We start from the raw sequence: 115,827 nt of genomic DNA, 5'->3' as shown, positions 1-115,827 counted from the left end.
CCTGGAGACCCTGCCTCTCATCAGAGGACCTCAGAGAGCTGCCTCAGCTCTCACTAGTGGCCAACTGGGCCTGGGCACAGCTGTCAACAAAGCCCCTAGGCCAAGGCCAGCCCCCTGGGCTACCCTTTCCTAGGTCTCTGCAAAGCTGAGGGTTTCTGTTCTCCTGGTTGCTCATTGGCTCTTTCCCACTTCAAACAAGGTCCACCTGCCCTCCTGCAGAGCAGCCACAGGTCCTGCCCCACATCACCTACCTGTGTGGTGGGGGTGGGACTGGCCTAAGCCAGTGAGAACCTCTTGGGGTGAGGCTGTGCCAGGCTCTTGTGTTCTGCCAACCTCCATAGACTGACTCTAGGAGCTTCTCCGAAGCCAGAGAGTTGAAACTAGCCAGTCCCGGGACTTAGCATGGCCCAAGAGTACCATCTCTGCAGGGAGGCTGCCCCCTGCTGGCTATCATGGGCACTGCCGTCAGGGCCTAAGTGGGGGCAGGAGACAAAGCATCAAGCAGTTTGGACATTTGGACATTTCCTTGTCTAACCTTCTCAACACCTACACAGGTGATCCCCCCCAGGAAGGCAGGCTGCAGCCCAACCTCAGCTACCTCCTTGGCAGCTGAGATGCTCTGATGGGAACCTGATAGGGGCTTTAAAAGGACTGGCTGGTCAGGTGGTAATGGTGACCCTCCACTGTCAGGAGGCAGAGACCCATGCCTCTTCTTTCGGCCGGACTTGTACCAAAGCCTGAACCCCAGCGACAAACTGTGTGGCCTACTCAGTCTCTCACATCGAGTCTTCAGCAAGGGTCTATGAGCATCAAAGCCATCCTAGGTGCTGGACAAGGCTGATTATATGGTCCCCAGCTGGTGACAAGAAACATGGGTAGAGGAGCCAAGGTCCCGATGGGACAAGAAATACACAGGGAAGTCCCCTCCCATTCCATCTCTGTCCTCGATACCTGGCACCTAGCTTCATTGCAGAGGTGGGTGAGAGCCTAAACACATCCTGGCAGACACTACCCGCCCCCGAAGCTGGTACTGAAGTGGCTTCTGTTGCCAGCTGCCTCAGTAAGCGCTGCCGCTGTAAGCGCTGCTCAGACGTGCCGAGCGCTTTCTGATGTGGGATCAAACAAACCCCTTCGAGTGAAGCAACAGATTCACACATGCGAGTGTGGGACAGGAGGGCTGCAAGCCAGGACCCAGGAGCTGAAGCTTGTCCAACCAGGGCAGCTGGTAGACAGGTGAGGGGTGACATGCATCCCTGTCTGGTCACATTGGAAATGACAGCTCTTCAGCCCAGCCACTGCCCCAGGGACAGCAAGTCCTTTCCCAGGTCAGGCTGTACTCTATGGTGTGTGGTTTTGCTAAACACTGGCTGAATGGGCACAAGGCAGGGAAAAGTAGGGAGAGATCAGGTAAATAGTTTTTCCCTTTCCTAATGTGTCCCCTCCAAGGGTACATTGTCCCTGCACACTGGGACACAGCCTCCAACCCTGGCTTGCGTTCATTGATCTGATGTCTATGTAGATGGCTGCCACCTGTGATCAGAATGACCACGGGAAGCGGGAATACTGGGGAAGCTTTTGGGGGACAGGACAGGTTCACTGAGACACGATAATGTCAGCAGGCTGTGGTCCCTGATCCACCAGACCTACTTTGGTTTGGCAATGGAATGACTAACCAGAGTGAGTCCATGTCACCCGACAGCCACACTGCTTGTCTTCTTGGGCACAGTCTCCACACTCCATACTTGGGTCTTGTCACTGTGGCTGTCTCTAGTTTGCAAAGCATCTAAACGCCTTTCCAAGCCCAAGCTGCCTCTGTGGATTCCACCAAAGGCCTCACAGCTGGCTACACCTGGGTTGTGCCAGTGGCCACCCAGCCAGCATGCAGAGAGCAGATAGGACCTTGGGTCTCCTGCAAGCTTGGGCTGCTGAGAGAGCGATTAGAGCTGTGAGCCTTTCCTGTGGCATTGGTGGCTTGTGCAAGCGGGACACTAGTATTTGTAGGCGGGGGTGGCATCCCAGTTCCCAGCTCTCCCCTACCTTCCCTTCCTTGTCACCCCAAGCCTCCAGGTGGAGAACGGGCATCTGTGGCTGTGGTCACCGCAGGTCTTGGCTCCCAACAGCACTTCTGGAATAGAGCAGGGCCTTGGATGACCAGAAAGTCTATGAGCAACAGTGTGAGCTTCCAGCTTCGAATAAGGTGACTTGAGCCTAGGCGGGAGCTGTGGAAGAGAGAGGGGCGGGAGCTAGCTAGGCCCATGGCTGCCCTGAACCCTGTGATCTGAGGAACAACAGGCCAGCAGAAGTGTGGTGAAAGGACATGGACCCACGTGTCAGAGAGCCTCAGTTCCTTCGTCTGCGTTTGGTGACGGTTTTCCGAGGTTCTGATGGCCCAGCAGCTGCAGGGATTCATAAATCCAGAAGCCCAGAGTCAGGCTGCTGTGGAATTGGGGGTGTGAAGGGGTCAGACCCGAGGTTAGCTGTGAGGAGCAGGCAGGTGTGCATGCTGGCAGATACAATGGGACCCTGCGGCTGGGGAGTTGCTCTGAGGGTCAGTGCAGCATCCCATGGGCAAATAGTGTGGGGCAGTTGCTACTTGGGGCTGTGTGCACTTCGATGTCTTGTATATCCCCATCTTCAATAAAGTCTCGTGGTGACCCGGTGCCAGCCTTCACTTATGGTCCTGTGCACACTCCATGTCACAGCCAAGCGAGGCAGGTACCCTGTGCTCTGGGACTGCTCTGCCCTACTCTCTCCAGATGACTTTGTGCTCACTCCCAAGGAGTCACTGGCTAGGCAGAGACAGACAAGCCTGACAGCACGGCAGGGTCAGGCCAGCCTTCTGTATAGGTTGCATCCAGCAGGGCTTGTGTCCTGGAGTCTAGGTCTCATGGCCCACCTAGGCTGGCTCTGTGTATCCTACAGGTGTCCTGGTGGTGATGAACTAACTGCCCATACGCGGGATGGGTCAACACTCTGAGGAACTAATTAACAGTCATTTATTCCTAATTGATGCTTCAACTTGGAGCCCAAGTTATCCCATGAAAGGTAGTGTTGGTTGAGTGCCCACATTGCAGGAAGCACATGGGGGCAGGCGGGGAGGGATCCTCACTCCTGTCCTGTGGTAGTGTCCTACGGCATGTCCACAGAACACCAGTTCTCAGACTCTCTCCCAGGATCCTCAGTGTCCCATCCTCTAGGCAACTCATCCTGTGACACGGGGCTGGAGGGATGGGGATGGGGGAGATACCCGGGGACATGAAGCCTGAGCCAGGCCCTTAGAAATCCAAGGTGATTGTGTCCAACTGTTTCCGTGGGGGCTTGTCCAGCTAGCTTGTTCTCTGACACTGCTAAGCCACGGCCACGTCGTTTCCCTCAGCTGAACCGTTCTGGCTGTGGCTCCAAAACCCAGCTGGTGTTACCAATCCAGTCTCACAGAGCTTTCTAGAGCTATCGAGGGGCTTGGAGACCAGCCATCTACAGGGCATAGTACTGAGGGAAGAGATCTTCCCAGGGTTCTGTGGGGAGACTGGAGAGGCCAGAATAGTGGTGATTTGTGGAGAGGGCATCCTGTTGGCCTTGCCATCCTCAGAGTGTAGTGTGTCCTTCGTGACATGAGGCGTGTTGAGGCATCATCATTTTCAGAGGTTCAGGGCTGCCTGAGATCATGGCCATTTGGAGGCCCAGGCTGGGTCCTATTCTGGAAGGGATCATTCAGATGAAGCCAGGAGCCTGCAAGGGCACAGCCCAGGCTGGCTGTCATGAATACACCCTTAGTGTCCAATTCCAGCCCTCACTCACACCGCGAGAAGCAAGGATAGGTCCGGAAGCCAGGGTGTAAGGGAGTTTGGACAGACTGCCACTGAGGCAGCCTCGGAACCTTCTGGAAAGCTGCTTCACCCCCTTCACGATTCCTCCTGCAGCAGTGCTTCTTGCTCTGCCCAGCCTCTAACCTTGCTGAGACCCGCGCTCCTGAACAATGTCACAAATGCCCTCAACTTCAGCTTCCATGCCACCCTGGACACCAGCTGCTGGCAAGGCCCCTTATCATGGTGGACAGCAGCTGAAGCCACTAAGGCTCAAGGATCAGAGAGACAGATGCAGGTGGGAACCCAGGAGTGTGCCCGGAAAACGCTGTGGGAGTCTGCCCAGGCCTCAGAGCCAAGCCAAACGTCTGAGCTAGCCTCCTGGTCTGAGAGGTCTGTACGGCAGGTGAGACCCAGTGTGTGCTGAGGAACGGTGGGCCAAGGGGAAAGGGTCCCACCCTACCATGCAGCTGCTGAATCCAGGTCTCACCTGGGTGGGTGGGGGCATTGTCATTGGTCAACGGAAGAACTGCACTGAGTAGTGGCCCTGGAATGGGCAGTGACTACATGTTGGCCAGAGCACCGGTGGGTAGCTTTCAGAGGGAGTCTGGTAAAAGGAGTGGGCTGTGGAGATGAGGTGTCTACAGCCCCGGTAGACGTGCTCTCGCTGTAGTGATTCCAGCCGATAAGGACTGCACTCAGCTGTGGACTCGGCTGAAGAGAAGCCATGGTGTGTGGTTAGGGGTGGTGGTGACAGACTACCCTGTCCTTATTGCCGGTGCCAGTGTGGGAGGAATGACCTCATCCTCTGCCCTATGCCTGCTAGCATGAGGCCTTATCCTCAGGCCACTGAGATAGTCACTGGGGAGGTGGGAGTGATTGTACTCCGCTGTTTGGAAGGGTGGGTCCTTGTGGTTTTATGTTCAGATGGGCAGCCAAATCTGAAAAGGTAATATCCAGGCCTCAGGAACAGCCTCAGGGGGAGACAGAGTATCATCATTGGGACAGACTGTGTTGCTGGAGCTGTAGGCCGAGAGGGGCCTGCTTAGTCATGAGTTCTAAACCTGGAACCCCTCAGAAGCAAGAATTCCTGCCCCGTTTCATGTCTTCCAAGACCCCTAAAGAAGGGTGTATCATGCACCAGAACGCCTCACCTGCCCACAGAAGGGACTGGGTGTCCATGGCCCTCCAGTCCCCACAGCGGTGAGGAAGCTGCCTCTGTAAGCTCATCCTCTCTGGAGGGAGACCAAGGCAGCACCATCATGGTTCTCAAGAGTGGGCCTCCCTGTTCCACCCGGAGCCTCCAGGGTCTGAGCCCGCAGTTGACCCATGACGATGCTCTGCTCTCCAAGGGTGGTGCCCGCCACTCTCATCAGACCACATCCTGTTTGCTTCGTGTCATTGTCCTGTGGCCCACAGTGCCCCTTCCTTCGCCACCAGCAGCCCCAAAGGAATCCTAGGGCTAGGAATGCACTTCAATCAGGCAGGCGGGGGCTCACCACACCAAGGAGCTTCATAAAGCAGGAAAACCCCAGAGCTATGCCTGCGGGAGCGGGACCTGAACAGCTCTCCCTGACACTGGAGCCCAGGGACTCACCTGCCCTTCTTAGACCAGCACACAGCACCGTGAGTACAGCAGTGGACAGGGGTGCAGGTTCCCCAGGTGAGCTGGGTGCAGGCAGGTACGGCAAGCACCAGGAACCACAAACCGGGAAGGGAAGGGTGGGGTTTGTGGGAGACCCACAGCTTCGTCTGCTAAAGTTCCCCTAGGTGTATTAAGCTCTTAGGAAAAAGAACATTCCTTGTCCTTCCCTTCCATGGGGAGAAGGGTTGTCTGTCCCCTGGGGGGGAGGGGTGCTGAGGCAGCTCCTTTAGCAGCAGTAGACTGGAGGCTACTCCAGCCCTTGGGGACAGGGGGCTTAGCAAGCTGGATTTGGTAGAAAGCAGGGCTGCTTTTGTTGTTGTTTTTGAAGCTTTCTGGCTGAGCTCACTTCTTTGAAATGTTTTCAAGGAAGCTGTTTCTGGAAAGAAGTCCTCCCCTCCCCTCGATTCCAGCTTCAGGGGTTTCCTCAGAGGATGAGCCAGCCCAGCCTGGCTCGCCCATGGTCACTGCCAAACAGACTTCCTCTGTGAGGGAAGGGGACAGTTCCCAATGAGGTGTATGTGTGGGGGACCTCGAGACGGTGGGACAGATATGGGGGCCACAGAGTGATGAGGATGATTTGAACCCAGCTCCCTACCTCATAAAGCTGTAGGAGCTAGAGCAAACCCAGAACCTCTTTGAGTCTGAGGTATTAGTGGGTACCCCCCCCCATTAGTGAGCTGGATGGCTGCACCCAGGAAGCAATCCTTTCCCCAGGGACTGGCCCACAGAGAAACCACACTGACATTAGAGCCCAGAGCTATGTGGTGGGGCGGAGTTTGCTGCAGACAGACTTACTGTGAAGAAAAGCCCATTCATGTGTATAATCTTTAGTCCAGAACCTGTCCTGTCCAGTGAGCTCAGTGGGTGCTGGCTGTCCCCAGCCTTGCCTCCAGCTCCTCACTGGGTGGGTGTGTGACTTACACAAGGGACACCAGACCCATTTCCCCCCCCTCCCTAGAGCAATTTGTTCCTGAATTAGGGAGACAGTGGGGTTTCCCAGCAGAGCTGCTAGACCTATTCATTATCAAGTTGAAAACACGGCAGCTTCTCACTCTGCCCACGGCCCAAGAGTCAATAATTATAATAGAAAATTGAACCCAAATGCACACAGCCCCAAGGGCCACCCGGGTACCTCTGCAAGCCAGCTGGCAGCCCTGGTATTCTAGGACTGAGCCACCAAGGCGGGCAGCTCCCTGGCTGCAGGTGAATGAGAATCAGTCTAATTGGTACAGTCAGCTCCTGCCGTGGCTACTAGGGAACCTGGCTAAATGCAGTCAGCAACTATCCCTCCAAAGACTTCCCAGACCTTGGGAAGCCTGGGGCCAGAGGTCGCATGTGGCCAAATGCTGGCCATTAACCCCCTCTTCTCTCTCCTTCCTCTACTCAGATGAGGAGCCTCTTTTCTTTGCTTTATCTCCTCTTGCCTCTGAGTGCCTGCTTTCCCCTGCTGGACAGAAGGGGACCCACAGACCTCGGTGACATCGGAGCCAGGATGCGCTGGGTCCAGCTGGCTGAGGGACACACCCCCCACTCAGTTCAAAGTCCACAGCCACAGACCCTGCTTGTGGTGGCCAAGGAGCAGCAGGCCTCACGCAGGGAACACACGGGCTTCCGTCTAGGGAGGCAGGACGGTAGCACTGAAGCCGCAGGGTTCCTGCCCACTGACTCAGAGAAGGCCAGTGGGCCCCTGGGGACACTGGCAGAGGAGCTCAGCAGCTACAGCAGGAGGAAGGGAGGCTTCAGCTTCCGCTTCGGCCGGTGAGGGCCTATGTGGACTCTGCCCTGTCTCACTGCCCCGGCCCCAACCACGAGAACCCAGACCCGGAGAGAGTATCACAATGAACCAGCAGTGGTGAATAGGTGTGTGCCCATGTTTTCATTTCCAACTTTGATAAAGTGAAAAATCTGGGTGGTGTTAAAAAAAAAAGAACAATCAACACCCCCCACCCCCCAGGAAAAAAAACCCTGCACACAGGAGGACCACGTATGTCTTGGTTTGTAAGGCAAAGCCTTGTCCCCGAGCATGACTCTGGCTGCTGTCCGTATCTCAGCCTCCATCCTTCCCCAGCGGGCTGACTAGAGCAAGCCCCGGCCCCCAGTAGCAGGGCACTGAGGCTGTGATGGGGCTGTGGATACAGCAGGCCTCTGGCTCTGTTGTTCATTTGTCGGTAGATGGACTGAGAGATTACAGAAGGAAATCAAAGTTTCGACAGTCCCCAAAGGGATGCTGGTAGCTGACATCTGAAGGGCCGCTGCGAAAGAGCCCACTCCTCTGTGTATAGACTGTGAGTCTGAAAGTTAGAAATGAAGGGGAAGAAAATAACCCAGACACAAACAAACCCAAAACCGTCAGTGTGTTCTCCATCCCATTAGCACAAGATGCCTCTGGCAAGAAAGCCTGGCAGAGGCACCAAGCTGCCCACTGAATGGCCCGTGCATCCCCTCCGGCTGCCCATCACCTCTTGCCCATGGTAGTGTTAGCCGACCTAAGAGCCTCATGGGAATTGAACTCCTAAGGGGTGGGATTTTTGTTGTTGTTGTTTTTGTGCTAAGCAAGGTGGAGTTTCAAATACCCAAACTAGGAATTGCTATGTGTACCTTTTGAAATAAAAGTTGTAACAACTGCAGCATCATAATGGGATGCTGGCCTCTCCTTCCAGGTCCTCTGGGTCCCAAACTTCTTTTCTTGAGTTCCCGAAGCCTTCACTTTGGGAGATGGAAATCAGGCTGCCTGTACCCCGTACACCTCTCCGAGCAGCCCCTTAATTGGCAGCTGGGCGAAGGTACAGGGAGAGAAGGCACAGGCTGTTTCTCTCTCCGCTTCCCTGTTCCCTGTGTTTCTCAGAATGAGTGTGAGGGAAAAAAAAACCCGACATCTCCACCTGCGGGAGGCGAGAGGAGGTGTGTGTAGGGGGGACAGGCTCGGTCTGGGCTGTGTGCCGGCCTGGGGCCAGGCAGAGCATCCCTTTCAAAGGCTGCTGAGTCTCCTACATCCCATCCCGGGTCACACAGTCGTCAGAAGCAGCTCACTCCAGGGCTGGCTGTGACTGCTGAGATGAGAACTTATATTGATGTTTCTATGGCAACATCTCCCCTCCTCCTTTCGAGTAGCGGCTTGCCCCCGTTCACAATTGAATAATTTTCCATTGAGCTGTCACAATTAATTGGTGGATTTTTATTAGCCTTTTAGAACCACACTGGGCCAGGCCCAGCTTGGCACCTCACAGTATTCCAGTGTTTTCCATTCTATTAGTGACTTACGTCCTCAGTAGCAGCTTTCAATCCTCAGCAGCCGGGAAGCCACTTCATTAAGGTTGACAGATCAGAGCCACAAAAGAACCATGTCGACTGGGGAGAAGGGCTGGGAGGTAGGTGAGGAGGGGGCCAGAGCCGAACACCGGACGCTGTGGTGTACTGCCTTCCCCAGAGTCACCCTGGACTCCCCTGGGCTTTGCATATGGGTTCTGGGCTGCAGTCATAGGGACAAGCACACTAGAATCTGCCTTCCCTACCGTCTCAGGAAAATGTGGCAGGGGGTGTGTCCAGCAAAGGGATGCTACTGCTCTCCACTAGGGTGGACATCACGGGCATTGCCATACTGCCTGGGTCAGTGTCCGTGAAGACAGTTCTGAGAACACGGATCATCTGTGGACACAGCTGGCTGTGGTTCCACCAGGCTCCCTCACCAGCCAGGGATGCCCACCCTGCTTCATTCATACACATGAGACAGGCCGAGACAGACAAGACCATGAGAGCCTGGGCCGAAGGGCACTCTGGAGCCTGCACACCCTCACTCCACTCTGTGGGTAGGTGGGGCTCATTTTGAATTTTCTTCTTTTGTGGAGCTGAGGTTCCAGTTCAGGCCCTCGTGCATGCTAGGCAAGTGCTCTACCACTGAGCTGCACCCCAAGCCTAGCAGGTTCTTAATTTAGCAGGATTAGATTAACCTCGATGGAGAGGGCTGAGACGAAGGGGGAGGCCTTCAAAGGAACACATCTGCTGTCATTACCTTTAATCATTAAAAGAAAACCAACAAAGCTATTTTTTTCCAGTTTTCTTGTACACTGGAGCTCAACAGCCCTGAAAATCAGAACAGTCAGGCTGCTAAAGCATTGATTAGCTAAACCAGCTCGTCTACATGGTGCTAAGCTCCCTGTTTAACCTCCTGCCCCCGAGTTTCCCACGCTCTGGCGGGGGTCTAGGCCCTCCACTGTCCTCTTGGGAAGGAGAAAAATCACTTCTCTCCAGACTGGGGAAGGGGAGGCTCTGAGAAAGCACTACCCACTGGGCTGGCCTGGCAGCTCGGCTTTCTACCAGGAGCTGTCTGTAGCTCCTCCCTCTATTTAAGACACAGCAAGAGGCAGGCATATGGTGCAGGCCTGTAATCCCTCATCCTCAGGAGGCTGAAGCTGGAGGAGAAGTTCAAGGCCAGCTTTGGTTCCACAGCAAGATGGGAGGCCAGCCTGGACTAATGAGTCCTGTCTCAAAGAACAACAACAAAAAAAAAAAAAAAAAAAAAAAAAAAAAGAAAGAAAGAAAGAAAGAAAAAAAGGCAAATCTTTCCCGAGGTATGTATATCTACCGGTTATTAACTGCCAAGATGGTAGAAAACGTCTGTCCAATTTTCCTGCGTCTAAAATAGTAACTAAATGCTTGAGGAAGAAGAAAGGCCCAGGCCTGCTGGTTGCTCATCCTCACTTGCTCCAGTAGCAAAGACACCACAGGAGATCCACATCCCCCAACCTTGATGAGTTCCTGGTCACCTTATCCCCCAACCTTGATGAGTTCCTGGTCACCTTATCCCCCAACCTTGATGAGTTCCTGGTCACCTTATCCCCCAACCTTGATGAGTTCCTGGTCACCTTGTGCTCATGGTCTGTCTATAGGCACAAGTCCCAAAGCCCCTGGGAACAGAATCCCACCGGTGTCTTGATTGCAGAATTGACATTAGCTGGAGCAGAGTCCCAGGCAAGAGGCTAAGTGGCTATTGGCGATGAAGGCAGATGAGGTGGGGGTGGGGTGTTTGTTTCCTGGCCACTTAATGTCATCTGTGCAAGACCAGAATTAGAAATGACTTCCCAGGGGGTTGAGGACCATAGCTCTGTAAAGAGCTTGTCATGTAAGTCAAAGGGAGCTGAGTTCAGATCCACAGCACCTGTATAAAAGCCAGACACAAGTCTGTCACCCCAGCACTGGTTGAGGGAGGGTGGGGTAGATGGGTGAAGTGGATAGATTTTTGGAGCTCATTGGCCAGTTAGCCTAGCCAATGGCTGAGTTTCAGGTTCAATGAGGATCTGTCTCCAAAATTATACTGGTGACAACACCCCCCCATGTCCTATGGGGTGGAGGAAAGAGAGAGAGAGAGAGAGAGAGAGAGAGAGAGAGAGAGAGAGAGAGAGAGAGAGAGAGAGAGAGAGAAAAACTTCCCCAGAGAACTTGGTACCCATGTGGTCAAGCCAGCCAGTTCACTGTCATAGAATGCAGCCTGGAGGGAGCTTCCCTTGGGCAGGGTGTAGCTATCTGCATGTCTACAAACGCCAGACCTCAGGGCAGTGCAGGCATTCCACATAATGACACGGGCAGGCACCATTATCATTTCTGCTTTCCTCTGTGTACACACACTCAGGTGTGCACACACACGAACCACGGTGTACATGTGGGAGGTCGGAGGACAACCCGCAGCAGTTGGTTCTCTTCTACCATCTGGGCCCCGGAGATTGAACTCATTCATCAGTCTGCAGCAGGTCCTTTGTGCACTGAGCCATCTCACTGGCCCCTCAGAATGGGCATATGCGGGGTGTTTCTCTGGCAACCCACGGCTAGTAGATTCTAGGGAAGGTCAGTCTTATTTTCAGTTGTTTTTCAAGCCACGGTTTCTCTCTGTGTAGCCCTGACTGCCTTGGAACCTGCTCTGTAGGCCAGCCCACCTGCCTTGTGGGTCAAGAGAGCCAGTCTTAGAAATAACAAACTAAGTTTCCTATCACACATCAGGACCTTACTTGGGAGACAAAATGTTTTATGCTTGGGCGGAGATGACAGGTCTCAACCCCTGTGGCCTTAGAACAGAGAAAATAGGCAAACAGTACTTGCCTGAGGCCACGGGGAGCCCCCTTAGGCCTATGTCACACGTGATGGTTGTGGTGGCTATCCCTGGAACCTCCTTCTGCTCCTGTTAGACAAAGCAGCCACTCAAGGATGACCCTACTGGCTAGAGAAAACCTGCAGAAGGGCTGGTGTTTAGATTCGATGGGCAACTCCGAACCATTTCAACATCTGTGACAGCCAGAGGAAGCAAAGCTGATTGTGTGTGTAGAGCTGTTGGAGTGGCAGGGTACCACAGCTGTGGTCCCGGTATCCTTAAACACAGCCGCTGATTGTGTGTGTGTAGAGCTGTTGGAGTGGCAGGGTACCACAGCTGTGGTCCTGGTATCCTTAAACACAGCCGCTGATTGTGTGTGTGTAGAGCTGTTGGAGTGGCAGGGTACTACAGCTGTGGTCCTGGTATCCTTAAACACAGCCGCTGATTGTGTGTGTGTAGAGCTGTTGGAGTGGCAGGGTACCACAGCTGTGGTCCTGGTATCCTTAAACACAGCCGCTGATTGTGTGTGTGTAGAGCTGTTGGAGTGGCAGGGTACCACAGCTGTGGTCCTGGTATCCTTAAACACAGCCGCTGATTGTGTGTGTGTAGAGCTGTTGGAGTGGCAGGGTACTACAGCTGTGGTCCTGGTATCCTTAAACACAGCCGCTGATTGTGTGTGTGTAGAGCTGTTGGAGTGGCAGGGTACCACAGCTGTGGTCCTGGTATCCTTAAACACAGCCGCTGATTGTGTGTGTGTAGAGCTGTTGGAGTGGCAGGGTACCACAGCTGTGGTCCTGGTATCCTTAAACACAGCCGCTGATTGTGTGTGTAGAGCTGTTGGAGTGGCAGGGTACTACAGCTGTGGTCCTGGTATCCTTGCCAGCCCTCCCAGAGCCTGCTGGAGGAGGGGCTTGTTCTCTGTCCACTCAAGCCTAACAGCTGGCTGGCACCCGAAGCCACTTGAGTACCCTGGGCAGCTGAAGGCTAGGGCAGGAGTAGGCTCAGATGCAGAGGCATGCCAGGGAGGGGTTCACTCTGACAGCAAGAATCTCAGGTGCTTAGCCGCTCTTCCTCCAGGCCTGACACAGAACGCTACCATCTGCTGTGAGGCTGACAAGAGCGGGGCAGCTGGCAACTATGTGCTCAGGACACACGGGCTGTGACTCTTGGGGACATGAGGGGCTACAGGGATGAACCACAGACCAAGCAGTCTGTCAATAGTTCTGTAAACATTTATTTAAAAAATACTACAGAGAGATTTGGATTCAAAAAACAGAGTCATATACAGAAACAAAATGTACTGGACTGAGAAGAAAGGGGAATGCTGTTGGTGTGCCAAAGGGGGCACAGTGGTGAACTATTTACAGGTCATCCATAAGAGCGCAAGTCTATTTAAAAAAGAGTGTAATACCAAAGTGTAATACAAAATATTGGCACCCCACACCAGCTACAGAGCAGTACCTTGTGAGCATGGTGTCAGAGCATGGGGCTATCTGGTTTTTCAAGGTCACTAGCGGTGTGGCGTGGCCTCTCTTGGGCTGCAGAACAGCTCTTGGAGGTAAAGAGGTGATGTGTTACGAGGACCATGGAAGAACAATCCCGAGGAAATCATCTCTGCCAGCCCGAGTCTAGGTGATCAGTGTGAGACTGGGGCCAGTGCGGGAGAAGCAGGGAGTGTGGCGGTGTCTTCTGGTTGGTACAAGGCCCAGGCAGATTCCCAGTTCTCCAGCTGGCTGCTCTGGGCCAGCCAAGGAGTCACTCACACCTGTCCCTGTCTGTGCTCAGCTTGGGGCCTGGCTGCCTTAGGAAACAAGGAAGCCCTGGCTAAGTCTGCAAAGCGCACCCAGCCCAGGCTGTGCTGCGCATGCCTCCAGGAGCTCTGGGCTAAGTACTGTTCGCAGTGGTTAAGCAGCAGGTCTGAGAAGCAGTCAGGGCTCAGGAGAGCCCTGGCCGGTGGTCCTCCTGCCTGCCTGTACCTAGTGGCTGTTCTTTCCTATGCAGACCTTTGAAATGCTCAAAACACAAGGCTGGACCCTTGTCATAAAGGCAAGAACCAGAGAGAAAGGGTCTGGTCTTAGAGCAGGAGAGGGGATGAAGACTACTCAGAAATTCAGATTTTGGGGAGCCCCTGGAGCCCTAGGCTTGACCTGGCTATGTGCCTGGTCAGCCAGTACTGCCACCCATGAAGGCTTGCTGTCCAGGATCTGCAGGGCACACTACTGACAGACCACACTGCAGCTCCTGTTTCCAGGGCCCACCCACCTGGGCCCCTGGCTTTAGCATCTCATGACCCTTAAAACTACGGCTTCCTTCACATAGAAAATGGTGAACAAGGTTCTCTGGGACAGTTGGTAAGCATAGACGGTTCAGGGGTCCCCATGCCTTGGTGACAAGGTCTATCAGAGTAGATGGTTCTCCTGTGAGGACAGGGAAAGGGCACTCCCGGCTGACATGGGAACCGGGTCTGAGGCACCGGGGAGTGAGGAGTCTTCAGAGCAGGGGGCCCACCCGCAGGCAGTGTGGAGAGGCAGCTTGAGACGCCTGGGATGGGCAGGAAAGGTGCAGGACAGCCGGTGCACAGCATAGGTGGAAAAGCCGACTCCATCAGGCCCTGGCTCTGCTTGATGTGAAGCTCCTGGGAAAAGATGCCAGCCCCCAGGACTCTGTCCCCATCTTACAGGCACGGAAGCCCTGTGGACTGCAGCATGTCTCGCTGACACACACTGGTTGCTGCTACCTCCGGACAATGTCACTGATCTCCTTCACAGAGCTAAGCAGCTTGCTGAAGTCTTGGGTGGCAGCTGGCCCACTGGAGGCTGTCGCAGGGCAGATCTGCAGCTCTCGGAGGTTGCTCTCCAGCTTGTTGATAGCCTCACGGAAGGCAAACTTGTTCCTCATCTGCTGGATAGAGTCCACATAGCTCACACAGAAAGTGTACAGGTTCTTGCCAGCCTCCAGCACAGCACTGTGGCTGGCCATCTGCTCTGAGTTCCGGGAGATGGCAAGGCACAGGGCCTCAGTACTGTCCAGAACCACACCCTTGGTGATGGTGCCACTGGCGATGCGCTCGGGCGGCTGGCGGGTTTTTCGAAGAGACACACGGGTTGATATGAGGGGGATGAAGGCAGCAGAAGATGGCTGCTGGTCCCCAGCCAGGGGTGAAGGTGCTGGTGCTGTGGATGGGGTGGAGACTGGGCTGGTGGGAGTCCCTGGAGGCTTAGTAGCTGACTGAGGCTTTGGCACAGATGGGGGCACAGGTTTTCTCAGTCCTTCTCCAGGCTGGCCAGCCTTGGTGAGGTCACTGTTCACAGCATCCACAGCCAGACTTGTACATTTTGCCTTTGTGGTCCCACCTGCCTCCCCGGCCACTTCTTGGCTGGGGCTCTGTGCGGGCTTTCCTGCTTTCCCTGTGGAGGCAGGCGGAGGTGGCGGGGCAGGCTTGAGCTTGGATAGTCGCCCCTTGTCTCTCCCTGGGGACTCGGAGCTGTGCTTGTGCCTCCTTACACGGGTCTCCTCAGAGGAGGCCTTGCTGAGGCCCACTTTGCTGCTGGGGGGTGCTGGCTCTGTAGTGGCAGGAGTCCCCACACCAGAGGCATTGCCTTTGGTGGTTTCTTCCTTGTGAGAGAGGCCAGAGGAAGGAGAGGCAGTGACCTGCCTACGGAGGAGTTTGGGAGTCAAGCTGGGAGGGCTGGAGCCAGGGCTGGATTCTGTGTCTTTGAAGACTTCCTCAGCAGCCTCCTCAGTCTTCTTCACCAGCCGGGGAGGGGGTGTCGCTGTGCTTTTGGCCACCTGCTCAGACCTGCTCTCACTGGTGCGTTTCCGAGGCAAAGCTGGCTTTTCGCTTTTGTGCCCTCCAAAGGTAGATGAGTCAAACTGCTTACCGGCCGATGGCAGGTCTCGAGGCAGCGTGACTGACCGCCACTCTGTGTCCCTAGCCCCATGGGGCATGCAGGAGGCTGAGCAAGAACGCAGGAAGCGCTTACTGGAGCTGATCCCACTCTCCTCTTCCGCAGCAGCCAGGCGGCTGCTGGTCAGTGTGCTGGACTTCTTCCACATGTGGGGAGAACGGAAGCCCGAGTTGCCCGGCTCCCGGAAGGCCCCATTGGGGACGCCAGCACCATTGCTGGCTTTGGGGGACTTGGTAGGCTCTGCTGCATCTGAGGTGAGAGCTGGTGGCCCATCGTCCTCACTAGCCCCTCTGCGTTCTGGCTGGCCGTCTATCTCTCGGAAGGAACTACTGCGCTTAGGGGGTGTTGGCGCCATCTTCTTCTTCTTCTTGATCAAGGCACTGAACAGGTTGGTCTTTTTGTCTTTGGGGAGAAGACGCTCATCTTCGTTTAGGCTGCCGTCTGGGGGCCCGCGTTCTTTCCGAGGAAGCAGTGGTGATACGGCAGGCTCACTGTCCAGTGCATCTGAAAGAGAGGAAAGAGTGAGCGGCAGTGCCCTGACACTGCCTCAGGGGCTGGCTGACCGGCTGTGGGGAGGCTCCCCATGGTGATTCTGCACCCTTAGCCTTCACAGCATGGGCAGCACAGAGTTCAGTGCCACTGGAGAGCAGAAGACAGAGAAAGCGGTGGCATTCCCCACAGCTCGGCCTCGTCACTATTGATAGAAGCACAAGTCTCTCTCCCTGAACCCCGAGGGGCAAGGGCTGAAAGGACCCTCATTCCTCATCCTGAAACCTGTTAGAGTTGTGCAGAATGACACTGTGGAGCCTCAGACCTGCTGAGGGGACGACCTCAGCTGTCTCATGGGGGCATGACAATCAGCTGCTGTCATAAACAGGGAAAGATGACCTTTACAAAAACTTCACCTGAGTATTTTTAAATATGAAGGACATGGCCAGGCAGAGGTGGCTGCACCCCAGCACTCGGGAAGCAGAGGCAGGCAGATATGAGTTTGGGCCAGCTCCATCTACAGATGAGTTCCAGGACAGTCAGGGCTACACAGAGAAACCTTGTCTTGGGAAACAAAAACCTTTGTGCTGTCAGGCGCCGCGGCCAACTGTACAAGGCTTCCTTCCCTCAGCCTCTGGGTCTGAGGTAGACTGTGCAGCTATCCTAAGAATGGTAGAGATGAGCATCGGAACGAGGCAAGCAGAGGACCTCTCCACATGCAGTCCTACTGAAGAAGGTGGAGAGATTCTGTGGGGTCACAGAGCCACATGCAGAACACAGATGTTAGGTTCACTCCCGGCTCACCAGGAGATGACCTACGTGAAACTTCAGTAATGACACTGATGGGAACACACACACACACACACACACACACACACACACACCACCAGCTTTTCCTAGTCCATGCTCCTGCAGCAGCCTCTCTCCTCCACTGCCAACGACCTGACAGGCTGACAGCTGAGGGGAGAATGGCACAGCTTGTGAGCCGCAGCTTCCACAGGGAGGAAGACGATCCAGTGGCTCTACAATTAGGACTTGCTTATTCATGCAAAATAATGAACTTCTTTTAAAACCACTAACACTTGTGTGCGCATGCCACAGCATACGTGTAGAGGTATCAGTCCTTCCTTCCAAGCTTGTTTGAGGCAGTGTGAGGTAGCATTCACTGCTGTGCATGTAATGCAAGTTGGCCCTTACATTTCTGAGGATTCTCTTGCTACCACCTCCTGTGTCTCTGAGAGTACCCGGAGTTACAGACATGTGTTAGCACATGTGACTCTGACAACTACTCTGCCAGCACTTCGCACTGAACCACACCCTCATCTGGTATGCAAGCCTTCCAAACATGCTCCCTTGGCACCTGTGTGTGCTGGATAGCTTTACGACACAACTACAGTCATCTGAGGAGAGCCTCAGTTGAGAAAACAACTCCATAAGACCGGGCTGTGGATGCCTGTAGAGCATTTTTTTTAATTAGTGACTGATGGGGTGGGCCCAGCCCACTGTGAGTGGGGCCGTCTCCAGGATGGTAGTCGCAGATTCTATAAGAAAGCAGGCTGAGTAAGTCATGGGGAGCAAGCCAGTAAGCAGCACTCCTTCACCTCTGCACCAGCTCCTGCCTTCAGGTTCCTGCCCTGCTTGGGTTCCTGTCCTGACTTCCTTTGATGATGATCTGTACTGTGGAAGCATAAGCTAAGGAAACACTTTCCTCCCCAAGCTTCTTTAATCATGGTGCTTCATTGTAGCAATAGTGACCCTGGCTAAGACAGTCCCTAGAGTTCTCTTGAGTGTTCTGTGGGTTTGACCAGCTTCTCATCAGTATGAGTATAGGTTTAGAATCACAACTGTTTAAGAAAACAGAACTGTGAGTTCTGCTGAGTAAATACCTCTTATGAATTCCTATCAGAACCAAACTTTGTCCTGCCTGGTTCTATTCAACTAGGCCAACGGCCCATCAGTTCATGAAGGGAATCCTGGGGACCTTTTTGAGTTCAGGTACCAGCACGCCCTGCCTTGGCCAATTGACTTCAGTGGGTCTGCAGGAGAGCCGGTGTTGTTCTCCTGGTACTTACTCAGTGTGCAATTGGCATTCGGTAAGCTATGGCTATTCATAGTACCCCTGTGTATCCCTAGGCACCTCCTAACCTAGCCCCACTGCCCTAGCTAGGCCTGGGAAACAGTTAAAGACAGCCTTTCCAGAGACCACAGTGCTGACTGCCCCAGAAGTTGCTCATGGGGCTGTGAAGTACACATGCAAAGGTAGGTGTGCTTTCTTGGCAGGGGTCCCAGTTTTTGTCTTGACTAAGCAACTGCTGAAAGGCTCCCCTGGGTAAGAGGCGAATCTTCCTCTTTGGGCTGGATGGCTGGGGAAGGACTGATGCCCTTCTGTGCCAACTCCACTGACAGCTTGTTTGCCTGCCTGACTGGAGGGGTGGGAAGGGGGACGTACCGATTTCTCCCAGGCCCTTCGTGTGGGGCAGCTCAGGCGTGTCAGGTGCATCTTTCTGCTCAGCTGTTCTCCTGCAGGTTCTGGTCTTGGTGGGCAGCTCTGGGGCCTGCAGCATGCTCCCAGCAGCTCCTCTCATGCCTCGTTTCCCCAGCTCCTTCTCCACCTCTAAGGAACACACAATCACAACCCAGCAATCATCAGCAAAGGTGCCATATTGAAAGGGATTCTGTTTGCTTTTTTTCTAATTTACACATATTTTAAAGTTATTTTTTGTATGTGTATGTATGGTGTTTTGCCTGCATGTATGTCTGTGTACCACATGAGTGCAGAGGCCAGAAGGTGGTACTGAGTCTTGAGACTGGTGTCATTAGCTACCATCATTTGGGTGCTGGGAACTGACCCTAAATCCTCTTAGCTGCCATGCTAGCTCTCCAGTTCCTGGGATTCTCTTTTTTCTTAAGGTCTATGAAGTTAGAGAGAAGAAATACAATGCTAAAGAAACAGCTCTTAGCATGTTCTAGAACTCTGTGTGACTGCACCTGACACAGAGCCACTACCAAAGCCTCTGAAGAGTTGTCTGGCACCTGGCCAGGGTACTCTTACCAGGACTGAAGTGAAGGCTTGTCTAGCACCAACCCAACCTCTCAACCCACTGCAGGCCCTGGGAGGTACATTACCATCTGAGATACTGGATTCCTGGAACATGGTTTCAAAGGCTTGGTGGATTTCAGCGAAGGAGGGCCGGTCAGAGGGGTTCCACTGCCAACCTGGACAGAGAAGACCCATATCAGAGCAGCTGGAAAGCATTGTTAACAAACCAGGACTAGCCACTTCCAAGGAGCGGTCTGGACATGAAAGAGTCATTCCAAGCCTGCTGACAGCTGATGCTGTGACAAGCTAAAATGGCAAATGCTCGTGTGTCCTATGACAGACACTAAGAATTTAAGAAGATCTAATATACAGGCAGAAATATGGATCGAAAAACTCCAGAGACATTGACAATAAAAACTGCATTTATAAACGTTTCTCCAAACCCCGGTGATAGGGAGTTAACAAGGCAACAGCTTGTCTCAGTCACCATCCTTACCGATGTTATCAGAGTCTACCGTGGTCATTAGCACAGACGTGTGTCTCTCTTAATTCTTTGAGACTTATTACTGTCTGGGCTGTCTTAGCTTACTTGCACTGAGACCACAGCCTGTCCCACCAATATCATGAAAATTAGTCTAAAAGGACTAGGGCTTGGAAAAATGGCTCTGCAGCCTAGAGGCCTGGTTGCTCTGGCACAGGACCCAGGTTCAGTTCCCAGCACTCAAGGGACTCTCAATCGCCTGTAACACCAGTTCTTGGGGACACAATGCCCTCTTCTGGCCTCCATGATCACCAGACACAAATATGATATACAGACACATGCACGCAAAACCATACACATAAAACAAAAACTTAGAAAAGATAATAAGGACTGATGCTTCTGCACGTCAGTGAGGACATGGCGGCTGTGTGCATCACTGGTTTGTCATCATTTCTGCTGGAGTGTAAACTGCTACAACCTTCTGTTAGGTGATAATTTTATTCACAGTATAGACCTTTGAACCAACCGCCCAGCTTTTAGAAATATCAGTGCTATGTGCAGAGACAAGGGTAAGTCTGTGTCTCTGTTTTATATACAGTAGCAAACAGGGCTGCAAAGATGGTGCGCTCTGTCAAGACTGATGCTAATTTTGATCACTGGGATTCACATAATAGAAAGAGAACCAACCTCCAGAAAACTGTATGCCGTGGAATGCATGCCCCCATAAGTAAGCAAACAAACAAACAAAATGTAATTAAAGCAAACATATGAATAAAACACGAGTGGATGTTTCAAGCCATTAACTGAACTGCTAGACAGCAGCATTAATTACAGGTGGGGAACAGGGCAAGAAGAGCTAAATATATGGACAGGAGCAGTGTCTCTAATACACTAAGAGGAAAAAGGTGAGGGAATGATCATATGAACACGGATGACTTGATCATGTGTACACCCCCCCCCCACGATATAAACACCAGAGTGCTGTCACTCGGAGCAATTTATTGCCAGGTATTTGGAAGCAGGACCTAGGAATCTGTACCTACTAATAATACCCAGGTTTGGCATCTATCTAACCTTTTTTATGCTTAAAAAATTAGAGCAACCTGGGCATGGTGGCTCATACCTGTAATCCTAGAGCTTGTGAGGGTCAAGCAGGAGAGTCACTATGCAGCCAGGGCTATATATTCAAGACCCTGATCCAAAACAAAAACAAACCAAAAAATATCTCTCCCGAAGGCAAACAGAAACAACTTGTACGTATTGTATCTGTAAATAAATGCACCGAAAGACACCCAAAAGCCCGACTCCATGAATGGCTTGGGAACATGGGGACAGAGTGCCGAGGGCCCACTGGAATGGCCTAACGGTTGGGGAGGCTCACATGCTCGCATGAGTTCGTAGACCTTCTCTGGGCAGCCTTCAGGACGCTCCATCCGGTAGTCTTTTTCCAGCAGCTCATACACCTGAGACAGGTCAATTCCTGGGTAAGGTGACATGCCATAGGTAGCAATTTCCCAGAGCAATACTCCGAATGCTGAAAGGAGAGGAAGACGTCAGGGTGTGTGAAGCACTGGCCAGTGAGGTGGCATTCTGCACAAACCTAATGACCTTTCAATCCTGAAACCCGCCATAAAGGTGGAAGGAGAGTTGTCCTCTGACAGTCACACATGTGCCATAGCATACACACACCCAAACAGCTCTCTCTCTCTCTCTCTCTCTCTCTCTCTCTCTCTCTCACACACACACACACACACACACACACGATGTACAGGCATTCTATTCTCCACATACTGTGCAGCAGAGAGTCCTGTAGAGCAGTTCCAGCATTGATATTTACCAGGCTCTCCATGACAACAGCCCAGGAAAGGTAGGACAGAGCAAAGCTGTCTACTCATGCTACACTAAAGCATGTAAGGAAGAGATGGGAAGGTGAGCCTCTTGGGCACACAGTCTCTCAGGTAAGCAGCACAGGGCTATAAATCAGCTGCCATGTTCCGATCATAGCTCTGTGACTGTGTAGCTACATGCTTGTCAGGCCATAGATTGTTTCTAGGTGGGTGAGATTATTTCCAAGATCCCTTCCAGCTCTAAACAGTTCATAAAAATCTTGTGAACTCTCAATGTCTTGGCATCCTTCTTCCCACTAAGAACCAGGATTTCTTTGAGAAACAGGTGATTCCGATCTGGACAGGGAAGAAGCCTGGACTACCTTGTCATTCCCCAGAGCACAGATGTTGTGGAAGACTCTAGGGTGCAGTCAAAGGATAAGGAAGGAGATGGCTAAAGACCAGAAGGGCCACAGTACAATGAAACACAGGAATGTGTCAACACCACATAGCAACACCACAAAAGACTAGCAAATTCAACTGCTGCCACCACAGGGCACTTGGAAAAGTGGGAGTCATGAGAGGAGCTTCTGAACTCACCACTCCTACACCCAGTCTACCAGCAGACAACCAAGCACATGGAGGCTTTTTCTTTTATACTCCATGGCTAACTGAAAGGAAGAAAGGAGTTAGTTGGAGATTGATCACATGACAGACAGCCCCTAGTGAACCACCTTGGCTATCAACAGCTGCTACACCATTTCCCTCTCATGTAGCAGTTTCTCAACCTTCCTAATGCTGGGGCCCTTTAATATGGTTCTTCATGTTGTGGTGACCCCAAGCATAAAATCATTTTCATTGTTACTTCATAACTACAATTTTGTTACTGTTATGGATTATAATGTAAATACTTTTGGAGACAGAAGGCTGCCAAAAGGGTCATGAGAACCACTGTACTAGAGGGAGAAAAATCAAGCATTATGAATCATCCAACCTAAAAGCACCCATCTCTGCTAACGTACTTAATGAAAGAAAAGTCAACTCAAATGCTAGCTGTCACCCAGATCTGACCGTGCAGCGTCTAAGAAGACTGAAGCCAGAGGCACAGAGCAGATCATAGCGCAGAGACACATGAACAAAGTCTAAAGGGAAGGTGACAGTTATCAATAGATGAACAGCAGGGAAATACAATCAGCGATGGCAGACAGAGGCTGGAGACACATAAGACACATCGATGCAGTGAGAGTCGCATCTGGCTCCCAGGTGAAGCAAATATAGAAATGTGTATGTGCAAAACAGTATGTCTGGAATTTGTTTTAAAATAACAAGAGGCAAGGGAGTGTGCAGGGCACAGGGCTCACTACTCAACTCCACCTTTGGTCACCCTTGGCATGAAAAGTTCTTAAAGCTGGACAATGCGGTGCATACCTTTAATCCCAGCACTTGGGAGGCAGAGGCAGACGCAGAGGCAGGTGGATTTCTGAGTTGGAGGCCAGCCTGTCTGCAGATTGAATTCTAGGGCAGTTGTTAGAGTTGTGTAGAGAGACCCTATCTCAGGGAAAAAAATGTTCTTTAAAAATTAAAATTAACAACAGGTGGCACGTCCACATGAAGTGTCCCATCTCTTCTGCAGAGAACATAATTTTGGACGCCACCCGCAGGGTCAACTTCTGCATCATGAAATCCAAGCAGCAGACACGGACTGGAGACCTGAAGATGGTGCTACTCTGGATCACTCTAAAAGTCACTTTCGCCTTATGTTTTAAAGAGAAAACAGGAGTTTAAAATAATCCAGAAACAACCAGAAGAGGATGTACAGACAGAGGAGAGATGGACATGTAGCAGTCAAGAGCCAGCGAAGCAGAAGGGGAACCCCTGGCCAGGGCCCAGCCCTTACCCCAGACGTCTGACTTGATGGAGAACTTGTTGTAGGCCAGGCTCTCAGGTGCTGTCCACTTGATGGGGAATTTGGCTCCAGCATGGGCTGTGTAGGTGTCCCCTGTCATCAACCTGCTCAGGCCAAAATCAGCCACCTTCACCAAGTGGTTTTCCCCTACCAGACAGTTCCGGGCAGCAAGGTCTCTGAGAAAGGAAAAGGGCCATCTGTGGGTGCTTCTGGCTGACCCCCCCCCCCAGCTGTGTAGCTCCCCTACTACTGACAGGAATGATGCTGACAAAAGATCAAGTGTAGTCCCGGACGCTTTCAAATGCCCCGCTGCAGAGCAACAGTCCCACAGCAAACACTAGTTGAGCTATGACAGCAACACCACAAGCAGACAGGGAGGCAAGGGAGGCGGGTCCTGCCCCGTGACCTGGAGCACGTTAATTACCTTGGAACTCTGCTGCCTCACCCATAAATTGAAGACAGTAACAGGGTGTGCCTTGGCAGCTGTATGTGATATCCCTACTTTCCTCTTCCTTCCTGATGCAGACTCAAGTGTGTTTGAGAAACTCTCCCATAAAATCACCTCCCGATTCTTCACAGGAGGAAGGGTCTAATCTTTGGTTCATGGATGTTAAGCATGAAGTCCTGAGGCAACAGGGAACTGAGGAATGAGAGGATGAGGCAGCTCAGGGCAATGACTGCACGATACAGCTTGATCACCAGCAATGGGAGAGAAATTAAACACACAAGAGTTGTGCCTAATAGGATTTTTGGTGAGGCATTTTAGTGTGTGAATGGAGGGGGAACGGAGCTGGCCATGCAAGGAGAGCCAGAAGTCAGGAAATCTCAATTTGCAGCATCAGAGGCTACACTTTGCTGAGCGACAGGAGCATTTGGATTGGGCTCTCGTGGAGCAGAAAAAGATCTGTCTTCCGAGGGGCTGCCAGCATTTCACACACGCTACTTATTCCTGGCTATGAAATCTCATGTGGAGGTTTCACACTTGAGTTAATTGGGTAGGAAAGGTCACCACAGTGGCGTGGAGAACATCTTGCATGACGGAGTTGGGCCAAGCCCATCAGGCTCCCTCCTGCACAGGTTGTCACTCTGCTAGGAAGCCACTTCCACCAGCAAAAGCATGCAAACCCAGATAATTGTGGCACACTTGAAGGTCAAAACACTCTGGGTTTTAAAAACAGCAACTGGCTTGCATGTATATAATTCTCCAGCCATGGAAACATCCCAAAACCCAGGGACAGTTGGTGGACAAGGAAACACAAAGAAGAGGGAAAGCCATACAGTGAAGATAAGCCCAGGCAGAGAGAGGTCTTTACTGAGTGCTGACCACGGAATGCTCGGTTTCAGAGGGAGCCGAGATTATCAGGAAGGTCTTTTACAAATTTTGTTTAATATTCCACTAAATCCAAAATGGCTCAGAAATGAAACACTTCTTTCCCTGGGGATTAGCTGCTCCACTGGCCCAGGCCTTGGACCCGAAGCACTTAGTCCCGCCAGCGGCAAGCAGCACTTACGTCAGGCACTTGTGTCTGCCTTTGTTTCGAGGGCCAGTGAGCTGCCAGGACCAAGGCTGGGAGCTGAGCCCTAAGACCCCACAGCTGGGTGTTCTGAAGCAGGGGTGAGGCTGGGTAAGGCCGCTTTGCTCAGCCCTACCTGTGGATGAAGTTCTTCTTCTCCAGGTATTCCATGGCTGATGAGATCTGTGTGGCCATGTAGAGCAGCACCACGGCGCTCACCTCCTGCCGGTTACATTCCCTCAGGTAGTCCAGCAGGTTCCCATAGGTCATGAACTCAGTGATGATGTAGAATGGAGGTTCCCGGGTACACACCCCTGACAACAGACACGGAGGCTTCAGCATGTGGCTCTGCTGCTAGGGGAAGGATCCTAGGAAAGTCAGCACTGAAGGAAGGGCTCCTGGCCTGGAGGAGGGCTCAACAAGTAAAAGCACTTGCCACGAAGGCCTGACCCCAGAACCCACGTGAAGGTGGAAGGAGGGAACTGACCAGACAAAGTGTCTTCTGACCTCCCCCACATGCCCCTAGACACTCAGTCCTCTTTTATCAGGAAGTGATGCCCACTCAGCCAGACATCTGGAGCAGGACCCTGCACATCAGCAGCTGGTGGCCCTCTTCTGGGTCTGTGCTTGGTTACCTAGCAGCTGCACCAGGTTAGGGTGTTTGATCTCTTTCATCACTGCGGCTTCCTTCAGGAACTCCTCCACCTCCATGGTGTCCTCCTGCAGAAGGTAAGCGTAGATGCATGAGATTTGTTTAGCTGGAAAGTGTCTAAGAGGAAAAAAGACGGCTTCAAAGACTAGGACAAATAGTAGTGGCAACCTTCACTCAGCCTAGGCCACTGCTTCCGATGAACACTGGTTACACTACCCTTGAGAGGCTCAAGGGATCTTGTCCTGGCGATGTGAAGACTCCTGCGGGGCAAATTCTCACTCAGGGCATTATGGATCATAATATGAAATGTCACCCAGGGCTCATGTTGTTAACAGCTGCTCCCCAGCTGGCTGTGGAACCTTCAGGAGGTAGGGCTTGCCTGGGAGGAGTTCTCACTTTAGGCAGGCCTCTAAAGGTCAGACCCAGTATCTCCTCTTCCTGAGCTACAATCATGGGACCAACTTTGCCACACACTCCTGTCACCACGAACCAAACCACTCTGCCATGCTTTCTGTAGTGATGGACTGAAACCCTTTGACACCATAAGCCAAGTTGGATCTTTTCTCCTTTAAGGTGTCCTTTTCAGGTATTATGTCTGGCCCAGCAAGTCAATGGGGTCATGGGTCAGAGTGGCCTGGCACTGCTGCCTAAATCTTCTGTGGGGTCTTGGAGAGATGTGCAAACACTACAGAACTATTTCTACAAGCACAGTTCACTTCCCCATCGAACACCCTTAACATTAAAGAAGAAACAGTGTGAAGATTCTGAAATGGAGCTGGCTTGAGAGAGCCACTTTCCAGAATGCCTCACACTGGCAGAAATAGCAGACAGATCCTGAGCTACTTAGGTATGCAGCGTCATGAGTACCTAATGAAGCAATCATCACTGACTGGGGGGTCAATCACCCAGATTCTAAATCAGTCTTACCAGCAGCTCTGATGACTCACAGAATTATCTGTGTAGGTCACACAACACAGGGCCAGAGATGGGCAGACCACCACCCTTTTCACCTTTCCAGGTTGAGTCTGAAGGGCTGTGGTCTACGCTCCTCAGCCTCCTTGAACCTAAGTCACTGTTCCTTTGAATCAACTACCACAAACAGGAAGCAGCAACAGTAAGTGCCGGGGTCTCCCTAGCTGCAAGAACAAGGCTCTGGAGGCAAGGAGGACAGTAGGCCCAATGCGGTGTCTGCAAGGAGTCTGCCTGTGTGGTACAGAAGAAGCTTCATGAAAATCAGCTTCCCTGGGCAGATACCTTCACCAGAACTCATGCTAAGTGTGGAGCTGTCTAAACAGTTGGCACTGTGGCTGATCCAGTTCCTGCTGTGGAAAGGGAAGTGGCACTCCAAAGGATGGACCAACCTCTTCTTTGCTTTTTTACTTTGGTCAGCCACATTGAGAAGCAAATCATGGCCACAGTCAGTGTGATGGCTTGTTATCACCAAACATGGGTTCTAAAAGGCTATGGAGATGCTGTCTACTGCTCTTTAACAACACGGGCTGCTCTAATGTTACCACAGCATGCTGGCTGTGTGGCTGCCCAGCTGTGCAGAGGGCATTCATCCCATGCCACCCACCACTGGCTGCTGTGCTCTTCAAGTTTCTTCTGTTCCTCAGCTGTCTGACAGCCAGTCTGGCTCTGGTGTGCAGCCCTCTGAGGTACCTGGTGACATACTATGGATGCTTGACAGAACCAGGAGGTAAATGCTGCACTATATAACTGGTTTTGACAAAACTGGTTACTGTCCAGTGATACTTTAATCTTACATTCAAACCATCTGTTCTGAAACAATGCACCACAGTAAACTACACAGAAATCACCTCAGAAATCTCATTTGCTGTAGAGCCACCTACCCTTATCTAGAAGACCCAGGATCTTAAGGTAGAATTACTCAAAAGCACCTTCCTGTTGTGACTACAGATCCCCTCCACACACACACACACACACACACACACACACACACATCCCGTCTCTCTCTTACACACACTCCCTCTCCCTCTCCCTGTCTCTCATGTACGGAGCAACCATTCCTTGCCTTTCTTGTTCCTTTCAGAAAAAAAATCAGTGTGAGTTTGTCTCCCCCTGCTGGAACTAGACATGATTCAATTAATCATTTAAATGACAACCTAATGTTTTTAAATACTGAAATTTAAAAGATAAAATACCAGGGAGCTGGAGAGATGGCTCAGAGGTTAAGAGCACTGGCTGCTCTTCCGAGGTCCTAAGTTTAATTCCCAGCAACTACGTGGTGGCTCACAACCATCTGTAATGGGATCTGATGGCCTCTTCTGTCTTGTAGATTCACACTCATAATATATAAACAAATCTTTAAAAACAAAACCCTCCCCATTCCAATTTGTAAGGTCCCTCTGTTTATTTTTTAATTCATCCCACCCTTTTGAAGACATTTTTCCTTTTCCACAGTCAAATAGAACATGAAGACTTAGGTGAAAGAAATGCTTGGAGGATTTTCCTTTATCTCTTCATTGCTTGTGCTTATGCGTACTGGGAAAAGAGAGGTCAACTGCCCTCTTCACAGGGCCTGCAAGGTGCCACCCTAATGGGAGGCAGAGGAACTTGGAGACAGTGCTATAGGATGACTAAGAGGATGGCTTGTTGGCTATGCTGACCTAGTTCTCGGCTGTGTGAGACCCTGGCGGCGGAAAGCCCCACAACCCTCACCCCACTTGGCTATGAATCTTTCTTTTCTTCTGCCTTTCCCTTTTAGAGGCAAGAACTCATGTGATAACCTCAAACTTCCACTCCCCTGCCTCCAGCTCACAAGAGCTGAGATTACAGCCATAGACAGTGCCTAAGGCTCTGTGCATAGTAGACAAGCACTCTGAGCTAGGCCACATCTTCAGCCTCCGGACTTATGTTCAGTGACTGTCCAGCAGGGATCAGGGACACACACTCTGACTGCAGTGGCTGTGACCTCTGGCTGTAGGGATGGAACAAGCACACTGCTCATTCAGAAGGAGGACTGGCTTCCTAATGAATACTGCTTTCTCACAGGCACTGTGAAGGAAGTGCCTTACACAAGCAGGCCTTGCTAATCGCTGCTGGTTAGTGGGAGGAAGCAGTGCTCTATGAGTCTGCTGAAGGCCACCAGGACTCTCTTGAAAAAGTTTCACAGCCAAAGTCAGCAAGGGAAGTCCACTGTGCAGTCTTCTCAACCTGTGGCTTGCAACCCCTTTGGAGATATTTACAATTCATAAAAGTAGCAAAATTTCAGTTCTTAAGTAGCAATGAAATAGCTGTATGTGAGGTCACAATACCACGAGGCACTGTGTTAGGGGTTGCAGCATTAGGAAGGCTGAGAACCACTGCCATAGAAGATGTTGAAGGATTTTCTAAAGGGGCAGAACTGAGGCTTATGTATATTTTCATGGGGTCTGAGGAATAAGACTCTAAAGGGAGGAGATGGTGAAAAGAGTTGGACTTGGGACCTGGGTGCCTGGGTTTGAGTCCTGGTTCAGGGCTCCAGTTCTCAGCTTTACTGGTGATGCATTGTTACCTGAGCAATCTCTCAGCACCTCGAGCTGAGGAGGTGCTGTATGGACGAGTATATCACACACTCAGCTCTGTAGGCCACTCTAACTTAGTAACTGGCCAGTACTGTAAGTTGTGTAGTTCTCAGCTTCCAAAGAGCAAAAATCCTTTACTCCCATCTGAGAAATGGGTAACAGATGGCAGAGCCCCACTCCTGCAGGGCTGGGCAGAGTGTGGACAGTGCATTTAGTAAGTTGCATGTGTGTTGAGTTAACCCTCCATAGTGAGTGCACTGCCCTTTTCTGGTCAGCTGCCATGCAGGATTACAGCCGGTACCCACCCAACAGACCCCATCACTCCTTACCAACCATGGCGCATGCACTAATGAGGTTCTTGCAAAATTTCTCAAGTCTTAACAGAAAATACCAGAACAGAACCTCCGCTGGAATACCTCTGCTATGCAGAGCTGAGCACTGCCCATTGAGGGGGCCTCCCAGCTGTGGAACCTCCACCTTCTTTAATGTTTTGGTTTTACATGTATTTGTTTGTGGTGTGTGAAGGGCATGTGTCATGGCACATGTGTGGTGGGAATGAGTTCTCTCCTTACCATGTGGGTTAAGGGAGCCCTTGGTGTGAGGCTCAGCTGAGGGCCTTTACCTATGGAGCTGTCTTGCTGCCCTCTCTTGAAGGTTTCAAACAATCCTTCCATCCTTACTGAATCTTGGACGCCCGTGCTTTCCCTCTGGTTGTGTTTGTAAATCGACGTCAGCAGTGCCTAGCCCTCCAAGCCAGTGAGTGACACTGTGGCCTGGTGTACTGGACATGGATTGTCAGTGCTCTCCTGTCTCTCAGTGGCTCTTCCTCAGCTAGGGCTTCTCCAGGCCTCTGCCCTTCCTCACACAAGGGCTCACGCTCTTCTACCCAGTGCAGCCAACACTGCCTCCTCCCTGCACGGCAGAGCCTGACACTGCCCTGACTTGTGGCGCCATCATCGGGGTTCTGTCCATGTCTGTCTGGAGTGGGTACCCAGGACTAAGCCTGTTGGGCAAACAAATGTGAAGAACTCATATTATCACATTTTAAAAGCTGAATTTGGAAAATGCCCAGAAGTACCCCAGGCAATCCCACCCCTGCCCCTCTCTTCCGCCAGCGCTGGTCTGCCACAGGGCAGAGGAGGGGCCAGTGCTAAACATGATGACTGGAACGCAGCCTTGCTCTATACAGTTATTACAGCAAAGTCCCAGTTTCTAGCTTCCTGTCTCTCATTGGCGGAGCTGGGGCGGTCAGATGTATTGACTGGCTGTGCTGAGACACAAGCACACACACAGTCGGTCCTGTGTGTCCAGCAATGGACAGCAGCCGCTCACAGGCTATCATCAGAGTCCATCCAAAACATGCACAAGCAAGCAATGTAGTTCAACACTAGGGGACACTCTCACCACAGGGACAAGCTGGGATCGTGCAGATTCAGGGAAGAACATGAATCACCTGTAAACATGACAACAGTGGAGAGGTGCGTGGCCCTGTGATTTAAGGAAGGCCACAGCCCAGTGACAAGCAGAAGCCTGCCGTGTGGGAACGAGAGCACGCCAGGACACCGCACTCGCCTTTATCAGCCCACAGAAGTCCACATGGGACTTCTCTGAACTCTCATAAGGATGCAGCCTCCATGGCACCCGACAAGAGCAGAAAGCAGGCTTTGAAAAACACTACCACAGAACTAGTGTCCTCTAGTAACCAGCCGTTCCCGACCCTCAGTGCTGGGCAGCGCTCACCACCTGTACAGACACAGATGGAAGACGCTCAGCCTCACAAAGGCAAAATCAAGGCGTCCTGGAGCATTGCTGAGCCGCAGTAGACACCCTCCCCCACCCTCCAACCAGACCCCAAACCCACCTTCAAGGTCTTCACGGCCACAGTGAGGCTGTACTTCTTCCAGACGCCCTCATACACCTCCCCATACTGGCCTCCGCCCAACTTGTGCTTCATGGTGATGTCTGTGCGCTCCATCTCCCACTTGTCATAGTTAGGGGACACACCATAGATGGTGGGCTTGTTGCGCTTTGGAGCTGGGTAGTGGAGTGTGGTGATGAGCCCATCGGCCACTGTGGAATGATGGTGAACTAACTCAGCCAGAGTGTTGAAGCGGCTCTCCGAGGAGACATACAGCTGAGGAAGACAGGGAACAGTCCTTATTCACAGAGCAAAACCCCAGAAGAAAGGCTCTGCACACCGTTTAGAATCACCAGCAGCAGCTTCTTCTAGCAGGGGTAGAACTCACCTGCCTCTGCTGAAACCCCACCCAGCATACCCCCTTAACCTCCAATTTATTACTTTTAATTAATATTTTTACATTACTTTTGTTTTATGAGTATGGGAAATCACATGTGCACCATTGTGTATGCCTGGTGCTCTGAGGCCAGGATAAGGCTTTAGATTCCCTGGAACTAGACTTTCACAGAGTGGATGTGAGCCACTATGTGGATGCTGAGAATAGAACTGGGAGCTTCTGGAAGAGCAGCAGCCAGTGCTCTTAACCCTGAAGAGACATCTTTCTAGTCTCTACCCTCCAATTCAAATGTCTTCCCTCACTGTCCAATCTGAAGTTACCACCAGGGTGGAGGACAGCGTGGTTCCACACATAGCCATTTTTCTGTCAGCACCTTGAAGGCCAGAAGCCAGCATAGCCTTTTCTAAGATGGAACACAGGAAGACTGAGCTATGAGTACTTTTAGGCTTCTCTGTGAGCCACAGCCCTGGATCATCCCACCTCTCTGGATCTCCTGCAGACACAGCAGAGGAGACGGCAGCAGCAGAAAGCGCTTAGTGGGAGTGCAGCCACCTGTGTTTCCTGCTGCTGCCGTGCTGTGGGAAGGAACACTGAGCACCTGACTTGTACCAGCAGCAAATTCACAGTGGGGGCTGTGCTTGGTGAGACAGGCACAGAAAGAAAGGGGTCAGGCTATGACTACAGCGTGACATCTGAATAGCTGAGAGAGGAGAAAGGGAGAGAGGGAGGGAAGGAGAGAGACGAGGAAGCCCGAGACACACATAGCAGAGACAAGACCTTTGGCTGTTGTTATGCTGGGCACCAATGTCATCATGGCCTGTAAGCATGGTCTCCAGGCAGGTGTGTGGTTTGGTGGGGAAGCTTTAAATGGTGTGGTCTCAGGTGTGTAAGGCTTTCAGGCAGCCTAGAGCTCTCCTGCTGCAGACTTCACTCGCTGACCACTCCACTAATCCACTGCTCCTGGGCCAGGGACCTGTACCACTCTGCTTCAAGTTTTAGCTTTCCACACCAAGAGCTAAATAAAACTGTGAATTAGGTGCTTCAGGTTATTTCATTGTGGCAATAAAATACAGGCACAATTATTTTCTTTAGCTTACTGTATTAATATTAGATCATTAAAACATTTGAAAGGAGATAACCACAAGGGGGTAGCAAGCTCCCTTCTCTGCTTGTCCAGAGGTTATGCACACATTTTTTTTGTTTTTAAACTCAGGCAGGCTAAACTTGAATCTCTAATTCTATTAAAATAAAAGTCCAAGACAACCAAGATTTGCCTAGACACGTTCCTCACTCATGTGACAACTGTGGTCTCTCTGTGAGAAGCTGCATCTGCGCAGCAGGACCCTCCAGGCTGAGGAGTCCCTCTCTGACCTCAGAGCACCTAGGAGAGGCTGTGAGCCTTAGTGAGTTAGACTCGGACAGGAGCCGGAGAAGGGGTGAGGCAGCAGAATAGCACCCCACCATAAGCTTGGCACCCACCCAACGCTGTCCACAGTCCTCCCCTCAGTGCTGGTCACAGAACACTGTACTCTGCAGGGTTTCAGGGGACAGCTCCCAGGAAAATTAGATCATTAAAATGACCTCTCTGCCACTCCCAAGAAAGCTGTGACAGAGTTTATGCTCCAACCTAAAATTTACATACCCTTGTTCATTAAATATTAATATTATAGCCACCTGCCTTCAGGTGCCATGTGGCTCTACTCCTAGCCATGTTCCTAGAGTCACACTGTCCACTCTGGCAGCTGAGATCTGACTTACAGCTTTTCAGTGATAATCAGAATGAACACCAGGAGTTCATGGTGTGTCAGGGAAGCAGGTGAAGTTAGTACTGTAAGTGACTTGTTCTGTGCTGTGCTTGTTCTGCAAACACACAACACGCCAGCCTGGGCTCTGCCTCTTCCTGTGCACAAGCCATCTGTGCATTAGAATTGAGCCCAGGTCTTCAGAGCTCCTCACAGACTCTTTCGGAGGCAAAAGCCCTTTAGTTCCCATCCTGATGCAACTCATTCCCCACGATGGCGACAGCACTGTTCTGCTCCCAGGGAAGGCAAAGCCCAGATAACCTAGAGACCCCGGAGCCAACCCTCCTGCCTGCGTTCCACTTCTGACCATGAAAACAATGGACGCTGGGAGGGAATGGAGGGAATGCTCAGTGGTGGCTGCAGGAATAGAAACAAAAGGTAAGAGAGGCAGTCACCCAGAAGGAAGCCCTGTCCAAGACTGCTTCGGAAAAGCACAGAGAGGAAAACAAGAGTTCAGCCATTATCTTGTCCATGCTTATGCCTGTGCAGAAAAACAAATAGAGCAGATCACAGATTTTTTTTTTTTTTTTTTTTTTTGGTTTTGTTGCTATCTTTACACGGTGGCTCACTATGTCATGCTGGCTGTATTCAAACTCAGCAATCTTCCTGCCTCACCGCCCCAAGTGTTAGCTTACAGGTGGAAGCCACCACAGGACACTGACAGAGGCAGGTCTACATAAGCCACTGCACAATTCTCCAAAACTCCCTGTCATACAGGGAATGGCAAGGTGCGTCAGTGTACAGGCATCATGTGTCTCTGCTTTATAAAATGATACACTGCGTAAGTCTGAAAGGCGCTGGCGACAGTGGGCAGACTGAGCTAGGAGACAGAATTAGCTTTCACTGTAGTTTGTCATTTGAAATCATGCACATACATTACATAGACACAAGAAGCAGGCTGTGTGTGGCAGTGCACACTTGTAATCCCAGCACTCATGAGGCAGAGGCAGGAGTGTTGCCACAAGTTTAAGGCCCACCTGGGCTACATAGTGAGCTCCAGGCAAGCCAGTATTACATAGCAAGATCCTCTCTCAAAAGCCAACAAACAAAATGCGTGTGTATAAAATAAAATGTCTTCGCTTTAACTGCAGTTCTGCAGACAGAACATACGGCCAGGCTAGGTAAGTGCCACATAGGGAACCAGAGCACCCTGCCACCAACCACAGTTCCAATGCTGAGGTGGTTTAAATAACTACACGCTTATATATTTGTGAAACTAATGGAAACTCCTGCTGTTTGCTTGGAGGATTCCTAAGATAGCATCTGGTTTGTTTGAAACAGGTCTTGATATAACCCAGGCTGCCCTTGAACTTACTATGTAGCCAAGGAGAGCTTTGAATTCCTAATCCTTCTGTCTAGGCCTCTTGCTGGAATTACAGGCATGAGCCCCCACACCCTGCTTGAGGCATCCTAACGAAGCCTTGCTGCTATAACTCAATGTCCTGGGCTACCATCTCCGTTCCCCTCTGTGCCTCCCACAGCCCATTAATTCACTGCTGGTCCCAGTCAGGGTGTTACCCACCTTGCCATCAGAGGCAGTGTTGATCCTGTAGTGGTACACCCTCCCTTCATACCGCAGTGATATGGATCTCTGGCCTGGGCTGCTCTCACTCTCCCGCACTAAGAAGCTGCCGTTGATTCCGCTGCTCAGCAGATACTCAGCCGCATTTCGAGATACAGGTCCATGATACCAGGAATGCTTCTCCAGGCTGTTGACAGGAGTGATGTAGTTGCTTGGGACCCATCCTTGTCCATTTTTCGTTTGGGCTTCACACCACTCCCCATTGTGATTATAACCTAAGACCCGGAGCTTCTCACCTTAGAGAAAAGAGTAAAAAGACATATCATTGGTGACTGGCTTTCTTCTTGATAACCTTTCTCCAGCACATCTTATTTTCTGGTTAGTCAGGAATACACAGAACAACTCTGCCTCAGCATCTAAGGTCATACAAGTTTTGTTCCTATTGCAAGGAAACATTTTAGGGAAAAATGCTTTTGCTTGGGGAATTAAAAATAGTAGAAAACCCCCATGTTTCCAGCTGGGGTTCAGGTGTCCACTGTAGGAACACAAATAAGGATGTTGCCCTGGAGCCTCCCAGGGGTGGGCTCGGCAGGCATTTCTGCTCTCAAACTATAAAGTTGTCCTCTCAGGGGGCAAAGGGCAGGTCACTCAAGCCACACCCTCCACCCTCCATCTTTCCTTTACCTTTAGTGATGCTGAGAGTGTTATCTCCACTGGCCACAAAATCATAGAGTGCCACAAAAAGGTTGGGGTCATTTTCACTGGGCCCAGCAAGTAGGTTTTCCTTGGAGTTCCATCGAGCTGCTTCGCTGAGACCCTGGGGCTCAAAGTCAGATGCCACTGGCCTCTGCAGGGCTTCTGCAAGATAAGGAAAAGGCAAATGAACCTGGAAGAGAACACTGTTTAACATCTAGACATTCTATGTATTAAAATGTTCAGTTGTCTTTACCAAGTATTATGCAAAGCAATAACCATTTTCATCTACTTGATAGTTCCTTATGGTGGTTTAAGACAGAATGGGCCCCATAAGCTCACATATCTGAATGTTTGGTCTGGTCTTCAGACATGGAACTGTTTTGGGAGGATTAGAAGGTATGGCCTCATTTGGGTTTCCGACATCTATGCCATTCCGCTGGCTTTGCCTCCGGCTTCCGGATCAGGATGTGAGCTCAGCTCCTGTTCCTGTGCCATGCCTGCTTGTCTGCCATACCCTCCACCATGATGGTCATGGACTCTAACCCTCTAGAACCATGAGCCCAAATTAAACATTTTCTTTTATGAGTTGCCTTGTTCATGGTTTCTGTCACCACAACAGAAAAGGAACTAAGGCAAACCTGTGCCCAAATAGTTTAAGCCTGCAAATTCATTCAGGCAGGCAGACAAGATGGCTCAGCAGGTAAAAGCAACAGCTGCCAAATCTGACAAGCTGAGTTTGATCCCAGAACCCATGCATTCATTGGAGAGAACTGACTCCAGAAAGCTGCTTTCTGACCTCTGTACCCACCAGAGCATATGCACACACACAAATACATCCCCCAAATAAACGTGATAAAACTCACTAATCCAATATGAATTTTCTCAGCAATAGACACAGTACATGTCTATAATCTGCCACTATCTTCAGTATGGAGTATACATTCTTTAAAATACTTTTTGTTTTTTGCTTTTTCTTTTCCCATTTTGTTTTTCCAAACAAGGTTTCTTGTAACCTTGGCTGTCCTTAAACTCCTGATTCATCCTCTCAGGTGCAGGGGTAGCCTGTGCCACTACAGCTAGCTTAAAACACTTAACTATATCAACATTGATATAAATAACCAAACACCTGCCATCCCAGCCCTCTCTATGCTGGGGTAAGAGCTGGCTTTTGTGATCTCTTTCCTCTACTTCAAACTGCCCTACTGATTCTGCCAAGACAGCTAGCTGTTCTCACAGGAGACTGACTCTCTACGTTCCTGCCAGCTTTCCCCTCCCTTCTCACTCAGATATGGCCATCCTTACACATTTTTAGCCTGTGAAGGCCCTAGCAGTCTCTTGCATTCTGAAATACTAAAGCTTCCTCTCTGTGTCTGTCCCATCTGAGGCTGGAGGTGACCGGCAGCGTTTGCACGACACATGTATATGGCTCAGACATTTTCCCATTCCTTCTTCCGCTTTTTAACCTTAACCTGTATGCCAACGGTCTAGGACACCTTAATGATAACAGTTTGTAGAAGGGCTTTTCTCAGCAGGCCAGTCTCCTCAAGAAGGCACAGCCATGCAGACCTATGGAGTGAAATGTCAATTCCACTTGAGTGAGGTCACAGTAAGAAATCAAACTTGCGCAAGAGTTTGGACTTCAGAAGAGCAGAAAACTTGCAAAAGAGTAGAAAACTCCCATACAAACAATAACAATCACTATGTCTCCATATAGATTTAGAGAGCTATCCATTGCCACCCCCCCCCCCAAAACATCGTTCGTTTTCTTGGGCAGTAATACCTATTTTGGGGTTAAGCCTGACTGCATTCACCTAAAATAATATTAAAAAAATGATGGAAAGCCATCTGTAGTTCCCATTAGGGAGGCCAGCAGGAAAAGTGCCTCAAGTTTAAGGCCAGCCTGGGTCACTGTCTTAGTCAGTGTTTCTATTTCTGCACAAAATATCATGGCCAAGAAGCAAGATGGGGAGGAAAGGGTTTATTCAGCTTACACTTCCACATGCTGTTTATTACCAAAGGAAGTCAGGACTGGAACTCACACAGGCAGGAACTTGGAGGCAGGAGCTGATGCAGAGGTAGATTGCTTCCCCTGGCTTGCTCAGTTTGCTCTCTTATAGAATCCTGGACCACCAGACCGGGGATGGCACCACCCACAATGGACTGGGCTCTCCCCCTTTGATCACTAATTGAGAAAATGTCTTACAGCTGGATCTCATGGAGGCATTTCCTCAAGGGTCCTTTCTTTGTGATAACTCCAGCTTGTGTCAAGTTGACACACAAAACCAGCCAGTACAACTGATCCCTTGTCAATTTGTCACACAAACACATCACTATTGAGCCTAAAACCTTACTTTCTTATTCATCCCCAAGATCTATATAACTTTAAAAGTCCCAAGGTCTTTACAAGTTCTTACATATTAAAATTTTAATCCCTTTAAAATACCCTCTTTTAAAGTTTAAAGTCTTTTTACAATTCAAAGTCTCTTTAACTGCGGGCTCCACTAAAATACTTTCTTCAAGAGGGGAAAAATATCAGGGCACAGTCACAATCAAAAGCAAAATCAAACTCTGTCCAATGTCTGAGATCCTCTCACGATCTTCTGGGCTCCTTCCAAGGGCTTGGGTCACTTCTCCAGCTCTGCCCTCTATAGCACACACCTTGTCTTCTAGGCTCCAGCTGCCTGTTCTCCACTGCTGCTGCTGTTCTTGGTGGCCATCTCATGGTACCGGCATCTCCAAAACACTGCTGTCTTCTACTGCAGCTGGATGGCACTTTCACAAATAGCCTCTCATACACTCTTTTCATGGTATCAAGCACCAACTTCTCTGCATGAACCCTTCAGTCCTTGGTCTTCAACTGCCACTGAGGTTGTACCTTCACCAATGGTCTCTCATGGCCTCTCATAGTGCCAGGCATTACATGATACCCCTTCATGTTTCAAAACCAGTACCACCTGGATGACTCTTACACATTACCAGATCTGGCTGGCAACATGAGGTACAACCATGGATACCTCTGGAACACAGCTTCTTTGTGCTCTCAGGAAACACTCTGCAGAAGATTTCACCTTAATGATGCTGGTCTCTTCTTAATGATTGCTAATTTCTTAGTACCAGTTAACCAGCATCAATCATCCCAGTAATACAAAGGTTTCTTTAATGGTTCTGGTAACTTGTTAATCACAGCTGATTCTTCAATCCCAGCTAACCAAAACACAGAATCTTCTCAATCAACACAGCATCAGCCCTGATAAGGAGTCTTTAATCTTCCCTCTGAAATTTTACAAGCCAGTCCTCCATCATTTGCACTGTTCTCAACATTATCTTCCAAGCTCCTACAGAACATCCCACAGTGCTCTTAACATCCCAATGGGTTTTCTAGCTCAAAGTTCCAAAGTCCTTCCACAGTCCTGCCCAAAACATGGTCAGGCTGTTACAGGAATACCCCACTCCCAGTACTAACTTCTGTCTTAGTTAGGGTTTTACTACTGTGAACAGATACCATGACTAAGACAACTCTTATAAGGACAACATTTAATTGAGGCTGGCTTATAGGTTCAGAGGTTCAGTCTATCATCATCAAGGTGGGAATATGACAACTTCTAAGTAGGTTTGGTGCAGGAAGAGCTGAGATACATCTTCATCAGAAAGTTGCTGGGAGAAGACTGACTTCCAGACAACTTGGATGAGGGTCTTAAAGCCCATACCCACAGTGACACACCTATTCCAACAAGGCCACAACTACTCCAAAAGGCCCACACCTTCTAATACCGCCATGTCCTGGCACCCATAGGCTTGTTCAAACATATGAGTCTATGGGGCCATACCTAAACATAGCATAATGCAAAATACATTTAGTCTAACCTCAAAAGTCCCCATAGTCTATAGCAGTCTCAACAGTGTTAAAAGTCCAAAGTTCAAAGTCTCTTCTGAGATTCATCCCATCACATAACTGTAATGCCCAAAGCAAGACAAGACAAACTCGGGGCAAAAACTAGGCAAACTCCAAACTCTGCATCTCCATGTCTGATGTCAACTCGGTCCTCAGATCTGCAACCATTTTTTTCTCCTGGGCTGGTTCTACTAAGTTAGCAGCTTTCTTCAGCATATAGCCCATGGCCCTGGCATCTTGAACATCTTGAAGTCTCCAAGGCAACTTCAATGTTACAGCTTCTTGTTTCAATGTCTGGGATCCACACATGATCTTCTGGGCTCCTCCAAAGGGCTGGTGTCACTTCTCCAGCTCTGTCCTCTGTAGCACTCTAAGCTCAAGTTGATCCACTGCTGCTGTTGTTCTTGATGTTCATCCCATGGCACTGACATCTCCAATACACTGGGGTCTTCTGCAGCAACTAGACTTCACAAATTAGCCTGTCATATGCTCTCTTCATCGTGTCAAGGCTCAACTCCTTTGCATGACCCCTTTAGTCCTGGGCTGTCAACTACAACTGAGGCAGCACCTTCATCAATGGCCTTCCACAGCCTCTCACAGTGCCAAGCCTCAGCTGCTCTTCATGACCACTTCATGCCTTCAAAACCAGTACCACCTGGTTGACTCTTACACATTACCACATACAGCTGCAGCACAAGGTATATCCTTGTCTATTTCTGGATCTTCTTTGTACTCTCAGAGCACACTTCCCAGAAAATTTCACCTCAGTGATGCTGGTCTCTTCTTAATCACCACTAATTCCTTAGCTCTTTAATTTAGCCTCAGGCTGTCTCTTCAGACAATGGCAAAAAGCAGCTACTTTCTTCATCAAAACATCACTAAACAGTCTCTTAACACATATTAAAGTTCTCTTAACACATATTAAAGTTCTTCTGCACTAAAACCTTTGGGCCAGCAGGCCTACACAGTTCAAATGACCCCGAGCACCAGTGTCGTCCATATTCCTACTAGGATGGCCCATTAAGCCCCATTTAAAGCATCCCACGGTTTTCCAAATCCAAAGTCCTAAAATCCACATTCTTCCAAACAAAAGCATGGTCAAGCCTATCACAGTAATATTCTAGTCCCTGGTACCAACTTCTCTATCTTAGTTACGGATTTACTGCTGTGAATAGATACCACGACCAAGGCAACTCTTATAAGGATAACATTTAATTGGAGCTGGTTTACAGGTTCAGAAGTTCAGACCATTATCATCAAGGCAGGAACATGGCAGCATCCAGGCAGGTAGACCTGAGAGTTCAACATCATCTGAAGGCTGCTAGCAGAATACTGACTTCTAAGCAGCTAGGATGAGGGTCTTAAAGCCCACACCCACAGTGACACACCTACTCCAACAGGGCATCATCACCTTCCAGTAGTGCTATTCCCTGGGCCAGGCATATACAAACCATCACAGTCACAAAGTGATTTGAGGCCATCCTGGGCCATGGAGTGTGTTCTAGGCTAGGTAAGTGCTACACAGTAAGATACGGTCTCAAAAAATGAACAAGAAAGAGAGGGAGGGAAAACAGACATGTCTAAGACATGAACAAGACCCGTAAAAAAAAAAAAAAAAAAAAAAAAAAAAAAAAAAAAACAATTCATGAAAAACTAAAATCCTCATTAGACGTGGAAAGTGTGAAGCTTTAGGAACTGAAAACTTGGATCCTTTACACTGGTGGGCCCTTCTAGACAGTGGCAGGCATGCGGGTGAGACATCATGATGGCAGGCGGCCCTCTACAAGTGCCTGCAGCACTGTGCACTGTGGGACGGTGTGCAATACAAATCACCTCACAGTCTCAGAATCTTTCAAGATATATCCCAAGATATACAAACAATGACATGTGTGCACCAATTTAAAAGACAGAAAAGCATAGGAAGGTCCTGAATACCCACTGATCAAGTTAAGCCAAGCTACGCTCCATCCGTAAAACAGGACATTTCAAATCTCCTTGGGATGTTTTAGACAGGGCTCAGTGGCAGGACACCAGCCTGGAATGTGCAGGCCCTGGATTTGATTCCCAGTACCACAAATAAATAAACAAAATACTTTCATTCAAAAACTCTCTAATGGCTTGGGAATGTGTTCATAACACATTTATTAAAATTTTATATCCTGGCATATACAGTAATACCCCAATTGTATAAAAAGTGAAGAGAACCAGAAGAAACTACACCAGGCTGTGAGCAGCAAATGAGTAGGTGTGGAGGGTCTCAGGCTTCCAGCTTTCCTTACGCTCTCCTCTCTTACAGCTCTTTGTTAACATGACCAGGCTCTTTTTATAATCAGCTCCCAATCCCAACACTAGAAGTAACATGTAAGTAGAAGCCAGGATGCTTACATAACAGACAATTTAAATGAGCAGCTCTGAGGAGAGGATCCTCCCACTGTCCTGAAAGAGTACTTGTGTGTTTCCCTGCATGTCCCAACTCGGGGCCAGCAGCACAGTGCTTTGGAAGGCTGGGCCCATACAGGAAATGAATGCTGTGTCATGTGTACAGAGTGCTTTTCTTCTCAAATGCCATTTGACCTCTTCTATCAAGCATTCTGTTGCATCTGGATTTGATCAGTTACATAAGCAGGGGAAGTGGCCTGGAAAACACCTGGAGTAAGCAGGACACATTCTGCCCAGAGGTGAGGAGTGAAGCAGGCCTGTCCCCAAGGCTGAGGTAGCTGACTATGTAGGTGGGGGTAAAGCCTTGATACAAAACTGTCCTGCAGCTGCCTGGATCCAAAAGGATAGCCTCTGTCTGGCCCCCACCCCATCCCCCAATCCTGGAGTTAACAGCCAAAGCCCTAAGGGAAGTATTGCTCATGCATGCCTCTGGATGGAGACACTGAGTGCAGCCTCAGTTCAGCAGAAGCCTTCCAGCCCGTTCCCAGTCCAGGCTGATGTCACAACTGGCCACAGTGACAGTACCGCATTACTGTCTTTATCTCAGGCAGCCGTACTCAAGACACTACCTTTCTGCCAGTCCCTGTCAGAAAACCACCCCAGCACCAAGCCCAAAAGCTTTACACACAAAGATGCTCAAAGAGCTCCCCTTCCAGACTCTCAGCAAGTCTATGACAGCATTCTCAGACAATTCTCAACATGTACTACTGATTCATTCTCTTCTCTACCACAAGCACTCTCTGCTGTGTCCTTCTGAATGACATTTTAAATATATTTAACTTGGATTTTTAAATGTGCTCGTTGTCCCCTTTAAGACCATTCTGTTCTCTTACTGTAAGTTAGTAAGGGGGTTGCTGCCCATCAGCGACACTCAGCAAGAGCTGCTAATCAGCCTACGGAAGCATCACGAATTGGTGCCATCTGAAAACTGCCTCCAAAGTGCTAAAAACCCAGCTCCACTCGGAGGGCATCAGACTATTGAGAAGTTCAGTTGGAACCATGCCACGAAACTGCGTGATTTACTTGTTTGGACAGTACTCTAGGAAAAAGGGGTCTCTGAGTATAAGTTAAAGATCCTTTTTATTAAAATAAAAAGAAATCCCTTTCAAAGGTTGAGTCACTGATGAAAACTGTTTACAGAAGATCCTTGGATGTGGCATATCTGGGCTAGACTGCTGTGAGGAGTGAGGAGTGACAGTGGCTGCTCTGAGACCCAGGGGCAGGAGACTTCCCTGTCTCGTGGAGATAGGAGAATTCACCTCCAGGAAAAACATCTCCAGGAAGCTCCTGCCTTCCTGTTGGCACAGGTCCCCAGGTCTCTGTGAAGTGTGGGGCAGCCAGCTGCACGGCACTCACTCTGGCCCTCATCTTGGGCCCTGGGAGACACTTCCTTGTGGGGGAGGGACAGAAAAGGGTATGTCCCTGAGCACACAGTCCCATTTCCTGTGCTCATTCCAAGGACTTAAGCCCTGCCAATGTAACTTTATTTCCTTGGTGGCCCCTTTGAGATTTCTTCTGGCTAGAGGAATCTGCACAATGCGCAGATCTGTAAAACAGACCCTTTGCAAAGGAGAGGGCTTCGTGTTTTAGCTCCTCTCTGTTCCAGCTGATGAGGTCATGCTCAGAATATTCTCAAGTCAGTCTGGAACTGCCTCATGCGTTCCTCATACTGTGAGCTTAGAGGAAAAGTCTTATTTCCCACAATGTGAACTTGCTGAAAGCCATTCCATCCCTCTTGTAACTCAGACCCTCACCCACAGTTCAGATTATTAAAAAAAACAAAACCACACTTAACTAAATACAGCCCTTGATTACCATCACACACAGAACCCAATTTTCCCAGCACCCCGAAACACTGAGTCATGGGGTGTAGAGGAACTGCAGTGGAAAGGTAAAAACACCAGAGCCAGCGGTGGCCTCAGGCCGGTTCTGGGAGAAGCAACTGGTGAAAGTTGGATGGCTATAGCAAGAGGGGCTGTCTCGGAGGTGTGACAACAGAGCAGATGGGCGCTCCTCACGGAGAGGGGACTGATGATCCAAGGCCAGACTGATACCCCGATCTCAATAAAAACATGCTTCTTTATGAACACCTTTGTTCCTAAGAAGCTGAGGCAGTGGCAGTGTGAGCCCCTCTGCAGCTGTAATATGTGGGCCTGACTTCTGCAGGAGACTGCTGCTGTCTTGTGCTTCCTGTGTTCTTAAAGAAGCAAATATGCTGGTTCCAGCTAGACATTAGTGAAGCAAAGATGATTTCTTTGCAAGATGACCCTTGCAAGGTCATGGGACCCCTCCCAGCCTCCCATGACCATCCAGAGTAACAATTCCTGCACAGGGATGCTGAGGTGCCCAATGATATCTAGGGACCAAAACATCAATATGAAGAAGAGCCTCCTGGAGGCTGGTGTATATGTGACCAGAGCATACCGTGCAACTTTCTCTTGAATGATGCATTTATTCCTTCTGCTTCTGACATCATAGGTACTAAATGAGAAAGGATTGTAGAGAAACCTCTTTAAAAAAAATGTTGAGTCTTCCCAAGGCTTAAACACTAAACATTTTCCTTGCAGTTTCTATTACAATGTACTTATTTACCCAGGCAACCCAGGTTCTCCCTGAACCTCCCAACCAATATATATATATTGGAATCTTGTATCACCCTTTAAGGATCATTGCTGGGCAGGAGATAGGGCTGAGTGGTTAAGAATACTTGCTGCTCTTGCAGAGGGCCTGAGTTAGGTCTCCAGCACCCATATGGCAGGGGTGGGGCTCACAACTGCCTGAACTTCAACTTCAGGAGACTCAACACCCTCCCTGGTCTCTGTGGGCACCTACACACATGTAGCATACATAGAAATAAAAATCAAAACCATTTAAAAATTAATCTATGTTAATGTAGTCTATAACTACTATTGGTGGAAATGACTAAATATTTTTACATTTTAGTGTTTACGAGCATAATGATTTGGGGTTGGGGTGTGTGCATGTGGGAGTCAGAGGACAGTTCTTTACAGTGGGTTCTGAGGTAGAACCCAGGTCACCAGACTTGCCCAGCAAGCACTTCATCCATTCAGTCAGTCACCTTGACAGCCTTCTAAAGAATCTAAAATACAGACACCACCACCATCTTCTAAAACCTCTCAGAGCACCTGTAACCCAGGCCCATGTCACACAGCACCTATCTGTCCCCCACCTCTACACCGCCTGCCATGTAAGGGTCCTTCTGAAACTCCAGTCAGACTACTTCCTACCTGTAGTAGCCAGCCACCATTTATTAACAGGGTTATCCAGGCAATGCTCAGAACATCTTGTGCCTTGTAGGGTATGTAGCTGTTGGCAGCTTTTTGGACACTGCTCTTAAGTCTAAATGGGCCCCAGAAAATGACACCGTTAGTCCTATCCATGGTAGGGAAACTTCAGGGTCCTCCTGAAGCAGATGGCAAGGACCTGCCGGTTCCAGGTGGGGACTGCACTCTTCCATCTTCCCAAACCCCTTGAAGGCCTACTTCCCCAGCCCCTGCTGTGTCACCTGACTGTTCCTGACTGATCCTAAGTCCAGTGGCAGGTTCTTCCCAGCCTGCAACATCCTCCTGCCTTTCCCATCTGTCACTGGACCTCCCTCCTGCCTCTGTGCCTCTGCATTATTATGGCTCCCTCTCCACCCACACTTGAGCATTTGGTATTGACTCTGCCAGCAGCTACCAGATGACAAGGGCCCTCCTCTTGTCCCTGGCTTGGGTTCTGATATGGACAAGCTAGATTAAAATTTCAGCACACTTATATCAAATGCTCCTTCCCATGCCCGTCTCTAGGACACCAACAGTTTAAGCTAGACTCAGGAGGGGTCAGCACAGCGCAGCACAACACAACATACCACTAGGAAGCTCAGACACAAAACTCTCCATGCTTGTTAGCAGGGAGCAAAGTATTTTTAGGTCAGAACTGGAAAAGTGCACTGTAACAACCTGCTAACCCAAACAAAGACAGCAGAAATGTAGGACAAAGCAGCCTGTTCAGAAGCCCTATAGCACAGCCCAGGGACACAAGTAATTGTTTTCACTGAAACATAAGCTATGCTCAAGATCTTAAAACAGGGTAGGACACAAAAACATATCTCTCTGTGCTTCAAACCAAACAGGCAGACAGTGGTGCAGCCCTGGATGTCTCTACAGGCCATCGGAAGTCCCTGCACTGGCTGTAGACTCCAAATGTCCATAGTGAGCCTGCTGTCTCAGGCTTCCTTTGTCGTGTGTGTGTGTGTGTGTGTGTGTGTGTGTGTGTGTGTGTCTTTTGGGTCCCTTGGGATCTGGCTAAACTGGACCACTCAATGGTAGCCAACTCCTTCACAAAGTCTCACTACCATTAGCATTTTTATTGCTAATTTGAGACACACTGACACAGGCATGACTCAGGCTCCAAAAAGCCATGTCTGATTCTACCTGCATCCAGAGTCAAAGTCAATTTTAAGATGAGCATGTAGAATGTGCTACATCGTAGTGGGGTAAACATTGGAGCTCTACAGACTCAGAAAGGAGGTCCAAGTCCAGTTACTCCCTGGGGTGAGCACTAGCTAATGACCCATGAAGAGAGCTTGCACCACATCTGACCCTCCAGCATCACTACCTCCCAGAGGAAAGAAATGGGAGCCCAGTGAGGTGACCTCACCTGCTAGACTCCATACTCCAGTGCCTGTCACAATAATTTGTCTGTCACTCCTGCTGGCTGACTTCCCTGCTTGTCAGTCCATGCCCAGTCTCCCTGACTCTATTTTCCTTCTTCTCTCCTAACTTTGTTGTCTTTGTCTCCCTGCCTTCTGGGAGAAGTCTCTTTTTTCTCCCTTTCCTGCCCACTCTCCACTTATCCACCACTACTCAGCAGCATGTGCTAAGAAAAGGGACTTGAGTATCTGCATAACAGTTCTCATTTGTGAACAAAGTTATATCCTCAAAAGTAAAGGGCTGGCTGGTGAGATAACTCAGTGGGTAAAGCGCCTGCCACATAGGCATTAGGAGCCGAGTTTGTATTCTTGGAAGCTTTTGGGATCAGCTAGCATGCTGTACACAGAACAACAGCTAACAAAGAAAGAACCTGTCTCAAACCAGGCAGAAGTCCAAGACTGATAGTCAAATATGTCCTTGACTTCCACACATGCAGATGTGTGCAATGTCTATCCACACTCCCACACAAAAACACATCCACACGCTGCACACATATTACATACAGAAAAACAAAACAAAACGAAAGGACAAGTGACTCTTCTGCTACTTCTGCAACCATGCAAGGAAAGAGGATCTTGCAGCTTGACCACTGTTAGAGGTGGTAATACATGCAAGGGGGTTCCTTACTATCTGCTTTTGATAATGATGTATGGTGGGGGGGGGGGCATTCGCACTGGCTTATACCTATAATTTCAACACCTGAGAGGCTGAGAATGAAAGATGGTCTCAAAGGAGATAAACACAGAAAATTAAGAATACAACTTATAAATTGTTGTTTTATGAATTATAATTATGAAGAAAAACTAAATTCTTCCTGTGTCTCATTTGATCTTTAGTTCTAGTTTTGCATTATGTTTGTGCTTGTGTGTGTCCAAGTGTGTGCCTACATGCAATGTACATGGTGGATTTGGGAGACAGTTTGAAACTCATTATGTAGACCATGCTGGCCTCAAACTCAGGGATCCACTTACCTCTGCCTCATGAGTGCTGAGCACATGTATGTTGTGTGTACACATGTATGTATAAAGACCCTCCTCATAACCCTAATGTATCAGCCTCATCCCGTGCTAGGGTTACAAGCACAAGCACTAGCCTGGCTTTTGTATTTAAAACCTATCTATTCCTGTTTTCCCACACCCACCTCCAATCAGCAATGATACCAGCACAATTCTACTGACTCGGTTTTTTTTCCTTCTACTTACATTGGTGGTTTGTGTCCAGATATATGTCTATGTAAAGTGTGCTGAAGCTGGAGCCAAGGACAGTTGTAAGCTGCCATGTGTGTGCTGGGGATTGAACCTAGACCCTCTGGAAGAGCAGCCAGTGCTCTTAACTGCTGAGCCATCTCTCCAGCCGACATAATGACACAATTTTTTAAAACTTTGAGCAGCACGGGATTTTAGTTTGTAAACACCTAGGGCTGTGGAAATATTTCCTTCTTTGTAAAACAGAAAGAGATACTGACCAAAAATTAATGGGAACACTTCTTGTACCATTAAAATATTCACCATGGGATAGACTAAGGAAAGGATCAAGGAAGGAAAGAAAGTTTTCAGCTTAAATCTAAGAAGAAGGGGACTGAAGAGATGACTCTGCCTAAGAATACTAGTTGCTCTTCTAGAGGTCCCAGGTTCAATTCCTGGCATCCACACATGGCTCAAGCCATCTGCAACTTTAATTCCAGATCAGAAGCCCTCTTCTGGCCTTCTCAAAGTGCCAGGCTTCACGTGATGCACATAAATGCAGACAAACAAACAAAACCAAAAATCATAAAATAGTTAAATTTGAAAAAAAATCTAAGAAGACAAAGTATTAATTTTATTGCATATACATTTTGAAATTTTGAAATAATTTACTAACAAGAAAAATTATGGGTAGGTCTACTCAATTCTATCATTACTTTAGCCATCAAAAAAAAAAAAAAAAAAAAAAAAAAAGGGTAATGCCTCCATGTTTTCAAGTTGCTAAAGATCTGTTTACAATAACAACAGCTCACAGTTACTGGTTCTCACTCAGTGACAGGCTCTGGATTGAACAATTTACATGATGTTTCTCAACAATGAGGTAGAAACTACTGTGAGCCTCATTTTATAAATGAGAGCATGTCAGCTGCTCAGAGTACCATGCCTAAATCATCTGAGAGGATGGCTGGCTCCTGGGGGTGCCTGGCTCCAGGACTGTCTACATTTCAGGGACCCAGGGGTGGGAGGGGAGGTCCGATGCTGCTAGGACATAGAAGGAAAAGCCTAACAATGTCTGAGGATACCAAGGAGCAACCCCTAACAGTTCGACAGAAATATACTTTTTGTCTCAGCTGTTTTTTTTTTTAAAGTGGTCAACTGGGATTCTCATGGGTCCTTAAACCAACCCACCAGCTAAAAAGAGGAAGTCTCCCGGATTTGGACAAAAGAAAACGAAACCAAACAAGTCAGGGTAAGATGGGGATGGGTAGGGGAGAATCTTCTAAAGTCAACTTCTAAAGTGCTGTCACCAAAGTGCTTTGGTGGTCTTCCCTTGGGAAATCTACAGGGCTAGTCAGAGAACTAATTGAGGATGTCTGGGGTCACATATTGTCACACTGTAAAAGTTCAGTGGTATTAACATAACCCAAAATGACAAAGATTGACCTGCTAGGTAACAAAGAGCTTGGGATCCTCTTGTTCTTGAACAAGGGAACAAAAGTGGTGAGCTCAGGAGAGGACTCAAGCCCAGTCCCAAAAGCAGAGCCAGGCGGCTGGCACTGCAGGAGGCGCTTGCTGGCTGCAGTCTCAAGCTGAGAAGCTTTAGCAGGCTCTTCAAATAAATGAGAAAGGTCAAAGTGAGTTCACTCTGCAGAGCCCACATGCATCCCTGTGTTAGCAGATGGATGGATACAAGCCAGGGAGTGAAGCAGACCTGGAGACCCAAGTTCACAGAGATGGAACAGTTGACAACACTGGGGTTCAAAGTGGACCAAAGACTAAATAAAAGTGACAGTCATTCTCAATAGATACTTCAGAAGTTCCAGCGTCACAAAGGCTTCTTATAATATAAGCTATTTCTAGAGGGGCATAGTTTTCTCTTAAAAAACCAAAACAAAACAAAACAAAAAAATAGTGATTGCCTCTAGGAAGAGAATAGGAGAGCCAATTAATTTTAATTAAATACTGTTTCAGAATTTTCCTTACAAGTGTTCTTATGTTCACTTAAAAATGTTAATGGTCCTACTGCTTTATGGACATAGTGCTTTACTAGTACCAGATGCAGAAAGGGAAAGACTGGTCTAGTTTAGGCCCTAGCTGGGCATTTCTGAAGACAGTACTGAATGATCCATAGTGTTTTCCACAGGAGAGAAATGATCTGTCATTAGTACAGAGAGGCTAAGAGTGGGTTTTCTGGGCCAGGTGCTTGGTGTAAGCCTGCAATCCTAGGTGCTCAGCTGAGGTAAAAGGATGCCAAGTGCAAAGCTGTCTCTGCTACAGACTGAGTTCACAGCCTGAAGGACAACTTGGCAAGTCCCTGTTTAGAAATTCAAAACCTGGCAGGGGACTATGGGTGTAGTTCAAGGCCCTGGCTTCTAATGCCCAAAAAACTAACTAAACTAACTAACTTTCTTTCTCCTTTCTTTCCTTCCTTTCTCTCTCTCCCTCCCTCCCTTCTTTCTGCCGGTCTTTTGCAGTGATTCACTTGCTAATTTTGTCATATCAGAGACACCCAACCTTTTGGTGCCTCATTTTCTTATCTACAAGATGAGATAGTCAGGACCACCATAAGAAGTCAGGAAGTGAGGTCATGTGGAATGCAGACAATGCTGGGCCCACTATAGCCATCTAAGTGCTGCTGCTGCTGCTGCTGTCTGTGCTGACCATGTCTTCCCTGCCCAAGGATCAGAAAACCTGCATTTGGTAATAACGGAAAATTCACCATATTCAACTCTCTCCTTGCCTGGAAGGCCTAGGCCTCCGAGTGAGTGTGGATGAACTGACTGATTTAGGATTTAAGCAAGAAATGAAAAGCCCGGATTACTTCCCCAGATTCTGGCAACAGCTCTCTGCCCCAGAGACAGACAGCACTTCTGTCTTCAAGACATAATTACACCGAGGCTGGCTTAATTCTGTCAGCTACAGAACAAGAATTCCTCCTACCTTTATGAACTTAGCAGGAAGAGTTCCTAGAGACACACCTTCCTAGACAAGGCCTTACAAAACCAAAGGGCAACACTTCTTTGGAACTTGGCAATGCTACAATTCACTTTAAGGTATGCTAGAATAAGAAAGGATTTTTTTCCTCCTAAAACAAGAATTAAACCAACCAGATATGCACTAAATTCTACTTTACCCCCAGGAGCAAGCTGATACCTAAGCAAAGCTGTGATGTGACCTAACTCTGCAGCTACAAAAGTCCATTCATCTCCGCCTCCGGCGGCCTCAAAATGGAGATAGTGCCTCTCACTAACTGGATACAGATGGGGAGCAGAAATGTGCGTAGAATGTAGAGCAACTTGGAAAAAATAAGCAACCCATTAACTGAGGATGATTCTGGCTGCTCGGATACCAATTTTGGGGACAAACAAACCATCTTCCTCCCTCTACATTTTGGGCCCTGAGCTCAGGCCACCCACACCAAGCTCTTCTAAAGAATCCAGTTCCTGAAATCCCTGGAGGGGCTGGAGTCATATGTACGACTTGAAGCAAAGGGAGAATACACTCCACCTGTGTTGGGCGCTTAAGTTTGAGATGGGTTATGTCGGGCCCTGTAGGCCTTTGAGTCGAAGACTTGGAAGGGGTTGGGAGTGGGGAAGCAGGTTAGATATTGAAAAGCCTCCAATGCTTTACAATTTAAAACAGTAGAAATCCAAGTTGTTCTGAAGTAAACTTTACATTTTAATTCCTATCTTAACACTTACATAAAAGTGCCAGAAAGGCCAGGGCACCACACATCTGTGAGTGCTTCTGTCCTTCTGAAGAAGGCTGCAATCCCCATGAAGGTCAACTATGCTCCAACAGGCCTGGCCAAGGCCCAGTCCCCAGCAGCCCTCACTCAACCCTCATTCTTTTAGACCCAAACACTAAAGACAACAGGAAGGAAGCATAGAACTAGAGGATGGGGTAAAGTAGGCAAAAGCAACAGGCTCCTGATTCTAAGTTTATGCAAAGAACAAAACATGAGAGGCTCCCTGACCAGCCATCAAATTGGACGCTCTCAAAACTCCTGGAAATAAAAGCAAAACCATTCTCTTTCCCTTCTGAAAAAAGAATTCCCAAGACCTCTTCGTGGTCTGCAGAAAGGTGGGGGTGGGGGCGGAAAGTTCACACTAAATTCTGTACCCATAAATGGTAGAGCGGGATCCCTTTGTACGCGGCACTTGGTGGAGGTCCACCTTTGTGATATACAATTCCCAGTTGGCAGTGGAAAAGCCACAACGTGGGCTCACGAAGACCTTAAGGCCTGTGGCGCTGGCTTTTTCAAACTTTCTGGGCAGGAGCCACGCCATGCACTGGGGCCTCGCCGCGGCTCGCGCTCTCTCTGGAAGTTGGAAGGAGCCACCAGCACCCGCGGAGGCCTCAGTGGGAGAAGACTAGGAACCTAGAACGCACAGGGCGCGGGCGGGCAGGACGGTCCTGGTGGGTCCCCACGCCCAGACCGGGATTTACCTTCCAGATAGCAGCTGGAGGACGAAGAGAGCCCCTTCTTGGATTTGCAGCCCACCAACTTCAAGCAGATCTCCAACATGGTCCCTCGGCAACGGTGAAGGCCCCACTGCCCCGGGCCCCCAGCCCCGCCAGGCCGCGCTCTCAGCGCTCCTAGCCCGGCCCGCGCCCAGGCCCGCGTCCCGCCTCCCGCCTAGGCCGGTAACAAAGGGCCCTGCGCCCCGCCCCGCCCGCCCCTTAACCCCTTCCAGGCAGAAGGAAGGGCTCCACGCCCTCCCCAGCTGCGTCGCGGCGCTGGCGCAGCCCTTGCCGCGTGTCCGGGAAAGTCGGTGGAAATGCAAATTCTTCTCGAGTTACCAAGACTTGTCTCGTTTATATTCGGGGAGCGACTGTGATTAAACCTAAAGTGGGTGGCTGAGGAATGTGAAGAGTCAGGGCTGGAACCCACAGGAATACTGAATACTGGACTGCTCCAACCATCCATTTAGACCTGGAGATGTGAGTTTAAGCTTAGGGAATTGTCTCTACAGTGAGTGTTCATTGTGGGCTGGAATAGCGGCCCTTCTTGACCTCATTTTCCTTCTGTTTTCGGTGCCATGGATAATCAGCGTCTGAATCCATTTCACGCACGGTGAGTTTTTATCTTTTCCTAAACATTGGCTAGAGGTTATTAACAAGATTTTTAACTAAGCAATGGTCATAGCAGTGGCACTAAGTTGGTGGGAAACAAGGACCCTAACTACAGCCGATCAAATAAAAACTCACCCAAGTTCCAATGACAAAGGGAAAATAAACATGAAAAAATGTCACATAACTAAACGTCTGCTCCACATCCTTGTACTTGAAGGACTAACCTGTACTAGGGTGGTTCTCTATGATAAGTACTCCATGTGCCTTGCCACCCACGAGGCGTGTGCACCGAGAGGAAAGTTAGATCATGACCCGGATTCCTCATATGAAAACAGGCTCTCCAGAAGGTCACATGGTAGAAACCAGAAGACATGCGCTTAACCAGGCTCCAGAGTTTGGCCTCTTGGCTTCTAAGCAGAAAGCACCAATAGCTGGACCCATGATTACATGACAAAAGTATGACCCAGCTCAGAGAAAATCTTGGTTAAAGGACTCTGGTTCCAAAAGAAAGAAAAGCTGGGCAATGGTGGCACAGGCCTTTGATCTCAGCACTTTGGAGACAGAGGTAGAGGAGTCTTTTGAGTTGGAGCCTAGTCTATAAAGTGTTCCAGGACAGCTATGGTTATACAAAGAAACCCTTAAAAAATAACCAAAAAAGCAGGGAAGGGTTGAGGACAGGATGGGACCCTGGTTCTTGCTGGGCTACCCTACAATGCTAATTGCTGGGATGTCTGGAACATCAGGCACAGTGAAGGAACAAGTCTCCAGTTAGGTCTGCCTAAAATAGCAGATGTAATCAAGAGTGCCATGTCTGTGTCTGTGACAGGCCTCTCTGCCAGGATGTCACATACTTTTTGTGCTAATCAACACTAAAATGTGTCTGTGCTGAAGCCAATCGGACCTACTTTGCTGCCAGTACAGGTGCCAGACCAGGCCTCACAAGTACCATGGGGACCTACAGAACACATGCCATTCAATCTTCTGGAGAAAAGGACCAGAGTGACCAACTGGACACCTTCCTGACCCTGGAGACCATTTTCTGTGAGAGTCTACATGCTGACTAGTGTTGTCTTGATTCCACCAACCTTGACATGATTTCAAAAGTGACACTGGGAGGAGTGCCACCAGTACACAAAGGATGCAGTGCCCGCCTCAACTGCAAACACTAGCAAAGTTCAAGGGTGTTGGATCAGATTAGAATGAAGTTGGCCATATAGCATATCAGATCACAGGGTTGTATTCACATTGGCAGCTTGATGCCAAGAACTACACATTAAAAGGCATTTTGAAATTCTAACCACATCCTTGAATATTCTTTAATACGAGTCAGACATTTATTCACATATGCTGGACTTCACGCTGGGATGTAAGCTTGTTTTTAAAAGCTAATGACTACTACTAATATTCTGCTTTTATGGCAATGACCTTATCCTCTAAAATCCTCTCAAAATGAGTAATGCTTATAAATTGTCCAGATTCTTTACAATTTAGATAGAAAACTACTCAACAGGCCAGAAACACACTCAAGTAGCAGCGATCACAGTAGTCACTGCCAAGCTGCACACCAACACAACAGACTCAACTGTTCTTTGTAGCTATAGCTTTTGGACTCTTGCAAGATAGGGAGACTGCTGTGTACAAGCAAACAGCCTCAAAAGGACTGCCCCCCTAAAGCAGCTTAGAGGAGAAAAGCCACTGATGGGCCAGGCACAGGGTGCATGCGTCTAATTCCAACACTTGGGAGGCAGATGCAGGAGCATTGCTGCAAATTCAAAGCCAGTCTGGAGTACAGGCAAAACTCTAGGCCAGCTAGGACTACACTGCCCTACAAGGACACATGTGTCCCTGGTCAGTCTCACAACCTTCTAGTCATAACTATTTGTTCATCTGCAGTCATGGAACACTAAGGTCCACTGACTTTAGCCAGGCAACTGATAAGGCCAAGCAGGAGAGGCTGGATAAGCTTAGGCCATGTTGAAGACCTACTTGAAGCTGGTGGGCTGCAAATCCAAGAAGAGCTCTCCTCCAACTGCTACATAGAAGATACACTCTGGTGGGAGTGCAGAGACCCACCAGGACTATCCTGCCTGTGCCCTGCATGGTCTAGGTCCCTAGCCTTCCCCTTCTGAGGTCTCAGCAGGTCCAGTGGACAGCCTCATTCAGAGCCCAAATTTCCTCATCCATGAAATACTGGGAGTGTCCTAAGAGTGGTCTCAACAGTGGAAACAACATAAAGAAGGCTTGACACAGAAGGTGCACAGTGGTCTGCTACAGCATTTCCCAGAGGACTCTGCACTAGTTAAGGACAGCACTCTTGCATGAGTACTGGGTCTGTATTGGAGCACAAATAGATGCTTTTCATCAAGAATGACTGGACACAGCACAATTTGAACTAGCTCTGTGTGGTGGTTTGTATATGCTTGGCCCAGGGAGTGACACTATTTGGAGGTGTGGCCTTGTTGAAGTAGGTATGGCCTTGTTGAGGAAGTGTGGGCATGGGCTTTAGACCCCTCATCCTGGCTGCCTGGAAGCCAGTCTTCTCCTAGGTGCCTTCAGATGTCAAGATGAACTCTCAGTTTCTCCGGCACCATGCCTGTCGGGATGCTGCCATGCTCCTGCCTTGTTGATAATTGACTAAACCTCTGAACCTCTAAGTCAGCCCCAACTAAATGTTCTTTTTATAAGAGTTGCCTTCGACATGGGATCTGTTCATAGCAGTAAAACCCTAAGACACTCTGGAAAGAGAGTAGGGTTGGGGTTGCCAGCCATGGGTCATGAGCAGCAACTTGGTTTCAAATGTCATAAAGCCCACCTTTCATTTACAGCTGACAGTTGGAAGACTGGGACTCAGGCTCTATTGAAGGACCCAGCCCCCTCCATCCTCATCTTCACCAGCCTCTTCCAGACTCAACATACTATGTCCATGCACACTGCACGCTACCCTGCACATCATAATGATGATCCTTGTGTGCTCCATCCCCTTGGGATGTCTAGGTTGTGATTCTCAGTGAAGACCCAAAGCAAATTCTCTTTCTAGAAAATTTCATAATTTGGAAGGTGGAGACAAAATACCAAGAGGCCAGCTTAGGCTAAGGAGACCCTGTCTTAGAAAATAAAACAAAAATATTATATATATGTATATGACTTTACTATATTTATAAATAAAGGGGTTAAACATATTTGGTCAAAAAAATCTTACAGTTTGATGAGTATATTAGTGCACCCGTGTTAATTATTTTTTACTTTTAATCAATGTAATATACACACTTGGCTAAAAATCAAGCAGTATGAAGGTTCTTTTAACAGTTTTAAGTTAAGATTAAAATTAAACCTAGGTATGGTGGCACTCACCTTTGATTCCAGCACTCCAGAGGCAGAGGCAGGTGGATCTCTGTGAATCAAGGCCACCCTGGTCACAGGGAATTTCAGGCCAGCCAGGGCATGCTCTGAAAACTTACTGAGAAAGGAGGGAAGATAAGAGAGGGAAGACAAAACAGGAGAGGGAGAGAGAAATGAGAGGTGAAAAGAGAGACAGAGACACAGAGACTAAAACTAGTCCTGCAGCCCACTCTGGTCTGATCACAGAATTGCCTTCTTTGGGTGTCTATTCTTAACACTTTGCTGCTCTGGACTCACTAAGTCACACATCATATACTAAATCAGTAGAGCAGCATTACACTGTCTTCAGGCTAAGCCCCCAAACTGTGACGTCATGATTTCTGATTACACAGAGAGGCAGGCTTTGCACTGTTAATAGTTTTCACTGCCTGTACTGGCTGGTTTTGTGTCAACTTGACACAAGCTGGAGTCATCACAGAGAAAGGAGCCTCAGTTGAGGAAATGCCTCCATGAGCTCCAGATGTAAGGCATTTTCTCAACTAGTGATCAAGGGGGAAGGGCCCAGCCCATTGTGGGTGGTGCCATCCCTGGGCTGGTAGACCTGGGTTTTTTAAGAAAGCGGGTTTAGCAAGCCAGGGGAAGCAAGCCAGTAAGCATCATCCCTCCATGGCCTCTGCATCAGCTCCTGCTTCCTGACCTGCTTGAGTTCCAGTCCTGACTTCCTTTGGTGATGAACAGCAATGTGGAAGTGTAAGTTGAATAAACTCTTTCCTCCCCAACTTGCTTCTTAGTCATGATGTTTGTGCAGGAATAGAAAGAACCGTGACTAAGACACTGCTCCAGAGATGAGGAATGCTTCACTATTCTCTTCTTAGTGGCATTAGTTACAATACTATGTATCTTTCCCCCCTTTTTTCTTTTAATTTAATCATCTATGTCTTAGTTAATACTTTCTCCCAAAATATTTCAAAGATCTGTCAAAAACTTCTTGGTACTTTCCAAAATATTTAAACACTTCCACTCTCCTCAACACTTTGCTGCTCTGGGCTCACTACAGCTGACTTGCTTTGCTAGAATTCATCACCCAGTGGCTTCTTTGTGTGGGGAATGCAGGGTCTAATGCAGACCTGAATATGACTGTGAAAGTCTAGCTGGGTAAATGGAATTCTCCACAGGGTGGTGGTAGTGGCATTCATCTTAATCCCAACACTTAGGGAGCAGACAAAAGAAGGGTGGGGGGATAATTTCCCCGAATTCTGAGGACATTTCTCCATTGTTTTCTAAGCTTACAAAATCACCATTCAGAAATGTAATCCTATTCTGACTTCTGAGCCTTCATAAAATAGCTTGCTTTTCTCTTTGAAAACTTTTAGAATAGAATTTTCTTTCTCTTTGGCATTTGTAAACGTCACAATGATATGTCTTGGAGTAGATCTCTCTCATATACAATACTTGGGTACCCAGGAGCTATCTAGATCAGAGTGGCATCATGCGTTTAGGAAAGCACTTCTCTAAGCTCTGAAATTTTTCCTTTAAAGAAATATTATCATTGTTAGGGAGAATGTGTGCCACAGCATACTTGTGGAGGTTGAGGGACAACTTTGTAGAATCAGCTCCCTCTTTCCACCTTTCTGTGTATTCTGGGAATTGAACTCAGGCCACTAGGCTTGTGTAGCAAGCACCTTTAACTGCTGAGCCATGTCACCAGTCCTAATTTTTTCTTATAACTGTCTTCTAATTTCTATTTCTTGTTGCTATTATTGTTACTTAACTTTCTCTTTCTGAACTTCCTGCCACTTGGACACTCATACCCTGGAAGGGGCTTTTAACCTCATTATTGTCTCCCTTGGATTCCAAGTCTTTATGTTTTACATTCTAAGGTAAATTTGATTTTCAAAGCTTCAGTTAAATTTTAAATTGGAGTTATAATTGTTTGCTTGTTTTTTTTTTTTTTTTTTTACACAGGGTCTCTCTATATAGCCTTAGCTGTCCTGAAGCTCACTGCATGGACCAGGCTGGTCTTAAACTCAAAGAGATCCACCTGCCTCAGCCCCCCAAGTGCTAAGATTAAAGGCATGGGTCATCACAGGCAATGTTTTTTATTAGTAAAATATTGTTTCTTAGGACTTCAGGGCCAGTCTCAGCTACATAGTGAGTTCAAGGTTTACCTGGGCCACTTAAGACTCTGCTACACAAACAATAGGTTAGCAACAAAAACAACAACAACAAAGCACTTTTCTTCTGCTGTCAGTAGCACTCGTTTGAAGCTGTGCTGTCCCTAAGGATCAGAACTATCTTTTCCAGCTCCTCTCGTATGCCTCGATTCCCACTGAATTCCTGTTTTCTGTGCATCTATTTCACTCTTTCTTATCATTTGGAGAATTCTTGGAATTTTCAATAAAACTTGGCTGTTCATTCATTATTTACAAGGACTTAGAACTCAAGTTCTGTGTCTGGAAGGGGTACTACACCTAAAGATTTTGAGGGAAGGTACTGAGCAGCCCTCAGTGCTGGAATCTGGGGGGGTACTTTTCTGGGGCCATTCCATTTTAATCCTTAGAGCATTTCAATCTATTCTCTGTTAAGGCCTTGCCTAGCAGGCCCTGGAAGAGGCCTCACCAGTATGTGGACTTTCAACAATAAACCCCATTCTTGACTACTCCACAATTACAAATCACAGGCTTACTTGAATCCAGATTGCTTAGCAGTCTCCTGAGCCCATAGTGTTATGGAGACCGGCCATCTCATGTGGCTGAGGTGGAGTAGCTGACTATTCAGGGCTGGGAGCCCTGTGAGAAATCTCAACACCCTTCTTACAGGTTTCCCTCTCCTATCCTACTGCCTCATGTTTCTGAGCCTTCCTCAGTTCCCACCAGTGTGCAGTGGCTCACATCTTACCATGGGCTCTCAGAGGTTAGGCTGCATCCCTAGAAGTCTGCTACTATTCTTGGCTGCCCCCCAGAACATGCTGCTTTTATTACTCACTACTATCTCTCTTTGGGTTCCTTTTGTCCTTACACATCTTCAGTTTAAAAAGGAAAAAATCTTTCTATGTGTGGCTCATGCTTACAGTCTGAGGTCAAGCTGGGCTCCATAGTAAGGCAGTCTCAAAATCAACAAAATCTCACTGTCATTTCAGTGGGGGAGGAAAGGGGTGGGGAAACAGCTACTTCTCAGCCGGTTTTGTGCATCTTACAGATGTCACAGCTGTGCCTATGGTTAAAAAACTTGCACCAAGTCACCAGCACTTGGGTAGCAAAACCAGGGATGGAACCCAAATCCCTAAAACCCTTTGCTACATTTTCCTCATTAGATGACATCTACTAGATCCCATAATTAACAAGAATATGACGGTGAGGAGATGGATTAGTCAGTAAAGTGTCATACATGCACAAGACCTGAGGTTGGATCTCTAGCACCCACCTAAAAGCTAAGCATAGTGGGGAGTCTGTAACCCTGGTACAAGGAAGGTAGAAACAGGGAGACCCTTGGAGTCTGCTGAACAGCCTCTCATCCAACCAGGAGCTAGGATCAGTGAGAGACCCTGCCTTAAAAAAAAATGAGAGTGACTGGAGAAAACAGTGTTGGCCTGTGACTTCAATGCAAAGCACTCACACACATGCACACACACAAATGTACACAGAGGGTCATCAGGGTGTGGGGTAATCAAGAATGATATTGGGCTAAAGAACTATTTAAAACTGTTGCAGTGAACAAGTGTCAGCTTTTCGTAGGAGGAGGATCCAGGCTCCAAGTCCTTACATCCACTTGCATTGGCACCTTAAAGTTTGCTTGTAAATAGGAATACCATTACACAGATAACACCGAGCCAGAGAGCACTCTTGTTCTATTCTAAGCCCTGAGTTCAACTTTAGTTATTTTTCCTGCTTGCACAAATGTCTGTGTTCCTGTCCTTGGGTTCATTCTGCAGTGACAGCCAAATAATTTTATTTGAAATTACTGTCTTGTTTTCTTCTGACCTAAATATTGAACAAAAATTGTCGATAGCCAATATGGTGGCACAACCCTTTAAACGCTAACATTCAGAAGGCTGAGGCTGGTAGCCCCTATCTACACACACACACACACACACACACACACACACACACACACACACACACACACACAAAATCTAAAAAAGAAACTATTAAAGCCCTACATCCTTAGAGCTAACACCTGTGAAATAAGATGTCTCATGGGGGAGCTTACAAACCCAAGTAGACACCGTTACCCCATTTTGCTTCAAGACCAGCACTGAGCTTAGCTACTGGGGTTTGGTTAACTTGGAACTGGGAAGCCAACAGTTAATGTCTTTCTTCTCTCTCCCTAAGACTTGAGGAATCTGCACAGCGGCCCAGGAGATCACATTACTTCTGGGGGTGGGGAAGAAGGCGGTTGGAGAGGAGTGCAGAGAGAGGGCTCCAAGGGAAAGAAAACAAGCTGTCCAACCCTATGCAGTGTAAAGCCAGCAGGGAGGAGGAGGTAGAGGCACCATGTTTACCCAAGTTATCAGCTCACGGTCCCCTCCCTTGGCCTGGCAGCCTAGTACTGCACTCAGGCAAGCAAAAGTCTGGGACCTGAGGACTGTAGCTTATGTTCGAGTCTTAAAAAGGATCAGCACCAACTGTTTTGCAGGCAATGTTTTAGACACACGCAAGAATGGATGGGTTTAAGTCTTCCCTCCACTCAGAAAAGCAAGGACAGTACTAAGTGAGACAGCCCTGCTCTTTATCCTTAAAGTGGCAGCTGGGGCACATTGATTCAGAACTACATTATGAACATGGAAGGAAGGGCTGCAGCTGACCCTGAAGAGACTGCCCAAGTACACTGTGTAGGGCCAGGAAAGGGCCATGTCTAGGCTCCTGTACTCCTTGAACGGGCTTGCCTCCCGAAGCCCACCCGGTCACCTCTCCTACCAGCTAGCACAGAAGGTGCATGGCACAACTCAGGCTCTCAAAGTACGTGATTTCCACATTCCCTAAGTGTGGTAGGAGTGGGTTTTGTGTCAACCAGAGAAGTGATGAAGCGTTAGTCCTGTGTGTGTCTGTGAGGACAAGTTTAGATGGGGTGAGCCTTTGAGTTAAGGGACTGTCCTTATCCTATGAGCAGAGGACCCTATAAAAGGCAGAAAAAGGAAGGTAACATTTACCTTCCTGACTTGAAAAGAACAGGATCTTCTGTTCTCCGGGCTCCCACTTCAAAGCATTTGTATCTCACACTGCTCTTGGGTCTCGGGTCTAAAAACACCAGCTTTCTCTAGCTTGCAGTGTGGATGGTGGGACTCCAGAGTCTAAATTCTCATGAGCTCAAACTTACAATAAATCTCTCCAGAGAACATGGGGAGAAATGGCATCAGTTTGAGGAAAGCAAAAGCCATGTATCCTACCATGGATCTGATACATAACTACATCCCAAAATGCAGAGAACCCTTTCTGCCCAGTTAGAACATGTGCAAAGTGGTTTAAAACAGGTAAAAGAGTCATTGATGAGTCACCAAGAATCAAAACAAATGGCTGATAAGCACCCATAAAGATGCTCAGGCTAGGCAATGGTAGCACACACCTTTCATCAAAGCACTAGGGAAACACAGTTTCAAGGCCAGCCTGGTCTGCTTCTAGGGGACAGAAGCACAGCGAGATCCCATTATACCTGCTCTGTGAGTTCCCCATGTCCACTGCAGCGAGCTTCCATCCCACTCCACTCCAAGGGCTACATCACAAAATACTAACAAACACACAGGGCAATGGATGTGCAGTCTTTTGGAAAGGAGTTTTCTCTGGGGAAATGGAGATAGGATTACTTTGAGGACTGGTGAGACTCTGTCTCAAAAACTAAGGGAGAGAGCAATGGAGGAAGATACCCAATGGTTAACTCTGGCCTCTTTATGCATGTGCACACTCCAATACACATAGTATCTTTAAAAAGTTGAGATAAAGTTGTGTGTGGTAGTGCGCACCTTTATTCAAGCACTCAGGAGTAAAGGCAGGCAGATCTCTGTGAGTTGGAGGCCAGCCTGTTCTACATATCGAATTCCAGGACAGCTAGGGTTTCATAAAGAGATTTTGTCTCAAAACAAAACAAAATAACCTAAAGCTGAAATAAAGCATTATGAGCTAAGCATCAACTGAGGAGGGATGAGAGGACATCGGCACATGAACTGTATGTGAATGCTCACAGTAGCCTTAGTCACTAAGGCCCCATATGCATCTCACTAGTGGAATAAACTTTGACATCGAGGAGGATAGGGTACTGGTGCATCTGCTCCTACATGGATAAACGTCCAGAAGCATCATGATGGGCTGGGAACTCGATCAGTCAATACAGTGCTATGCACCAGGAGAGCTTAGTTCACTGACAGACTCTGTCTCAAAAACTAGAGAGCAACAGAGTAAGAGAGCTAATGAGGTCACCCTCCGGACACCTCCAGCCAGCACAGATACAACAGGGGTTTCTGCTAGGGAGTGGGGGAGGGGAGTGCCATATATACAGATGAGGCCATCAAGATAGTGGGAGCAAGAGACAACACTCAGGCTGATCTCAGGAGAGACACAGGAGAAGCCAGTGCCTGGTACAGCCGGGACCAAGACTCAGAGAACATGCCTTCCATTCAGGAAGCATAAGATGTTCTCAGTGGCTTCCCAGATTCCTATGCTGTGTCTTCAGAGACAGAAAGCAGTGCTCACATACATCACAGTCCCACCTGCCTTGTGGAAACCAAATATCACACAGAATTGGGTGGGTCAAAATACTTACACGATTTAGATCTGCTGCAGGAAAAGTTCTAGATAATAAACATCATGTTCCTAAAATGCTGAGAGGCAGCCATGTCCAATTAGCTTTTGGGATCAATTAACAATTAGTATTTCATGAATCATAGGCTTATAATAATAAACAAAGGAGTTTTAAGAATCAGGCAATTAGAAATTTTCAGTCCTGGTGAGATGCTCACTGGGAAACAACACTTGTGCAAGTCTGGACCCGAGTTCACTCCCCAGAAATCATGTAGGGGTAGAAAAAGAAAACTGACACCCAAAAGTTTTCCTCTGAATCCATACAAGCACTGTGGTGTGGGACCCCATAACACACACACACACACACACACAAGCATGTGCGTGCATTTTAATAATAACAATTTTCAGTATTGTTTGGCCTTTTTCTCTTCCATTTTCTCATCTGCCTCAGGAGGGAAAGGCAGGCAGGGAGGGAGTACAGGGTAGCAGGGCCTGGTTCTGTCTGCTTCTGTGGAGCCAGCTCCCTGCTGAGGGCTCACTTACCCAGCCTATGTAAAGGTTACACACAATTACAGGGTACATGAGCTTCCCTCAGAAAAAATGGTATCACAAAGCTGCAGGTGAGGGGCAGGAGGGTATATGGGTTCTCTTGAGGACAGAAGGCATTAGGTCCACTGTTTAAGGGATGACACCATCCTTTGTCCCATGGTACCATATCACTTGTAGGATCCTGGCAGTCCTGCATGGCACACTGACTTTCTCATTTCCTGTTCCCAAGAGTCTCATGGGGAGTCTGGCAATATTCCATGAGAGCCAAAATTGCAAACACATTTGCCCTCTGACCCATCAACTCTACTTCTGGGGATTTACTTTATGAACTTACCTGTGCATGTGTGTGTGTACACACACACACACACACACACAGCACTGTTTAAAATATTAAAAGTGTCATCATTAAGTTAGATTCTAGATTAACTTTCCAGTGAGGTACATGAAGCCCCCCAAAAGTGTGTGGGTATTTGTCAAAAGAGATCAAGCGTTAGGCCCCCATGTTCATTCATTTCTTCTCTGAAACTGTCAAGATCCTGCTCACTAACTCCCTTTTCCTGTGTGGCTCCAATGTCTGCTGCTCCCAAGGAGAGGGGGCCACCTCTGTTTTTATGGTTGTTAACATTCCTGGACACCAAACCATAGGATACACGGAGAACACATCACCATGGAAGAAAGTGTATTAGAAAGAAAGGCAATTAAAATGCCACCGGGGGCAAGAAAGATGGCTTGTGGATAAGGCTCTTGCCAGCAAATGCAATGACCAGGTTTGATCTCTATGATCCACAAGGTAAAAAGAGATATGGCTCCCACAGTTGTCCTCAGATCACAACACAAGTGCTGTGGCATTCACATACGTACTAATGTGTGCATACACACAAAGATACACACAATACACATTATCAAGTCATCAGGAAATAAACACTGAGCAGTCTACAAACATTTTCTGGAGAACCTACCAAGAGCTGGTATTCACCTAGGCTCTAGGGCTGGGTGGGTCTCAATGCCTTGGAAGGTCAAATGACTCTTTCATAAGGGTTGCCTAAGGGGCTGGAGAGATGGCTCATCGGTTAAGAGCACTGATTGCTCTTCTAGAGGTCCTGAGTTCAATTCCCACCAACCACATGGTGGCTCACAACCATCTGTAATGGGACCTGACACCCTCTTCTGGTGTGTCTGAGGACAGCTTCAGTATACTCACATAAAATAAATAAATCTTTTTTCTTTAAAGTTGCCTAAGACCATCAGAAAACATTTCTATTATGATTCATAACAGTAGCAAAATTACAGGTATGAAGCACTAATGAAAATAATTTTACTGTAAGGGTCACTACAGCATGAGGTGTTAAAGGCAACATTAGAAAGGTTGAGAACTGCTGGTCTAGGGTCACAGTGGTGACTGGCAGAAGAGTCCCACCTACACCACCCCCATCCCAGAGCTAACATTCAGGTTGGGAAGAGACACATGAACTAGGCAAGATCAGCTGTTTAAGTCCGAAGAGCTAAAACACACAAGAGGGTTGCAGTTTTAGTTATGGTAACCAGAAAAGCCATCACTGACAATGACACTGGGTAAAGAAAGAGGGAAGTATGGGGCAAGTGCTGTCCTGGCAAAGAGAACCATGTGCAGAGGCTCTGCACAGGGAGGACAACTGGGGGAGGTTCAAGGAAAAGCAGAGGTCAATATGGCCTGACATGTGGAGGGTATGTGTGTGTACATGTGGAGAGGGAAAGGTGTATGTGTGTGTGTGCACGTGGAGAGGGGGTTATGTGTGTGTATGTGTGGACAGGGCTATGTGTGTACATATGTGGAGAAGGGAGAGGTGTGTATGTGTACCTGTGGAGAGGGAGGTTATATGTATGAGCAACATGAAAAACAAATATTTAAAGATGAATCTGGCAACAGTTGTATAAGACCTTCATAACAAAACTGTAAAATACTACAACGAGAAATTAAAGTTCTAAATTCATGAGAAAATGACTACATTCAGGGATTAGACAACTCCAAATGTCAGCAGGGGCTACACAGTCAACACTATCTCAACCAAAGACCCAGGTTTCTAGTAGAAATGAATAGGCCTAGACTTAGCGTACAAATGTGAAGATTTAAATGACAAAGTAGCTTTAGTAGTAATGTGGTAGACTTACAGTCAACTACAGGTCTCAGAATAAACCAAAATAGTCAACTAAGTGTATCAGCAATCAAAAGGATGGCAAGCAGGAAGTAGACTTTCACACAGCCTCAGCAGATGCCCAGCAGTGATGCAATCTGTAGAGAGTAGGGTGGCTGCAGCAAGGGGGTGGGGCTTATTCAGTGATTAAGCAACATCTTCTAACACCATACCAGATGCCAAAGCAGCCTCTGATGAGCCAGAGTAAACTCCCTCTTTTCCCCTTAGGTAGTCTCTAACAAGACCAAACTGAGTGCTCCCGTGCAGCACCTAGACAAGGCTGCCCCACGGTGTTCAGATGCTTGGTTAAAGACTTACTGGAGCCTGGTAGGGTGGCTAGTAAGAGGACTCAGTGGTTAGGAGTGCCTGCTCTTGTAGAGGGGTTCTAAGTTCAGTTTTCTTTTTTAATATTTATTTAATATATATTAGTACACTGTGGCTGTCTTCAGACACACCAGAAGAGGGCATCAGATCTCATTACAGATGGTTGTGAACCACCATGTGGTTGTTGGGATTTGAACTCAGGATCTCTTGAAAGAACAGTCAGTGCTCTTACCCACTGAGCCATCTCTCCAGCCCTAGGTTCAGTTTTCAACACCCAAGTTCAACCACCTCACCTAGAACTGCTCCTGGGGAATCTGATACCCTCTTCTGCTCTTTGAGGGCACCTGCAAGCATGTATGCACGCACACACACACACACACACACTCTCTCTCTCTCTCTCTCTCTCACACACACACACACACACACACACACACACACACACATACACATACACACAGTGCCATAATGTTGCTATACACTGTGTAAAGATTATTCTTGTGTTATTCAAATGCTGATTTCTCTGCCCCCATATCAGGTTGCAATCCAGACATGGCACTGTAATGCTTATAATTATCTTCTGTGTGAATGCTGTATATACATTGTTCAGCATTTATTCCCTGAATTATCAATAAAAGTAGATCAGCCAGTGGCTGAACAGAAAACAATAGAGATGGACTTCTGATGGGGGGGGAGAAGAGGAGAAGAGAGAGAGAAAGGAGAGACTGGAGAGGGAGGAAGGGAGGAAGGAAAAGGGGTGGGGGGAGAGGATTTGCCACAAGGAAAAGGTCCAAGAGAAATCATGGGAACATACCTGGAGCAAAAAGAGCTAGACCAATACAAGTATCTCAGGGATTTTGGCTAAGAGACAGCCAGATTAGCTTAAAGGAACAGAATAAACTAATAACTACTCAAAGCTTATCAAATAAATCTTAGTCTCTGTCTCATTTATTTAGGAGCTAGCCAGGATAGAGAAAAGATTATCACTTCAAAAAATACTTTTAGGGGCTGGAGAGATGGCTCAGTGGTTAAGAACACTGACTGCTCTTCCAGAGGTCCTGAGTTCAATTCTCAGCAACCACAAGGTGGCTCACAACCATCTGTCATGGGATCTGATGCCCTCTTCTGGTGTGTCTGAAGACAGCGACAGTGTACTTACATGAATAAAAAGACTGGGTCTCAGCCCAGGCTAGTCTAGAATTCAGCATTCAGCAAAGATGGCCTTGAAGGCCTGATCTTTCTGTGTTCACCTCCCATCTGATAGAACTATAGGCATGTGCCACCACAGCAGCTACTAAACTTTAATTAGTTGCCGATTAATACAAATTATATGAAGAAATATGAGTATGTCTACAACAAACGTGGTTTATCTATTTTATCCTTAAGGAAACTGTTCGACTACTAAGAAGGAGCAATGACGAATTATGTCCTAAGTTGCTAGCAATGTTGAACATGTTAAACATCAATAGCTTCACCCCTGCAAAGGACAAATAAATCTTTCAGGAGAACCAGTAAGTAGGGCCTAGAGAGATGGCTAGGTAGATAACAGTACTTGCTATACAAGCATGAGAACCCCAGTTCAGATCCCAGGACTCACAGTAAAAAGCTGGGTGTGGCCACACATACCTATACCCTTGCACTAGATGGAACAGAGATTAGGGACTGGGGTGCTTGCCTGTCATCAGCTGAGCTCCAAGTTAAATTCGAGACCCTGTTTCAAAGAAATAATACAGATAATAGAGAAGGACACCTGATACCCTGCTCTAGCCTTCAGGACACACATATTTGCAGCTAGCACATGCGCACATGCGCGCTCGAGACACACACATACACACACACACACACACACACACACAGAGGAAAAACTACAAACAGATGATATACAAAAGAGAAAAGAAGCATTTGAGTCTTCTATCTGTAAAATGACCAAGTTACCCCCTCAGACAATGAATTCCTTTCCTCTTTATCATCATTGAGACTTAACTTTCTGGCATTTGGGGGACTTGTACTCACAAATGTTTCATTATTTTCACAAAGTTGTCTTTATAATGACTTTATTTATCATTGTTTCCAAATTACTGTCTTTACCAGCTCTGTACGTGGCTATGCCAGCACAGCCCCAGTGAGAAAGCTCAGTATCCCTGGCTCGGTGAGTCAGAAAAGGGAAGTCAGGAACTGTGAGTCTTGACATGAGTGACGTAACCCTGGAAAGGATGCTGGGAGCTGCGGCCCTCACTATATCTCTCAAGAAGACTGAAAGAATCCAGAATTCCCACAATGGAACTTTAGGCTACCCAGAATGCAATCAGAAATGCTGGCCATACAAGGCATTGGGGAAACCAAGCCACAGTGTAACCCAAACATGGTCCTACCTGGTTTGGAGCAGCTCTCACAGCTGTTGCACAGGTGACAAAAGGAGACTCGTTCCAAGGAGTGGGTGAAAATCTCACTGAGGTCAGAAACCCCAGCAGGGGGACAGAGACAACACAAAGACTCAATGCAAATTCCAGAACTGAAAAAATGAAATACAAAAAATAAAAAATTCACTAACTGTGCCTAACAGCTGAAGAGAGAGGGAGGAGGAAGAGGAGTGGAGTATCAAGAGAGATAAGCAGGAGCAGCCAATGACGTGGCGGCTCACAGCTGCCATCCCAGCATGTGGGAGGCAGAGGACTGCTGAGTGTGCAAGACCAGCCTTGGCCTACACAGTGAGTCTCTGCCCACTTCCCAAAGGGAGTCACAGACAAAAAACCAATACAAACAAAAAAGGACTAAAAAAAAATTAACTCAGAGTAAGTTCTAGATGATACCAAGTGGCCAACTTGGAGAGCTAGAGTTGCAAGAAAGCAGAAGAACCTGGGACTCAAAAGAAACAAGGACACAAACTGTTTAAACTTAATGACATATAGAAACTTGAGGCAAACCACTAAATGAACATAAGAAGAAACAAAGCCAGCCACACACAAAAATCAAACACCCAAGGCCTTTGTTAAGTTTAAGTTTTTGTTTTTGTTTTTTTAAGATACAGTTTAGCTGTTGCTCAAGCCAGCTTCAAAGCCACAATCCTCCTGTGTCAGCCTTCTGGGAAGCTGAAACTGCAAAAAGACACCACCATGATCACTTTATGAGCAAACACCAAAAGCAACCATAGAATGATCTAGTAAAGAAACGAAACACTGCAGAAAGGCAGGGAACAACCAACCAGCTAACTCAGAGTTCTAGAACATTCTCTGACTTAGCCGAGATACTCTTTAAGAATGAAGGTCTGGGCCAGGGTTGTAGCTCAGTGAAAGAGCACTTTCCTAGCATGAGTAAGACATTGTCTTTGGTTCCCAGCACACAGAACAACACCAAAGCAAAACAAAAGGATGAAAGCAAAACAAAAATGCCTAGAGAAAAGAACATGGGGGAGGGGGCTGGAGAGGTGGCTCAGCAGGTAAGAGCACTGCTGCTCTTCCAGAGGACCTGAGCTGGATTCCCATGCAACCACATGGCAGCTCAAAAGGGCCTGTAGCTCCAGTTCCAGGTGATCTGACACCCTCACACAGACATACATGAAAGCAAAACACCCACACATAAAATAAAAATAAGTAAATTATTAAAAGAAGAAGGTTTGATGTAATCCATGGCAAGACAGAACTTTCTATTTCCTAAGGTAAAGAGGCAAAATGAAGATGCAAGTCCACAGAAAACAGACCCATTTCATCAGAACACCATGCGGTCCTCATAGAACTCATATTTACATCATGAACATAAAATTACTTTTTTGTTGGCCCATGTATGTTGTATGAAACCCCAAATGAGATCAACCCAAAGTAGAGAACCCCAGCACAACACAGAGTTGACTTACGGCAGTGCGGCACACTGAACACAGAGCTCCCCCAGACAAGCAGTCTGCCAGCTCAACTGTATCCCAAGCTCTGCCAAACTTCTAGAGGCTAAGGAGAACTTGTCATCAGCGAGATGCTGGCATCTAGGAAAGCAAACCAAGTGACAGTTTTCCTCTAAAACCACAAAGGCCATATAGCATCAAGAGACTGCACAGACAGCAAGAGTGTCCTCTAGGGATAAAGGAGCAACTCAGGAAGTTAAGGGACTGTCACAGCAGACTCACTGAAACGAAGGTGAAGCATAAGAGAAACAACAGAGCTCCCCCACCCCGAAGTGAGAGGGAAGAAAAGCAACACGGGAACAAGCTGTGCCTTCCCCACGGTGCCCTCTGCACCCCCCACGGGCCCAGAGCCGCTGGCGCTGCTGCCCTAAGCTCACCAAATGCAGCTCCAAGCGTCAGCTTCATTCAGTGAGACACAGGCACCTCTCACCCACAGCTGGATGAGTCCCCTGCTCTCAAACATATATTGCAATGCTGGAAGAGAGCACCAGGGCAACTGTTCTGAGCTCGTGCACAATGTGGAGTTGGGTGTGTGTTTTTAACCCTTTTCTGTTTTTTTTTCATTACACTTTAAAATCTAATGTAGACAGAAGATCCCTCTCATTGTTTTTAAATTTTTTTATTATTTAGATTGTAATATCATTGCAATATTTCCCCCTCCACTTTCCTCCTTCCAAACCTTCTCTAACACCTTCCTTGCTCATTCTCAAATGCATGGGCTCCCCTGGTCTGTGTGTATAACGTCCATCATATCTGTTTTCAGGGTTGACCGACCATTTGGCACTGGATAACCACTTGGTGTGCTTTCCCTGGGGAAGGCTGCTTCTCCACTCTCAGCATTCTATGGTTGCTGTGGTTCTCTGTGTAGGGTTAAGGCCGCGGCGTGCTCTCTGCCTTTGCACTCCTCATTCAGCTCCTGTGTTAGGCAGTATGTTGGTGAGACTGTAAGGGTGTACTCTGCCTTTGCACTCCTCATTCAGCTCCTGTGTTAGGCAGTATGTTGGTGAGACTGTAAGGGTGTAGCTCCTGACATTTCTAGAAGACAGTTTCACAACAAACTCCTGATCCTCTGGCTCTTAGACTCTTTCCTCCTCCTCTTCTGCAATGCTCCCTGAGCCTAGGTGTGGGAGTTGTGTCATAGATGTATCCACTGGTACTTGGCATCACAACTCTGCATTCTGACTGGTTGTGGTTTTCTGTAATACTGTCTGTCTGCTGCAAAGACAGTTTTCTAGTTGAGGGGTGAGGGCTACACTGTGTGTGTTTTATGAGGACAAATATTCAGAGTGTAGTTAGGAAGTGTGCTGGTTTAGTGAAAAGGCTCTCCTCCAAGATCCACGGCTTCACTGGCCCTGAGTGGATGGCTAGGTTTCTAGTACCAAGCATAATTTTCTTCTTGTATAACAAGACTTAAGTCAATTAGAGGGGCTCTCGGTTACTGGCAAGGTATGTGTACCACACTACTGCACCCCACACTACTGCACCCTTAGGGCTATCAAGCCACGGCTGGTCACTGTTGTGGCTCACAGGCATCATAGCTGGGTGGGACTACTGTTTGCTTCCCTCCTTTAGGAGCTTGTGCAGTGCCTTCCAGTACCTTCAACACTAGTTCTCAGCAAGGAAGTATTTATTTAGATCAGTTCCAGCTCAGGGCCCCTGGGCTCTTGGTTTGAAGTGCCTGGTGTCTTTAGCAATGAGGACTTACATTCCACCTTTAGGGGTGGGGGTAACAAACAATAGCAATCATCTATAATATTTGGGCAGACTCTTGAACAGCACTGACCAACAAAAGAGGGCTTCAAAGGAGGACTTCTCGTGCTTAGGGCTGGGTGTTTGTTAGATGGACTTAGCCAGCCCAGGTGGGAAAATTTCATTTAAACTATATATGTATGTTAATACACAGACTTATATGTATTACAGAGTCCTAGGTAATACTAGATACTCTACTAATCTAATTAGCTATCTAATACTAGTAGATAGCTAATAGTATACTCTTTATGACTTTTCCAGGTGTACTGTAATTTTACTGTCCCTTCTTTTGTATTTACCCCTACCTCTCTCCCTGTTAGACCCCAATTCTCTGACCCCTTCCCATTTTTTTCTTTTTTCTTTTTTTAAGATTTACTTATTCTATATATGTGTGTACCCTGTCTCTCTCTTCAAGACACACCAGAAGAGGCATCAGATTCCATTACAGATGACTGTGAGCCACTATATGGAAGCTGGGAATTGAATTCAGGACTTCTGGAAGAGCAGTCAGTGCTCTTAACCATTGGGCCATCTCTCCAGCCCCCTAATCCCATTCTTAAAGAAGCACTGTTCTTGTGGAAAGTGGCTTAGAGCACAACAGAAAAGGTCAGAAGGGAGCACTAAAGGTACAAGTGTCTCATTAAATCCACATCACAACCACACATGGCATCCGGCTGTGAAATTATACAGGTGAGGAGAAGCACCCTCAGCTCGTGTGGGGTCTGCCTCCTCTGCATGGTCATGAGGAGACTCTGTGTCAGCAGACTTGTAGTAAATATTTGCTTTTAATTAGGTACAAGTTTCCTGCTTCCTGTCACTTATCATCTCTCTTTCCTACATATCTGCTCACCAATGTAAAATGCACGTCACATGTATGTGTTACAGAATACACTGGCAGCAACAGCAGTAAGAAGTACACCTCTTGGGGCTGGCAAGATGGCTCAGCAGGTGAGGACACCAGTTACCAAGCCCTACGACCTGAGTTCAATCTCCAGAACTCACATGGTAGAGGAAGAGAACTCATTCGCTCAAGTTGTCCTCTGATCTCCATACGTGCGCCCCCTCCCCCCGCAGCCCCTACCCCTGATCCCCCCACTAAATCAGTAAAGGTTAAAAAAAAAAGGTTTTGTTTTGTTTTTAACTAAAAAGCACACTTTTGTAAGTCCCATGCAAACTACAGATCCTCTCATTAGAAATATCCAGCTTTTGTCTGAGAAGTGGACACTCCCTTTTATGCAGAGCTATAGGCTAGAATGTTCCCAAAACATACACACAAACAAGTGTCTCCAGCATCTAGAGGTGTAGAAGGGGAGGGGATGCACAACACCACAGCAACACCTGAGACAGGTCACAAAGAAAGACACTTCTGGCTTTAACATTTTTCCAGTAAAGGAGGAACGGAGTCCTAATATTGTTTCATTCAAAGGATGGTCTTCAAGGAAAGAATGAAGAATTAACCCTCGAAGACCAGGTGTATTGGTGTACACATTTAGTCCAGCACCTGGGAGCCAGATGCAGGCAGATCTCTGTGAGTGTGAGGCCAGCCTTGTCTAAGTTCTAAGACAGCCTGGGCTATGTAGAGAGATCCTGTCTCAAAAAAAAAAAAAAAAAAAAAGAAAAAAAAAAAAAAGCTAGCCACTTGCCACCACAATGAATCTGTATTTCTTCTGACCTGCAGAAGAGATTAAAGCAGAGAGAGAGACCATGCACAAGGAGGCACAGTCTACAGACACAGCATGTGAGAGGGCAGCAGGCACATGGGCACTGTGTTCTGTGGGGCAAAGACTCCTGTTTGGAAAATGCCTGGGACAACTGGCACACACAGGCAGTGAAGGCCTTGTCACAAAGACGTGAACATGACACAGCTATGTGTTGGGTGCTCTGTTCACAGTTGCCATCTAATGCACCCAATACATGTAACACACATGAGCTAACAGGCAGAGCATTCAGAATGGTCTCTGGCACAGCGACTGTGATGTATGTGTAGTACTGATGCTTGCTTTGGGCTGCGCCCCAAAGTCTCGCTGTTAACTGTGGACCCAGTTATGGAATGAGTGTTGAGAAGTAGCAAAGCACAGCACAGGCATGGTCCCCATTAGAGGGGGTCACACGGACCTGGGGGGGACTGCAACGCACAGGCTGTAAACTGCAGTGAGGGCTTCAAGGACAAGAAGAGTTCCTACGAGGGAATGAAAATTACATGCTATACAAAGGCTCTTAATGAACTGCATGTGTGGTGAAAAACTTTATTTGTATATTTTCCATTAAAAGTCTTAAATAGCCAGTGGTATTGAACACCTTTAACCCCAGCACTCCAGAGGCAGAGGCAGATGAATCTCTGAGTTCAAGGTCAGCCTCAAGACAGCTAAGGCAGTTTAAAAAAAAAAAAGTTTCAAAAAAAAAGCTTTAAATAAAGTAAACTGCTTTCAGACAAGGAATATAAACAAATCTCATTTTGCATTTGCATCCACTCTTTAACATTTTAATATGGCACTGTAGGTTACAGAGTTCTACACGTCACTCAAATACATGGTAACAACTTTGGTAGCCCATCTCCGGCTCTTGTTGGATTTTTCATATTTATAAAGTAATAAAAGCTTGTTCTCGATCACTGTCCACAGTGACTTTCAGACCTCAGAGCTCCTCAATGGAGGGAAGTGGGGGTGCCAGGCAACCAAAGAATCTCTTCAGTCTTATAAAATAAAGAGATCTAAATATCAGCATAATGACTGTAAGGACAGTCAGCAGGTGGAGGCTGGGCTACAGAGCCTTCTAGTGTAACATGCTTGGGCTCTTATGGGTATCATTAAGAAAACACTTTCAAAAACAAGAGCAAAGGAGCAGTGAGCTACAAGGACAGACTATTCTGAAACCACTTCCAGGAACAGCACTTGTTTAAACAATGGCAGTAAGTGAAAGTGGCTGCTAGGAGGGCCGGGGCTTCTGAGTGAAACTCTAAGCTCACCCACTGCGTAGTGCCAGGGAATGACTCCTTCCTAGAGCTGTGAAGGAAAGAATGGGTAAGATGCTCACAAGACGCCATGTGAGAAGCACTGCCCAGGCCAGCCTGCTCCAAGCTTCCATCCTCATAAAGACTGTGCTGAAGGAACATGAAGGGACCAAGAGCAGTGAAGGGTGAGGTGAGTTCACTTCCCTTGAGAGAGCCATGAACAGTCAGTAACATCATCGGGTTTAAGTGACGCTGCTGTCAATGGCCAAAGTGCTGCCGGTAGGCTCAGGAGGCGAGCCTCTTCCGGTCTGAAAGCCAGCACAAGTCTCAGGGACGGCAGAACCTGTGTGATAAGGTTTGATCATTTTCCTTAACTTGACAACAGAGCATCAGACACAGCTTGTTCCTGGGGTGACCCCTGTTGAAATCCTGGGGCCCAGTCAATAGCAAACACTGGTTAAAGTCTTTGCTTGTGTGACTGTAAGCAAAACACAGCTAAGTAATAAAGTCTAGTAGTCAAGTCTTGGTGAAATCTGGCCTTCAGAGAAGGGCTGAACAGGCCAGGAAATATACATTCCTATGGCCTAAGGTGTTTCAAATTGGGCTTTTGAGGAGAGGAGCTCTTCTTAAGCTTGTGAGCAAAAGAAAGGAAAAATGAGCCAAATAAATGAGCTGGATCATAAAGCGACACTCTTCTGTAGAAAGGACAAACATATCCTGCACTTTACAGATGTGAACTTACAGCTTAAGAAAATAAATCCCAAGTCAGGCCTTGCAGCAGTTAAGGCAGAGCGGCAGTGTGCTGTCATCCACGGTCACCTGTAGACTGACATGCTTAGGCCACCGCTGAACTTACCAACAGCTTTATGTGTTTCTGCAGAAAACAGGCCAAATTCAATTTTAAAGTTCAAGTCAAAATGAGCTGTCTGCATGCAGCCTGCAGACTCCACATGGCCTGAAAGTTCTAAACTGTCCTGAGCATCAAAAAGTACCAGAGACATAAAGAACACTCACAATGGAAAATTCTAATCAGACAGGACCAGAAGAGTCAGGCCCAGGCTGCCCATGGTCATGCAGAAGAAACAGAAGTAACATGTAAGTACCTGGAGAAGCTGAGAAGCAAACACATCTGCCGGGAAAACCTTAGAGAAATTCATCCAGAGTCAGAAAGATGGCTCAGCAGAGAAAAGCAGCCACTGCTTTTCCAAACTCTTAGCATGCATGTGGCAGCTTACAACTGTCTGTAACTGTAGTCCCAGGAAATCCAATGCCTTCTTTCCAAACTACTGGCATGCTGCGTGCATGTGGTACATAGATACATATACAGGTAAAACATCCACACATACAAAATAACAAAATAATTTAAAAAAATTCATCTGTATTGACAGGAGTATTAAAAAACAAGCCCACCCTATGTCCTTTATACTGTCGGATCTTAGGCAGCATTTTCTTCCTGTTTTTTAAAATAATTTACCTATTTTTATTTATATGCACTGGTGTTTTCCCTCCATGTTTGTCTGTGTGAGGGTGTCAGGTCCTGGAATTACAGTTGTGAGTTGTCATGTGGCTGCTGGGAATTGAACCTGAGTCCTCTCAGGAACAGTCAGTATTCAACCATTGAGCCATCACTCCAGCCCCTGATTTTTTTTTTTTTTTTTTTTGAGGGCAGGGGTAGGGTGAGGGAGTGTTTTTGATTTTTGAAACAGGGCTTTGACTGTCCTAGAACTCTCTGTGTGGACCACGCACGCTGGCCTGAAGCTCACAGAGATCCATTTGCCTCTGCCTCTGCACTCTACCTGGCTGGGCAGCATTCTATCAGCTGTTTCTGTGAGGAGGCAAGGTGCTATTAGGGAATAGAGTATCTGACTGGAGCCCAGAACAGCCTGCTGCTTTATAACTTGATGCCATCAGGTGAGTCCCTTACCTTCCCTATGCCCTAGCAACTCTGTCTACTATAAAGATAACTCCTGCTACCTCATATGATGATTCACTTCTGCTGGAGTGCAAATTTGTCAGGTACCATAGTGGAAACAGAATGTAACTATTATTCAAAGTATATCTTAGATCCTACCCCCGACTCAGCACTTCTTTCCTGTGTCTAGGAGGCAAGGTCAGGAAGCTTCTGGTATCTCCCTCGGGTATGTTATGGAGACTGAGACAGAACTGGAGGTCTAGAAGGGGCAGCACTGGCAGGAAGACACTGATGGAAAAGGAAGAGCATCAAGCTGATGCATGGAACTAAAGAGACTGCTCCTGGCAACAGCTGAAGCCTCACACTACCCCTGTGGCCTGCTGAAGGCACACAGTTCAGTGCTACCTAGATTTGCAAACCAAGAAGACAGGACTTATTAGCAAAGACAAAGCTCCAGAGGCTGTGAGACTCAGCCTAAGGTTTGTGTGTCCTAACAGAACAGCATTTATCCTAGAAGAGAGCTCAAAGGGTTCAGTGTTCTTCCTGGGCACATACACACTGCTATTTGTAGCCTGCTTTCTGAAGGGAAGAAAGCATGATGAGGTGTGACCTTCAGGCAAACTAGCAAGTCTAGATCCACAGGCAGTCTCCCTCAATGTTCCTTCCTTCTTGGGTTCACTTCCTGTGAAATGCACCGCTGAAAAAGTCCTTTGAGGATGGATTCTTGGCAGTAAGTTCTTTTTGTTTTTGTATGACTCATGTCTTGTATGTTTGTGACAGGATCTCACTGTGTATCTTTGGCTCTCTTGGAACTCATAATGTAGACTAGCCTCAAACCAACAGAAATTAACCTGCCTCTGCCTCCTCGGCACTGGAATTAAAGACCTGTACCACTATGCCTGGCTCACTCTCAATCTCAAAGGGTAGTTTTATGGCTCTACAATTCTAGGTTAGGTGTTGATTCTTGAATGTTCTGTGTCTAGTCTGTATTAGGTCTTCTGTTCTTACTCTACAAAAACCATCAGTTACCTGCTGGTCTCTTTAAGTCTGCTCTGTCTTTTCTCTATAGATATTTGTAGGATCTGTTCCATCTTTGATATTCTACAGGCCCATGTTTAAATCTAATCTCTGGTCCTTCCTACTCTTTGGGAGTTTGACGAGCTTCTAATGTGGAAATTCATACTTCTCACTACCATCCTAGAATCTGCGTCAGAAGCCTTTGTCCCAGATTCTATCACTTAAAGGGTGTCAGTTTGCCCACAGTGGTAGTAGCACACACCTTTAGTCCCAGCATTCAGGAGGCAGAGGCAGGTGGATGATCTCTGTGAGGACAGCCTGGAAGCCAGCCATGGCTGCATAGAGTTGCTCTCTCAAAAGAAAACAACAATGAAACATTCTATTCTTGTCACTGAAATCGCAGGAGAATGTACCTGACAGCTATAAAATCACAGCTTCTCTTGAGCTCATCAGAGTGAGATCACAGGGATACAGGGGGACTGAAATCTAACAAGCCATAATCTCTCCAAAGAGGGATAAGCATGCAAAATGTATAGCCTTCCCCAAAGCCCAGGAGAATGGGGTGACTGCTATAGAACCACACAGGAAGCAGAGAGCTTACATGTTCATGAATTCTTAGAAAACAGCATGGGCTAAACAACTGCAAGGTCTTCTCCAGCAGGTGCTCAGGAGTACATTTCAAGACTGGACACAGCCCATCTGGCTATTGGACCCCTGTTCCATGCAGTGCAAGCACTGACCCAAGAAGATCAAGGCCCTTCCTGCCTTTGGGACCCTGACAGAGCTCTGCTGCTTCTGGGAATAGGGCAGAAGCAAAAATCATTGCCTGCTGCATTCTTCACTGTCTCAAGTCAGAGGCCAGCTACTAGGAGAGGAGAAGCACAGGGCAAGTTCTGTCTCATCCAAGAGCCCCCACCAAGCACAGACACTCACAGAGAACTGAAGTGCATAGAGCTAAGAAGACCAAGAACTGAGCAGGACAAAGAAAACCAGTAACGTCTCGGTCTTACCAAGAATCTGGCTCCAAGAACAGAACAGCAGTCTAGCACTGCACCATGACACAGCAGTATAAAAGAGAAAGGAAAAGACATACTCTAACAATATTCCCCACAGCAAAAGCAAAACAAAACCAAACCTGGAAGCCCAGTGTGCAGGCTAGCTCTATGTCAACTTGACAGAAGCTAGAGTTACTGGAGAAAAGGGAGCCCCAATTGAGAAAATGCCTCATAAGATCAGGCAATTCTATGTGACATTGTCTTAATTAGTGACTGATGACAGAGGGCCAGGCCCATTGTGGGTAGGACCACCCATGGGCTGGTGGTCCTGTGTGCTATAAAAAAGCAGGCTGAGCAAGCAGCACCCCTCCATGGCCTCTACATGAGCTCCTGCCTCCAGGTTCCTGCCCTGTGTGAGTTTCTATTCAAATACTATTTCTCCCCAGGTCGCTTTCTTTGCTCATGGTGTTTTATCAAAGCAATAGTAACCCCAACTACGACAGCCAGTGAGAGGCAAGATGGCTTAGCAGGAAAGTGCATTTACTGCCAAGCTCAGTCCCCAAAACCCACATGGTTGAAGGAGAGAACAGATTCCCACAATTGCCCTTGCACCTCCCCCTTGACAGGTGCAATGAATCACACATATGCACACACACAATTAAGTAGTAAATGTAATTTTATACCCCTCCCCAAAAAAAAAAACAACTTGGAAGGAAAGTTGGAATGGCCTACGCATGCCAACTTCAGAGCAAGAGTTCTTAGTGGGAGTACATAGTCTTTGGATTCTGACTAATCTCTTCTCTTTCCTTCCATCCATATCGGTCTGAGTTAGCTTTTCTACTTAATTGTATAACACCCTTTCCAAGCTAAAGACTAATTTTGAAACACTGTATATTTTTAGCGTAATATTGTTTGTCTTGGCAAAATTACTTCAGAACCCCCCTGGAACAAGTTGACAAGTGCATTTACTGTACAAGACAGAGGAAGAAATGACAGAGACAGGTCCAGCCCTAAGCCTGCATCAGAGCTCAAAGAGAAAGCAAAGAGTCAACCTCAAGTGTCATCACTTCTGCCAGTTCAAAGGATGAGATGACTCAGGGTTCAGACGAGAGACAGAAACCACAGCAACAATTCCAACTGAAAGTCTTTATTATGAAGCTGGTACCTAGCAAAAAGTGGCTTCAGCTAACAGCCTGTGATGGCTTTCTTAGGTTTTACGTTTGTCTTCTTGGCACCCATCAGTCTTCAGGTGGAACAGCCTGGAATCCAGAGCCCACCCATTCCCTTATGTAGCTCACATGTATACGCCCAGCATTTTCTTGCCCTACATCACCCATGGAAGGTGCCACACAATGTGCCAGAGTTGGCCATACCAGCCACACCAATCAACCCTAAGCAGTCCCCTCCATCTACCTTTTGTTCTCCACACAGTCTGCAAGAAGAATCTTCCCTTCATCCCCTCTGGCCCTGAGCAAACCTGGCACTTCCCCAAGGGGATCCATATAGTATAGCATGTAAGTAAAAACAAACAAACAAGCAAACCTTCCCATGCCCTCAGCCTGCCCACATCAGCACTTACCTCCATAAATTATACACCTGTAGGTACCCAAGAGACAGAGAAGGAAGAAAGGTTCACAGGACAGGAAATGGAAGGCAGAAGCATAAATACAGAAATCAGCTGCCACCTAAGCAGAGGGCATGCAGTAGGAAATCTTTATGACCTTGCCAGAGCCTCCCTCCCACCTACAGCTCAGACCCAGACCTCTTTAGGAACACACAGCCCGCTGGGGGCAGAGGCTGAACTGGTGTGGGGACAGGATGTGTTGGAGAGTGAGAATGGGTGCAGTACTGTCCTGGACACAAGGAAAGATCCCTGCTCCCAGCTTGACCTGGTAGGATCCTGTGAGCACCTGTGCTGACAAAGCCTTGTGCCAGGCTGGGTGCACAGAAACTATGTTTACAGCTAGTGCTCTGACATCAAAGCAAGGTGAAGGAGGACCGAGCTGGAGGGGAGGGGCAACAGACTGATGACTGAGACTGACTGGAGGGAACAAGGAGGAAGGAAGACGGACTGAGGCCAAAGTACTGAGGCTTTGTATTTACTTCCTCATGGAAGTCCTGGGAGAAAGGCCACTGTCAACTTCCCATTCAACCAGCCAAGGTGAAGGCTACAAGACAGAAGAGATGAATAAGCACAGGGATTTGAACACTCAGAGCCTCTCATAGTTTGTGTGCTGAGAAAGGAGCACTCAAGTTCAAGTTGAGGGTGTCCACATTCTCCCTGCATAGATACATGAAAGGTCCCTAGACAGAGACAAAAGGAATAAAATCAAAACAGTGTCACTAGCCAAAACAGACCACAGTTCCAGAGAAAAACACAAACAGGAAAGGGCCTATTCAGAAGATCTGACAGCCCTCAAGACACACCTGGACACCATTTTTAACAGAGAGCTGGATGAAGGCAGGAAATACAGACACAGAATTGATAAGTAAGACTGTTAAACACAAGGGGTGGTGACTTTGGACAGCTCTCTCCTCAAGACAGTTCTGAGGTGCACACCACAGTGGTACTATTCTGTTTTTCTGCTATAAATTCTCTTTGCACAGCTAGGAGGTGGACATAAATCTACAACCCTAAGTTACCATGTCTCAGACAAACACCATGACCTGAAAGTACAGAGGACATTACACCTCATTGGATCTGACTCAAAGGGTCACATTAAGTTCATATTCCATCACTCCCCATGCTGACCAAACCACAGCTTTCTCCCACCCAGGTACTAAGCAGGCCCAGCCCTGCTTAATTTCCAACACTCATGGAATGTCTGTAAATGAAACCATTTACATTCTTATTCATTATAAGATCCATTCTGACTTTAGAGAAACTTCTAAAACTTTAAATACTGTAGATGTTAAAATGGCTCTGAGAAACACAGACGAAACTCAGAGAACAGGACTTAGTTTTAGTGCACACCTTTAAAAAAAAAAAAAAGTCAGGGAAAAAGTTGTTGAGAGCCAGTTCTCTCCTTCCACCATTGGGTTCCCAGACTGAACTCAGGTCATTAGGTTTGGCAGCAAGTACCTTTATCCACTGAGCCATCTTGCCAGACTGAATTTCCTCTCTCTGCATATATTCTCTTAACACACACACACGTGCACACAATCATCCTTACTATTTGGGAGGCAGATATGGGAGGATCTCTGTAAACTCAAGAACATAGTCTAGTCTATATAGTGAGTTCCAGAGCAGCTAGGGCTACACAAAGACCTTGTCTCAAACACACACACACACACACACACACACACACACACACACACACACAGAGAGAGAGAGAGAGAGAGAGAGAGAGAGAGAGAGAGAGAGGCATGCAGGGTTCATTTTGAGTTCTCTCCTTAGAGGACATCCTTATGGGGCTGGAGAGATGGCTCAGCAGTTAAGAGCACTGGTTACTCTTATAGAGGACCTGGGCTAGTTCCCAGCATCCACAGAGGTCACCCCTACAGTCCCTACACCACGCTATCCTGCTCCTCCTCTTTCATCTCCTGCCCAGAAGCCTCATTTTGAGACTAGAGAAGAAAAAGGCAGCACAGATTTAGATGGTTGAGGGGATGCCTCAGAGAATTCTCTAGTCTCCAAATGTGTCAAAATGACACATTCGGAGACTCCCTAAGAGAAAATGACCCAGCTGGCAATATAAAGGGCATAGTTTCCTCTCAGCATTTATTATAGTAAGATGTTATCTTCAAAGCTAGATATGGAGGCACACGCCTTTAATCCCAGCACTCAGGAAGCAGAGGTAGGCAGTCTCTGAGTTTGAGGCCAGCCTGGTCTACATAGTGAAACCCTAACAAACAACAAAACAAAAGCTATCAGTTTGAATCCAGTGTGAATGGTGCATCTAAGTCCAGTTGCAGGTTAATGAACACAAGGTAGGAGAGTCATCTCTGACTCCCCACTGAAATCTATGTGCAATCAGCCTGGCAGTGGACTAGAACTGCCCAAGAGCATCATGGGCACTCCCTCCCTCCCTAAGAAGTCGAAAGCAGCTGAAGAACAATGGAGAGCCCACACTGGGCATGTCAGACCACAGAGCATGAGCCCATGTTCTATTTACATGGGAAAAAAGATTGAGATGAATCAATCCACGTGTGTAAAGATCTGCATTTCAAGGGTTTTCTAACCAATGCTAGTCACACTCTCCATTCTCCTGTCTGTCTGATGTTGCACACTACCACACCTGCTTTACAGTATCAATCTTGTTTTTTGTTTTTTGAGTGATATTCCTTTATGTAGCCCCTGGCTGTCTTGAAACTCTGCAGGCTAGTCTGGAACTCACAGAAATCCACCTACCTCTGCCACCTGAGTACTCAGATTAAAGGCATGAACAACTACACCAGCTTAGAGTATGATTTTTTTTAAAAAACTCAAAATCAGGGCTGGAGAGATGGCTCAGTGGTTAAGAGCACTGACTGCTCTTCCAGAGGTTCTGAATTCAATTCCCACCAACCACATGGTGGCTCACAACCATCTGTAATGGGATCTGATGCCCTCTTCTGGTATGTCTGAAAACAGCTACAGTGTACTTATATATAATAAATAAATACCTTTAAAAAACTCAAAAGCAATCTGCACACAGAGACTATGCACACAGCTTATGCTTTGTTTTGTTTGGATGCTCACAATGTGTACCCACAAACGCACTATTGCTGCTGGAAGATGCCATGATGGAACCACTACTTTGTGTGCTAGACATTTAAAACTTTAAAAACATTGTCACTTAACTCATGTGTGTGTGTGTGTGTGCGCGCACGCGCACACACACACATATATGTGTGCCACAGTACACATGGAGATCAAATCTCTTCCTCTACCATGTGGGTTCTGGGATTCGTGTGAGAGCAACTGCTCCATCCCACAACCCCTGAAATGTTCTTTTCACTTTTTCTCCACATAAGTCTATAAGCTCCTTTCTCCATAAGGGGTTAGTGTAGACAGGGCTACACAGGTTCAGGCCCCTTAAATTTCGTGGCTGGAAACTAGTGTGTTGCCTTCATCTCTAGGCTCACAGGCTGGTTTTTAGAGGTGGGGTTGGTACCTTATCACCTACATATCAGCAGCTCTAAATTAGAAGCCAGTGGGGGCTGCAGGGAGGCAAAGATGGATGAAATTTTTATAGTACACAGTTCTGCCATCATGAATGACCCTGAAATGCAGCAGCTACGTTTTCAGGATCTCCTCCTTCCTCCCTATGTTGATTGCTGTTGCCATAACTACCATTTAATCATCTTAAAAAGGTGCACACACATCTCCACTGTGTCAGTGCAACTGCAGATGGCCATCCCTTACCTGGCAACTGTGATTCCCTCTGGACAGTGGGGCTGTCTGGTGAACAAGAAGAGCTCCTAAGATGGGACCTTTGTTTAGAACAGCATGATTCCCATCAACACCTGCTATTTAAGTCCCAATCATAATTTTCTGTTAGATAATTTTTTTCTCTTCTATTTATCATGGACCTTTTCTTTTAAATTTTCAAAGAGAAAATGACAAGTTTGCAAGACACAAGGGACCTGAAATAATTCTAAATAAGTTGGTGGTTCCTCCAGGGATTTCCATGCCCTGGCCTTCTAGCCTGTGTCTCTGTCCAGAACGCACAATAATTATCCAGTTACATGACATAAAAGCACAAGCAGGATTCTGGGTCAAAATGGTGAACAGAGACAAGCGCTCATGGTGTTCAGCCTACGAGCCTTATATTAAATAGGTAGGAAGTGGCCCTCACCACTCAGAAGATTCCAGCAAAGTTAGGATCTGAAAGTGGAGAGATGAGCACTGCTCAGTTAGCATGAAGGGACACTAGGTGGACATCTGGGAGGAGGGGGTGGGGCATGGGGGGCATCAACTCTGCAGATAAAGCTGGAGTGTGAGGTGCTGGGTGGCAGCAGGGAACAGGGGTGAATTTTGGATCACAGATGTATGCAGGTAACAAACAACAGTCAACATATACACCTGTTACCCAAAAGGCCTAGTGTGTCCACTGCTCTCCCTACACACCAGGTTCTGAAGAAACACCTACAGCATTTTCTTTATGGACACATTTGTCTTCCTGTTAAGCACAAACTTCTGAGTGTAGACAGTGGGAAGTGCTGAGAAGCTCAGCACCAGTTAGTGCACATGATGTGTTAGCTGCCTAAAAGAACAAGTATGCCTATGTTCTGATAACTCAGTATCTCACTGAGCCAAGGAAACAAAACAAACAAAAACAAAACAAGCTGCTCCTAATCAATTCTATTCCTAACACTCAATGCTAACACCTAATTTGTTTTTTAAGAAAATGCCACCATGTGGTGAATGGTTTCAGTGCATGCTCCACAGTTAAGTGGCTATGTCACACTTAAAAGGGTAAAAAGGCTAGGTGCAGCTGGGGTGTAGCAAAGCAGCAGACACCTACCTAGCAAGTGGGAGGTCTAGAGTGATCCTAACATGGTACAGAAATGTCACCTGGTCATGTCAACAGGTAACCTCTTGAACAAGTTTTTTTGTTTTGTTTTTTAATGAGTGTAGGATTCAGGTCATCAGGCTTAGTGGTAAGTGCTTCTCTCAGCTGAGCCATCTCAATGCCCAAGGAGTCCTGCTTTAATAATGTACAAGTTCCAGTTAGAGATGATCTGTCCCCATCTGGAAGATTCATCTGTGCTCCTTATTCCCTGTGTTAGCTTGGCCTACACAGCCAGTGAACTGCACACAGCACAGAGCCTCAGCAGAGGAAGAGTTGGGGGGGTGGTGTTTCAAGTCTAGAACCCTGGGTTTCTGCCCTTCTCTTCTATAAAATGCAAAATAAATTGACAGGGTTTCTCTGTGTACCCCTGGCTATCCTGGAACTCTCTTTGTAGACCAGGTTGGCCTCAAATTCAGAGGTTCACTTGCCACTGCCTCCAGGCACTGGGATTAAAGGATTAAAGGCGGTGCAACCACCACCTGGCACACATTATATATTTTAATGATCTAGGGTTAAAGAAATAAAGAGACACAATTGTTAGGAATGGATCAGCAAAAGCTGCTAGTCCATCCTTGAGCTGAGAACCTGGAGCACCCCCCTACAGCTGCTAAGTAGATAGATGCCTTTGCTGTACCACATCCACCTAGAAGGTACAGCTCACACACTGTCATATCCAACCCAGGTGCTCACTCACTGTCATATCAACTTCAGGGTGCTCACACACTGTCATATCTACCCAAAGGTGCTCACACCCTGCCACACCTACCCTGAGAAGCACAGCTTAACCAGAACAGGGCTCATTCTTCGGAGTTTAAATCTGCAAGGCTCAAAAGTCACACCCTGCATGACTTCCCATCCTGGGATAGGCAGAGCTACAGGAATGGGGCAGTGGAGAAAGGGATGCCCACAGACGCCCATATGAGGGAATTTTTAGAGTGACTAATAGAACTGTCCTATGTGCAGAATGTATGACAATGTCATGCTGTCTGCATCTGACAACTACATAGAGCAGCAGAGGGGGGTGAGACTGATGGCAGGGGACTGTATCTCAATAACCCTAAAACCTTTAAATGAAATGCAGTAAAGTGTGCTCTCACAAGGCAAGGAAGTTACATTCTATAAAAGTTAAACAACAACTGATTGGGCCGCCCATGGAGAAACCTGCTCTAGTTAGCCTTTGGTCTTTATGAACTTTGTAATTCCCCATTATGTAACAGCTTACTGATCTGGCCATACACTAAGCACTGTCTGTCTCTTTATATCTGCTGCTGAATTTCAGTGAAAAGGACCCTGGCCTCTCTGCCATCTCAAAGAATTGTGCTGTACAGACCTTATTCACACATCTATGTCCTCAGTCTTCTCTACAGCAGGCTCCATGAGCACTGGCAGTATCTTTCCAATCCACTCCCACCAAGCCACATCCTATCAACTGCTGTACCAGCAGGGCTGAGGATGACAGCACCAGCCCCCAAGGTATTTCAGTTGTACAATGCCATTGTTCTACATGAGCTTCTCCTGGGGTTCTAATTTAAATTCTCAGAAGAATTCTGAAGACAGGCTCAAGCACAGCTTCCCACACATGTATGTTAACCCACATTTTCTGAATGGACCCCTGAATACAGGGACCCCCTCAATCCTCTACATCTGACCATCCTGACCAGCACCTAATTTACTGCTGTTCCCCTAGCTTCTTGACCACTGTGTCTTTGATTCTAGGGTTCCATGGACCCCTGGATGAGACTAGGGTAGGAGCTTGATGAGTCAGAACACACAAGGTGCTATCACTGTCTGGGGGTGTGGGGAGGGTCTCCTAATAAGCTCTATGCTACTGACAGAGGCAGTCTGCTCCATGCTTTCCATGAAGCTGTTCACTTAGCAAAACACCAATTATTTCACAGGTTCTCCAACTCCAACAACCAGGTGAGCCTCCCCTCCCTGCCTACCAAAAGTCAAAGGGAAAAGGAAAATTTCCCTTCCTTACCAAAAGGAAAGATGCCTAGTGGTTCAGTGTGTGATGCAGAGGACTGGGTTCAGTTCCCAGCTCCATATCAGGCATTCCCAGCTCTCTGCAACTACAGCTCCAGAGGATCTGCTGCACTTCTCTGGCTTCTGTGAGCACTGCCCACACATTGTACCCATACAGACAAGCAAGCACACATAAATAAAGACAAATAAAACTACAGCTTTGAGGAGGGGGCTCTCTAAGCTCTCCTGCTTCCTGGAACCAGACAGTTTCTATTGATGGATGTCCAGGGTACACTCTCCCGTGTTGAGACATGCTTGGGAGAAGAGCAGAGCTGGCAATGAGGGAGAAAATCAAGTGAAGAAGAGCATTATGAACAGTCAGGATGCAGGTAACTTAGTGGTAACACATGTACAAAAGCTTTGGTTCCATTCACAGCACTACCAAAGTGTCACTGGTTCAAGTGAGACTTTTTCCAAAAGACGGATGCTGACTTTTGATGGGCAGGGAGGGGAGGGGTCACCTGGCTGTTGGAGAACCTGTGAAATAACTGGAAAAAGGAAGAGGACAAGGAAGAAGATGGTGTGGTTAGTGTATATTCATAATCCCAACACTCACAGTTTGACGCAGGAGGATCACTTAAGCCCAAAACTCTGGTAGTGGCCTCAGCTTTTCTGTTAGAAAGTGTGTTTTAATGTTTTCTTCTATATAAAAACTATCTCTGCTCCTGAAGCAAGGGGCAATTTTTTGTTGTTATTGAGACACAGCTTCTCTGTATAGCCCTGGTTGTACTGGAACTCACTCTGTAGACCAGGCTGGCCTTGAACTCAGAGATCCACTGCCTTTGCCTTCTAGTTCTGAGATTCAAGGTGCAGGTGGTAGTTTCTGTTGCAAAGTGATCTCCATTTGAGAAAGTAAATGCACTTACATGCACATGCTACTGGGTTTTGGAGAGCTGAGCTGTGGCTGCAGCTCTTCCACAACTAAAAGCCTAGAGCTGAGTGCACACTCAGACTGAATTCACAAGCCAGAGCTGCAAAGGAAGAGAACAAGGGTACAGTGCCACATTCTGCATCTGATGGACGCTGTGGCCTGTGACTGCAGCAGCAGCATCTTTTGGGAAAAGTGTCACTTAGACCAGTGACAGCAGGACTGGTGTGACATCTGGGACAGAACAGAAGGTAGACACATGGCTATGCTACCAGGGAAGGATGGTTGCAGCAAACAGGACAGCCAGGGCTGCAGAGGGGCTAGAACTCCACTCATACCTAAGATCAGCACTGACTGAGAAAGAGACATGGAGAAGAGGACATTGATAGCATCTACAGAGACCAGGTGGCTGCAGAGGAAAGTGATCTGACCCAGAGGGCAGCAGGAAACAGCTATGATGACACCCTGCAGGCAGCCACAGCTGTAGGGTTTCTTCTGCAGGGCTCACTTGCACACAGGCATGGGCATGAGGGCCAGAGGCAGAAGTTGGAAGCCCTAAGCACTGGCTACCACCCTTTGCTAAATCCTAAGCTGTCAAAGGCACACTAACCAGAATGTGCTGAGCAGATGTAGTGGTCTCTCAGCTGGGAAAGGAAAACCTGGGAACCTGCACTGCTGTGCTTCACTCCACAGGGCACACTCTCCCCTAAGGGGTCACACCCCAGGGCCCTGGATGTCCATCTCCATGGCCCCCTGCTGCCTGCCACAGCTGTCCTGGCCAAGGGTACTGCATTCATGGCATTCTTCTCTCTGAAGCTGTCTGCAAGTGTCCTTCTCAACCAAGGCCCACAGTGAGGTGCTTCCCATGCTGCCCTCATGTAGGCTGACTTTGTTCAGCATAGCTGTGAACTGCTGTGGAGAGGGGTAACAAGTGTTCTTGGTATGTGTCGGGGAATGCAATGGCCACATTCTTCCCCATGCACCAACACACACCACTGCCCAGGCCCTCACAAGTGCAAGCTTCCAGAAGCCTGGGAAACTAGCTGTGGGCGGGGGACAACCTGCACCCACTTGTCTCCACCCTGCAAACATAATCTGGTAGATCTGCTCAGCTTTTGGCTCTGCTGTCCCCTCACACTGTTTCTTTACCCAGTTCTAATGACAGCAGGTCTCTGCCAAGCTACACAGCAATCAGAAGGGCTACGGCTGAGGTTGGGAAACCTGGAAGACTAGGAGAACCCACCAGAACATGTATTAAATTATTAATCCTGTGACATGAAGAAGAGAGTACAAAGTGAGGAGCTCAAGAACAGTCCAGAACCTCTGTCATGTCCTGTGGTGGCTCTGCCCCTAGCATGACCTTCAGTTCCTCCCTCTATTAAAAAGTAATTCCCAATTTGTCACTGTTACCACAGATATCAGAGGAACAGTTAGTAAAACAAATAAAAAAAAACATATAAAAACATAGATCCTTTTAATACACACCTACAAACTTATGGTTAAAAAGTAGAAATGTACAAAAGTGGATGGTGGAGGGCTGGAGAGATAGCTCAGCTGTTAAGAGCCCTTGCTGTTCTTGCAGAAGACCTGGGTTAGGCTCCCAGCAACCATGTCGGGTGGCTCATAACTACCTGTAACTCCAGTTGCAGGTGATCCAAAACCCTCTTCTGGCCTATGCAGGAACTAGGCACATACAAATGTACATATATACTTGCAGGCAAAACACTCACATCCATAAAATAATTTTTTAGTTAATTTTTTAAATAGATCATGGCACAGCCTTTAATCTAGGCACTCAGGAGGCAGAGGCAGATGGAGCTCTTTGAGTACAAAGCCATCTTGTTCTACACACCAAGTAAGGAGTAAGTAAGGGGGTGGGATTATGACAACAACCTGAGACACATAAAAAATTCTAGGTCATTCTGACAACTAAGTAAGACAGGACATCACGTTTCAACCCCTCAGACCACAAAATAATCTTCACTTGGTAACAAATCTCAAATGAGCAACTCAAGAAGAACTGAGTAGAGGAACTTCAGGCTTCAGAACAGCTGGACAATCAGCTGCTTAGACTCGTAGCTAGGCATAGCATAATTCTACTAGGTCTTCCGAAGAGATAATACTTGTCCAAACTTGGTGCCAGATCCAGAACACAATGCACTTGACTGGCCCTCAATAACAAGCCCAAGGAAATATGGTGCAGAAAAACAAATCAGGAATTTGCAGTTTCCAGATCACTTGCACATGTCTACCCCACCCCAATAAACTAACAATACTGGAGGAATAAGAGGCAGGGTAAAGCCCCTCTCTAGAGAGGGAGCATGGTCTAGGGAGAGGGCTTCTGGAGAGTAGTCACTTGTGTGGGGGAGAAAAGCCCCGCTCTACCGGATCAAATGGGCTCCAATTCTCTGGCTGGGGATCAGTTTATCTCTATGCCTAGAGATCAGCTGTTCCCCAAAGTGACAGTGACTATCCTGTCCCTCTCACAGCATTCTTCCCCACCCAGCACCCTCCGCAGGCACAACCTTCATTTGGCCATCCCACCTCCCAAGAGCCTTTCAGTCCAGCTTTTTCATAAGCTTATGATCCTCCCAAGTTGTCTCTCTTGCCTCACCATGATGCAATGTCCATTTCTCGTCCTTGGCAGAAGAGGATGGGGAGAGAAGAGGGTAACAGCACAAACACAATCATGATTAAGGGTTTCTGAGTGCTCACTATAAACTAAAGTGAGTGCATTTAATCCATGTCATATATCAAAGATGGGTATACATCACAAAGCTCACTCATGGCAGCTTGGTGACCCAGCTTCCAAATGGTTCATAATGATACCCAGCTCACTTGCTTAGTGAGTGTCCTCCATCATTGCTCCTCTGCAACCAAGGGGACATAACAGAGCCAAATGTGGGACTTCTGAGCAATAGAAAAACACACTGTGGCTTCTGACTTTAGTCTCCTAGATTACTTGTTATAGAGAAAGCAGCCTGTGGAGAGGTGTCTCTGCAAAGAACTCTACATGACAGTCAGTATGGCATGTGGGTCTTGGCACAGTGACATCTGACTGAAGGCTTGTAAACAGCCACAGCTGGGATCAACCAGAGAAGGCAATGCTGAATCCCTGATCCACACACCAGAAATAATTTTGCTTTTTTCTTTTTTGGAGGGGGGTGTTTTGTTTTGTCTTAGACAGGGTCTCACTATGCAACCGTAGCTGGTCAGGAACTCCCCATGTAGACCAGACTGGGCTGGAATTCACACAGTCAGCATACCTCTGCCTCCCAAGTGCCACCTGTAGGCACACTATTTTAAGACGATGTGTTATCCAAAACTGAGTAACAGGTAGTGTATAAGCCACTGACTCAGTTAAACATGCGTGACAGGAGTTAAACAAAGACCAGTAACAAAGTTAATTATGCTTATATGAATTCAGAGAGTAGGAGTCATTTGGTATGTGTGTGTATGTGTATGTGTGTATGTATGTGTGTATGTGTGTATGTATGTATGTATGTGTGTGTATGTGTGTATGTATGTATATATGTGTGTATGTGTGTATGTATGTATGTAAGTATGTATGTGTGTATGTGTGTGTATGTATGTATGTATGTATGTGTGTATGTGTGTATGTGTGTATGTATGTGTGTATGTGTGTATGTATGTATGTAAGTATGTATGTGTGTATGTGTGTGTATGTGTGTATGTATGTATGTATGTATGTGTGTATGTGTGTATGTGTGTATGTATGTATGTGTGTATGTGTGTATGTATGTATGTAAGTATGTATGTGTGTATGTGTGTGTATGTGTGTATGTATGTGTGTATGTATGTATGTATGTATGTGTGTATGTGTGTATGTGTGTATGTATGTATGTATGTATGTATGTATGTGTGTGTGTGTGTTAGGTCTTTCGGTGCATGCACATATGTGGGGGCCAGAGGCCAATGATGTCAGGATGTTCCTCAGTCACTCCTTCATTTTTGAGACAGGGTCTCACTGATTCGGCTAGACTGGATGACTAACAAGCTCTGGGGATCCACCTGTCTCCACCTTCCTAGAACTGAGGATACAGATGCACATCCCTGAGCCCAGTCTTTATATGGGTTCTGGGAATTCAAACTAGGACACCTATGCTTTCACAGCAGGCACTTTACTGGTGTTCCATCTCCCTAGACCCTCCCCTAAGGTTTTATATAGTATTGCATTGTGTAGCCCAGGCCATCCTGGAGTTCACTATGCAGCGTAAGTCAGCCTTGAACTCACAGTAATCCTCCTACCTTTGTCTCTCAAGTTCTGGGTTTCAAGGTATGAGTTGCCATGACAGCTGGACCTTGGTCCTTAACCTTTAACACACAGCCCCTACACAGACTAAAGCCTTAATACGCAAATGAAAAAATAGGGATGGACAATGGAGTTACTGATAATATGTTCAATTCTATAACTCACAAAATTCACTTTCTTCATAATACATATGCACTGTAGGGCTCTCTTCACTTGAATACAATTCACTTTGGGCCTGTAGAGATGGCTCCGTGATAAGGCATTGGCTGCTCTTCTAGAGAGCTTGGGTTCAATTCCCAGCACCCAGATGGAAGCCCACGACTGTCCTGTCTGTAATCCTAGCTCTAGGGATTCTGGTGCCCTCTTCCAGCTTTTGTGGGACACACATGCAGGCAAAACATTCATAAACACTACAAAAATAAAAAAGTTACATCTTAAAGAGGGAAATGATGGCCACCATAGCTATTTGATGGCACTGGAACCCAGGCCAGATCCTGGTTGGATGTATTGGCTTTAAGGTGATGTGGGATGTGAGCTCCAGAGAGCTGTAACCGGAGAAGCTGCATAGGAGGAAGACAGAACAGGGGCATCAGAAGAGAGACCCTGCATTAGTCACAAGAGATGACAGAGCTGCCACTGCCATGCAGTCAACAACTGTTACTTTCTCTTTGTAACTGTTAAAATTTAAAAATACTACAAGCTTCCATGTGTACAACATCCTGTATCCTGTAGCATAAATGGCTACCACATGTTACAGTTCTTTGGCTCTAGGGTCTCAGTCTATGGCCCTAACTGACCTTGAACTCAAATCCTCCTGCTTCAGCCACTCAAGTGCTAGGTCTACTGGCTTTAGAAAATGCTTCCTTAGTGAGGAAGATGAGAAAAGCCGGCCATGGAATGAGAACCCTGGTGTGGCTGCCAGCAGAGATCAACAGGGGATGGCACTGGTCACCTCCAGTGAGGGCTGTAGGTGACCTGAACTTTGTTACCACATTTTCTTTTTCAAATACTGAGCTCAGCTTCATTACAAGCGTGATAGGTACAAAGTCAATCTTCTTTGTAGGGGAAAAGAAAAGAAAAAAAATTACTTTCTCATACTAAAAGCGAAATTTGAGAAGCTGTACAGCCTATCCTAAGAAGACTTAAATTATCTCCAAGGAGAACATTAATGTTAGCAGCATGTCTCTGACCACTGTGACCATAAAAACAAGAGCCGAGTGGAAGCGGCACTCTTGGAGTTTGATAATGGGATCAAGCTGAGATGTTAGTACTGAGCAAAGACTTTTAAATATCAAGACTATTTCACTATGTAACCCAGAATGGCTTGAATTTATAATCATATACCTCCTGAGTCCTAGGATGACAGGTTTATACCATGATGTCTGCCTATCTAATGACAAAGATGCTTTCAAAAATGGAAAAGAAAAGGGTACGGTAACACACATTCCAGCAACCAGAGGCAGAGGCAAGTGGATCTCTGTGAGTTCAAGACCAGCCTGATCTATACAGAGTTCCAGGCCAGACAAGGCTACTTAATGAGACCCTATTTCAATACATACATACATACATACATACATACATGCATGCATCCATGCACGCAAATACACACATATATACATATTTAAGTGATTTTAGTTGAGATGCTTTTATTTTCTATTTTATTTTAATAGTGCTTCTAAATAAAGACCTTCCTTCCCAAGGACAAGAGAAAAGGCTGGGGGAGGCTCTAGAGGAAGAAAGGACTGACAAACCAAGTCCTGAATTTGAGAAGATAAAAAGAGATAGGGATTTCCAACCCAATGACAATGATTTGAACTTGACCAGTATATCAAAAGCTGTGCATAGGTACAAAAAGAGAAGAAAATAGGGAGCTGGAGAGATGGCTCAGAAGTTAAGAGCACTGACTGCTCTTCCAGAGGTCCTGGGTTCAATTCCCAGCAACCACATGGTGGCTCACAACCATCTGTAATAAATAATTTATATTAAAAAAAAAAGAACTATGGTGTGTCCTGAGGACAAAACATGAACCTTCCTGTCTGTGACAAAAAGCACAGGTTCCAACTCTGGCTCTGCCACTGGAACAAGCTGTCTGGTGTCCCTAGATGAGCAGCGGGCAGCCCTTCCTGTCCCTGCTGACATGGCCCAGAGAATATCTAGTTCCATGTGTGTCATCAACTACTATAGCAAGCACTGCTGTCCTGAGGGTCACTGCACACAAACATGAACTGTGTGGCCTAGAGATACTTTGGGTGGCAACTCCTCAGGCTCCTCCTCAATAAGAAATGAGATATGCCTTTTCCCAGCCTCCCTACTCAAGTGGAGGGAACTATAGCTGGAGCCACCTGTCTTTTTTTCAGGCCCTTTCTTAGCTCCCATGGCAACCCTAAAGGATAAGGGACCTGTAAGCACCTTATGCTGTCCAGCTCAGCACACATGCTCCATAAGTTACCACTCATATTGTATATTGAAGAAGGCATTAGTCAGCCCCTTCTCATAGCCGAGAGAAATGAGCCTTCCCCTTGAGGGCACTAACTTCTCAGCTTCCCCACGATCTTCCATCAACTTACTCTAACCAGTTATGAAACCCTGGGGCTTGAACAGCCTTCTCTAGGTGTTTTCCAGACGGATGGGGCTGATCTCAGGGCTTAAAACAGCTTGCTCTCAGTCAGTCCTGACATAAGCCAACAAACTTAATTTTCTTATTCCTCCTCTTTCTAGCAATCTCTTTTTATGTGTATGGATGTTCTATCTGCATATAGCTTTTGTATAGTGCCTGAGGAAGCCAGAAGAGGGTATTAGATTCACTGAGACTACAGTTACTGATGGTTGTAAGCTGCCATGTGTGTGCTGGGGATTGAACCCAAATCCTCTGGAAAAGCAGCCAGTGCTCTTAGATACTGAGCCATCTCTCCAGCTCCATATGTTTTCTTTTAGCAGTGATCAATTGGTCTCCTCAAGGATGGTGCAGAGGATGCTACAGAACCAGAGTGTGAACTTTTCTCTCTATAGCACAGCCTCCTGGTAAGACAGGCTGCCACAGGAAAGCTCCCTCTGCCCAAATTCCACAACCATGAGCAGAAAGCAGGAAGAAGCTATTTCGTTTTTTTTTTAAAACATGCTGACTCTCCCCACACTACACTCAAGATGCCCAAACCCTCTTGCAGCCAAGTTGAAGTGGACACATATGTTCTGCTATGCTAGAGCCTGGTCAGGACTGAGGCAGAGGCCAAAAGCAGGCTGGAACCATGGGCACAAATGTTTGCTGTAGACATCCAAAGTTAATTCCACAAGTGACAAAGCTCCTGAAACAGCCCTGGGTTCTCCACTTTGGTAAAACGCCATTAGACTGTGTAGAACAGGTCAGACAGCCCCAGGGGTGAAGAGAGAACAGTGGAGTAAGATGCAGATCAGATCTCTAGCACCACCAAAAAAACTGCCCACTTCATGGTGCTCAAAGATTGAAAATGTCTTCACAACTGGCCATGGAACTAGCTGCAGCAGTGGGTGGGAAAGCTGAGAAAGGGCCACTGACAATATCCAGACACAGGCAGACAGTCCAAGAAGCAGCTCTCAGCACCGCAGGTAGCCTCACTGCTGACCAGGTCTACCAAGGAGGAAGAAAAGGAAGGAAACAGGACAAACCACAAATAGCAGCTTCCACAGCAGTGGAGGCAGGAGACTGATGTCTGTCCATCTTCATTACAAACCTGCTCTTTATGGAAAAGCACTTTTTCCCCCAGAGACTTGCTTCCTGAAAGTACTTTGTCATGTTCAGAATCCAGTCAGCATCTACTGGGCTTACAAGCTGTTCTTTTTTAAATATTTATCTATGTGAATGTTTGGGTGCCATAATGTGTGTCTGTGCACCATGTGTGCAGGGGTCCATGGAAGTGAGAGGAGGTGCTGAACCCCCATGGAATTGGAATTCTAGATAATTATGAGCTGCCATGTGGGTCTGGGAGATCAGCCTGGGTCCTCTGCAAAAACAGCCAGTGCTCTTAACCACTTAGCGTCTCTCCAGCACCCCAAGTTTGTTTGTTTTTTTTGAACATATTTACTTATTATCTATGTAGTATTCTGCCTGTGTGTATGCCTGTGTTCCAGAAGAGGACATCAAATCTCAATACAGATGGTTGTGAGCCACCATGTGTGATTGCTGGGAATTGAACTTAGGATGTTTAGAAGGACAGTCTTAACCTCTGAGCCATCTCTCCACCCACCTCCAAGTTGTTTCTTGTAAAGAAATGAAATATTAATCAGCCATTGTGCACATCAGCTTGACTGCAGCAGCAAAAGCTAAGGCTGTCTGTCCCTTACTTGCACCTCCTTCTATGATGGGTATCCCGGACACTGTGCACTGAAAAGACACTTAGAAAGAGAGTCCATGTGGTTAAAGCAAAGACAAAAAAAAGACCAAAACACATGTGGCAATTCTCACACTCAACAATCAGCCTGACCCCAGTGTCTTGTGACATCTTACACAGATAGCCAAAGCTAACTCTTTTTGTTTTGCTTTTCAAGACAGGGTTTCTCTGTGTAGTCCTGGCTGGCCTAGAACTCGTTCTATAGACCACGCTAGCCTCAAACTCAGAGATCTGCCTGTGTCTGCCTCCTGAGTGTTTGGATTAAAGGAGTGCCCACCACTACCCGGCCAAAGCTAACTCTTTTTTTTAAAGATTAATTTATTATATATAGGTACACCGTAGCTGTCTTCAGACACACCAGAAGAGGGCATTGGATCTTATTACAGATGGTTGTGAGTCACCATGTGGTTGCTGGGATTTGAACTCAGGCCTTCTGGAAGAAGAGTCAGTGCTCTTAACTACTGAGCCAACTCTCCAGCTCCCAAAGATAACTCTTATTAACTTATGGCCTAACCCCAAAGGTTAAGAATGGATGCTCTGAAATTTATTTATGAACAATACCCACTTATTTAGTCAAATACAAACCCATACAAATGGCACAAAAGACCATTAATTATTTTTGGTTTGTTGTTGTTTTATTTGGAGGCATTACTTCAAATAGCCCAGGGTTGTCTGAACAGTGTAGCTGAGGAAGACCTTGAATTTCTAATTCTCCTGCTCCAGCTCCAAAGTGCTAGAATTGAGAAACCACACCCTTTCTAACCACTGTGAGCAGAATGACTCATCGGCGAAGACTCGCCTAGTGTGCGGAGTCCCTCTACCCACTCTGGTGGTCTAAGCCCTCTAACTCTACTCATCAGCGTAGTTCCTGGGACAACATAGACTTTTTTTGTCACTCATTTGAAGGGCTATATGTCCATCAGTTCTTATCTTAGGGCCTAAGACTATCAACTCAAACAAGCTTCTTAAAGAAACACCACAAGGAGCACACCTGTGACCCCAGCACTGTAGAGGTAGAGTCTACAGAGGGAGCTGCAGGACAGCCAGGGCCACACCTGGAGAGAGAAGGTATGACGTGTCTCCCTTTCACATAGAACGTTATAATGATTATATTCATAGCCATTAGGTCCTAGAACATTACTCAGCATTGAAAAGGAGAAAACTGTTGTTGCATGCAACAGACTCAAAGGCCAGTCTTAAAAGGTTACACAATTTGAATGTGAGGGTGGGTACATGGGAGTGTGCACACACATACAGGTGTACATGTGGAGAACAGTAAGTGCCTTGTTCTATCACTCTCTGCCTTATTTCCTTTAGACAGTGACTCTCACTGAGCTGGGCTGACGGCCAGCAGGCTGCAGCCTTCCTCTTGTCTCCACCTCACCCCTGCAGCACTAGGGCTGCTAACACAGGCTGGGATCTGAACTCAGGTCGTCACACTTACAGGCCCAGAACTATGAGACCACACTGAACCCTGCACAGTGACTATTACACAAGGCTACAAATGTGTTAGAACTCAAAACACTGCTTATTCATCAAAAACACAATTTTCCTGATAACTTCTTTTAAAAGCATGCCTTTTCGAAAGGAAAAGAATGTTAACTAGGAAAACTTATATTTTCCCTACCCCAAGCCCCACCAAAAACAGGGCTTAGATTCCCTAGGAATAATGAAGGATTTGCTTAATCTGCAGACAGCCAGTGCTATGCTGCAGTGGAAAAGGCTCATCTGAACAAGCCTGCTTCTCTCTCTGCACGCACTGGGGATCTCGGTCAAAGCTCAAGAATTACACTTTACTTCTGACTTAGCACCAAGCACCTAGGACCTGCACCCCCTCAAAGATTTATTTTGTGTATTTTGCCTATATGTATGTATTTGCATCACGTGTGTGCCTGATGTCCTTAAAGGCCAAAAGAGGGTGTTAAATCTCCTGGAACTGAAGACAGTTCTGGAACAGTTGTGAGCTGCTGTGTGGGTTCTGGAGACTGCAGCCAGGTCCTTTGCAAGACTAGCAAATGCTCTTAACCATGGAGCCACCACTCCATCACTCCAGTTCCCGGAGTTCATCAGTTTCTCTTGGTCCTCTCTCTAACAGACACGAGGGAGGCAGCACACACAGACAGCTGGGTGTGCTTTATTCCCCATCACCCCTAGCACATGAGAGCAAGCAATGGCAAATGAGAGCCCTGGAGCTAAGAGACTTCTCCACAGGTATCTGGCCAGTCTCTTCCATATAATCAAACACAAACTCAGGAGCTGTGGTATCTAAACTGCTCCTCTGTGAGTCTCAGAGAGATCACCTGTCCTGTTTATCATGTTAGTGGGGACATTGTAACTTTGATATAAACAGAGAGCAAGGAGAGAGAGAGCACAGGGCAGAGATTTCTCCTGATCCTAGAAATAACTTAAAAATAAAGCTAGGGTCTCACATCCCACGTTGCCCTTGAACTTGGCTATATTACCAAAGATGACCTTGAATTTCTGGTTACAGAAGAGCCCAATTTATGGGGTGCTGAGGACTGAACCAAAGGCTTCAGGATAGGCAAGCACTCATTCTACTATGCAAGCTGTATCCCTAACTTCTTGATATGCATTTAAATCAATGGGTTTCCAGAAGATACCAAGTGAATTACCCACCCCTTCAACACAAAAAAATAAAATAAAATAAAAAAGGCCCATGTTGGGGCAGACACTTAATTTGTTATTGAGTTCTTCTGACCCAGTAAATTAAAGGTTTGCTTCACTGTGCAATTTCGAGTTGGGCTGACAGCCATACAAACTCATAGAACCCAGAAATCACCTGAAGCAAAAGCTACCCACAATGCATCAGAGCCCAATGTGGGCTTCACAAATTCAACTCCCACACAGGCTCATAAATAAGACCTTTGGAGACTGAGAAAAAGCCAGAAGAAAATGAAAGTGGTAAACAAGAGCTTTAGAGATGAAATCGTGCTATGCTGAAGAAGCAATGCACTCCTGGAGGAAAAGCACAGCAGCTATCTAGTCAGAGGATACACCTGCCTCTGCCAGCAAGACGGGCCTAGAGACCCCATGAGGAAGCCTTGGGGGAAATCTCCAGAATCCCTAACTTCATGCCAAGACAGAAGAAGGGCTCTACAGCTCATGCCCTCCCTGGCAGAGTCTACACAGCAAAGCCATCTCTCTCAAGTTTCCAGGAGGAGCAACTGCCACGTCACCACAGGTCCATCCATAACCTGAAGGGTTATAAAGCAACCCTGAGTCACCATGAGCACACAATCTGGTCTCAGGATCACCAACAGTACCGTCTCTCTCTTCCTCCCCATTCCATGTAGATGGAGCCACAGACCCCACCTTGCCTCATTCCCTTCCACCTGGCAAAGAAATGCAGCACAGATATGTACTGCCTCATGTCCCTAGTGTCTGCATTCAGTCACACTGCTCCTAGGTGGCCAGCAGGAGTGAGTTCAGAGGACATCTGACTTCACCATCTGGTCTCCCTATGGCAGGGAGACACAGTAGCACTTGCCAAACAACAGAGAAGCTCCTTGGGGTGCAGACACTCTGAATTCTGTACAAGCCAGGCTGATTAGGACTTCCGCTACGGAGAACTAGAAATGTGTAGGCCCACAGTCACACTTTCTTGAGACATCTACAGACCCAGAACAGCTGCTCACTGTCCCTCAGTGTCTGACCTAGCATCCATGTGACTCTGCGTAAATCCTTTGGACTGTGCGGACAGTCTTCCAATGTCACAGGCAACATCTGAAACCTACACTGATTTCCTAGCTTTGCTGTAACCCACCTACCTGATGAGCCAGCCCACTGATGTATTTGGTAAATACTTTGATTTGGGACTTTGTTTATCAATAGAAAAACTTTATTAAAGTTACCACAGTGGAACATGGTATTAGGGGTGGCCTAAATTCATTAGGTCATGGTCACTTGTCTTCTGCTCCAGAATAAACTATCTCATTCCTGTTGAGGTAAACGCTGTATTTGCATGGATGACTGGGAAATGTGGCTTCCAATCACACGTCTACTAACCTTTGCTTGTCCGGGTTTATAAGTGGCAGTTTTAGGACAAGCACCCAGGCTCTGGCAAATGCAAGCTTACTGTGTCACCCATTACAGCACATGATTAAAGAGTCCAGGCCTGGTGGCACATTAATAGAACACTCACTCGGAGACTAAGGCAGGCCCATCTCTATAAATTCAGGGCCAGCCAGGGAAACAAAATGATACCCTATCTCAACAAATAAATAAAGCAAATCCTCACAATAATTTTTAATATTTTCAATTTCTGTGTTTGTGCCTTTGTGTATGCAGCCACATGTGTATAAGTGGCTAAGAAAGTGAAGAGGGTGTTGGATCCTGGAGCTCTAGGTGATTGTGAGCTTAGAACTTGAAAATCAAACTCGAGCCCTCTGGAAAAGCAGCAAGTGCTCTTAACCACTAAGCCATCTCTCCAGTCCCCACAACAATAATGTTTAAATTCTTCTAAAATACAATAATACCAGGCAGTAGTGGTGCACATCTTTAGTCCCAGCACTCAGGAAGCAGAGGCAGCTAGATCTCTGAGTTCAAGGCCAGCCTGGCCTATAGAATGAATTTTAGGACAGCCAAGGCTATACAGAGAAACCCTGTCTCAAAAATAAAATAAAATATTATTGTATTTTAAATATTTAAACACAATTAAATATTGTATTATATTATTGTACTTTTTTTAAAAAATTTACTGGATATATTTTATTTACGTTTCAAATGTTATCAGCTTTCCCAATTTCCCCTCCATAACCCCCTATCCCATCCCCCCTCAAATCAGGGCTGGCGAGATAGATACTCAGTGGGTAAACGTGCACTTCACGTAGTACACAACTTTAACCCTAGCACTCAGCATGCAGATTTCTGAGTTTGAAGCCAGTTTGGTTCACACAGAGATCCAGACCAACCAGAGATACGTGGTGTTCTGTATCTTTTTTGTTTGTTTGTTTTGTTTTTTGTGAATTTGACACAGGCTATAGAGTCATTTTGGAAGAGAGAACCTACTTAAGAAATGCCCCCACCTGTCTGACCTGTGGGCAAGCCTGTGGCACATTTTCTTAATTGATGATTCAATGTGGAACGGCCCAGATCACTGTAGGTGTTACCACATCCCTGGGCTGGTGGTCCTGAGATCCATAAAAAAAAGGAGGCTAAGCAAGCCATGGGGAGCAAGCCAGTAAGCAGCACCCCTCCATGACTTCTGCATCAGCTCCTGCCTCCAGGTTCCTGACCTGATTTCCCTTCCCTGCATGATTAACTACAAGCTATAAGTTAAAACAAACAAACAAACAAACAAAAAAAACCCAAACCTTTTTCCTCTGCAAGCTGCTTTTAGTCATGGTGTTTATCTCTACAATAGAAAGAAAACTAAGACATATGGTGTGATCCTGTCTCAAAAAAAAAAAAAAAAAAAAAAAAAAAAAAAGATGGGACAAATGATGAGCATGTTGGGTCTGGTGACTTTCACAGAGGCCAGAGGGATGTGGTCAGAGATTTACTGGGAGGGGAGGTAGGGGAGGGGGCACAATGGGAGTTAGAGGGGGTAACAGGGTAGTAATGATAATGTTTCATAGTATTCTTGTATGAAAGTCTCAAAAATAATGGGTTGGAGAGGTTACTAGATGTCCTCTTCTGGTGCATCTGGAGACAGCTATGGTATATATATAAAACAAATCTTTAAAAAAAAAAGAAAGTCTCAGAAAGGGTTTAATTTACAAAGGCAGTGCCAGCTCCACAGGCTGCGGAGATAGTTGGGACAGTGGAGTAGAGACAGCTAAGCTTAGCTACATGAAATAGAATTTGTCAGTTTTCCAAAACAGAAACAAGTGTGAACGGAGCATGAAAACAACTGAGATGAGACCAATATAAATATAAATAATATTATGAGTATAGTTATGCTTATATATTTATACATATAAAGGATATTGATTTTTTATAAATAGTAATCAATGTATATTGCTTAGTCTATCTGCATCATTTAACCAATGGAATCTGCTAATTTTCTTCTCAAAAGAATAAGAAGCTGGTCAGCTAGCATGTGCTGCTTTTCTGGAACCTGGTGAGCAGTCAGGTGAACTAAAGCCAGTGGCTTCAGAAGGTGTGTACAGAGTCCAGAAGGAATGGACTCAGCAACTGAGCACTGCCCATCACCCTTCCTTGTCCTTCCTAGGGTTCCCGTTCCATCCTGAAGCTGGCTAACCTCAACATGACAGACTCGATCAATTTAGGATGCAGGCTCACTCTAAGCCAGAGCCATTCCCAGGGTGAAGGGATTCCCCTGCTGGCTATGAGCCAGATTCTCCTGGAGTGTTCAGAAACAAGAAGAGGCTTGCAGGCCTTTGGTCAGAGCACCCTCCTACTACAACAACCCTTCCTTGTGCAAGAAGCTCTGAAACTAGAGTCTTCTCACATTAAAACACAATCTGTGAGAAACTTGGGTCTCTGTCCAAACTAAATAAGCCAGCCCCTGGCAATGGAATCTAAAGCCAAGTCTTCCTAGCTCTGAGAGGATCCTCACAGACAGCCAGGGTTGAGAGTCCATCCAGAGTACCCTAGCCATGGGGAAACTCCTTGGAGTAAGGGATGTAAGGCAGCAGAGGGGCAAAGACAACCAGAAGCACAGGCTCCTACTCAAACGTCAAACGTCCGCCACACAGAGAGGCCTGTAAGGCGCACAGAGAGGGAGCTGCTGGTTAAACCACATCTGACACTATCTCCTGCACAACTCCTTAGAGTACACAGCCTGACAACAGCCTCTTGCCAAGCTTTGGCAACAGATTCCAACCTCCTGCCTACACTTCCCACGCCCTACTTCCACCTCCCTGTCGCCCATGGTGGAAGAAAATCTGAGTACAGTGTCTAGCAGTACAGCAAGCATCTATATTAGTCTCTGTCTAGGCATCAGTAGCCATCCAGTGCCACACAAATGACAAGTGCATATGCTCCTTATAGGCCAATACTCCCACTTTCAGCAATGTCTTCCACAGATGCAGCTGCACTGCAGGGAAACATTCCATGGAAAGCTATTCCTGCAGCACTGTGTGCAGAAAAGACAACACACTTTCAGGTGATAAACTACAGTGAAGCCTTTAGAAAAAGGAAAACAGGAGTTTTAGAAAAAAGAATGAAGAGGGAGCTGAGCAGTTAAAAGCACTCACTACTCTTGCAGAGAGCCTGGATTCAGGAACCAGCAAACCCCCCCCACCACCACCACCACGATATAACTCCAATTCCAGGGAATCTGATGCCCTCTGCTGGTCTCCATCAGCACTGCACACATGTGGTGCAGAAAAATACAACCAAAACACCCCCATACATAAAATAAAAATGAATGAAAAGTTTAAATTTAGATAAATAAGGAAGATGGGCACAGAGGTAACTGTGCTTGCTTCCCAGACTTGGAACCCACATGACACAGAGAAGAGGGTCTGATCTCCACATGTGTGCTACGGTACAAGCACACATGTACACACACACACACACACACACACACACACACACACACACACACACACAATAAATAAGTAACTATTTTTTAAGAGAACTAGATATAGTTCTGCAGAAAAGTGGGACGAAAGGCTGGTGGTGGAGGTAGAAACAAGCACCTCAGAACACACATTTGTACTGTATTCTGTACCTTGTGTCAGAAATAAACTATCTATTCAAAACAGTTCAATTTAGCTTTAAAATAAAATTTCAAACTGCCATAAGGCTGTAAAACTATATAATCTTTTTAATTACAAATCATGATCTTACAGTTATAAAATTTGGTAAGCACATAAAATTAGACATCAAAGGAGCATAAATAGGATGTGTTTGTTTCACATCACATAACTAACTGCCAGAGAGTTAGAGTACCCAAGTCCAACCAAAAGCAAACACCACAAAACATTACAATACAAAGTCTTTCATTAAATAACAATCCCTCCCATTTTAATGTTATAATCCTTTTCAAAAGTCCTCACTCAAGCCTTAAAAAGCATGCTGGGAGCCGTGGCACACCTGCAAGTCCAGCACTGGGCAGTTGAGGCAGGAAGACCAAGAAAGAGTTCTTCTGAGGAAGGGGAGACAATCAAATGATGGACAGCTAGGCCACACCGCAGGAGGAACGGAGGCACATGTCCACATCAGGGCAAACCTGGGAACTGTCTGACTGACTAAGCCACTAGCACTCTGATCAGCAAAGATAAAGGCACTGCTGAACCAAGCGGTAGTGTGCTCTGCTTAACAACAACCCTACCTCGGGAAACTGCCCACATGGTCCAGGCAGTAACTACTTTCCCAAGCAAGTGACCAATGGGGGTTCCCAGGCTAGTAGTCTGGGCACAAAGAGCACTAGCTGATGCTTGTGCTCCCTACTGCTATCCCAGACACACACAGTGCCCAACACAAAGTAAACTTTCATCATTCCACATGTACTGATCTGCAAAAAAAAAAAAAAAAGAATCCGATTTCTTGACACATGAAACTATACAAATGGGATTTTTATCAGCAAGACCAAGGATTGATTTCAAAGAAAACCAGGACATTTTAAAAAGCCAAAGATCAGGAAGACATGGACATGGAAGCAGCAGCTGAAAACCAACAGCACACAGGGGTGCTAAGCTTTCCACCAAGGGAACAGGTCTGCTCCATCTTTATATTATTGTTTATATCCAGGATCAAAGAAATCAATAAATGCAATGCCATCTAGAAGAAAAGCTTTGAGTATCTTTAACTAGATCTAGAAATGAATAAAATTGATTCTAAAATGTATATAGAAAGAAAAAAGAGGAGACCAAGCCAACACTGTAGAACAAAGCTGGATGCTTTTATTCTATCAGATACCAAGATTTGTTTTAAAGCTACATGGATACAGGTGATGTAGACGGCATAAAGGGACAAATTCTGTAGTGAACTAACAAAGCACAGAGTTCCCAGTCGGACCTACAAACACAGATACCAGACTCACTCGGCGGTGACGCTCTCTGCATGTATATGTGTGTGTAATGTGCATGTAGAGGTCAGAGGTTGGTACCAGGTGTCTTCATCTCTCTCTCTGCCATAGGCACTGAACTCCAGGACTCAGCTAGTATAGCTAGCCATGGCCTAGGGATGCCCTATCTCTCTGCCTCCTGAGTGCTGGGTTACAGGTTGGCTTCTGTCCCTATCTGGCATTTACGGGTCAGATGAGTATATGGATTCCTATCCTCACAATTGAGCACAAATTGCTGTACCCAGTAAGCCACCCTCTCAAGCCCTGGTAAGGCTCTTTTCAATGAAAGTGTAGGCCAATATGGAAGAAAAAAAAAAAAGAAAAATCCAAAAACCCCTTACCAATAAAGATCAAAATTTGAGCTGGAGAGACAGCTCAGTGATTAAGAGCACTGACTGCTCTTCCAAAGGTCCTGAGTTCACATGGTGGCTCATAACCATCTGTAAAGAGATCTGAAGCTCTCTTCTAATGTGTCTGAAGACAGTAACAGTGTACTCACATATATAAAATAAATAAGGGGGCTAAAAAGATGGCTCAGTGGTTAAGAGCACTGACTGCTCTTCCAGAGGTCCTGAGTTCAATTCCCAGCAACTACATGGTGGCTCACAACCATCTGTAATGGGATCCGATGCCCTCTTCTCCTGTGTCTGAAGACAGCTACAGTGTACTCACATAAAATAAATAAATCTTTTTTAAAAAAACTAATTAAAAAATAAATAATCTTTTAAAAGAAAGATCAAAATTCATTCCAGGCAAACTGTAAAATATAAGGTAAAGTGACAAAACCTCCTTGTGACCTTTGGGTAGACACTATTTTTGATGCAGATTCCCTCCCCCCCCCCCAAAAAAATCACTAAATGAGACTATATTAAAACAAAGATGCCATGTCAAGGAGCAGCAGATGGTGGTGTGCAGTACAGCAAGGCCATCATAAACACACTCTTCTGTATGCTAACTAAGACACTTAATGAATGCGTTGTTTCAGAGAAGGCAGCCGGAGGCTGCAGAGGTGGCTCAACAGCTACACGCCCTGGCAGTTCTGGCTAAGCACCCAGGTGACGGTCTCTGGGGCTCTGACACCCTCTTTTGGCCTCCACAGGCACTGCACACATATGGTACACCAACATACATGCAGGTAAAGAATTCATATAAAGGGGGAAAGGTGGTTCAAAGCAGTAACAGTAGTTTTACTTTAATTAGTTTTAATGTTTTTAGACTTTAAAATAAGTCTTGACTACTTGGGGGGAAGTGTCGGTTTGTCTCTTTTTAAGATTAATAAAACAGATAAGCTATCCAAACATACTTTAAAGGTGAAGGCAGGAACAGACTAGAAGAGAGGGGGAGGGGAAGGAGATAGGATGAACACACAAATTATCAGTATGAGGAATATGCTACAGACATTAAAAGAGTCCCAAGGAGGACTGGGAATGTGGATCATGTGGCAGAGTGTCTGCCTAGCATTTATGAAGCCCTGGTTCCATCCCTGGCACCACATAAACCAGGCATGATGACACACATCTGTAATCCCAGCATCAGGATACGGAGGCAGGAGGATCAAAAGTCCAAGGTCTGGGCTTCATGAGACCTGTTTCAAAAACAGATCAGGTCAGAACAGAATGAGGATAACAAGGGAGCATTACAAGGGGAAGGACTCTAAGGTGCTGAAGTACAAGAGGCTGAGGTTCCTCCAAGCAGTAGGAAGGTGCTAGCAAAACAGAGCCCACACAGCGTGCTCATCATTTCTACTCCGTGGCCAGGACAGAGCTTCACCTAGGTAGTGACTCCATGGTCAGGTATCGAGCCGATAGTCACAACCTCTTTATCTATATTATATTATGTGGCAGGGTGTTTTAATTTTAAAAGTTGTATACAAGCTACATGAACTAAAAATGCAGTATACTCATTCATTCATGCCATGAAATATTACCGAATATTTACAGGAAAGCCTGACACGTGCTACAGCAGAGATGACCTTGACAACCCTAGACTAACGAAAAGTGCCAGGCACAAAAGCATGGGTTTTATCACTACCTTTTATGAGGTATATGGGCAAATTCAAAAAGACAGAAAGTACAGCAGCAGAGGAAGGAAAATGAGAATCGCTTTGTGTGTGCTGTTATTCCTGCATGTCTGTCTGCACCCCACACGTGCCTGGTGCTCTTGGAGACTATATAAAGGTACTGAACTGCTGGAACTGCACTTACAGATGGCTTGAGCCACAGTGTGGGTGCTGGGAATGCTCTGAGGCCCTGGTATTGTTTTTAATGAGTATGTGGTTCCATATTCTAGATATTAAAAGCTCTAGAATACATCATGGTAATGGCTAAGTACTGTGAACAGGTAATGTCACCAAACTGTACAATTAAACTGGTTATTTGTATGAGTATTTTGCCATAATAAATAAAAGAAAGAAATGGAAGCATATTTTCACTGGAAAAAAACACCCCAGAATATTGCTAGTTGCATAAAATCCGGGGATCTAGAGAAAAGAAGAAGCAATCTTCCAGAGAACTCATTCCAACTCCTCATGAGCAGACACCATCTGGCTCAGTCCATGTAATAGGATTCTTATTAAACAAGATTTAAAGGCTGGAGAGAGCTTAAGAGCACTTGTTCTCACAGACGGCCAAGTCTGAGTCTCAGCACCACATAGTGCTTCGTAATTATTCATAATTCCACTTCCAAGAGATCTAATTCAATGCCCTCTTCTGACCTCCTCACCTACCAAGCATTAATTAATTAATTAAGAAAGAGGGAAAGAAAACCAAGGTTTAAGGGAAATTATTTGCATGCTTATATTGGGGGCGCTGCACTGCAATTCAGTACCACACATCTTTGTTGTTAGTTTGAGACAGAGTTTCTCTGTGAAGCCCTGGCTGTCCTGGAACTCACTCTGTAGACCAGGCTGGCCTCAAACTTGGAGATCCACCTGCCTCTGCCACCTCCACCCAGCTCCCATCTTATTTTTTGAGACAAGGTCTCTAAGTAGGACTTGGGGTTCACTGATTAGGAGAGACTTCTGGCCAGCAAGCTCCTGAGATCTTGTCTCTGCCTCCAATGCTGGGATTACAAACCGCTGATACCACCTGCTTTTTCCATGGGTACCGGATATCAAACTTAGGTCCTCATGCTTGCAAGGCAAATACTTTTAGCTATCTCCACAGTCCCAAGGTGGTTTTTGTTTTTGTTTTTTTTAATGTGTATGTATGTGTTACACGTGTGTGGGTACCTACAGAGGCCAGAAGACTGTGTTGGATCTCCTGGAGAGCTAGAGTTAATGGCTGTAAGCCACAGTGTGGGTGCTGGGAACTGAACTCTCATCCTCTGGAAGAGCAATAAGCTATCTTAGCCACTGAGCCATCTCTCCAGCCCCTGAGAAGATTTAAAAACAAAACAAAACAAACAAAAACAAGACAGAGTCTCATTATGTAGAGCAGGCTGGCCTAGAATTCAGTATCCTCTTTAGTCCTTCAAGTACTGAAATTATAGGCATGTGCCACCAACAGACTCTGCCCCCACCTGCAGTTATTTCCCAAGCATGACTGTTACTTTTCTCTCAGCACTAGATACAATGTAGTCTATCAGTATCTCCTGTGCTGGAGTTCCCAGGGGTCCACCTCCATCTCTAAAACAAAGGTTCTAGGAAGGTGGGAGCTTCATTCAGTTCCCTCTTATTAAAATACTACCTAGTGCATGTGTGCTCAACATTTGTAGAAGAAAAGGAAAACAAACACTGAGGAAAAGTTTACTTCTGAATAGTTTCAATAATCCTAACAATGGAATTTTATAGGCAAGCTACTGAAATGTTAAAAGAATGTATGGAACACACACACACACACACACACACACACACACACAAACATAGATTCCATTTCTTCCCTCTCTTTACATATGGGTAAATCCTTTTCACCCTGAATGATCCTGGCAAATGCTGCCATCTGCTTCACTACCCCTTGAAAATTTATCACTAATACCACCAACTACCACCACCATCATCACCACAACCACAATTCCTCACCATCACAATCACTACTACCATTACAACCACATCACTCACCAACAACAAAACCCACTACCACACATTATCCTGGGCTTCCAACTCAAATCTGGCCCAACACCATATGTTAGACCTGGGACATAAACAAACTCTAAAAACACCAGTCTATGAAGGGTGAAGAGCAATTTGGAACTAAAATCCATAGCCTTTGAGATAAAGAACCCTCAGAGTCTAAGGAAACTGACTGATCTTCAAACAAGACTTAAGCAGTTCCACAAAAAGTGTGCAGCAAAGAAGTACCTCTTTCAGTCACCATTCCCATTACAAATCTTTCTGTTTCTATTACAAAACAACACACATTTGTAATGTATCTGGAATATCACAGAGATTAAGAAAGGATACTAGCCCCTGCCTGTCAACCTGATTGGAGGTAGAGGACGGAAGATGGCTATGCTTGAAATTCAGGCCATGCTAATCTATAAAGCATGACCTGTCTCAGAAAAATGTAAAGTCGTCATCTTCCTATTTCCACTAAATCTAAACTCCCTATAAACAGCAACTTTGGTTGAAACTCCTTTCATATTTTTTCTACATATATAATAAATAATTATTTTTTTAAATGGGGCCAAATCATACAGACTAATCACCTGAACGGCTTTCTTCCATTTACTGTAACTCGGGTGGCTCACTGATGGTTCTTTGAACTATGCAGAGAACTATGCCAAGTTCTTTGAACTTGCCACCAAGCTTAATGATTGAGTTTCATCTCCAGTAGCCAAAGTAGAAGTGATTGTGCAAAGTTGTCTTCTGACTTCTACATGTACACCACCACTGTCAAGCCCTAACAGACGCACACAAAGACAATAAAGAATCAATTAAAAAATAAACAGAGCCAGGTAGTAGTGGCACACACTTGGGGGCAGAGGCAGGTGGATCTCTGAATTCATGGCCAGCCTGGTCTACAGAGCAAGTTCTAGGACAGCCAGGGCTATAAAGAGAATCTCTGTCACGAGAGAGAGAGAGAAACAGAAAACATGTCATCAGAAAACACCCTTGTGTGCCTTGAATAGACTTCTCACAATGAAAGGTCCACATTTTGTTTGTTTGTTTGTTTGATTGGTTGGTTGTTTTTTGTTTGGTTTGGTTTTTTTGAAACATGGTTGGTCTATGTGGTCCTGGCTGATCTGGAACTTGCCATGTAGATCAAATTGGCCTCAAACTCAGAGATCCTCTAGCCTCTGCCTCCTGAGTGCTTGGATTAAAAGTGTGCACCACCACACTGATCAAAGTCTGTATTTTAAAATCTCAGGCCTCTTTATGCTTTAAAAAAAAAAATCAATGATTGCACAAAGACTTTTAGTTTATATTACTTGTCTCAAATACTACCCACCTTAGAAACTAAAATTGGGTCAGGCTGTGGTGGCACACACTTTTAATCCCAGTACTCAGGAGGCAGAGACAATCAGATGTTCGAGTTCAAGGCAGCCTGGTCTACAGAGTTCCAAGACAGCCAGAGTTACCCAGAGAAACCCTGTCTCAAAAACAAACAGCAAACACTAAAATTCAAATTTGAGACTCAGAAGCATCAGTGCTGTTCTCTGTACACTGAAAACTCTTCCCCCACCTTGTGGTCGGAAGGCACCTCTCAGCTTGTGACTTGTCTCGCACATATCTACTGATGCCTTAGGAAACACTGGTCCCCAGACCACACCTGTAAATACCACACTGGTATGGGCAGCACAACAGCAATACAAATTCTCTACAGTCAGAAATTTCCCTCAAAAGGAAAGACAAATTTTAGTCTGAATAACTACAATCTATCAGCTGAAGTTTCAAGTAATGATAGTCCAAAAAAGAAAAATTAAAAAGTGGCTAGTTCAGGTCACCATGCAAACAACTGCTCCAGTGTTGTTACTGGGGATACCACCTGACTTCAGCACACAGCTAAAAGGTTTATACATAGTCCTATTAGATCTCAGAGTATCAGAAGGATATATGTGCTTAGGCTGGCAAGACAGGCTGAAGAAGCTTGCCATGCAAGCCTGACAAACTGAGTTTGGTTCCTGGAACCCAAGCACAGACAGAAGGAGATATAGCTGTCTGTCCTCTGACCTACCTCTACACACAGACATACATACACACATACACACACACACACACACACACACACACACACACACACATCTCAGACACACATTCCCTCCCACAACAATAACAATAATTAGCTTATTTTTTACACACATACGCAAAATGACAGAGGCAGGTTGGAAGCACCTACAATTTCAACATCTGGGAGGTGATGAGAAGATCAGAGAGTTCAAGGTCATTTTCTACTACACACTGAGTTAGAGGCCTGCCTAAGCTACACACTGAGTTAGAGACCTGCCTAAGCTACACACTGAGTTAGAGACCTGCCTAAGCTACACACTGAGTTAGAGACCTGCCTAAGCTACACACTGAGTTAGAGGCCTGCCTAAGCTACACACTGAGTTAGAGACCTGCCTAAGCTACACACTGAGTTAGAGACCTGCCTAAGCTACACACTGAGTTAGAGACCTGCCTAAGCTACACACTGAGTTAGAGACCTGCCTAAGCTACACACTGAGTTAGAGACCTGCTGAATCTACACACTGAATTAGAGACCTGCTGAAGCTACACAAGACCCTGTCTCTTCTCTGAATCCCTGAAAGGTATCAGAGATACCTAGGCCAGGATTCCTAGATGTAACTTTTCTGGATCATTAGTAGCTTCCTGTATTTTAGTTTAGCCAGAACTTTCTAAAACTCTCCACCAACTTTCACTATCTGAAGTTACATCACACTCAGCAGATAACAATGTTTTAAGTTGTGAAGTTGAAAGAATATAACAAATTGCCACTGTAGTCTACCTCAAACAATGCTAAATAGAACTAACTCACGGTAGGAAAAAACCAAGGTGCCCACACTTACTTGAGTTGAAGTATTTGTGTATAAGAAAAGAAAATGCCAGGCTAGAGAGATGCCTTGGAGGTCAAGAAAGAGCTGTACTGCTCTTGCAGTTCAGGGAGGAGCTAGAGAAACAGCTTAGTGATTAAGAGCACTAGCTGTTCTTCTAAAAGACCAGGGTTTGATTCCCAGCAACTCACAACCACCTTTAACTCCAGTTCCAGGGTTTCCAGTGCCCTCTTCTGGCCTCTGCAGGCTCTTGCACACATGTGGTGCACAGACCTACATACATCAAGTAAAAGAAAATAAATAGATAAAAGAAAAAACTAACATCAACAAAAACAGGTACTAGAGAGAGAATTCTGTAGTTACGAACTTGTGTTGCTCTTACAGAGGACCCAGGTTCAGTTCCCAGCATCCACACAAGTGGCTCATGACTACCTGTAACTCCAGTTCTGGAATCCAACAACCTCTTCTGACCTCATGGGTACCAGACACAAATGTGGTGCATATGCATGCATGCACACACATACAACACACACACACACACACAGAGAGAGAGAGAGAGAGAGAGAGAAACACTCATACATATAAAATAAAATAAACCTTACAAAAAGAAAACTTCAATTATCAAATACAAGTTCGTCCCAAAGCAACCACCTGTTGTTAAATGCTTGTGACTGAATTTCAAAGCATGAGACCCTTGCATAAGCTATATTTGCTTATGTATGGTTACTGTATTAGGGCTCGATTGCTGTTTCAATATTAAGAACATAGTTTGAGAAATATCAGGCTGCCACAGTACAACCAGGACCCTAACTAACTGGCTCCTGGTTGCCTCTGCTGCATTAATCTAACCAGCCTTTAACTGTTAGTCAGCAGTACTTTTGCTGTCCAAATAGTTTCATTAAAAAAAAAAAAAAAAAAAAAAAGCAAGGACAACTCTAGCAGGGAGAAGAGGTGATGAAAGCACCATCAGCAGGAACAGGACTGTTCCTTAGAGAAAGCAACACAGTTCAGGTTCAGAACAGTCTCGGTTCAGGAGGCACACTGCTTTTTTTCCCACACCCAACTCTTTCCCACCAAGCTCCAACGAAAGTTTCAAGTGCAGCTCATTACTGAGGTCAAAGATAGCATGCTGACTAGGTTCTGCTCTTAACCTTTGTGTGCACAAACCACTTTGAAGATATAAGTGTTTCATAGACAAAGCAATAAAAGGCATCCATACACAGGTGGTAGAATCTCAGCCTTTAGTGAAAGTAGACAGGAAGAACTATGGATGCTTCAGAGCCACTTAAGTCCAACCCTTCCCCCATGAAATGCTGCCCCCCCCCCAAACATATAAGGGCTTGTCCTGTGTCAACATTGAACCAGAAGTGGACTCAGGCAAGAAACAGCAACTCAAGCAGACTGAATAAATTCACAATTTTCTTATGGGAAGAACTGCTCCACCAATTTTGCTGCTATAGTAGCAAAAAAAAAAAATCTCAGGAACTGACAAAAGTATTGTTTCAGAAACTTCTTTGATGCTTAAGGAAAAACAAAGATCAGAAACCTGGAAAGCACTCACCATGTTCCACGAAGACATTGCAATGTGGGCCCCCATGTCTCGATGAGTCCCTCTTCCCTGCCCCTTTGATAAAATGCAGGGCGGGCAAACTAGGCCTTCTTTGGTCCCCAAGAACTTTTCCAGGCTGCTGCCCCATAAAGCAATGATAGGCACCCCTTTCCAGAAGAGGGTTCAAGATCTTCCAGAATGGTCCGTGGGAGTTAGCAGGCAACAGTATATACCCAGAACTTCACACTACTGACTTGGGTCAGTAACTTGAGTCAATCACAGACAACTTCCATGAGTGAGAAAGGGAAGCTGGTTTTGAGGTTCACACTTGTAAACAGGAGTATGAAATTCTTTTCCAAGGTAATTAGTTTGAAGTCATGTAACCACAATGCTACCGAAAAGTTTCTTGAATCTAAGTCTATGTTGCGGGCTGAGGGACACTTTCTTTGCAGAAGGAAAACTTTAGATAAAAATAATCACAGGGAAGTCAGAAAAGGGCCAACAGAACTGAAAGTCATTTCAACTCCCCAGCGCGATGGAAACGTTGAGCTTCTTTTATATTCTCTGCAATCTTTCCTGTGGAAGTCAACCAATCCCCCTATCTCTGTCTCTCCATCTTGTAACAAATTTCCTGCCGCTCTCACTTCCCTGCCCTGGTCTCCGGAAAATGACACGGGTCACACAGATCTCAACGAGAGCTTGCTCTCCACTCTGCCGAGAAGGAATGCATGACCAGCAACTTTTAAGTCCGCTTTTTAAAAGGCCTGTGAAACCAATCCAGACTTTTCCTTTGCATTAAAGTTTTGGGCTGCACTGAGACCAATGGGGCTGTAGGTGACATTGGAAGAAGTCAGGACATCGAAGGCCGGCGGAAGCAATCTGGGAGGACCCCCGAAGATCTCTTGACAGCAGGGAGATGATTTGAATGAGGGGCTCCGAGGCCAAACTTGGGGTTGAAATCGAGAGAAGGGTAACCTGGGGGTGAGAAGAGACTTCCCCAGGCAGGGCGCGGGCGGCTTACTCAGGGGCGACGCTCCTCCTCAGGAAACAGGGTGTCCCAGGTAGTGAGAAACTGAGACCACTCTGGGTGTCCCAGACCCAGAGCAGGGCTATGAGGGACGAAGGACTCCAGAGGTCCCGAACCGAGAGGCAACCACAGGGAGGAGGCCCGACGCCTCAGCTGCCCGGAGCCCAGGGGTCTCTACCCGAGACACCCCTCCCCCGGCTCCGGACTCTGCCGCCGCCGCCAAGCAGTCACATGCCCGACTCTGCCGAATAACCCGGTTTCTCCAGCCAGTGAGGGGGTGTGCCGCGGAAGAGCTCCTCAGCCGCAGGACCCGGCACCCGGTTCCAGCTCCGGCGCCTCTCAGGGATAGACACCAACCCCCGGGGCCGCCATGATGGATTACGAGCCGCGCCACAACGAGGCCAGGCCCCGCCCCCGGTCCCGCCCCCAGCGACGCCGGAATCCCCGGTGCGAGGTCCGATAGGTTACCGATGCCGCTCTCCTACACGCTACCGCACCTTCGGGTTGCAGCCTCACTGCCTGCGACAGCCCAGCTCCGCGCGACCTTTTAAAGGTAGCTTTTCTGAGCTCAAGGTGAGCGATGAGGAAGCGCCCGCCCCTTCTGCTTTATCATTGGTTTTCGATAACCCTCACCACCATCCAATTGGCCAGTGAGCGCGAGAGCCGACAGCTAGCTGCGAGAGGTACTGCCAGGAGGCATGCTGGGACTTGTAGTCCCGGCACTCATAGGTTGCTCGCTGAGGCCCAAGCCTCCAGCTCCCATAGCTACAGAGAGCTGGCCCCGCCTCATGGGGGGACTGGTGGACTCCGGTCAGCAGACATTTTTTCACTGCTCTGTTAGCAAGACCGCAGGAGATTCAGAGACGGGGAAAACTACGGATTGGAGTTTTCCAGGACCGGAGTTGGATTACTTCTTTGAGTCTCGCTCGGGGAGAAACTTTGACTCGCTCCTAGAAATCAAGATGATCGGTGCGTTACATCCTCATCACTTGGGAAGAGCCCAAAGGGGAGAAACTTTGACTCGCTCCTAGAAATCAAGATGACCGGTGCGTTACATCCTCATCACTTGGGAAGAGCCCAAATATGGGAACCTAGGAAGAAGTATTGAGAAAGCAAGCATCAGTGGTCCTTTGGGATGGGAGGCTGAAGAAACAGCGTCAGCCAGGCGAGACCGTGCACTTGTGTGTTTGTACCAGTATGAATCCTTTCACAGGAGAGA

General features: G+C 46.9%; 3 protein-coding genes across 4 annotated transcripts; 1 reads left to right on the top strand and 2 right to left on the bottom strand.

The window, feature by feature from the left end:
* Window positions 1–6,835: 6,835 nt before the first annotated feature.
* On the top strand, window positions 6,836–7,210 carry QRFP (pyroglutamylated RFamide peptide; the record flags this gene model as incomplete). Its single annotated transcript, XM_080927137.1, has 1 exon — window positions 6,836–7,210. One exon carries the CDS (start codon window positions 6,836–6,838, stop codon window positions 7,208–7,210), a length of 375 nt encoding a protein of 124 aa, XP_080783263.1.
* A 5,570-nt stretch (window positions 7,211–12,780) lies between these two features.
* Window positions 12,781–114,166, bottom strand: ABL1 (ABL proto-oncogene 1, non-receptor tyrosine kinase). Of its 2 annotated transcripts, none has more exons than XM_080927043.1 (11): window positions 113,594–114,166; window positions 35,134–35,307; window positions 34,450–34,745; window positions 30,732–31,004; window positions 25,327–25,411; window positions 24,828–25,005; window positions 23,169–23,353; window positions 20,827–20,979; window positions 19,051–19,140; window positions 18,374–18,538; window positions 12,781–15,939 (listed from the first exon to the last, which is right to left on the bottom strand). In XM_080927043.1, exons 1-11 carry the CDS (start codon window positions 113,727–113,729, stop codon window positions 14,261–14,263), a joined length of 3,414 nt encoding a protein of 1,137 aa, XP_080783169.1. In that variant the 5' UTR covers window positions 113,730–114,166; the 3' UTR covers window positions 12,781–14,260. The 2 variants fall into 2 exon arrangements, with proteins under 2 accessions (XP_080783169.1, XP_080783170.1); XM_080927044.1 differs by lacking the exon at window positions 113,594–114,166 and adding an exon at window positions 51,825–51,957.
* An 89-nt stretch (window positions 114,167–114,255) lies between these two features.
* LOC308429084 (uncharacterized protein) lies at window positions 114,256–114,593 on the bottom strand. The gene has a single exon (XM_080927725.1). The coding sequence runs from the start codon at window positions 114,420–114,422 to the stop codon at window positions 114,324–114,326; it is 99 nt and encodes a 32-aa protein (XP_080783851.1). The 5' UTR covers window positions 114,423–114,593; the 3' UTR covers window positions 114,256–114,323.
* Window positions 114,594–115,827: the final 1,234 nt, after the last annotated feature.

The sequence above is a fragment of the Micromys minutus genome (assembly GCF_963924665.1).
Source record: "Micromys minutus genome assembly, chromosome: 13".
NCBI lineage: Eukaryota > Metazoa > Chordata > Mammalia > Rodentia > Muridae > Micromys > Micromys minutus.
Note: the sequence above shows the minus strand (reverse complement) of the source record. Positions and strands in the feature narration are given on the sequence as shown.

Bases quoted from the DNA above. Each gene is read 5' to 3' on its own strand.
- ABL1 (XM_080927043.1), bottom strand. From the start codon at position 113,729: ATGGGGCAGCAGCCTGGAAAAGTTCTTGGGGACCAAAGAAGGCCTAGT. The intron at 34,746-35,133 runs GTAAAGGAAAGA...CTTTTCTCTAAG, and splicing joins CACTCTCAGCATCACTAAAG to GTGAGAAGCTCCGGGTCTTA. The intron at 19,141-20,826 runs GTGAGCCTCCCC...TTCTCTGTCCAG, and splicing joins CTACGAACTCATGCGAGCAT to GTTGGCAGTGGAACCCCTCT.
- LOC308429084 (XM_080927725.1), bottom strand. From the start codon at position 114,422: ATGTCACCTACAGCCCCATTGGTCTCAGTGCAGCCCAAAACTTTAATG.